This window comes from Natator depressus, chromosome 14 (genome assembly GCF_965152275.1).
Source record: "Natator depressus isolate rNatDep1 chromosome 14, rNatDep2.hap1, whole genome shotgun sequence".
Lineage (NCBI taxonomy): Eukaryota > Metazoa > Chordata > Testudines > Cheloniidae > Natator > Natator depressus.
The window spans coordinates 46,791,439-46,927,734 of NC_134247.1; the positions used below are offsets into that span (position 1 = coordinate 46,791,439).

Below are 136,296 nucleotides of genomic sequence, written 5' to 3' on the forward strand. Positions count from 1 at the left end.
GGGGAAACTGAGTGGGTGGGAAGGTGGGGGGAGAAGGGGTGGGACTGCGGGAGAGGCTGAGGGAACAGGATGGGGGGCTGAGGGAAGTGGGTCAGGGTGAAGGGTGCAGGGGGGATTGCAGGGGAGGTGAGGGAAGAGGGTCAGGGTGGGGGTCTGAGGGCAGTGGGTCGGGGTGGGGGGAGCAGGGTGAATTGCGGGAGAGGCGGAGGGACAAGGGCCCATACTTCTGTTCCGGTTCCCAGCACGGCCCCCCCTGTTTTACAGAGCACAGCAGACGCTGGGGCCCCGGCCTGGCCGTGGGCATCACCCTGGGGGTTGTGGCCGTAGCCGCCGTGGCCGTGGTGCTGTGGAGGAGCAGACGCAGGTGAGTCCTCTCCCTCTCTGGGGTGGGGGTGGGACCGTTACACCCCCTAACCCTCCCCCCCGCTCTCTCCTTCCAGGGGCTACTAGGGCATTAGACCAGGGGAGTCCAGGGCCTCAGGGGGCGGCACCAGCCCGGGCGTGGGGATCGGCCCCTCTCCTGGGGACATGGACCTCGGGGCTGGATCCGTGCCTGGCTCCAGAGCTGCGGGCCCCCCGAGGGCCGGTCTGGATCAACGCGCTGGGAGATCGGGGCCCTGGGTGGGGGGTGGGATTCTCCTCCCTCTGGGACGTTCAGGGGGCGTTGGACACTTGGGGGCGCCGTGGGATCGCTGGGATCCGGGTCTCTTGTAAGGTGTCATTACAAAGCTTATAACCGGCTGAGCGTGGGCCTCCCATTGGTATGACGCTGTCACCCTCGTATGGGAAACTAGGACTATGAAACATAACGCTGAGGCCTGTTGTCGCAATGCAAAGCGTGGGCCGTTACTGGGGGCTTGGAAGCTTGAGTCAGACGGGACCCTCAGCCAGCCGGGAAAACAGAAGGTTTATTAGACGACAGGGACATGGTCTAACACAGAGCTTGTAGGTGCAGAGAACAGGACCCCTCAGCCGGGTCCATTTTGGGGGGCCGTGAGCCAGACAACCCCGTCTGCCCTTCACTCCATGTCCCCAGCCAGCCCCAAACTGAAACTCTCTCCCGCCCCTCTTCCTCTGGGCTTTGTCCCTTTCCCGGGCCAGGAGGTCACCGGATCCCTTTGTTCTCCAACCCTTTAGCTCCCCCCTTGCAGGGGGGAAGGGCCCAGGCCATCAGTGGCCAGGAAACAGGGTGTCGGCCATTGTCTGTGTCCAGACCCCTGCACACACCTGCCCTCTAGGGATCTGCAACGACAATACACCCTTACCCCACACCCCCCCTAGATACTTAAGAACTGCCAAGGGGAAACTGAGGCACCCCCACACTATTCAGAGGAAACATTAAGAACAGTCCCACTTCTAGCCGAGCAATCAGCTGAGCCTTGGTGAGCTCTCCTCTCTCTGCATAGCTCTACAATGTCCTTCTTAAGGAGACGGTTACAGGCCATCTCTATGCTGTTCCCACGTGGTCACCGACTCACAGGCCGGTGCTCTCCCTGCTCCCCACGATCCCTGGGAGGAACCTCTTCAGTGCGACAGCCCTTCTCAGGGGTCCGCTCTCTCTCGGGGTTGAGCCATAGGCTCCTGCACCTCTGGGAGCCACCAGCCCGCCCGTCTCTCACTAATCCCCCTGCGTTTTCCTGCTCCCTGGTCACTTACTGCAGGATGCTCTGTCCATGGGGTGCAGTTTATCCCACCGCTAGCACCAGGTGTCACAGGGTCCCCGGCCGCTGCTCTGGGAACTGCTCCCTACGAAGCCAGGCAGGACTCTGGGGGAGTCTCCTCTCGGGGAGCAGCCTGTCACCAGGACACACAGCTCCCCCGGCTCCACCTTCCTGGGTCCGACCTCGGAGCATTCCGCATCCCCCGCCCCTCCGTGCGCTTTCCCCAGCGAGTCCGCCCACGTAGGGCTCCTGCCCCCCGACTCCGCAGTCAGACGTGACTCTCAGCCAGCCGGGAAAACAAGGTTTATTAGTCAACAGGAACACAGCGTAGGACAGAGCTTGTTAGCACAGAAATCAGCAACTTTCCAAGACACCCTGGACTCCCCCCTCTTCCAGTTCCCCCACATAGACTTCCAGCAACCTGACCTCCGACGCCCCCCTTTGCTCCTCCTTCTCTTTGTCTCCCTTCCCGGGCAAAAGGTGTCACCTGGTCGCACCCCCCTCCTGGGTCCCAGGTCACAAAGGTGCAGACAGCTGGGCAGCCTCTCCTGCCCCCAGGACCCAGCAACTCACACACCCAATTCCCACCTCCGAAGTATTGGTGCAGCACACAGGGAAACTGAGGCACACACAGTATTAGTCTAGGACAGTAAGACTCACACGCAGCATAACAAGATGAATAAAATCCCACTTCATCACAACTCTGTATAAAGCTTATACAGGGTAAACTCATGAATTGTCCACCCTCTATAACACTGATAGAGAGAGATGCCCAGCAGTTTGTTCCCCCAGGGATTAATACTTATTCTGGGTTAATTTATAAGCAAAAGTGATTTTATTCAGTGTAAAATGTAGGATTCAAGTGGTTCCGGGTAATAACAGACAGAACAAAGTCAGTCACTCAACAAAATAAAGCAAAAACACACCAGTCTAAGCCTAAAACATTAAGAAACTGAATGCAGGCTCGTTCACCTGCACATCCACCAACGTGATATACGCCGTCCTGTGCCAGCAAGGCCCCTCTGCCATGTACATTGGGCAAACCGGACAGTCTCTATGCAAAAGAATAAATGGCCACAAATCAGACATCAGGAATCATAAGATTCAAAAACCAGTCGGAGAACACTTCAACCTCTCTGGTCACTCGATTACAGACCTAAAAGTGGCAATTCTTCAACAAAAAAACTTCAGAAACAGACTCCAACGAGAGACTGCGGAATTGGAATTAATTTGCAAACTGGATACAATTAACTTAGGCTTGAATAGAGACTGGGAGTGGATGGGTCATTACACAAAGTAAAACTATTTCCCGTTGTTTATTCTCTCTCCCTCCCACCCCCCTCACCTCCCCACCCCCACCCCTTCCTCACAAGTTCTTGTCAAATGCTGGAAATGGCCCACCTTGGTTATCACGACAAAAGGTTTTTTTCTCTCCTGCTGGTAATAGCTCACCTTAAGTGATCACTCTGGTTACAATGTGTAAGATAACACCCATTGTTTCATGTTCTCTGTGTATATAAATCTCCCCACTGTATTTTCCACTGAAGGCATCCGATGAAGTGAGCTGTAGCTTACGAAAGCTTATGCTCAAATAAATTGGTTAGTCTCTAAGGTGCACAAGTCCTCCTTTTCTTTCCTCCATTATTGGGGACGCCCCCTCCTGCTCCCCCTTGCCCCACCCCCTCCAGTATAACTCAGTTGGCAGCCACCCCTTCCTGGGGTTCCCGCACAAGCTCCCCGGGATCCGCGCCCCCGTCCGGCTGGCCGGCCCCTTCCCCACACTCCTCCCCCAGCCCCTTCAGTTCGGCCACGGTGGCGTAGTCCGTCTGGTGGGAGCCGGGGGGCTCCAGCTGCTGCTCCCCGATCCGGGCTAAACCCAAATTCTGCAGGGAGGCGTAATGCACCTCGGGCTGCTCCAGCTCAGCGCTGCCCTGGAGGGGGGAACGGGCAACACAAGGGGTTAATAATGAGCAATGACCCTCACTCCCGACCCGCAGCCCCTGCTAGCCCAGCCCTAGGCTCCCCCCACCCCCAGCACAGGTCAGCCGGTGCCTCCCAGTCCTGTCTCTTACCTTCCAAGCCTCCAGCTTCTTTGCTGTAACAGAAAGAGAACAGTGTAAATCTCCACTCCGCTCCCAGAGCTAGGGAGAGAACCCAGGAGTCCTGGTTCACAGCCCCCCCTGCTCTAACCGCCAGACCCCACTCCTCTCCCAGAGCCGGGGAGAGAGCCCAGCCCCCCCGGCTCTAACCCACCAGCCCCCACTCCCCTCCCAGAGCCAGGGAGAGAAACCAAAAGTTCTGGCTTCCAGCGCCCACTGCTCTAACCCACCAGCCCCCACTCCCCTCCCAGAGCTGGGGAGAGAACCCAGGAGTCCTGGCTCCTAGCTCCCCCGCTCTAAGCACCAGACCCCACTCCCCTCCCAGAGCCGGGAGAGAACCCAGGAGTCCGGGCTCCCAGCCCGCCTGCTCTAACCCACCAGCCCCCACGTACCTCGTCTCCGGGCCCGGCAGAGGCAGACGGACAGCACCAGGATCACAACCAGCATGACAAACCCCCCGCCTGCCACGGCGGCGACTCCCCAGACTGGGATGCAGCAGTCTTTACCTACCAGACAGGTGGTCAGTGCTGGGCGCCCCCCAGGCTCCCGTCCCCCCAGCTGCCCACCGGACCTGCGCTGGGGGCCAGGGCCTGGCGAGGGCGCTGGTAAAATCTGCACTGCCGCCCCGCCGGGAGGGGCTGGCAGGATGAGCAGCCAAAGCCGCCGTGAGAAACTGAGACGAGCCGGGGGCCCACCAGGTCCGGGGGTTGTCCCGCGTGGGGAGCATGGCCCACGGATTGAGCGGGAGACAATAATGTGGCATGGAGCCCTGCTGTACGGCGGGGATCCCCCAGGTCCCATGAGCTTTGCTGCGGGCAGGAACAAGTGGGCAAAAAACCCAGCCCACAGGAATTTGTGGGGAAACCCAAAATCCCTAATCTGGTTACCAAGAGTAGCTAGCATGACGTTACAGCGAAGTCATAAAAATGGCCTAACATGAATATACCCCAGCAGCTGCCTGAATGAACGTAGACCCCAGCAGCTGCCTGAATGAACGTAGACCCCAGCAGCTGCCTGAATGAACGTAGATCCCAGCAGCTGCCTGAATGAACATAGACCCCAGCAGCTGCTGAATGAACGTAGATCCCAGCAGCTGCCTGAATGAACGTAGACCCCAGCAGCTGCTGAATGAACGTAGACCCCAGCAGCTGCTGAATGAACGTAGATCCCAGCAGTTGCTGAATGAACATAGACCCCAGCAGCTGCCTGAATGAACGTAGACCCCAGCAGCTGCTGAATGAACGTAGATCCCAGCAGCTGCCTGAATGAACATAGACCCCAGCAGCTGCTGAATGAACGTAGATCCCAGCAGTTGCTGAATGAACGTAGACCCCAGCAGCTGCCTGAATGAACGTAGACCCCAGCAGCTGCCTGAATGAACGTAGACCCCAGCAGCTGGCTGAATTCTGTTTATGTACATAATATATTCACTGACTTTTTCATTTCTCTTTCCGGAGCGCGGGCGACTCTGTCTCTCTTGCGGGGTGGAAGATTGTTTGCGGGTGGGAACGGGCTAAAAGGGCACGAGCCAGGCCAGGAGCGGGCGGGGGTGGGCTTTGCGGGGCGGGGGCGCAATTAGAAAACAAGCCCCGCGCCGGGCGCTGAGGAAGCGGGTGGGGAAGAGGCCCCCGTCCGTCCGGGGTGGATTGACGGGAGCATCGTACGGGGGAGGTCACTGACTCGCCCTGTTCGGGGGTCCCGGGTCCCGTTCTGGGGGGTCAGGCTCCGGGAAAGACAGGGACAAACTTCGAGGCCAGAGGAGAGCCACAAAATGGAGCACGGTTTAGAAAACCTGGAGAGGTTAAAAACCATGTGGGCCTGACGAGCAGGTTGCGGGGGCAGCTGGGAGGGTCTTCCCCGACATGTGAAGGGGTTTACCAAGGCCAGGGATCCATTCTGCATGTCCACAGAAAGCAGGAGGGGACGTGACAAGGGTCACCAAGGGCGACTGTGGCTGGATATTAGGACAAACTTTCCAGGTCTCGGGGACGTTCAGCTCGGGAATCGGCGTCCACGGGCGGGTCACGGGATCCCCGTCCCGGGAGGTTTAAAACCAGGCTGTCCAAACCCCTGTCAAGGAGGGTCTGGGTTGGCTGGGCCCTGTGAGGACCGCCCATGGTGCCTCCAGCCCTGGAGGACGTTTCGACCGGCCCCGGTCTGAGTATTCCTGAGCATCGGGGTCCCCCCCCCGAAATGAAGAATTTGGGCATCACTGACGCAGACTCAGTGATATTTAGCTGTGGCTGAATGGGCATTTTTCTCTCACACACGCAAATGTCCCCGTTTGGGTGAGAAATGAAGTGGCTCCTTCTCTCCCAGAGGCAAGGATGGAGCCCCATTTCCAAACCCAGGCCCCCCTTCCCACGGGCTATCCTGCCAGGGGGTCCCCGGGCTGGGCTCACACCGTAGCTGACCAGGTGGGTTACGCAGGGAGATACGTACCAGACAGGCATAAACAGCAACTTCCGTTTCCATCTCTTGAATGTGTGACTTTAAGGCCAGAGAAGGGACACAGGTCACAGACTGGAAGCACAGGGAGAGAACCCAGGAGTCCTGGCTCCCAGCCCCCCCTGCTCTAGATCACTCAGCTCCATGCACACCCCGCACCCCGTGGGAGGCTCTGCCCCTTGGGGCCACGTCCCGGGGGTCTCACACCATGGCACAGGGCATGGGCGAGGCACCCACAATTCAGCCATTTCAAACCAGTGGGGACCAGAGGATGTGGATGGGGGGTGGATGGATAGATGGGTGTGTAGGGGATGGATAACACGAGGGGCGTGGGGGTGGATGGAGGGACGGGTAGATGGAGGGAGGGGTGGATGGATGGGGGAGGGGGTGGATAGCTGGAGGGAGAAGGTGATGGATGGGGGAGGGAGGTGCAGGGAGATGGAGGTGGGTGGAGATGGAGGGAGGTGCGGATGCATGGATGGAGGAAGGGGTGGGTGGGTGGAGGGAGGGAGGGAGCAAGGGGTAGATGGAGGAAGGGAGGGGGAGGGATGGATGGAGGAAGGGGTGGGTAGATGAGGGAGGGGGGATGGATGGGGGAAGGGGTAGATGGATGGAGGGAGGGGTAGCTGGTTGGGGGAGGGAGGGGATGGGGATGGAGGGAGGAAGGGGCAGATAGATGGAGGGAGGGGTACATGGAGGAAGGGAGGGGATGGATGGAGGGAGGGGTAGCTGGAGGGAGGAAGGGGTAGATGGAGGAAGGGGTGGAGGGAGGGAGGGGTAGATGGATGGAGGGAGGGGTGGAGGGAGGGAGGGGTAGATGGATGGAGGGAGGGGTGGGGATGGAGGGAGGAAGGGGTACATGGAGGAAGGGAGGGTTGGGGAGGGAGGGAGGGAGGGAGGGAGGGGTAGATGGATGGGGGGTGGGGGTGGAGGGAGGGAGAGTGTGACGATGTGATGCAGCAGGGAGGGGGGAGTGTTGACCTGGGAATGTGCCCTGGGGAGGGGAGACCTGAGAGCCTGTCACCTGAGCCAGGAGGGGGAGGGGGAGGTGACACCTCTGCCCGGGAATGTGGACGGAGGCTGCAGGAGGGAGCCTGCTGGGGGGGGTTGGTTTCAGTTTCGGGCTGGGTGGAGGAACACAGGGAACCCCAGGGCTGGGGTCTAAGCTCCCTGCTCCCCCAGAAGGACTTGACTGAGGGGTCCTGGGTGTCCCCACAAGCTCTGTTTTGGACTGTGTTCCTGTTGTCCAATAAACCGTCTGTGTTACTGGCTGGCTGAGAGTCTCAGTGAATCCCAGGAAGAGGGGTGCAGGGCCTGGACTCCCCCACACTCCGTGACAGAGGGGTAGATGGATGGGGGAAGGGGTAGATGGATGGGGAGGGAGGAGGTGGGGATGGAGGGAGGAAGAGGCAGATAGATGGGGGGAGGGGTAGATGGGGGGGTGGAGGGAGGGAGGGGTAGATGGATGGAGGGGGAGGTGGATGGAGGGGGAGGGGATGGATGGAGGGAGGGTTGGGGAGGGAGGGAGGGAAGGAGGGAGGGGTGGATGCATGGGGGAAGGGGTAGATGGATGTGGGAAGGGGTAGCTGGTTGGGGAGGGAGGGGGTGGGGATGGAGGGAGGAAGGGGCAGATCGATGGAGGGAGGGGTAGCTGGAGGGGGTGGAGGGAGGGAGGGGTAGGTGGATGGAGGGGGCAGGGGATGGATGGGCGGGTGGATGGAGACGAAGGGAGGGACGGGAGTGGCTGAACAGAGTGGTGGGATAGATGGGGGAGGGGGATGGAGGTACCCTGGGTGGGCGGCAAGGCGGGATGGACAGTTGATTTGAATCTCTCTCCACCCTCCTCCCCCACCATCGATCTCTCCCTCCCCCCACCCCCACCCCTCGGCGGTCTCCAGCCCCACCATCCCCCTCTGCTGCCTTCCCACCCCAGCCAGGTCCCTCCCCCAGCCCCACGGCGCAGGGGGCACTGACCATTCTCTCCCATCCCCGCGGACAGCCCCAGGCCCGGCGAGCGGCTCCCCCAGCAGCGTCCGTCCGTCCCGCAAGGGCTGTGTGTCCTGTGGGTGGTGGGGGAACTTCTGCTTCCAGCTCCCCGGCCCCGGAAACCCCCAAGTGTTAAAACCAGAAGCTAAAGAGGCAGCTGTATCCACCCGCGAGGGCTGCAGGGGGGCTGGGAGCCTGGACATCTGGGTCCTCTCCCCAGCGCTGGGAGGGGAGTGGGGCTGGTGGGTTAGAGCAGGGGGGCTGGGAGCCAGGACACCTGGGTTCTCTGCCCAGGAGACCCCAAGTGGAGGGGAAGTGGGAGGGGCAGCTTTGGTGCCCCCAAGGGAGAGCCTGGCAGAGGCAAAATTTCCACTGCTGAGGTGTGAAATCTACCCACAGCCCCAGAGGCCTTGTTCCCTGCCCAGAGGCCTGGCCGGCCTTGGGGGCAGGGAATGGGGCTCGGGGTTCGTCCCCTCGAGGGGGAGCCGGGCTCCGGGGGATTGAGCAAGCTAGTGTAGTGGGGATGCAGAGTGCCAGGACTCCTGGGTTCTCTCCCAGCTCTGGGAGGGAAGCGGGGACTAGTGGTTAGAGTGGGGGGAGGGGAGTGCCAGGACTCCTGGGTTCCGTTCGCAGCAGAAGGTTGACCCAAAGTCCCCATCCGCCAGCCCCATGACTGGGATCCGTCCTTCCTTGAGAATCTGCTGGTTGTGAAATACACGCATCTCTTTCCTTCTGCAAAACAACCCCGCAACTTCCTGGCTACAGGCGCCTCCCTCAGCGGCCTCTCCACAAGCAAATGCGACAGAACCCAGGAGTCCTGGCTCCCAGGCCCCCCGATCTAACCACTAGGCATCACTTCCCTCCCAGAGCTGTGGAGAGAACCCAGGAGTCCTGGCTCCCAGCCCCCCCTGCTCTAACCCACTAGACCCCACTCCCCTCCCAGAGCTGGGGATAGAACCCAGGAGTCCTGGTTCCCAGCCCCCTTCCACTTCCTCTCACACCTGTGTGTGTTTGTGGGTCCCTTTCACCCGTTCCAGGGCCCCCATCTGAGTGAACCTTCTGCAGCTCTGCCAGGTATTATTGTAGGCCCTACAGGATGTCATTTAAGGGACCCAGGGGCCGTAGCGGCGCCGCGGGAAATGAAGTTTTCCATTTCCAGCACATTCGGCATTTATTCAGCTCCTCGCCGAGCAGCCGGGCGCAGAGAAACGCAGCGAGTCGAGATGGTGGAGCGAGGAGGTGGCCGGTGTCCAGCTCCGGGTGGCGTCAGGGCCCCAAAATACCATGAGACTGGCCTAAAAAACCAGGGCCTGGGGAAATCAGCAGCTTGGCTGGGAAAGTCGCGAATCCAGCGGATGGGCCGGGGGAAATCGCGACCCCGGACGGCCCGGTGACGTTGCGCTCCGTATGATGGTATGAAAATATGCTAATGAGCGTGACCAGGATGTAACTGGGAGATACTTCAGGCAAAAGGTCTCTTGTCAGGTGTCATTACGAAGCTTATAACCGGCTGAGCGTGGGCCTCCCGTTGGTATGACGCTGTCACCCTCGTATGGGAAACTAGGACTATGAAACATAACGCTGAGGCCTGTTGTCGCGATGCAAAGCGTGGGCCATTACTGGGGGCTTGGAAGCTTGATGGCTCCCACTGACGAGGACAATTGGTGGTAAATGGCTCTGTTTACTTCCAAGCCCTCCTGGGTCCCTGGCTGCCAGCCAGTGGGTCATGAAGTCTCCCAGGACACGGGACCATGTCACTGGAATCCATCTTGAACCTGGGGCTTTGCCATTTAGAAGCGGGGGTGGGGGCCCAGAGAGACAAAGGATTCCCACCTTGGGACAAAGCTATAAAAGGGGGTGGAACAGGACAAAGGGGGCTGCAATCTTGAGAACGCCCCTAGTTACCACCTGAGCTGGATCAAGGGCTGTACCGGGGAAAGGATGGGCCCAGGCTAGGGGGGAGTCTGGTCTGGGAAAGAAGCTCATTGGAACCCCTCCGAGGGTGAGATTCACCTGTAATCAGCTTCTTCACGTCTCAGGCTTAGACTGGTGCATTTTGTTTTATTTTGCTTGGTGACTTACTTTGTTCTGGCTGTTCTTACTTGCAACCACTTAAATCCGACTTTTTATACTTAATAAAATCACTTTTGTTCATTAATTAACCCAGAGTAAGTGATTAATCCCTGGGGGAGCAAACCGCGGGCATATCTCTCTATCAGTGTTATGGAGGGCGGACAATTTATGCATTTACCCTGTATAAGCTTAATACAGAGTAAAAGGGATTTATGTGGGGTTTGGACCCCATTGGGACCTGGGGGTCTGGGAGCTGGGGGCAGGAGCACTTCTCAAGCTGTTTTCAGTTAAGTTTGCAGCTTCCGGGGGACGTGGCCCAGACCCTGGGTCTGGGTTGCACCAGGCTGGCGCGTCTGGCTCAGCAAGGCAGGGGTCTGGAGTCCCAAGCTGGCAGGGAAAATGGGCTCAGAGGTCAATTCAGCACGTCAAGTAACGGTCCCAAGGGGGCCGAACCCATCACTGTGAGGCATGGGAACGAGGAGGGTCCTGTCAGGGTGTCCAGGCTGAGCTGGGGTGTCCGGGTAGCAAGCGGGTTGCCCATGGGACATAGGCCCAGCTACCCAGAGGGAGCCCTGACAACACTACGCCCGCGGGACGCCGGGGAGGCCGCTCCAAGTCGCTGGCTGGGCTGGGCTGAGAGCTCCTGGGGGCAGGGCCCCTCCAGAGCTGGGTGTGAGGGACCCTGGGCTCCGGGGGTAGGTTCTGTGTTTTTGTTCTACATCTGGGCAGCTCCGAGCACAAGTGGGTCCTGGGCACGACCATGCTCCTCAGCCCTGCGGTAATACAGTCATAGTAACAGTCCTGGCTGGAGAGGGGAAGTGGGTTCGAGTGGGTTCAACTCCTGGGTTCTATCCTTAGCTCTGGGAGTGGAGTGGGGTCTAGTGTGTGTGCCTCGGTTTCCCCTGTATGCTGCATTGTTCGCTAGGTGGGGAAATGGCTGTTTACTCTTTGCAGAGGCCCAGCAAGGCAGGTGTGGCTGGTGCCCCGCTGTCTCGGCTTTGGGGCCCAGGTCCATGTAGCAAAGCCAAACACGGCAACATTTGCCACCTAGCAGCCAACAAATGACCCTGATCGTGTCGACTTCCTGCCTCTCAGCAAGGGAGCTGCGCCCCATTCCCCGGCCAAGAGCACGGCCTGCGGAGGGGCCAGGTGGGGGGTGAGCTCAGCCGGGAGCTAGAGACAAAGAGGGGACAGGGGACAAAGAGGCCCAGAGCGGGAGCCAAGGGGTCCACACAGCTTGGCTGGGGCTGGGAGACCCCCCATAGGAACTCTGCTGTACCCCAGTTCTCTGTGCTGGCCTGAGGGCTGCCTATGCCGTGTGCTAGTCACCTAATAAACCCGCCTGGTCTGACAAGGCTGCCTGAGTCCCTGCCCATGCTGGGGGGGGCCATCGCCCCCTTTGGGGTACACGTCTCTCGGAGGTGCCCAGCCCAGGGGGACTCGCTGAAGGACGCTCACAGTGTGAGGCCGGGGTGCTCTCGGCTCCCAGGTCTCACCCCAGGGCAGGGAGGCCATGTGGCTCCCCCTGAAGGCAGAGTGGGACCCGGGGGGTGAGGGTGGAGGCCCTTTGCCCTGTGTCCTGCTTTGCTGGCATCTGGGCCGTGGGGTAGCGCGGCCCCCGGACGGCCATGGGGCCATTGCAGGCGCCGGGCGAGTCCTGCAGCCTGACCCCAGTCATTGCTCTGTCCCCTAGGAGGGAGACGTGCTCGGAGCTGGACAGCCCAAGCAGGGTGACAGTTGGCTCCTCCCCCAACTCTTCCCTCAGGTGACAGTTGGCTCCTCCCCCAACCCCTCCCTCAGGTGACGGTTGGCTCCTCCCCCAACCCCTCCCTCAGGTGACAGTTGGCCTCTACCCCAACCCCTCCCTCAGGTGACGGTTGGCTCCTCCCCCAACCCGGCCCTCAGGTGACGGTTGGCTCCTCCCCCAACCGCTCCCTCAGGTGACAGTTGGCTCCTCCCCCAACCCCTCCCTCAGGTGACGGTTGGCTCCTCCCCAACCCCTCCCTCAGGTGACGGTTGGCCCCTCCCGCAACCCCTCCCTCAGGTGACAGTTGGCTGCTCCCCCAACCCAACCCTCAGGTGACAGTGGCCCCTACCCCAAGCCCTCCCTCAGGTGATGGTTGGCTCCTCCCCCAACCCGGCCCTCAGGTAACGGTTGGCTCCTCCCCCAACCGCTCCCTCAGGTGACAGTTGGCTCCTCCCCCAACCCCTCCCTCAGGTGACAGTTGGCCCCTCCCGCAACCCCTCCCTCAGGTGACAGTTGGCTGCTCCCCCAACCCAACCCTCAGGTGACGGTTGGCTCCTCCCCCAACCCCTCCCTCAGGTGATAGTTGGCCCCTACCCCAACCCCTCCCTCAGGTGACGGTTGGCTCCTCCCCCAACCCGGCCCTCAGGTGACGGTTGGCTCCTCCCCCAACCGCTCCCTCAGGTGACGGTTGGCTCCTCCCCCAACCCCTCCCTCAGGTGATAGTTGGCCCCTACCCCAACCCCTCCCTCAGGTGACGGTTGGCTCCTCCCCAACCCGGCCCTCAGGTGACGGTTGGCTCCTCCCCAACCCCTCCCTCAGGTGATAGTTGGCCCCTACCCCAACCCCTCCCTCAGGTGACGGTTGGCTCCTCCCCAACCCGGCCCTCAGGTGACGGTTGGCTCCTCCCCCAACCCCTCCCTCAGGTGACGGTTGGCTCCTCCCCAACCCCTCCCTCAGGTGACGGTTGGCTCCTCCCCCAACCCCTCCCTCAGGTGACGGTTGGCTCCTCCCCAACCCCTCCCTCAGGTGACGGTTGGCTCCTCCCCCAACCCGGCCCTCAGGTGACGGTTGGCTCCTCCCCAACCCCTCCCTCAGGTGATAGTTGGCCCCTACCCCAACCCCTCCCTCAGGTGACGGTTGGCTCCTCCCCAACCCGGCCCTCAGGTGACGGTTGGCTCCTCCCCCAACCCCTCCCTCAGGTGACAGTTGGCCCCTACCCCAACGCCTCCCTCAGGTGACGGTTGGCTCCTCCCCCAACCCGGCCCTCAGGTGACAGTTGGCCCCTAACCCAACGCCTCCCTCAGGTGACGGTTGGCTCCTCCCCCAACCCCTCCCTCAGGTGACGGTTGGCTCCTCCCCCAACCCGGCCCTCAGGTGACGGTTGGCCCCTCCCCTGTCGCGCTCTCAGGGGCCGTTGACGCCTCGCGCCACCGCCCCGCCCGCTTCCCGCCTGTTTTCCTCGCTCCCTCGTGCAGCTCCGGCTGACTCTGCCCGGCAACTAGTGACGCGCCCCACACGGCGGCGCCTCCCATTGGCTGTCCTGCGGGAGGGGGCGTGGCCCCGGGAGCGGCGCCGGTGCGGGGAAGGAGGCGGCTGCCGCGGGCCCAGGTGTGGCCGAGGCGGGCGGGGAAGAAGAGGCGGAAATGACCCCCCCGAGCCAGCCCGCCCCGCCCTGGGGCCGGGGGGAGCCAGCGCCCCCCCGGGGGGAGCCAGGGCCCCCCCGTTCTGGGCTGGGGGGGTGGGGGGGGCCCAGGGGGTTCAGAGGCGATGGGGTGCGGGGGGGCCCAGGGAAGGGGGGGTCTGGGCCGGGCCCAGGGGGCTCAGAGGCGATGGGGTGCGGGGGGGCCCAGGGGAGCGGGGGGTCTGGGCCGGGCCCAGGGGGCTCAGAGGCGATGGGGTGCGGGGGGGCCCAGGGAAGGGGGGGTCTGGGCCGGGCCCAGGGGGCTCAGAGGCGATGGGGTGCGGGGGGGCCCAGGGGAGCGGGGGGTCTGGGCCGGGCCCAGGGGGCTCAGAGGCGATGGGGTGCGGGGGGGCCCAGGGAAGGGGGGGTCTGGGCCGGGCCCAGGGGGCTCAGAGGCGATGGGGTGCGGGGGGGCCCAGGGGAGCGGGGGGTCTGGGCCGGGCCCAGGGGGCTCAGAGGCGATGGGGTGCGGGGGGGGGGCCGAGCCTGTGACGTCCGGATGCCCCCGCCCAGGCCTCGGCACGTCCCCCGGGGGGCTGGGGAGCGAGGGAAGGGTCAGAGGGATGGAGGGAGGCAGAAAGGGGGGTGGGCAGCAGAAGCGGGAGCTGCCCTATGGGCTGGAGCTGCCCCGCACGGCCCCGCCTGCGGCTTGGTTCCCTCCAGAGCCCCGGACACCTGGGTTCATCCCCCCCCATCCCCCTGCTGGCAAAGGTTACCCTGCCCGCAGTGAAATGCGACCCCCTCTGGGGTGGGGCAGGGACTAGAGCCGGCGCCGCCAGCAGGACTCCCCCCTCCCTCCCCCCACGCAGACCTCCAGCCGCCCCACCTCCGACCCCCCTTTGCTCCTCCTTCTCTTTGTCTCCCTTCCCGGGCGAAAGCTGTCACCCGCTTGCACCCCCCTCCTGGGTCCCAGGTCACACAGGTTCAGACAGCTGGGCGGCCTCACCTGCCCCCGGGCACCTGCAAAACTCACCCCCCCAATTCCCACCCCCAAAGTATCGGTGCAGCACACAGGGAAACTGAGGCACACAGCGTCTTAGTCTAGGACAGTAAGACTCACACGCAGCATAATGCGATGAATAAAACCCCACTTTGTCACAACTCTCCCCCCTCCGAGACCAAACTCAGCCAGTGGCCTGGGGAAGTTCCCCGGCCCCCCTCTCCGGGACAGTGCATCGGCTTGAACGTTGGCACTCCCCTTAACGGGGGCCACCTCCAGGTTGTAACCCTGAAGCTGGGAGCCTTTTCCAGGAGGGTGGGCTGCTGTCTCCACCCGGTGGGCCGCCAGGTTAGTGAGCCCAGGCCGGTAGGAACCCAGCACCCCTCGGGTCTCCAGCTGCTGGGCCGGGGTTAGCTGGAGGAAGAGGGGGGTCGATCCCAGCGAAGGGCCAGCCCCCGTCCCAGGGAATAGATCCTCCAGCCCAGGGGGTCGTCTCCCCGCTGCTCCCACGGGCGTGGGGCACCCGGTGGCTGGGAGCCCAGTTAGACACCTCCCCCCCTCGTTCAGCTGCTTGATGACCTTCAAGGGCCCCGCCCTGGTACCCAGGGGGTTAACCCTGCCCTCCAGCAGAGGAGGCCCCACCCTGGGGGCTCTGCTGGGCATGCTCCACCGGGGAAGTCAGGTATAAAAGCCTGCGGAGCTGCTCAGTCAGGGTTGGAGGCTGAGGAGGAAGGATGCTCGGCGGAGGCTCCAGCCCAGGGGCCGTTACAGCCCTTGCCGGGGAGAGCCGAGGAGCCAGGACCAGAGGCCTGCCACTATCGGCCCCCCGGGAGTGCCTGGTGCTGGGGAACTGGGAGACCCCGATGCCACATGGACCATGGGAGCTGGTGGGCAGGGACCTCCCACCACTGGGAGCTCAGCGTGTTGTGGTAGGATTCCCCGTGTTGCCGGCACCCGGTGCCGAGAGGCTGAACAACAGCTGGGGTTGGTTCGCTACCCGGTGTGCTACACCCAATCATCACAGCGGGCTGGAGAAGCAGAAAAGTTTGTTTGCAGCTTCAAAAAGGTCCAGGGAGAATAGAATCTCCAATCCTGCACCCAGAGCAGGAAGTTACGCAGGCTTTTATACGTATCCAATAGCAAGCTGCCCCAAGTATCCATCTAGCCAGCCAATCCAGTTCCCAGCTAGTTCCCTGGTTCTCGCTATCACTTGCTAAACTATACGTAAAGCTGCTTTATTCAGCATTGTTCTTCCATATCTGCCCTGTGTGGCCTTGCTTAGTTTCAGGCAGTCGGACTCTGCAGCATATTGTTGCAGATCCTCAGCAGAACTGCTGCGAGTGCCTCCAGGCGGGGGGGGCCAAGGACACCTGGGCCTAGTGCGAGGGGGCTTCATCGACACTCGGGGTCTTCCATCCCCCCATGCCCCAGTGTCCCTAACACCCATGACGGATCACTCTGGCCACTAGGCCGCGCTATCCCGCTAGGGGAGGGGGAATTAGGGGGACTCTGGCCATTGGGTCGCGCTGCCCTAGGGGCACAGTGCATGAACTCCGGCCGCTAGGCTGCGCTACCCCGCTCCAGAAGAGGCAGTATACAGATCCTGGCCCTTGGGCCACCCTGTACTGACTAGTGGGGGGGGGGGGGGTAAAAACAGATGTAGGCATAGAGAGGCGGGGTTACCCCCCACCCCTGACTCAAGGGGTTGACGAGGTACAAAACCCGCCACAGGCCCGTCCCAGGCAGCCTGTAGTTGGTTCGTTCTCATGGGGATGAGAGCCATCCCCTGGTCGCTGGCGCCATGGGAGTGGGCACCTGCCCTGCGGTCACACCAGACCTGCTTCCCTTGGGCCCTGGCTACCTTCTCCCCGGCCAGGCCCATGAGCGCCGCAAGCTTTTCCCGGAAAGTCAGGACATGCTCCGCCAGCCTTTCTCCATCGGGGGCCTTCCCCTCCCACTCGTCCCGCATCCAGTCCAGGGGTCCCCTCACTCCCCTCCCATACAGCAACTCGAAAGGAGAGAACCCGGTGGATTCCCGGGGCACTTCCCGGCACGCGAACAGCAGGTGGGGTAAGTACTTGTCCCAGTCCTGTGGGTGCTGGTTCATAAAGGTTTTCGGCATCATCTTTAGGGTCCCATTGAGCCTCTCCACCAGCCCGTGGGACGGAGGGTGATCTGCAGAGGCCCAGGTGGGTCAGACCCCACATTTCTCCCACAAGCCCCGGAGCAGGGCTGACATGACATTGGACCCCTGGTCTGTAAGGACATTGCGGGGGACCCCCCCCTCTGCTGAAAATGGTCACCATCACGTCTGCCCTGGGGTCTGCCTCGGTGGAGGACAGAGCCACCACCTCGGGGTAGCATGTGGCAAAATCTATCCCCACCAGGACGTATTTCTTCCCCGACCGGCTCGCCTTGCTGAAGGGCCCCACTATGTCCATAGCCACCTTCCGGAAAGGCTCCTCTATGATGGGCAGGGGCCTCAAGGGGGCTTCACCTTATCCCGGCCTCACACCCACCCCCACACCCACCCCCCCCCGGCAGGGCTCACAGGACCTGCAGTGCTGCTGGATGGTGTCAAAGACCCCGGGCCAGTCAAGGTTACGTAAAAGTCTCTGCCCGGGTCGCTGGATCCCCTGGTGTCCCGAGAGAGGGACATCATGGGCCAGGTACGATAGCCTGCGGGGATACTTCTGGGGCACCCCCAGCTGTCTCCGGATCCCCCACGACTCCACTTCCCCTTGGGGAGCCCATTCCCGGCACAGGAATCCCTTCTCCCACGGGAATCTCTCCCGGCAGCCTTCCTGCAGGGGCTTCTCCGCGCCATGGCCAGCAAGTTCCCTCAGCTCCTCCACGGAGGGATCCTTCTGCGGCTCGGTCTGGAACCCAGCGGCTGGGGAAGGGGTGGGGACCTGCTCCCCCTCAGTGATGGGTCCGAGGCCGCAGCTCCGCCAAGTCCTGTGCCCGGTGGCTCTTTTTCCGCTGGGGTAGGGACCTGGCAGGCCACAGCCCGCGGTGTCGGGGCAGAGTGCCCTTCACTGGCCCTGGCTACGGGTGGTGACTAGGGTGCTCTGGGGGCCGCCCGGCCAATCTGCCAGGTCAGCCCCCATCAGCACCTCAGTCGGCAACTGATGGTGCACCCCCACATCTTGGGGCCCCTCCTTGGCCCACCCCATTTCAGATGCACCCTTGCCATGGGTACCTTAAGCGGGGGCCTGCACATGCCTGTCAAGTTCAGGTAGGTGTTGGGCACCACGTGGTCTGGGGCCACCGCCTCGGGCTGGGCCAGTGTCACCTCAGTGCCTGGGTCCCAGTGACCTGCTTCCCATCCACCTCCAGGGGAACAAGGCCTCAGTCCTCAGGGGCCGCCCCATGCCCACCCTGTAGACGGAGAGCTTTGGATCTGGAGCATCCGGCCTCCTCGAGGAGCTGGCCTGGGAGACTCCTCGCTCTTGGGCCATGGCTAAACTGCCAGCCCCTCCTCCGGCTGGGCTCCCACCCAGGTAACCCTGTGAGGGCTCTGTTTGCTCCTCCTGTCCCTGAGCTTATGGCCCCGGGCCCACGTGTGGCCCCTCTGCCCACAGTAATGACTCCTCAGGTCCCGTTGGTCGCCCGGGGCCAGCCGGTCAGCTTGGGTGCTGGCTTCGTCTCGGGAGAGGTTTATCTGAGACGCCCTTCAGGGAAGCTCCTGCATGACCACCCCCTTCTGCACTGATGTGGGCCTGTCCCCCTGGGACTCCATATCCCGACCTGCTGTCTCCAAACTCGTCAGCCAGCCGCCCCGTGAGGCCCAGACCCTTCGGCCTCTTGTCCACCAGCCACATCCTCGGGTCAGGGGGACAGAGTTCAGAGTCGCTCCAGCCCCACCCGTTCATCGGGTCCTCCTGGGTCTGGGCCCCAGCCCCATGCACCCCCTTGCGGGGGTATCCCCCATCCGCGTGGCCAGTTCCGGACAGGTCATCCCCTGGGTCCGCTCACACTCGCGCAGCAGGGCTTGTGTGAACAGCTCCTAGTCCCCTGCTTCCACCCCGTCCGTCTGGCTGAGCAGCCCCATGGCCTTGGGACCCAGGAAGGGGGTGCAAGGCCGAAGCCTGTCGGCAGGTCAGCCTGGTGCACGTTGCCGGCCTTCTCAACGCAGCGGGGAAGGCGTCTAGATCATCCCCTACCTTACACGGAGCCAGCACTTTGATATCCGAGTTCCCTGGGGGCTTAGCCCCCGGGGCCCATCCCCGCTCACCCCGGCAGGGGTCTCTGCTTCTCGGCTCCGCCATCACCAGTTCACGCTGCCGCTCCTTCTCGTGGTCTTCCAGCGCCTTCAGTTCCATGGCCAACGCCCACCAGCTCGCCCCACCAACGGGGAACTCGGCCGTGAAGACCCCCTGCTGGTCAGGTAGGTGGGTCCTGGGGCTGCCTGGCTGCTCCCAGCCTCTCTTGCGGCCCCAGCTGGGTCAGGAACCGGCTCCTTGGCGCGATCCTCCTGTCACGGAGTCCCTGGGCGATGCTCTGGACCTGCTCCCCATGAAGCCAGGCAGCACCCTGGGGAAGTCTCCTCTCGGGGAGCAGCCTGTCTGCAGGACACACAGCTCCCCCGGCTCCACCTTCCTGGGTCTGACCCCGGAGCATTCAGCATCCTCTGCCCCTCCATGCGCTTCTCACAGCGAGTCCGCCCGCGTGGGGCTTCTGCCCCCGGGCTCCGCAGTCAGACGTGACTCTCAGCCAGCCGGGAAAACTAGGTTTATTAGTCAACAGGAACACAGCGTAGGACAGAGCTTGTTAGCACAGAAATCAGCAACTTTCCAAGACACCCTGGACTCCCCCCTCTTCCAGTTCCCCCACATAGACTTCCAGCAACCTGACCTCCGACGCCCCCCTTTGCTCCTCCTTCTCTTTGTCTCCCTTCCTGGGCAAAAGGTGTCACCTGGTCGCACCCCCCTCCTGGGTCCCAGGTCACAAAGGTGCAGACAGCTGGGCAGCCTCTCCTGCCCCCAGGACCCAGCAACTCACACACCCAATTCCCACCTCCGAAGTATTGGTGCAGCACACAGGGAAACTGAGGCACACACAGTATTAGTCTAGGACAGTAAGACTCACACGCAGCATAACAAGATGAATAAAATCCCACTTCATCACAACTCTGTATAAAGCTTATACAGGGTAAACTCATGAATTGTCCACCCTCTATAACACTGATAGAGAGAGATGCCCAGCAGTTTGTTCCCCCAGGGATTAATACTTATTCTGGGTTAATTTATAAGCAAAAGTGATTTTATTCAGTGTAAAATGTAGGATTCAAGTGGTTCCGGGTAATAACAGACAGAACAAAGTCAGTCACTCAACAAAATAAAGCAAAAACACACCAGTCTAAGCCTAAAACATTAAGAAACTGAATGCAGGCTCGTTCACCTGCACATCCACCAACGTGATATACGCCGTCCTGTGCCAGCAAGGCCCCTCTGCCATGTACATTGGGCAAACCGGACAGTCTCTATGCAAAAGAATAAATGGCCACAAATCAGACATCAGGAATCATAAGATTCAAAAACCAGTCGGAGAACACTTCAACCTCTCTGGTCACTCGATTACAGACCTAAAAGTGGCAATTCTTCAACAAAAAAACTTCAAAACCAGACTCCAACGAGAGACTGCGGAGTTGGAATTAATTTGCAAACTGGATACAATTAACTTAGGCTTGAATAGAGACTGGGAGTGGATGGGTCATTACACAAAGTAAAACTATTTCCCGTTGTTTATTCTCCCACCCCCACCGCCCAATTCCTCACAAGTTCTTGTCAACTGCTGGAAATGGCCCACCTTGGTTATCATGACAAAAGATTTTTTTTCTCTCCTGCTGGTAATAGCTCACCTTAAGTGATCACTCTGGTTACGGTGTGTAAGATAACACCCATTGTTTCATGTTCTCTGTGTATATAAATCTCCCCACTGTAGTTTCCACTGAATGCAGCCGATGAAGTGAGCTGTAGCTCATGAAAGCTTCTGCTCAAATAAATTGGTTAGTCTCTAAGGTGCACAAGTCCTCCTTTTCTTTCCTCCATTATTGGGGACCCCCCCTCCTGCTCCCCCTTGCCCCACCCCCTCCAGTATAACTCAGTTGGCAGCCACCCCTTCCTGGGGTTCCCGCACAAGCTCCCCGGGATCTGCACCCCCGTCCGGTGGGCCAGCCCCTTCCCCACACTCCTCCCCCAGCCCCTTCAGTTCGGCCACGGTGGCGTAGTCCATCTGGTGGGAGCCGGGGGGCTCCGGCTGCTGCTCCCCGATCCGGGCTAAACCCAAATTCTGCAGGGAGGCGTAATGCACCTCGGGCTCCTCAAGCTCAGCACTGCCCTGGAGGGGGGAACGGGCAACACAAGGGGATAATAATGAGCAATGACCCTCACTCCCGAACCGCAGCCCCTGCTAGCCCAGTCGTAGGCTCCCCCCACCCCCAGCACAGGTCAGCCGGTGCCTCCCAGTCCTGTCTCTTACCTTCCAAGCCTCCAGCTTCTTTGCTGTAACAGAAGGAAAACAGTGTAAATCTCCACTCCGCTCCCAGAGCCAGGGAGAGAACCCAGGAGTCCTGGTTCACAGCCCCCCCTGCTCTAACCCACCAGCCCCCAAAATCCCTCATCTGGTTACCAAGAGTAGCTAGCATGATGTTACAGTGAAGTCATAAAAATCTCCTAACGTGAATATACCCCAGCAGCTGCCTGAATGAACGTAGACCCCAGCAGCTGCTGAATTCTGTTTATGTACATAATATATTCACTGACTTTTTCGTTTCTCTTTCCGGAGCGCGGGCGACTCTGTCTCTCTTGCGGGGTGGAAGATTGTTTGCGGGTGGGAACGGGCTAAAAGGGCACGAGCCAGGCCAGGAGCGGGCGGGGGTGGGCCTTGCGGGGCGGGGGCGCGATTAGAAAACAAGCCCCGCGCCGGGCGCTGAGGAAGCAGGTGGGGAAGAGGCCCCCGTCCGTCCGGGGTGGATTGACGGGAGCATCATACAGGGGAGGTCGCTGACCCGCCCTGCTCGGGGATCCCGGGTCCCATTCTGGGGGGGCTGGGCTCCGGGAAAGACGGGGACAAACTTCGAGGCCAGAGGAGAGCCACAAAATGGAGCACGGTTTAGAAAACCTGGAGAGGTTAAAAACCATGTGGGCCTGACGAGCAGGTTGCGGGGGCAGCTGGGAGGGTCTTCCCCGACATGTGAAGGGGTTTACCAAGGCCAGGGATCCATTCTGCGTGTCCACAGAAAGCAGGAGGGGACGTGACAAGGGTCACCAAGGGCGACTGTGGCTGGATATTAGGACAAACTTTCCAGGTCTCGGGGACGTTCAGCTCGGGAATCGGCGTCCACGGGCGGGTCACGGGATCCCCGTCCCGGGAGGTTTAAAACCAGGCTGTCCAAACCCCTGTCAAGGAGGGTCTGGGTTGTCTGGGCCCTGTGAGGACCGCCCATGATGCCTCCAGCCCTGGAGGACGTTTCAACCGGCCCCGGTCTGAGCATTCCTGAGCATCGGGGTCCCCCCCTGAAATGAAGAATTTGGGCATCACTGACGCAGACTCAGTGATATTTAGCTGTGGCTGAATGGGCATTTTTCTCTCACGCACGCAAATGTCCCCGTTTGGGTGAGAAATGAAGTGGCTCCTTCTCTCCCAGAGGCAAGGATGGAGCCCCATTTCCAAACCCAGGCCCCCCTTCCCCCCGACCCGTCCTGCCAGGGAGTCCCTGGGCTGGGCTCACACCGTAGCTGACCGGGTGGGTTACGCAGGGAGATACGTACCGGACTTCCTGGACGGGCATGAACAGCAACTTCCGTTTCCATCACTTGAACGTGTGACTTTAAGGCCAGAGAAGGGACACAGGTCACAGACTGGAAGCACAGGGAGAGAACCCAGGAGTCCTGGCTCCCAGCCCCCCCTGTCTAGATCACTCAGCTCCATGCACACCCCGCACCCCGTGGGAGGCTCTGCCCCTTGGGGCCACGTCCCGGGGGTCTCACACCATGGCACAGGGCATGGGCGAGGCACCCACAATTCAGCCATTTCAAACCAGTGGGGACCAGAGGATGTGGATGGGGGGTGGATGGATAGATGGGTGTGGTGGGGGTGGATGGAGGGCGGGGTGGATGGATGGGGGAGGGGGTGGATAGCTGGAGGGAGAAGGTGATGGATGGGGGAGGGAGGTGCAGGGGGATGGAGGTGGGTGGAGATGGAGGGAGGTGTGGATGCATGGATGGAGGAAGGGGTGGGTGGGTAGAGGGAGGGAGGGAGCAAGGGGTAGATGGAGGAAGAGAGGGGGAGGGATGGATGGAGGAAGGGGTGGGTAGATGCGGAGGGAGGGGTGGGGATGGAGGGAGGAAGGGGTATATGGAGGAAGGGAGGGGATGGATGGAGGGAGGGTTGGGGAGGGAGGGGTAGATGGATGGGGGAAGGGTAGCTGGTTGGGGAGGGAGGGAGGAAGGGGCAGATAGATGGAGGGAGGGGATAGATGGGTGGGTGAATGGAGACGAAGGGAGGGATGTGGGGGTGGCTGAACGGAGGGGGGGGATAGACAGGGGAGGGGGATGGAGGTACCCTGGGTGGGCGGCAGGGTGGGATGGACAGTTGGTTTGAATCTCTCCACACTCCTCTCCCCCCCTGTGACGAAGTGGGACTGCTCTTAATGTTTCCTCTGAATCGTGTGGGGGTGCCTCAGTTTCCCCTTGGCAGTTCTTAAGTCTCTAGGGGGTGGGGTAAGGGTGTATGATCATTGCAGAGCCCTAGAGGGCAGGTGTGTGCAGGGGTCTGGACACAGACGATGGCCGACACCCTGTTTCCTGGCCACTGATGGCCTAGCCCTTCCCCCCTGCAAGGGGGGAGCTAAAGGGTTGGAGAACAAAGGGATCCGGTGACCTCCTGGCCCGGGAAAGGGACAAAGCCCAGAGGAAGAGGGGAGGGAGAGAGTTTCAGTTTGGGGCTGGCTGGGACATGGAGTGAAGGGCAGACGGGGTTGTCTGGCTCACGGCCCCCAGAATGGACCCGGCTGAGGGGTCCCGTTCTCTGCACCTACAAGCTCTGTGTTAGACCATGTCCCTGTCGTCTAATGAACCTTCTGTTTTACTGGCTGGCTGAGAGTCCTGTCTGACTGCGGAGTCGGGGGGCAGGACCCTCTGGCCCCCCCAGGACCCCCTGGACGGACTCGCTGTGGGAAGCGCAGGGAGGGGCAGAGGAGGCTGGAGGCTCCGGGGTCAGACCCAGGAAGGTGGAGCCGGGGGAGCTGTGTGTCCTGCAGACAGGCTGCTCCCCGAGAGGAGACTCTCCCAGAGTCCTGACCGGCTTCGTAGGGAGCAGGTCCAGAGCATCGGCCGGGGACTCCGTGACACCCCCCCATCGATCTCTCCCTCCCCCCACCCCCACCCCTCGGCGGTCTCCAGCCCCACCGTCCCCCTCTGCTCCCTTCCCACCCCCAGCCAGGTCCCTCCCCCAGCCCCACGGCACAGGGGGCACTGACCTTTCCCTCCCATCCCCGCGGACAGCCCCAGGCCCGGCGAGCGGCTCCCCCAGCAGCGTCCGTCCGTCCCGCAAGGGCTGTGTGTCCTGTGGGTGGTGGGGGAACTTCTGCTTCCAGCTCCCCGGCCCCGGAAACCCCCAAGTGTTAAAACCAGAAGCTAAAGAGGCAGCTGTATCCACCCGCGAGGGCTGCAGGGGGGCTGGGAGCCTGGACATCTGGGTCCTCTCCCCAGCGCTGGGAGGGGAGTGGGGCTGGTGGGTTAGAGCAGGGGGGCTGGGAGCCAGGACGCCTGGGTTCTCTGCCCAGGAGACCCCAAGTGGAGGGGAAGTGGGAGGGGCAGCTTTGGTGCCCCCAAGGGAGAGCCTGGCAGAGGCAAAATTTCCACTGCTGAGGTGTGAAATCTACCCACAGCCCCAGAGGCCTTGTTCCCTGCCCAGAGGCCTGGCCGGCCTTGGGGGCAGGGAATGGGGCTCGGGGTTCGTCCCCTCGAGGGGGAGCCTGGCTCCGGGGGATTGAGCAAGCTAGTGTAGTGGGGATGCAGAATGCCAGGACTCCTGGGTTCTCTCCCAGCTCTGGGAGGGAAGCGGGGACTAGTGGTTAGAGTGGGGGGAGGGGGAGGGGAGTGCCAGGACTCCTGGGTTCCGTTCGCAGCAGAAGGTTGACCCAAAGTCCCCATCCGCCAGCCCCATGACTGGGATCCGTCCTTCCTTGAGAATCTGCTGGTTGTGAAATACACGCGTCTCTTTCCTTCTGCAAAACAACCCCGCAACTTCCTGGCTCCCAGCCCCCCCCGATCTAACCACTAGGCCTCACTTCCCTCCCAGAGCCGGGGAGAGAACCCAGGAGTCCTGGCTCCCAGCCCCCCCGCTCTAACCCACTAGACCCCACTCCCCTCCCAGAGCTGGGGATAGAACCCAGGAGTCCTGGTTCCCAGCCCCCTTCCACTTCCTCTCACACCTGTGTGTGTTTGTGGGTCCCTTTCACCCGTTCCAGGGCTCCCATCTGAGTAAACCTTCTGCAGCTCTGCCAGGTATTATTGTAGGCCCTACAGGATGTCATTTAAGGGACCCAGGGACCGTAGCGGCGCCGTGGGAAATGAAGATTTCCGTTTCCAGCACATTCGGCGTTTATTTGGCTCCTCGCCTAGCAGCCGGGTGCAGAGAAAAGCAGCAAGTCGAGATGGTGGAGCGAGGAGGTGGCCATGTGATGAAGTGGGACTGTTCTTAATGTTTCCTCTGAATAGTGTGGGGGGTGCCTCAGTTTCCCCTATGCAGTTCTTAAGTATCTAGGGGGTGGGGTGGGGTAAGGGTGTATGATCATTGCAGAGCCCTAGAGGGCAGGTGTGTGCAGGGGTCTGGACACAGAGAATGGCCGACACCCTGTTTCCTGGCCACTGATGGCCTGGGCCCTTCCCCCCTGCAAGGTGAGAGCTAAAGGGTTGGAGAACAAAGGGATCCGGTGACCTCCTGGCCCAGGAAAGGAACAAAGCCCAGGGGAGGAGGGGCTGGGGGGAGTTTCAGTTTGGGGCTGGCTAGGACATGGAGTGAAGGGCAGACGGGGTTGTCTGGCTCACTGCCCCCCAAAATGGACCCAGCCGAGGGGTCCCGTTCTCTGCACCTACAAGCTCTGTGTTAGACCATGTTCCTGTCGTCTAATAAACCTTCTGTTTTACTGGCTGGCTGAGAGTCCCGTCTGACTGCGGAGTCGGGGGGCAGGACCCTCTGGCTTCCCCAGGACCCCTTGGACGGACTCGCTGTGGGAAGCGCCCGGAGGGGCAGAGGAGGCTGAAGGCTCCGAGGTCAGACCCAGGAAGGTGGAGCCGGGTGAGCTGTGTGTCCTGCAGACAGGCTGCTCCCAGAGAGGAGACTTCCCCAGAGTCCTGCCTGGCTTCGTAGGGAGCAGGTCCAGAGCATCGGCCGGGGACCCCGTGACAGGCCGGCGTCCAGCTCCGGGTGGCGTCAGGGCCCCAAAATACCATGAGACTGGCCTAAAAAACCAGGGCCTGGGGAAATCACCAGCTTGGCTGGGAAATCGCGACCCCGGACGGCCCGGTGACGTTGCGCTCCGTATGATGGTATGAAAATATGCTAATGAGTGTGACCAGGATGTAACTGGGAGATACTTCAGGCAAAAGGTCTCTTGTCAGGTGTCATTACGAAGCTTATAACCGGCTGAGCGTGGGCCTCCCGTTGGTATGACACTGTCACCCTCGTATGGGAAACTAGGACTATGAAACATAACGCTGAGGCCTGTTGTCGCGATGCAAAGCGTGGGCCATTACTGGGGGCTTGGAAGCTTGATGGCTCCCACTGACGAGGACAATTGGTGGTAAATGGCTCTGTTTACTTCCAAGCCCTCCTGGGTCCCTGGCTGCCAGCCAGTGGGTCATGAAGTCTCCCAGGACACGGGACCATGTCACTGGAATCCATCTTGAACCTGGGGCTTTGCCATTTAGAAGCGGGGGTGGGGGCCCAGAGAGACAAAGGATTCCCACCTTGGGACAAAGCTATAAAAGGGGGTGGAACAGGACAAAGGGGGCTGCAATCTTGAGAACGCCCCTAGTTACCACCTGAGCTGGATCAAGGGCTGTACCGGGGAAAGGATGGGCCCAGGCTAGGGGGGAGTCTGGTCTGGGAAAGAAGCTCATTGGAACCCCTCCGAGGGTGAGATTCACCTGTAATCAGCTTCTTCACGTCTCAGGCTTAGACTGGCGCCTTTTGTTTTATTTTGCTTGGTGACTTACTTTGTTCTGGCTGTTCTTACTTGCAACCACTTAAATCCGACTTTTTATACTTAATAAAATCACTTCTGTTTATTAATTAACCCAGAGTAAGTGATTAATCCCTGGGGGAGCAAACCGCGGGCATATCTCTCTATCAGTGTTATGGAGGGCGGACAATTTATGCGTTTACCCTGTATAAGCTTAATACAGAGTAAAAGGGATTTATGTGGGGTTTGGACCCCATTGGGAGCTGGGGGTCTGGGAGCTGGGGGCAGGAGCACTTCTCAAGCTGTTTTCAGTTAAGTTTGCAGCTTCCGGGGGACGTGGCCCGGACCTACGTCTGGGTTGCACCAGGCTGGTGCGTCTGGCTCAACAAGGCAGGGGTCTGGAGTCCAAAGCTGGCAGGGAAAATGGGCTCAGAGGTAAATTCAGCACATCAGGTGACGGTCCCAAGGGGGCCTCTGTGACCCCACCCATCACAGGCCCCACGATTCTCTGGAAAAAGAACAAATCGGGGCTGGAGGCAGGACGAGACTGGCTGGAAATGAACGCGAGTGGGGCGGGCGGGGGACAGCAAGATGCCCACAACTCCAGATGTTTCATTTCAACCGGCCGTTGGGTTTCTCTCAGCATTTCGGGGTCGCAATTTCCAGCTGTTCTCCCCGGCCGGGACAGGGGTAAAAGAGACAAGCTTTTAACCCAGATCCCAGATCCCCGGGACTCCTGGAGCAGGGGCATGAAGAAAAGTTGTAATTGTTGGTTACGTGTACAGGGGAGTGCTGGGGAGGGGAGTGGGGGCTGGTGGTTAGAGTGGGGGAGGCTGGGAGCCAGGACTCCTGGGTTCTCTCCCTGGTTCTGCAAGGGCACTACGGGCTAGTGGTTAGAGCAGGAGACACGAACAGTCACATTCGCAGCTGGGCTTTGGCCTGAAGCTCCCTGACTCGTCTCTGTCTCCTCCGGGACACTAGGATGAGAAAAAGGAGAGAGAAAAGTGAAGGGCTCAAATAAATGGGGTGGAAAACGGCTTCTCCCCAACCTGGCAACCAGTAAAGTATCTGATACCATCAGCAGAGCTGGGGAGGGGGGGTGGGCAGGGCTGGGCTAGCAGGGGCTGTGGGTCGGCAGTGAGGGGCACCAGCAGAGCTGGGGGGAGCCCAGGGGGCTGCGGGTCGGGAGCGAGGGGCCCGGCAGAGTTGGGGGGAGCCCAGGGGGCTGCGGGTCGGGAGCGAGGGGCCTGGCAGAGTGGGGGGGAGCCCAGGGGGCTGCGGGTCAGGAGCGAGGGGCACCGGCAGAGCAGGGGGATCTGGTCGCTCACGTTTCGTCTGGTAGAGCAGGCTGGTGCCCATGGCGCCGGCGGCGAGGCCGAAGATGCAGATCAGCCCACGCAGGAAAAGCCACAAGAGGACAAATCGGTCGGGTTTCACGTCCGTGGGCCCTGAACGGGCTAGAAGGGAGGAGAAAAGGATTGTAGGAAATGAATACTATGTGGGTTGAGGAGAGAACCCAGGAGTCCTGGCTCCCAGCACCCGCTGCTCTAACCACCAGACCCCACTCCCCTCCCAGAGCTGGGGAGAGAACCCAGGAGTCCTGGCCTGCCCTGGACTCACCCGGTTTCAGCACCTGGAGCCACGTCCCGTTCCCCGCCCCCTCTCCCACGGTGGGGATCTTCACCAGGCAGCGGTAGGTCCCGGCGTCGTAGGGTCTCAGGTCCCGCAGCTCCACGTCGGCTCTCCTCTCCCGCAGGAAGCTCCGGTCCCGGGCCCGGCTCACCCGGCCCCTGAACTCCTGGGTCCCGTCGCTCAGCTCCAGCCGGGCGCCCGCCACCTCCTTCACCCAGGTGTAGCTGCCCAGCCTGGGCTCCCGGGTGCTGTTGTAGGCGCAGGGCAGGGTGACGGAGCCGCCCTCGGTGCCCTGCACGGAGCTGGGCTGGGAGACCCACAGGCCCTGCGCCCGGCAGCCTGGCAAAGAGACGGGGCCGAGGGACATCACCCCTGGAGTCGGGCACGGGGCCTGCCCCTCTGGGGGGGCGCCCGCTCCCCCCGGCCCCAGGACAGGGACTGGCTGGCTCAGGGGGCGGGGAAAGGGACCCAGGCCATATGTCGGCCAGACCGGGTCCGCCCGATGGCCCGTCCAGCCCAGCGGCCCGTCTGTGGCAGGCTCAGCAACCAACAGAAGAGGGTGATTATCGAGGGCCCCAGCCCCGGCTGGCCAGTCCCAGCCTCTGGCTCCAAACCGGCCTCAAACCTGAGTCAAAACCAGCCTGTGAAATTGTGATTCTCCTGCTAGAGAAACTGTCACGTAATTCGTACTGTGCGTCGGCTGGCTTCAGTAGCTGGGTCCACCCGAGCCCCCCGCCCACCATCTCTCTATCCCCATGCACGCCCTACCCGTCCTCCATCTATCTCTCCACCCATCCATCCACATACACCCCCACCATCCATCCATCCAGCCGTCTGTCTATCCCCACACACCCCTCTATCTATCTATCTATCCATCCATCCACATACACCCCCACCATCCATCCATCCAGCCGTCTGTCTATCCCCACACACCCCCTCTATCTATCTATCTATCCATCCATCCACATACACCCCCACCATCCATCCATCCAGCCGTCTGTCTATCCCCACACACCCCCTCTATCTATCTATCTATCCATCCATCCACATACACCCCCACCATCCATCCATCCAGCCGTCTGTCTATCCCCACACACCCCCTCTATCTATCTATCTATCTATCCATCCATCCACATACACCCCCACCATCCATCCATCCATCCATCCATCCGTCTGTCTATCCCCACACACCCCCTCTATCTATCTATCTCTCCACCCATCCATCCACATACACCCCCACCATCCATCCATCCAGCCGTCTGTCTATCCCCACACACCCCCTCTATCTATCTATCTATCCATCCATCCACATACACCCCCACCATCCATCCATCCAGCCGTCTGTCTATCCCCACACACCCCCTCTATCTATCTATCTATCCATCCATCCACATACACCCCCACCATCCATCCATCCATCCATCCGTCTGTCTATCCCCACACACCCCCTCTATCTATCTATCTCTCCACCCATCCATCCACATACACCCCCACCATCCATCCATCCAGCCGTCTGTCTATCCCCACACACCCCCTCTATCTATCTATCTATCCATCCATCCACATACACCCCCACCATCCATCCATCCAGCCGTCTGTCTATCCCCACACACCCCCTCTATCTATCTATCTATCCATCCATCCACATACACCCCCACCATCCATCCATCCAGCCGTCTGTCTATCCCCACACACCCCCTCTATCTATCTATCTATCTATCCATCCATCCACATACACCCCCACCATCCATCCATCCAGCCGTCTGTCTATCCCCACACACCCCCTCTATCTATCTATCTATCCATCCATCCACATACACCCCCACCATCCATCCATCCAGCCGTCTGTCTATCCCCACACACCCCCTCTATCTATCTATCTCTCCACCCATCCATCCACATACACCCCCACCATCCATCCATCCAGCCGTCTGTCTATCCCCACACACCCCCTCTATCTATCTATCTATCTATCCATCCATCCACATACACCCCCACCATCCATCCATCCATCCATCCGTCTGTCTATCCCCACACACCCCCTCTATCTATCTATCTCTCCACCCATCCATCCACATACACCCCCACCATCCATCCATCCAGCCGTCTGTCTATCCCCACACACCCCCTCTATCTATCTATCTATCCATCCATCCACATACACCCCCACCATCCATCCATCCAGCCGTCTGTCTATCCCCACACACCCCCTCTATCTATCTATCTATCCATCCATCCACATACACCCCCACCATCCATCCATCCAGCCGTCTGTCTATCCCCACACACCCCCTCTATCTATCTATCTCTCCACCCATCCATCCACATACACCCCCACCATCCATCCATCCAGCCGTCTGTCTATCCCCACACACCCCCTCTATCTATCTATCTATCTATCCATCCATCCACATACACCCCCACCATCCATCCATCCATCCATCCGTCTGTCTATCCCCACACACCCCCTCTATCTATCTATCTCTCCACCCATCCATCCACATACACCCCCACCATCCATCCATCCAGCCGTCTGTCTATCCCCACACACCCCCTCTATCTATCTATCTATCCATCCATCCACATACACCCCCACCATCCATCCATCCAGCCGTCTGTCTATCCCCACACACCCCCTCTATCTATCTATCTATCCATCCATCCACATACACCCCCACCATCCATCCATCCAGCCGTCTGTCTATCCCCACACACCCCCTCTATCTATCTATCTATCTATCCATCCTTCCACATACACCCCCACCATCCATCCATCCAGCCGTCTGTCTATCCCCACACACCCCCTCTATCTATCTATCTATCCATCCATCCACATACACCCCCACCATCCATCCATCCAGCCGTCTGTCTATCCCCACACACCCCCTCTATCTATCTATCTATCTATCCATCCATCCACATACACCCCCACCATCCATCCATCCAGCCGTCTGTCTATCCCCACACACCCCCTCTATCTATCTATCTATCCATCCATCCACATACACCCCCACCATCCATCCATCCAGCCGTCTGTCTATCCCCACACACCCCCTCTATCTATCTATCTATCTATCCATCCATCCACATACACCCCCACCATCCATCCATCCAGCCGTCTGTCTATCCCCACACACCCCCTCTATCTATCTATCTATCCATCCATCCACATACACCCCCACCATCCATCCATCCATCCATCCGTCTGTCTATCCCCACACACCCCCTCTATCTATCTATCCATCCATCCACATACACCCCCTCCATCCATCCATCCATCCATCCATCCATCCGTCTATCCCCATCCACCCCCTCTATCTATCTATCTATCCACATACACCCCCTCCAGCCAGCCAGCCATCTATGTATCCAGACACCCCCTCTATCTATCTATCTACCTATCCCCATCCACCCTACCCATCTATCTATCTATCTATCTATCCCCAGACACCCCCCATCTATCCCCAGATACCCCTTCTATCTATCTACCTATCCCCAGACACCCCCCCCCCATCACCCTTTCCAACACTCGACATACTTCTGGCTGACGCAGAGATCGGAAAACATGAGCTGTTTTCTCTCATCCCCTCACCGAACAATTCCCCATTCCCTTATTTAATATTTTCTTTGTTTTCTACGCTTCAATTCTCATTTCCTTTCCATTGTGTCCTTGGCCTTTGTACTTTTCCACACAAAGCAAATGTCCCCAAAGAGCGCCAGAGACCGTGAGACCCAGAACCCAGTTCGGTTTGGTGTCAGTGATCGGATTGTAACACGGTTACACTGGAAATAAATCCCAATCGTCGGCTGGCGCTAAGAGTTACATATGGGGTGATAATTTAGCGCCTCTGATTCTGAAATCGATTGGGATTAACAGCTGGGATGAAATCTTAAACCTCTTGCAAGAATGCATGGGGTTGTACTCTGAGATGCATTCATGCGATTAACTGGCATATGTTTTTAAAGAAAACAGTATTTTCCTAGGATTAAATATTAAAGGAATTTCAATAATCGAATGGGGTTATTGATCTAATTTGCATAATTTCCTTGGATTAAATGATAAACTTCTGCGGTTAATTTTGAAAGGACCCATGGATTATCTTTAAGAAAACTCTCTTTTCCTAGCGTTACCTTGTGGAAGAATTGCAGTAATCTGATGGGATTAACCGAGACATTCCCAGGAATTAATTTCTGGTCTTCTGGGCTTAATTTTGAAACACATCTGAACAATTTACTGCAGTTATTTTTAAGGACATTGAAAGAGTTGCCCTGGGATTATTCTTTAATTCAATTTCAATAGTTCGCAGGATTAACAATTACCTTGCAATCAGTTTGACGCTGAAATAAATTGGTATCCTTCACTTGAATTCGGTTTTAAATCCACTGCAGACATTTCCAGGGAGTAACAGATACGTTCTCGCAGTGTCCTCGGGTTAACGTATTGAATCACAATCGTTGGGCTGAGATTAATGTTCACGGATTTTGCAATTAAATCGCTGGGATTCTATTTTTTTAAGAAACTGCGATCATTTTTCTGTGATTTTTTTTAAACTGCGACAATTGTTTTGGGATTAGGGTTAAAGAAATCGCAATAATTCTGCAGAGAATCTCAATTCCATTGCAATACTTGGCCAGTAATTACAAAGAACTGCATTCATTTAACAGGAACCAGACTGTCATCATTTCGTTTAATTAACTATTAAATAATCATTTAATACCATTAACTCTGAAATAAATTGCAACACGCTGCTGACTTTACTCTTAAAGAGACTGAAACAATTCAGCGGGACAAACCCTTAAATAGCTTGCAATGTTTCACCAGGAGTATTACAGACTGGGATTATATTTTAAAGGAACCGCAAAAAGACAGTGGACTTGACTTTTAAATACACTGCAGTAATTTTTAAGGAATACCCAACACATTGTCTTTAGTAGCAGCGGTTAAACTGTAAAGAGTTTATTAGGGTTATTCGAATGTTGAATGAATTTGCTGGAATTATATTTTAAATTGCAAGAGTTGGCTGGGATTAATATTTAAATAGTGCAAGATAATTAATGGTTAAAGATGGAAGAATGAGCCGGGATTAGCTCCTCAACGTCCTCGATTAATTGGAATCAATTTCTATCATTTCCTCGGATTAATTCTTGGACGGCTGGGCAAGAATTTGCGAAGGGCAAACAAATGAAGTGCCTCAGTTCGCTCGGATCCGCTGGAAGAAATTGCAATTCTTTAGGGTTGATTTAAATACTTTGCCGGAGCGGCCTAGTAAGAAAGAAATCGCCACCGTTGGATGAGCCCTGTCGTAAGTAAAGCTCAGGAATTAAATGACATGAATTTTGAAATAATTTTCCCGGTTTCGTTCAGAACTTGCAACCGGTTCATGGGCCTAGCTGTTATCATTAACTGGGATCAATTGTTAATTGTATCATTATTTCCTGGTCTGAGCGGTGAAAATATGACGGATGCAGACGGCATTAGAGGAAAGTAGGTGTGAGATTGACGGAGCCGCTCGCCGAGGAATGGGGCACGTTCATTATTGAATCACTTGCACTTCGGAGGCGGAATTGTTCACCTCATGCCTGGATCGGTCAGGTTAGTTTAGAGCAGCCGTTCTCAACCAGGGGTCCGGGGCCCCCGGGGGGGCTGCGAGCGGGTTTCAGGGCGGCCGCCAAGCAAGGCCGGCCCAGGGCAGAGCACCTGAGCAAATGAAACCAAAGCCTGAGCCATGTGGGGCCCCGGGCAATTGCCCGGCTTGCTACCCCCTAAGGCCGGCCCGGGCCGCCCCCGCTCGGGTTCACGCTCAGCGGCGAGTGGTGCGTTCCTCCCGGCGCAGCGAGTTAACGGCCCCCGGGCAACGCTGGGTCCCTCCGGCCTGCCGGGTCGGCCCTGTCGCTTGGCACCATGTGGAGCGGGCGCTCACGAGCCGGATTTAGCTGGGGACGGGCGCGGGGGGTGGCACTGGCTGGGGATAGGCAGGGCGGGTGCAGGGCACTGGATAGGTGGGGATGGATGGGTCGATGCGGCATCTATCTATGTAGCCTTCTGTGCCCACTGAGACCCAGCTGGCTATGCCCAGATGTGCCCGGCTGGCCGGTACCTCCACGTGCCCCGTTCTATCTGTCTGGGCTGCGGGTTCAAATCCCCCCATCACGGCCTCCCCCTGCACCGGCCCGGATCCCGGCATCGCGCCCCCTCCCCGCTCACCTGCAATCAGGGCCAGAGTCCAGAGCAGGGGGCCCGGGGTCATGGCTGCCCGGGTGTGAGGGCAGAGGAACGCGGGTGCAGAGTTGGAGCGACTCGCACCAGGGCGGGGGGGTGGGTCAGGAAATGAGCTGGGGCGAGATTCACGCCTCCGAGCACCACCTGTGTAAATCGGCCGGTTCCTGCCATGCTTCGGGCTTCCGGCCCAAGGGCCAAGGGAGGGGGAGGAGCGGGGCCCGGACTCCTGGGTTCCATCCCTAGCTCTGGCAGGGGAGTGGGGGCTTGTGGTTAGAGCAGGGGGGGCTGGGAGCCAGGACTCCTGAGTTCTCTCCCCTGCTCTGGGAGGGGAGTGAGGCCTAGTGGTTACAACGGGGGGGCTGGGAGCCAGGACTCCTGGGTTCTCTCCTCAGCTCTGGGAGGGGAGTGAGGCCTAGTGGTTAGAACGGGGGGGGCTGGGAGCCAGGACTCCTGGGTTCTCTCCCCAGCTCTGGGAGGGGAGTGATGCCTAGTGGTTAGAGCAGGAGGGGCTGGGAGCCAGGACTCCTGAGTTCTCTCCCCTGCTCTGGGAGGGGAGTGAGGCCTAGTGGTTACAACGGGGGGGGCTGGGAGCCAGGACTCCTGGGTTCTCTCCCCAGCTCTGGGAGGGGAGTGGGGTCTAGTGGTTAGAGCAGGGGGGCGCCAGGAGCCAGGCGTACTGAACACCATTAATTTAGGTCAACAGCTTCTTACATCACCAGGACTTTATTCAGCGCCAGGGGCTCGCAGACCCACCAGCCCGCGCCGTGCGTTCTGCACCCGCCTCCATCGCTTCGTCAGACTCTCCCGTGGCTGCAAACGGCCCCGATCCCGGCCCCGGCCGAGCCCCCCGGGCCAGTGACCTCCTGTTCCACAAGGAACCCGCCCTTGATTTAAACCTCACCCCAGGCGGGAGCCTCCCCACGGCCCCGGGGCGACCGCCCCCCTGGGTCATTCCCCTCCGGCCACAAGCGGACGCCTTGTTCCCAGCTGCTCTGCCCAGCTCCAGCTCCCGGCCAGGCTGGGGTTCGACGTGAGTGGTTCAGCCCCACGCGGCCGCCCGAGCGCTCAGCCGACCACACACCCAGCCCGGGGCCTGTTTCCTGCCCCGCCGCTGGCTGAGAGGGGCTGGAGGCCGGGCTGCGCAAGCAGCTCTCGAGAGGCCGGGGGGTGGAAAAACTGGGTCACTGGCTCTCACGCCCCGCGGGAGGAAACAGACGCCGGCCGCGTCTTCGACTGCCTGAGAAACCACCGGGGCGGCTGTTAACCCGCATGCTCCAAGGCGGAGCGCGAGCGCCGGGAACTAGGGGTCAGGAAGGGACAGTGAGTCCAGCGCGGCCACTGGGTGGATGTCTTGGGTCCTCGTCAGAACCCGCGGGTCAGGAGTGAGGGGCACCGGCAGGGCTGGGGGGGCCCAGGGCTGGGCTAGCAGGGGGCTGCGGGTTGGGAGTGAGGGGCACCGGCAGGGCTGGGGGGGCAGGGCTGGGCTGGCAGGGGGCTGCGGGTCGGGAGTGAGGGGCACCGGCAGGGCTGGGGGGGCCCAGGGCTGGGCTAGCAGGGGGCTGCGGGTCGGGAGCAAGGGGCACCGGCAGGGCTGGGGGGGCCCGGGCTGGGCTGGGAGGGGGCTGCGGGTCAGGAGTGAGGGGCACCGGCAGGGCTGGGGGGGCCCAGGGCTGGGCTGGCAGGGGGCTGCGGGTCGGGAGTGAGGGGCACCGGCAGGGCTGGGGGGGCCCAGGGCTGGGCTGGCCGGGGGCTGCAGGTCGGGAGGAAGGGGCACCGGCAGAGCTGGGGGGGCCCAGGGCTGGGCTGGCAGGGGGCTGCGGGTCAGGAGTGAGGGGCACCAGCAGGGCTGGGGGGGCCCAGGGCTGGGCTGGCAGGGGGCTGCGGGTCAGGAGTGAGGGGCACCAGCTCCCTCCCAGCTCTGCCCCGGTTCCTGGAGCAGTTCAGTCCCAGCTCGGGGCGGCTCCACCCCAGACTCAGCAGCACAGGGCCAGAGTCGGTGGGGTGGGGGCGGCGGGGGCGGGACACATGGGGGGGCTCCGGCCAGGGGGGATGGAGGCTGCCTAGGGGGGAGCACAGACCCGGGAGCCCCAGAGTGCTGGGGAGGCGAGGGGGGGGTTGCGAGGGGGTGATACAGCAGGGCGAGGCCGCCCCCTGGTGGCGGACGGTGGAACTGCAGCCCCCTGGTGGGAGGATGGGGAAAGGCAGCGGGGCGGCTTTAGGGGGGTGTCCCTGCCGGGTGTGACTGTGTCCCGCTACTGGGGGGGTGTCCCTGCTGCCCCCTGCGGGCTGTGCTGTGTGGGGGGTACATGTGTGGGGGGTGGGGCTGGGGGCATGTGGAGGGGGGCAGGTATGGGGTGTGTGTGTGGGGCGGGGGGCGTGTGTGGGGCTGGGGGCATGTGTGGGGTGCACATGTGAGGTGGAGGACATGTAGGGGGTATGTGTGGGGCGGGGCGGGGGGGTATGTGTGGGGCAGGGGCGTTTGTGGGGTGGGTGTGTGTGGAGGGGGCAGGTATGGGGTGTCAGGGGGTACGTGTGTGGGGCGGGGGGTGTTGGGGGGTACGTGTGGGGGGGGCGTGTGGGGGAGTATGTGTGGGGCGGGGGGCGTGTGGGTCTCCGTCCCCCCCGGCTCAGCCCCCCTAGCCCCGGAGGCTGCCCCCGATGGCGGCGTACGTGACGATTTCGCCCGCGGGCGCCGGGCGCCGACCCAGCTTCACCCTCAGCTCGGCATAGTTCAGCTCCGGGGCCGGGGCCTAGGGCGAGACGGACCCGTCAGCCCCCCTCCAGACCCGTCAGACCCCCCCACAGACCCATCAGACCCCCCGGACCCGTCAGCTCCCCTCCAGACCCGTCAGACCCCCCCCACAGACCCCTCAACCCCCCCGGACCCGTCAGACCCCCCCAGACCCGTCAGACCCCCCCACAGACCCATCCGACCCCCCCGGACCCCTCAGCCCCCCCCGGACCCGTCCGACCCCCCCCACAGACCCCTCAACCCTCCCGGACCCGTCAGCCCCCCCCAGGCCCATCAGGCCCCCCACAGACCCATCCGACCCCCCACAGACCCCTCAACCCCCCCTCGACCCAAACCCCACATCCGTCAGACCCCCCCAGACCCGCCAGGCCCCCCACACAGCCCCGTCAGCCCCCCTCCAGACCCGTCAGACCCCCCCACAGACCCCTCAACGCCCCCGGACCCATCAGCCCCCCCCCAGACCCGTCAGACCCCCCCACAGACCCTTCCACCCCCCACAGACCCCTCAACCCCCCCGGACCCGTCAGCCCCCCCCAGACCCGTCAGCCCCCCCCCACAGACCTCTCCACCCCCCCCAGACCTGTCCGACCCCCCCACAGACCCCTCAACCCCCCTGGACCCGTCAGACCCCCCCAGACCCGTCAGACCCCCCAGACCCATCAGACCCCACCACAGACCTGTCAGACCCCCCATACAGACCCCTCAACCCCCCTCACAGACCCATCAGACCCCCCCAGACCTATCAGACCCCCCACAGACCCCTCAACCACCCCCAGACCCAGACCCCAGACCCGTCAGACCGCCCCAGATCCGTCAGCCCCCCACTCAGCGCCATCAGCCCCCCCCACAGCCCCATCAGCGCCCCCCAGACCTGTCAGACCCCCCCCATACAGACCTTTCAGCCCCCCCAGCCCCATCAGACCCCCCACACTCAAACCTGTCAGCCCCCCACTACAGACACCTCAACCCCCCCTCACAGACCCGTCAGCCCCCCCCCACAGAGACCTGTCAGCCCCCACACACAGACCCGTCAGCCCCCCACAGCCATCCCCAGCCAGGATTGTCGCCTCAGCTCTTCCCCCAGGTGATCCGCCCCCCACAGCCCTGCCACCCTCCACAGACAGCACCCCCAGCCGGGATCAGCCCCCACATCCCGAGCCACCCCCTAGCCCAGGCTTGTCGTCCCCCACCCCTGCACCTCCGGCAGGGGAGCCCCCGACTCACAGATCCACCCCCCCACCGGATACTGGGCTGCCTGTCCCTGCAGACACCCCTCCATCCATCCCTCCATCCCCCACACACATCCCTCCCTCCCTCCAGCCTCCCTCTATCCCCACCCCCCTTCCATCCATCCCTGGGTCTCACTCTGGTCCCTCCCCTGCACTCGGCCCTTGGGGTCCCCCTGCTGCTCACCCCCTTCGCTGCGTTCGCTAGGACCTTCGCCCCAAACCCCCCCATGGGGCAGGACCCTGCACAGGGCGTGGGGGAAGGGACCCCGTTCTGTGGAGCCCAGTGGGGTCTCACCTGCATTGGGACTTCTGTCTGGGGTCCTACTTCTCTCCGGTCTGGGGGGGACATCATTAATGTAATTAATTAACCAGCAGGAGCTAGGAATCGCTAGTCAGCAGCCCAGAATCACAGCTCAGCCAGTAGCCAATTAGAACAATCAGTAGCCAATTATAAAGTTCGTTGGCCTAATCAGCTCTCAGGAAGAGCCAATAATCAGTTCTTGGCATCAGCATAAATCAGCCGCCAACAACCAGTGACCAGCAGCTACCCAGCACAGCCAACACTAGCCAGTAGCCATTCAGCAAGAATCAGTAGCCAGCCAATAATCGATAATCACTAACGCAGCCAGCAGTCTGTGGTCATTAATAGGAGAGTGGTGATTGGCAGCCAACAGGGAGACAACAGGGATCAGTAGCCAGGAATTGATAATTAGTGGCCAATAGACAACTATGGGTAGAAGCCAATAAGCAGAAGCCATCAGCCAATGGGCAGTAGCCAGTCGTCAATAACCTTTAGACAATAATCAGTAGCCGTTAGTCAATTGCTGGTAGCCAGTAATCTAGTAAGAATCAAGAATCTTTAGCCAGGAACCAGGAGCCAAAACTTGATAATCGGTAGCCAGTGCTCAGCAGATAATAATAAATATTCAGTAGCCAGCAATCAATAATCAGTAGCCAATAATCGATAACCAGGAGCCAATTATCAATCAGTAGCTAGTAATCAATAGCCAATAATCAATATAATTAATCAATAGCCAATCAGTAGCTAATAATTAATAGTGAATAATCAATAACCAGGAGCCAATTGCCAATCAGAAGCCCATAATCAGTAACCAATAATCAATAATAAGTAGTCAATAGCCAATCAGTAACTAATAATAGCAAATAATCAATAACCAGGAGCCAATTATCCATCAGTAGCTCATAAGGTCCCCAGTCAGTGGTCAGGGTCAAAGTCAAGGTCCCTGGCTAGGGGTAGGGGTGGAGTTTGGGGTCAGAGTTGGGGTCTCTGGTTGGGGGTGGGGTCAGGATCAGGGTCTCTGGTTTGGGGAGGTTAGCAGTAGGGTCTGTGGTTGAGGCTTGGGGTTCAGGTCAGAGCTGGGGCTGAGGATCGGGGTCTCCGGTTGGGGGAAGCCCCCCCTCAATCTCCCTGTGACACCCTGGCACCTCACTATTCACCACTGTCGTGTAATTAGGATACGTGTTGTACAAAGCGCGCCGTGCGAGGTGTCCTTGTAATGGTCTCGATCTGCTGGACCGTCCGATCTCGTTGGATTGTGAGCGCGACCATCGGGTGTGACGTTAGGAAGTTTGCCGGTGTGTGTGTGTTACTGAAACGCGTCGCAAGCCTGAGAACACCCACAAGCAGCCTTTTGGGTGCGACTGTGAAAAGGCCAATCAAGGTTAACGGCTCATTGAGAAACCTCTGGGAAACGCTGGTGAAAGGGCAGCTGGGAGGCTTTGCAGCTTGTCACAGCAGCTCAGTGCGAGAGGGAGCCCAAGCCGGCAGGTCGGGGGCTCAGTGGTGCCCCAGTTCCAGGGGGTGCCCGGGGGGGGACTCGTCCCACTCACCTCGTCTCCTCTTGTGGCAGATCAAAATCAGGGCGACGACTCCGCCAGCAACCCCCACCGCCGCGCCCAAGCCCAAGCTGAGCATGCTCAGCGACAGGGGGGCCGGTGGGGGGGGGCCTGGCGGGCGGTTGGGGAGAGAAGAAAAGAGGGAATGAGACGAAGCGGCCGGAGAAGGCGGGGAAGCCAGCGCTGACTCCTTCCCTGCACCTCTCTGCACCCCTCCTTTCTTCTCTCCATTCGTTCCTTTCTCCCTCCCTTCATCCCCTCGCCCTTCCCTTGGTCTCACTTTTCATCCCCTCGTTCACTTTTTCACTCGTTCTTTCATTTGTTCGTTACTCAGCCCCTCCTTCCGGCCCGTCTTTCGCGCGCTCCCCAGCTGCGCTTCTGCCTTTGAATCTTTCCCCCTCCCTCCGTCCTTTGTGGTCCACGACGCGCCCCCATGGCCTGCGCTCTGCCCTGACTCTGCCATCAGCCTCGCACTCAAAACCAGCCGCTAAGAACGACCCACAAATAACACTAAAAGCCCCCTTTCCCCCTTTTCAATCCAGAACCGCCACCCCCCGATCTAACCACCAGACCCCACTCCCCACCCAGAGCCTGGAGAGAACCCAGGAGTCCTGGCTCCCAGCCCCCCCGCTCTAACCCACCAGCCCCCACTCCCTTCCCAGAGCTGGGGAGAGAACCCAGGAGTCCTGGCCTGCCCTGGACTCACCCGGTTTCAGCACCTGGAGCCACGTCCCATTCCCTGCCCCCTCTCCCACGGTGGGGATCTTCACCAGGCAGCAGTAGGTCCCGGTGTCGTAGGGTCTCAGGTCCCGCAGCTCCACGTCGGCTCTCCTCTCCCGCAGGAAGCTCCGGTCCCGGGCCCGGCTCACCCGGCCCCTGAACTCCTGGGTCTCGTTGCTCAGCTCCAGCCAGGTGCCCGCCACCTCCTTCACCCAGGTGTAGCTGCCCAGCCTGGGCTCCCGGGTGCTGTTGTAGGCGCAGGGCAGGGTGACGGAGCCGCCCTCGGTGCCCTGCACAGAGCTGGGCTGGGAGACCCACAGGCGCTGTGCCCAGGAACCTGAGGGATCAAAGGCCAAGGGTCAGCAGGACAGAAGACCCCATTCCTGTCCCAGAGATGGGGAGAGAACCCAGGAGTCCTGGCTCCCAGCCCCCCTGTTCTAACCCACTAGACCCCACTCCTCTCCCAGAGCCGGGGAGAGAACCCAGGAGTCCTGGCTCCCAACCCACCCCTGCTCTAACCACCAGACCCCACTCCCCTCCCAGAGCTGGGGAGAGAACGCCGAGGGTTTGGCCAGGCCTCCCTCGCCCACGGCCAGTGGACAACACTCAGCCATCGTGCCTGGTCTCCTCCCAGCACCCGACTGCACCCAACGACCGCCAGATTGTCTCTGGCCAACGCGTCTTCCAGGAAGGCCTCCAGGTTGGAGCTGGACAATCCACCACTTCCCTTGGTGGGTCTTTCCAATGGTCCATCCCCCTCACTCTTAAACATTGGAGCCTTATTTCTAATGGGACTGTGTCCGGCTTTCATTTCCACCTTTGGGCCTTGGGCTGCCCTTCTCCGGTAGGAGAAAGAGCCCTTCGGGGCCGCGTATCATCGCCCTGAGAAGGTCCCTTCTCCATCTTCTGCCGGGTGCGCTGGACGGATGGAGCTTCTTACGTCTCCCACTCTCAGGCGTGTTTCTCCCACCCTCCAACCACTTGTGTGGCTGCCCTCTCTAAGGTCTCCACATCCGAGTCTTGTAGGACAATCCCCAACCTTGAGCTGCAGGGTCCGAGAGCTGCCCAATCCACCACGGCCATAGGTAAGTTGCTCCGACGGTTAATTACCCCTCAACTGTTCAAAAGTTGAGCCGCGTTCCCTGTCTGAGTTTGTCTGGTGGAGCTCATTCAGCTGCAGTCTGCTGGACGGAGGAGCCCTCGAGTATCAGAAATCTTCCCCCTCCGTCGTCGCCTTCTCTTGGATAAATCCATGTTTAACTCCCGGCTTTGGCCCTTCAGTCATTTACACGTATTCTCCAGATGAAGCGCCCAAGACGCTCCAGTGATGTTGTTGCCAATTCTGGCGATTTTATCCCACTATCTGGTGTTTTTCTTCAACTCCTGGCTCTTGGTGTTGGGTGGATACGTAACATGTTTACCAAAAAAAACCCAAAACCGGTTTCTAGCCCTTTGGGTTGTGGAGAAAACCCAGCAAACGCAATTGCGAAAGGGAAAGGCCTGTTTTTTCCCCAACGGAAAATCTTCGACGCGAACAGAAAGGCTTTGGCGTGGGCCTCTTTCAGGTTTGCAGCATTCGCAACACGTGTTGGGTTCCTGGCTGAAACCCCTCAAATCTGGGATGAGGATTTAATGTAACGGAAAAGCCTTTTCCCACCGAAAAGCTTTTGGACGGAAGTTTTTTATCCACCCTCGCGGCTTGAAAATCAAGAGGCAAAGAAAGACAACTCCCAGCGGGATTACTTTTCACAACCGTGATTTTTTTCAAAGCCCGTCTCGTGACTCACGGCGGAGCCGGACGTGTGCTTGGACATTGGAATTGGCCACTTAAGAAAACAGGGTGATCAACCAGCTCCGTGGGAGATATATTCGCTTGCTCACGGCGCTTGCATCCTCTTCAATGTAAGAGCACAACTTGTCCCGCGGAATCCAGTGAGCAGCAGTGCCAACCCCAGCCAGGATTTAACCTCCCCCCAAAATCATGAGATTTGCTTAAAATTCCCAAGATTTAGAAAAAAAGACGAAATCTTTGGCTACCTTTTGCGGGCTCAGAATTCACGGTTTTGAATGTTTCTCCACAATGCAAAATGCTAGGAACTTACTGGGGGTTTTTTAAAAGAAAAACTAACCTTTCCCCGTAGAACTGCAGAAGCCGAAAACACCGAATATCCTCAAAAATAAAGCCATGTCCTGGCAATTTGAGACTAAAGATGGTGATTTCTCTGCAGCCGTGAAATTCTCTGCCGGGGAGAATTGTTTGTTTCTGGCAAGTTGTTTCCATTTCTCATTCAATGACTGTCCTCGTTCAAACGCCAAGAAAACGTGGATTAGATAAAGATTAAATAATCCAGATTAGATTAAGATTAAGTCAAATAATCCCCATTCAGACCATCACGCAGCCAGGATTCTGCAAACGCAGGCCCAAGGGGTTAACGTTGGACTTGGTACGTCTTTCTTGCACATTTTAGGGGAATCATTTGGGAGTTTTTGTCAACTTCTGTTGCTTTTTATCCGCCCCCCCAAAAAAATCTGGTGTCCAAAATGAAACATGTTGCTCAGAAAAAGGTATTCTCCATGGACATTTTTCAGCGGACACTGTTGGGAGTTTTCAAAACTGGGAGGGGGAATCTTGGGTTTTCATCAAACCCTGTTACAGATTATTTGGGGTTTTCTGGGCTTTGGAAAGGGCGAACGATTGGTTGGAAAGGAGACAATACGTAAGCGGCTTTCGGTGATTTTCACTGCTTGGTTGGGTGGGTTGGTTCATCTTTTCCCTGGATGTCTTGAGGAAACATTCTGGGGGTTTTCACCCAAATGTCAACGCCCGAATGCCCCGAGGAGCTCGGCAGCGTCTCGCGGTCACCAAGAGAAGTCGGTCCCGGAACAGCTCTTACCTCGCCCGGCTTGTCAGACTTTGAAAAAGCCAAATTTGATTTGGGGGGAGCAAAAAACCCCCCAAAATTGAGATGAAAACCAGAAAAATGGAAGGGCTTTTGTCTCTTTCCGCCTGGATCCACGTTTCAGTGCAGCCGTGGCTGGCGGCCGCCTCGGGACCTGCTCGGGGTGTCAAGGGGGGATAGAGCGCCTGGGGGTCGGGGGGATCACATCAGACCAGGGAGGGCAAATTCCCTCCGGACGGGGCTGTGGCGAGAACGTGGCCGGGATGATGCCGCCGGGCCTGGGGTCCAGGTTCAAACGGGCTGTGGGGGCGGTTGGCCGGGGCACGGCTGGACCCCCCTGGGTGGAGGGGGATCGGGGGAGGGATGGACAGAATGTGGAGGGGGGGATGAAGCGATAACCCAGGAGGGGATCAGGGGACTTCCCCGCACCCAGGGGGGCGCCGAGGTGGGACCCCATTCCGGGGGGGGGAGGCCGATCTGCGGGAAGGGACGATTGTGCCCCTGGGTCCATCCCTGGCTGCAGGACCCCTGGGGTGGGGGGCAGGAGGGGCAGGGTCCCCCTTACCGGAGCAGCTGAGCAGGCAAGCCAGGGCAGAGACATGGGTCCGGGTGGCTGCAGGGGTCACGGAGTGAGACCCCGACCCCGCGGGGCGGCAGGATCCAGGCAGCCCCCACCGGACGTGACTCACAGAAACCAGAGCGAGCGGGGCCAGACAGCGACGCCTACGCAGGGCCGGAAACCTCCCTCCCCGCCCCCCCGCCAGGCCCCTCTGCCCCCGGCCCTGCTGGTGCCCCTCACTCCCGACCCACAGCCCCCTGCCAGCCCAGCCTGCCCCCCCAGCCCTGCCGGTGCCCCTCACTCCCGACCCGCAGCCCCCTGCCGGCCCAGCCCTGCCCTCCCCAGCTCTGCTGGTGCCCCTCACTCCCGACCCGCAGCCCCTGCCAGCCCGTCCCTGCCCCCCATGCCCTGCCGGTGCCCCTCACTCCCGACCCGCAGCCCCTGCCAGCCCAGCCCTGCCCCCCATGCCCTGCCGGTGCCCCTCACTCCCGACCCGCAGCCCCTGCCAGCCCAGCCCTGCCCCCCACAGCCCTGCCGGTGCCCCTCACTCCCGACCCGCAGCCCTGCCAGCCCAGCCTGCCCCCCATGCCCTGCCGGTGCCCCTCACTCCCAACCCGCAGCCCCCCGGGCTCTGCACCTGAGCTGTCTCTGTGGTTCACACACTCGCCGAGGTATCGAGTGTCTGGCACCAGACGGGGCCCGGGGTCAGCAGCCCGGCGCAGAGATGCTGACCACGGGGCGGGGGGGCACGCGGGGCCTCTCGCTGTGTTGCAGGTCGGGGCCGGGGCCGACAGGGCCCCTGCGGGCTCCAGACTGACGCACAAACCCGCTGGGCTCAGCACGGGCGGCCACGAGGCGTTTCCTCTGCAACCCCAACCCCCGGCTCCCAGCTGCCCAGGTCTGCAGCCTCGACCAGCACCCAGGAGCTGCGGGTCGGGAGTGAGGGGCACCGGCAGGGCTGGGCTGGCAGGGGCTGCGGGTCGGGAGTGAGGGGCACCGGCAGGGCTGGGGGGAGGCAGGGCTGGGCTGGCAGGGGGCTGCGGGTCGGGAGTGAGGGGCACCGGCAGGGCTGGGCTAGCAGGGGCTGCGGGTCGGGAGTGAGGGGCACCGGCAGGGCTGGGCTGGCAGGGGGCTGCAGGTCGGGAGTGAGGGGCACCGGCAGGCCTGGGGGGGCAGGGCTGGGCTGGCAGGGGGCTGCAGGTCGGGAGTGAGGGGCACTGGCAGGGCTGGGGGGGGCAGGGCTGGGCTGGCAGGGGGCTGCGGGTTGGGAGTGAGGGGCACCGGCAGGCCTGGGGGGGCAGGGCTGGGCTGGCAGGGGGCTGCAGGTCGGGAGTGAGGGGCACCGGCAGGGCTGGGGGGGCCCAGGGCTCGGCTGGCAGGGGGCTGCAGGTCGGGAGTGAGGGGCACCGGCAGGGCTGGGCTAGCAGGGGCTGCGGGTCGGGAGTGAGGGGCACCAGGAGATGGGGGGGTCTCCCCGCATTAGACTCATTTCTCAGCCCTGGGACTTTGTTCCACGTGAACCGAGTTGCTCCAGGAAGCCTCAAAAATCAAAATATTTCAACAGGGCAAAAGTCAGAAATCACACGCTTGGGTCAGGGAGGGGCATCGGCCTCGAACCCCAGGCCCTGTGTCCCATCTCCCCCGACCCACCAGGACTCCTGGGTTCTTTCTCCTGCTCTGGGAGGGGAGTGGTGTCTAGTGGTTAGAGCTGGGTGTGGGGGGAGGCGAGTCAGGGCGCCTCGTGCCTCAGTTTACCCCTTTTGGCATGATTTCTGGGTGCCTGGCAGGAGGCAGGGGTCTTTGCCAGGAGGAAGTGGATAAAACCTCAGAGCAGGGTGGGGAAACCTTTGGCCCCATGCGCCCACCCGCGGGGATATGAGGCGAGAGACGTTGAGCCGCGGAAGCTCTCGCACCCAGGACCCCTCCCTCCCTTGGCCCAGCGACACCCTCCCCTGGCTGCCCTTCCTGGCACTGGCCGGCGCCTTCCACCCCAACCCCGAGTCGGGGGGCCTGGCCCCCCGTGACTTCACCGACGCCGACATCACCCAGCTGGGCGCCCTGCGGGCCGTGGCCTGGTTCCTGGAGAGGAACCCGCCCGCCGGGAGGCCCTCCATGGCCCCCGGGACGCTGGACGACAGGGAGCCGCTCACGGCCAGCAGGCTCTTCAAGGCCTATTTCCAAGGTGGGGAGAGAACCCAGGCGTCCTGGCTTCCAGCTCCCACTCCCCCCAGCACTGGGGACAGAACCCAGGAGTCCTGGCTCCGAGCACCCCCTCCCACACACACACACACACTCTACCCACTAGCCCCCATTCCCCCCCAGCACTGGGGACAGAACCCAGGAGTCCTGGCTCCCAGCCCGCCCTGCTCTGACCCACTCGACCCCACTCCCCTCCCAGAGCTGGGACAGAACCAGGAGTCCTGGCTCCCAGCCCACCCCCCTCCAGACTTTGTCTCTTGCAGCCGATGGGAGGCCATCCAGGGAATCGATGGTGGAGATTTTCCACCTGGACGACAGCAGCTCCCACTTCCACTGCGAGGAGATCGCCAAAGGTAGGGGGCGCCGGGGGTGGGGGGCTGGGGGGATCGGGGGGCACGGGGGCACAGGGCTGGAGGGTTTGGGGGGGCGCTGGGGGGGGTTCCGGGGGGGCTCTTCACTTCAGGGAGCTGGGCGGGGGCTGGGGGGGCCAGACGTAAAGGATGCAGGAACCGGGCAGGGGCCTCAGGAGGGGGTACAGGCCGCAGGGGGGGGCTCAGGGGGGCACCAGGCTGCAGGCGGGTGGATGGGGGGCACCAGGCTGCAGGCAGGTGGATGGGGGGGGCGCCAGGCTGCAGGCGGGTGGATGGGGGGCACCAGGCTGCAGGCAGGTGGATGGGGGGGTACAGGCTGCAGGCGGGTGGATGGGGGGGCGCCAGGCTGCAGGCGGGTGGATGGGGGGTGCCAGGCTGCAGGCGGGTGGATGGGGGGGTACAGGCTGCAGGCGGCTGGATGGGGGGCACCAGGCTGCAGGCAGGTGGATGGGGGGGCGCCAGGCCGCAGGTGGGGGCTCAGGGGGGCACCAGGCTGCAGGCGGGTGGATGGGGGGCACCAGGCTGCAGGCAGGTGGATGCGGGGGCGCCAGGCTGCAGGTGGGTGGATGGGGGGGGCACCAGGCTGCAGGCAGGTGGATGGGGGGGCGCCAGGCCGCAGGGGGGGGCTCAGGGGGGCACCAGGCTGCAGGCGGGTGGATGGGGGGCACCAGGCTGCAGGCAGGTGGATGCGGGGGCTCCAGGCTGCAGGTGGGTGGCTGGGGGGGCGCCAAGCTGCAGGTGGCTGGATGGGGGGCGCACCCCAGGCGGGTGGATGGGGGGGCGCCAGGCTGCAGGCGGGTGGATGGGGGGGGCACCCCAGGCGGGTGGATGGGGGGGCGCCAGGCTGCAGGCGGGTGGATGGGGGGGCACCCCAGGCGGGTGGATGGGGGGGGCAGCGATTCTACAGCAGCAGCCACTGGGCCGAGCCCGATGGGCACCGGGTACGAGATGCCGCGCCAGGGCCAGGCCGGCCACTCGCCCGCCCCCCAACTCTGCCAGGTCTGCCGGCGTCCGGAGAGCACAAGCCCCCAGCCGGACCCCCCCACATCCCAGGAATGGGCCCTGAAATCCCGAGATCGGCACCCAGAATCTCCCCATCTTTTGAAAAGCTCGTTTCGGGCCAGTCTCTTGGTGTTTGGGCCCCTCCCCAGGGGAGGGGGGCAGGAGCTCTCCCCCGACACCTGCCCAGCCCCTGCCCAGCTGTTAATCCTGCCCCCCAACGTCCCATCGGTTCAGCCCCCCCACCCCAGTGCCCCCACCTGTCACGGACTCACAGGTTGTGCCAACTCTTGGCCCCGTGTGGCAGGTTGGGGGTGCCCCTTTCAGTGCGACAGCCCTTCTCGGGGGGGCCACTCTCTCTCGGGGGGTCCAGCCCCTCCACCTCCTGAGCCTTAGCATGCCTGTCTCTGACGTGGGCCCCTTCGGGGAGTCCCCTCGCTCTGGACCCCTGGGGCCTCCACCCCCCCAAAGGGGATGATGCCCCCCTGTTCCCTAGCCGGAGCAGGCTAGGGTGAGCGGGGGCAGAGCCGGTACCCCTGGGGGGCGCCGGCTCCCATCCGGCCCCAGGGCGGAGACCAGCTGGCTCAGGGGGATGGGGAATGGGGCAGGGGCCTGTCCCCTCTAGGGGGCGCCAGCTCCCATCCCGCCCCACGGCACGTCGAAGAGCCAGCTCTCAGGGTGCTGGGGGTCATGGAGCTGGCCCTCAACGCAGCCCCCATCAGGGTGACCCGGGGCCGGCTGCTTGGCTCCCGCTTCCCCTTCCCCGTTGTCGACAGCCTGAGCGAGCTCTCCGTGCCCGAACGCAGCCTGGCCGGCAGCCCCTTCGCCGTCTCCCTCCTGCAGCCCTCAGGTAGGGGGCGCTCCCCCCGCCTCGCACGGGGCACTGGGCTGCCCTTCTTCGTGGTTGTTATAGGTGGCTGTTTCCCCAGCCCCCGCTCCCCACCCCAGAGGTGGCTGCGTTTCAGCACTGGGTGTTGGGTCCCTGTATAACCAGCCCCTGCGCCCCGCCCCAGAACCAGCCGCATCTCAGTCCCGGGTGAGGGGTCCGGCTAACCACTCCCCACCCCAGAGGGGGCTGGGTCTCAGCGCCCCCGGTGCCATGTCGCCCCCCGGCCGGCAGGGAGCCGGGGATCGCCACGGCCCTGCACACTGGACATCGGCGCCGGTGATTTCAGGGCTGGCTGCTCTGACTCCTGCATCGTATTTCGCCACTGGCTGATTATTGATTACGGAGCCCCAGTTTTTGGGGGCGTATTCGCAGTCCCCAGTCTTTGCCTGTTGATTATTGGTCCCCCGTTACGGACGGTCCCCGATGTCTCCGCAGTGGGGGCTGACCCCAGTTCTTGGGGGCTAGCTGGGTCCCTCCCTGGGTTTTGTCGTGATTATTGATCTCGCTTCCTGCTCCTCGGGTGCTGAGCGTGGACCTTTTGGCCCCCGCCCGACAGGTGATGGGTGAGAACCCGCCGGCCCACAGGCTGCTGGCTTCTCCAGGCCCTGCGAGGGGGGCGCCCGGCACCACCCCGGCTGCGCCCGGCACCGCGGGACCCTGAGATCTGACGCTGGAGATGCGGAGAGTCCGGTGACGCTGCGGGTCGGCGCCAACCCTCTGAGCTGCCGCCCGCGGGGACCCAGCGCGGGCAGGGCCTCGTGTGAGACTAGCAGTGGGTGGCGGGCCCGGTGCCTCTCACTCCCGACCCGCAGCCCCCGGCTCTGCCGGTGCCCCTCACTCCCGACCCGCAGCCCCCTGGGCTCCCCCATCCTGCCGGTGCCCCTCACTCCCGACCCGCAGCCCCCGGCTCTGCCGGTGCCCCTCACTCCCAACCCGCAGCCCCTGGGCTCCCCCCGCCACTCTGCCGGTGCCCCTCACTCCCGACCCGCAGCCCCCTGCCAGCCCAGCCCTGCCAGTGCCCCTCACTCCCGACCCGCAGCCCCCTGGGCTCCCCCCACCCGCCGGTGCCCCTCACTCCCAACCCGCAGCCCCCTGCCCCCCCAGCCCTGCCGGTGCCCCTCACTCCCGACCCGCAGCCCCCTGCCCCCCCCCAGCCCTGCCGGTGCCCCTCACTCCCGACCCGCAGTCCCCGGCCCTGCCGGTGCCCCTCACTCCTGACCCGCAGCCCCCTGCCACCCCCGCCCTGCCGGTGCCCCTCACTCCCGACCCGCAGCCCCCTGGGCTCCCCCCGCCACTCTGCCGGTGCCCCTCACTCCCGACCCGCAGCCCCTGCTTGTCCGTCCAGTCTCTGTTTCCCAGCGCAGCTGGTCGTGCTGGTCAGCGATGAGAACGGAAACACAGACGCCTTCACCGTGGCCTCTCGGACACCCAGCCCCACCGCCTCATGGTAACCCCCCAACCCCCACGGGCCTAGCCATGAGCGGGGTTGGGGCCCGGACGCCTGGGTTCTCTCCCCAGCTCTGGGAGGGGAGTGGGGTCTAGGGTGAGAGCCGGGGGTCTCGGAGCCCAGACTCCTGGGTTCTCATCCTTATTGCGACTCTCTTTCTCCCCACAGGTCGGGGGGGTCCTGTGCTCACCCCATGGCTCGGCAGGGGAAGGGAACGGCCAGTTCCCGCCGAGCGACCCAAATGGTCCCCTGTAAACAGCGCCGACGCAGCAAAGGGTCTCCGGGGGCTTTAAGCTTTCAATAAACGCAGACGCCCTGGAGGTAGAAACGTCTCGCTGAACATTTCATCGCCACGGAGCCGCAACGGGCTGGGTGAGGACCCCTCACCCGGCGCTGGGACGCAGCCCCTCTGCGGGGGGCGCCAGGGGGCAGGTTATGGGGGATCCCTTGCTAAGCACCGAGCCACAGCCCAGCTCTGGGGTGGAACAGAGGCTGGTTACCCGGGAACCCCTTGCCCGGCGCTCAGATGCAGCTGGCTCTGGGGTGGGGAGCTGGGGAACCACCAAACAGAACAAAATGTCTGGGACAAGACTGGGGTCTCTGGGCTGGCACCGACTGGCAGGGAAGAGCACCCCCTGCTGCCCCCATGCCGCCCTGGCCCCCCAACTCGGTGACACCCCCCGGAGTCAACGGTTCCTTGAGGCGGCAGAAGGGGAAGTGGCCAGTCTTTATAAAGGCCAGGCCCCAGCTGCGGAAGGGGGAAGTGGTCTCGAGGCGTCGGCCCGGACTCCGGGGTCCAGCGTGGGAGGCAGAGACCGGAGCAGCCATGAGCTCCCAGCAGAATCTACAAGGTACCATTGCAGTCTCCTGCTCCAAACTCCCCGGACGCCTGGGTCCCGTTCCCCATCCCACCCCGGTCACCCCCACATTCCACCCCGGACGCCTGGGTCCCATTTCCCATGCTGACCTCCCTCCCTTCACCTCCTCCTGGATCCCCTTCTCCTGCTCCAAACTCCCCGGATGCCTGGGTCCCATTTCCCTTCCTGACCTCCCTCCCCCCACCTCCTCGGACTCCTGGGTCCCCTTCTTCTGCTCCCTGCTCCCGGACGCCTGGGTCCCATTCACTATCCTCCCCACTCTCTACAGGATGGGAGCATCGCAGGGTCCCCTGGGAATGAGCACACTCCCGGGACGCTTGGGTCCCATTCCTTCTCTGCAAAGGGCTGGGAGCACTGCGGGGTCCCCCAGATCCGTGGGCAGGTGGGGGGAGGGGTGTTTCTCTCCCGCTCACATCCCCCGGGCTCAGGATCTTTCTGTCAGTTCCTCCGGCCGGGCGGGGAAAGGCAGCAAAGCAGAGTACCCAGAAAGGGGAAACAAGCCAGGCCTGAGAAAGAGGAAACCCAGAGCCTGAAAGGGGGGCTGCGGTCGGAGTGAGGGACACCGGCAGGGCGGGGGGATCCAGGGGGCTGCGGGTCGGGAGCGAGGGGCACCGGCAGGGCTGGGGGGGGCAGGGGGCTGCGGGTCGGGAGCGAGGGCACCGGCAGGCGGGGGGATCCAGGGGGCTGCGGGTCGGGGAGCGAGGGGGCACCGGCAGGGCGGGGGGATCCAGGGGGCTGCGGTCGGGAGAGAGGGGGCACCGGCAGGGCTGGGGGATCCAGGGGGCTGCGGGTCGGGAGCGAGGGGCACCGGCAGGGCGGGGGGATCCAGGGGCTGCGGGTCGGGAGCGAGGGGCACCGGCAGGGCTGGGGGATCCAGGGGGCTGCGGGTCGGGAGCGAGGGGCACCGGCAGGCGGGGGGATCCAGGGAGCTGCGGGTCGGGAGCGAGGGGCACCGGCAGGGCTGGGGGATCCAAGGGGGCTGCGGGTCGGGAGAAAGGGCGGGGGGATCCAGGGGCTGCGGGTCGGGAGTGAGGGGCACCGGCAGGGCGGGGGGATCCAGGGGGCTGCGGGTCGGGAGCGAGGGGCACCGGCAGGCTGGGGGATCCAGGGGGCTGCGGGTCGGAGCGAGGGGCACCGGCAGGGCTGGGGGATCCAGGGGGCTGCGGGTCGGGAGAAAGGGCGGGGGGATCCAGGGGGCTGCGGGTCGGGAGCGAGGGGCACCGGCAGGGCGGGGGGATCCAGGGGGCTGCGGGTCGGGAGCGAGGGGCACCGGCAGGGCTGGGGGGGGCAGGGGGCTGCGGGTCGGGAGTGAGGGGCACCGGCAGGGCTGGGGGATCCATGGGGCTGCGGGTCGGGAGTGAGGGGCACCATTAACCCTTTGTTCCCCCCACGCCAGGGGGCAAGGCCTTCGGGGAGCTGAAGGCCCAGCAGGAGAAGGTTCTGGACTCTCTCAATAAGGTAGACGCTCCCCCCCCGGGAGTCTGTGGGGGGGCCCCAGGGATGGGGGAGGGGAATGGGCCCCACAGCCCCCCCCCCCCGGCCCATGTGTGTCATACCCTGGATCACCCCCCATCTTGCCGGACCCAGGGGGTGGAGCTACGCCGTGGCAGCTCGTGATGTCATCATGGGGAGGGCAGTGATGTCGGGGGGGGCGGGGATGTTACGAGGCTCCGGGGTCACTCACTGTGGGCTGTGATGTCATTCCTATGTCCCTGGGGCATGTGATGTCATGTCCTGAGCCAGGCAGCGGCTGGGATGTTGCCCCCCCCCAAGTCATGATGTCGCCCCCAGTGAGCGATGATGTCACGCACCCTGTAATGTCCTACACGGAGGGCTGTGATGTCATCAGACAGTGAGGTCTTCTTGTGACATCACACGCCAGTCACTACGAGGTGCCAGGGTTGTGATGTCATAAGCCAGGGATGATGTCAGCGGGGTCTGATGTCACACACAGATTCCTGTTATGTCACACCCAGACTGCTATGATGTCAGAGGGGTGTGAGGTCACCCGCGGAGAGTGGTGATGTCATGGGCAGGGCACTGATACCACCCACTAAGGTCCTCTGACCCCCCCCAAGCCACTGCCCACCACCACGGGGCTGCCCTCCCAGCCCCGCCCCCAACCCAGCCCCTCTCTCAGCCCCCAGCCCTGCCCCCAACCCAGCCCCCCCCCATCCCCAACCCAGCCCCCTCTCTCTGCCCCCAGGAATTCCTGGACGACCCCAAATACAGCACAGACGAAGACCTGCCGGAGAAGCTGGAGGCCTTCAAGAGTGAGCGACACCCGAGGGACGGATGGGGGCTCATTTGGGGTGGGGCCCAACTCGCCTGAGGGCTGAGGGGGAGACCAGGGGTCCTAGGCCCCCTGGGGGTGGGGGGCAGCTGGTACCTGGGGCTGGTGCTGGGGGCCTCTGTCTAATCCTCTTGTCCGTCCGTCCGTCCTGCAGAGAAATACATGGAGTTCGACCTCAATGGGAACGGGGACATTGGTGAGTTCCCATGTGCGAGCGTGGGCGTGCGAGCGTGTGTGTGTGCGAGCATGTGTGTGTGAGCGTGGGCGTGCCCCCGCTGGCCCCCCTGACCTCTGCTCCCCCCAGACATCATGGCTCTGAAGCGGATGCTGGAGAAGCTGGGGGCGGCCAAGACCCACCTGGAGCTGAAGAAAATGATCACGGAGGTGACGGGCGGCCTGGGCGAGACCATCGGGTACCGGGACTTCGTCCACATGATGCTGGGCAAGCGCTCGGCCATCTTCAAACTGTGAGCGTCCCTCCCTCCCGACCCCCAGCCCCTCCGTCCCCCAGCCCGGCCGGCGCCCCTCCCTCCCGACCCCCAGCCCCTCCGCCCCCCAGCCCGGCCGGCGCCCCTCCCTCCCGACCCCCAGCCCCTCCGCCCCCCAGCCTGGCCGGCGCCCCTCCCTCCCAACCCCCAGCCCCTCCATCTCCCGCCCGGCCGGCGCCCCTCCCTCCCGACCCGCAGCCCCTCCGCCCTCTGCCCGGCCAGTGCCCCTCCCTCCTGACCCCCAGCCCCTCTGCCCCCCAGCCCGGATGGTGCCCCTCCCTCCCGACCCCCAGACCCTCCGCCCCCCGCCCAGACGGCGCCCCTCCCTCCCGACCCCCAGCCCCTCCGCCCCCCAGCCCGGCTGGTGCCCCTCACTCCTGACCCGCAGCACCTGGGTCGCCCCCCATCCCCCAAGCTCACCCCCCGCTGTCAATCACCCCGTCTCTGTCCCCCCTGCAGGATCCTGATGTACGAAGACAAAGCCAAGGAGAAAGAGGAGAAGCCGGCCGGCCCCCCCGCCAAGAGGGCCATCGCTGACCTCCCCTAGCTGCCCCCGGCGCCCCCCCTCCGGGGGCTGTCGGGGGGCCCCGGGCAGGGAGCGTCTCCGCCCCTGCTCTGGGGTTCCCGTGGTTCACGTCGCTGCTAGAAACCAAGCCACTAACAACGTCTGCAGGGGGGCCTGGGGGGCAGCACCCAGGCTGGGGGGGCAGGGTGGGGGGAGGCTGGTTTCACAGGGTGGTCCTGGGGGGCAGAGCTGAGCCACACTCACTTCACCTCAACATGACCCCTGGGCTGAGGGTCGTGACCTCTCCCCCCCCCCCCGCCCTCTTTGGCCCTAGCTCTCGGATCCTGCAAAGGATTCTGGGATTGTTAGACCATGTCACACACCCCCCACCCGCACGACATATGCTAAGCCTGCAAAGGATTCTGGGATTGCCCCTCCCCCTACGCCAGACTCACGCCAGCCCCACAAAGGATTCTGGGCCAGCCAAGGCGGGGGAGGTTAAAGGTCGAGAGCCCCTTGGCACTCATGGGGTCGGCGTGAGGGGTGAAAGGTCGGAGGTCACAGGGGGTGACCCATACGTGCGGCATTGTCAATAAAGGCCTCTTAATGACCCTGCTGTTGCCTGGTGGTTTCTATGGGGGGGGGGTCACTGATCATGGGAGGAGCATGTGATGTCAGCCCCAGCCAATCAGGAGCCTCCAGGCAAGCGCGATGGGGATAGAAGTTTCTGATTGGCCAGGAAGTGGGTGGGTTGGGCTTTTCTGCCCAGGTGGAATGATCCATTAGCAGCTCGGAGGTGGGAATGGCCCATTATAGAGGGGAAATGGGGGTGACTCCAGTGGAATGGCCCATCCTAGCTGGGGGGAGGTGGGATGGAATGTGCCATTGCAGAAGGGCGGGAGGTGTCTCCTGATGGAAAGGTCCATTATAGAATCATAGGATGAGAAGGGACCTCGCGAGGTCTCTAGTCCCGTCCCCTGCACTCGTGGCAGGACTCACTATTATCTAGACCAGGGGAGGGCAAACCGGCACCACGTCCCTGCGGCCCCGGATGCTGGAGAAACTGGGGGTGGCCAAGACCCCCGCAGCTACCATTGGCCGGGGACAGGGACCTGCAGCCAATGGGAGCTTCAGGGGTGGTACCCACAGGCAAGGGCAGCGCTGCCGGACATGCTGGCCACTTCCAGGAGCGGCACAGGGCCAGGGCAGGCAGGGAGCCTGCCTTAGCCCCATAGTGCGCCACTGCCACCCCGGAGCCGCTCGAGGTAAGCTGTGCTGGGCCGGAGCCTGCACCCCAAACCCCTCCTGCACCCCAACCCCCTGCCGCACACCCTCCTGCACCCCGCACCCGTGCCCTGAGTCCCCTCCCGCACCCTTCCTGCACCCCAACACCCTGCCCTGAGCCCCTTCCTGCACCCCACCCCGCACCCCAACCCACTGCCCCAGCCCTACATTCATGGCCCTGCATGCACTTTCCCTACCCAGATGTGGCCCTCGGCTCAAAAGTTTGCCCACCCCTGATCTAGACCACCTCTGACAGGGGTTTGTCCAACCTGCTCTTAAAAATCCCCAATGACGGAGATTCCACCACCCCCTGGGCAATTTATTCTAGGGCTTCACCACCCGGCAGTCAGGAAGTTTTTCCCAATGTCCAACCGAAACCGCCCTGGCTGCAGTTTAAGCCCAGTGCTTCTTGGCCTGTCCTCAGCAGGTAAGAACAACAATTTTTCTCCCTCCTCCTTCTAACAACCTTTTACGTACTTGAAAACGGTTCTCATGTCCCCTCCCAGTCGTCTCCTCTCCAGACTAAACAAACCCAGGTTCTCAATCTTCCCTCCTAACTCATGTTTTCTAGACCTTCCATCATTTTTGTTGCTCTTCTCTGGACTCTCTCCAATCTGTCCACATCCTTCCTGAAATGTGGTGCCCAGACCCCGACACAATACTCCAGCTGAGGCCTGATCAGCGCGGAGCAGAGCGGGAGAATTACTTCTCGTGTCTCGCTTACAACACTCCTGCTACTCCAGCCCAGAAGGATGTTCGCTCTTTTTGCGACAGCGTTACACTGTTGACCCATATTTAGCTCTTGCTCCACTCTGACCCCCAGGTCCCTTTCCGCAGGACTCCTTCCTAGGCCGTCATTTCGCATCGTGTGCGTGCAACTGATTGATCCTTCATAAGGGGAGGACTTTGCATTTGTCCTTATTGAATTTCCTCCTATTTACTTCAGACCGTTCCTCCAGTTTGTCCAGATCATTTTCAATTTTAATCCTACCCTCCAAAGCACTTGCAACCCCTCCCAGCTTGGTATCTTCCGCAAACTTTATCAGTGTCCTCTGTATGCTGTTATCTAAATCATCGATGAAGATACTGAACAGAACCGGGCCCAGAACTGATCCCTGCAGGACCCCACTCGTTCTGCCCTTCCAGCCTGACTGTGAACCACTGATAATGACTGTCTGGGGACGATTTTCCAGCCAGTTTTGCACCCACCTTATAGTAGCTCCATCTACGGTGTATTTCCCTAGTTTGTTTATGAGAAGGTCATGTAAGACAGGATCAAAAGCTTTATACTAAAGTCCAGTTATACCATATCTACCACTTCCCCCTGTCCGCAGGGCTTGTCACCCTGTCAAAGAAAGCTGTCCGGTTGGTTTGACAACCTTTGTTCTTGACAAACCCAGGCTGACTGTTACTTATCACCTCATTATCTTCTAGGTGTTTGCAAACTGATTGCTTAATGATTTGCTCCATTATCCTTCCGGGTACAGACATTAAACTGACTGGTCTGTAATCCCCCGGGTTGTCCTTATTTTCCTTTTTAGAGATGGGCACTAGATTTGCCCTTTCCCAGCCTTTTGGAATCTCTCCCGTCTTCCGGGACTTTTCAAAGGGAATCGCTAACGGCTCCAATATCTCCTCAATCAGCTCCTGGGGTATTCTGGGATGTATTTCATCGGGCCCTGGTGACTTGAAGACCTCTAACTTGTCCAAGTAATTTTTCACTTGTTCTTTCCCTATTTTAGACTCCGATCCTTCCTCCTTTTCACTGGCATTCACTACGTTAGACGTCCCATCGCCACCAACCTTCTTGGTGAAAACCGAAACAAAGAAGTCGTTAAGCACCTCTGTCACTTCCACATTTTCTGTTATTGTCTTTCCCCCCTCATTGAGTAACAGGCCTACCCTGTCCTTGGTCTTCCTCTTGCTTCTAATGTATTTGTAGAATGTTTTCTTGTCTCCTTTTATGTCCCTAATTAGTTTGATCTCGTTTTGTGCCTTGGCCTTTCTAATTTTGTCCCTACAGACTTGTGTTATTTGTTTATATTCCTCCTTTGTAATTTGACCTAATTTCACTTTTTGTAGGACCCTTTTTTGAGTTTTAGATCACTGAAGATCTGGTGAAGCCAGGGTGGTCTCTGGCCATCCTTCCTGTCTTTCCTACGCAGGGGGATAGTTTCCTCTTGTGCCCTTAATAATGTCTCTTTGAAAAACTGCCAACCGTCTTCAATTGTCTTCCCCTTTAGACTTGCTTCCTAGGGGATCTGACCTACCAACTCCCTGAGTCTGCTGAAGTCTGCCTTCTGGAAATCCATTGTCTGTATTGTGCTGTTCTCCCGCCTACCAGTCCCTAGAATCGTGAACTCGACCATTCGTGATCACTTTCACCCCAGCTGCCTGCCAGGTTCCAGGGGTATAGACCATCCCATTAGAGAAAGGATGGGGGTGGCGTGAATTATAGGGGGTATTGGAATGTTCCATTATAGCAGGGATGGGGGTGTTGGAATGGTCCATTATAGGTGGAACATTTCATTTTGGAGAGGATGGGGGTGTCTCCTGGTGGAAGGGTCTATGATAGCAGGGGGTTGGGGTAAAAAGGCTCTTTATCTCGTGGGGGGGGAGGGGGCTAGTTCCTGATGGGATAACCCATTCTAGCTGATGAGGGAGAGTTCACAGCCCATTTAATGGGGAGGTGGTGTCTCCTGGTGGAAGGGCCCATTAGAGCAACCCGGGGAGGGTGCCACAGCGAGGAACTGCCTATTATAGCAGGTGGAAGTGGAACATCCGATTATTATATGGAGCGGGGAGTCTCCCAGTGGAATGGTCCATTGTATTTGTAAGTAAATATGGTTGGAACTTCTCATTGTAATGGGGAGGTGCCTCCAGGTGGAATGGTCCATTATAGCCAGTCAGATTGGAACATCCCATTATAATAACAAGGGGGCGTGTCATGGTGGATCTACAATACATCCACCCCCCTCAGCCTTCCCCTCCCTGGATTCTCCACCCTGCACCCCGGTTCAATGGAATATGCCCTAATAAACCTACTCCTTTTCCAGAAGACCCTCCTTTTGGGAATAAATTATGCAAATGTTACCACCCCTCTCTGAAATGTACCTATTTGCATAAATTATGCAAACAAAGATTTACATAATTTGCCTTAGGAAGCCTCCCCCATAATTACATAAATTATGCAGATAGGAAAAACTGTTAATGGCCCCCTTTGATTTTTCAAAACCCATGCTAATTACAGGCCCTCCGCCACCGGCATTGCGTTCTAGTCAGTCCCCCTCCTCCTGCTGAAGAAATTGTTCAAATGAACTGATTTTATTATGCCAGAAGCCTCGCCCCTTATGCAGATGAGGACATTAAACTACCTCAGTGGCATTACATCACAAGCCAGGATTTATGCCTATTAGAAGGCTCTCCAGGTATTAGCCCAGAAGTCTCTTAACTTTTGCATACACTATGCTAATGGCCAAAGATCTCCCTATGCCACTAGTTCATTACATCTCTGTTTATGCAAAGGAACAGACCCCCCGAATAATCCAGTTTTAGCATATTTTGCACGTTATGTAAATGAAGATAACCTTTAAATAACCCTGGTTAATTACAATTACACTATTAGCCTAGGCTACCTTGTATAAAAAGTTATGCAAACGAACAGAAGCCCTTAAGCACATGTCATTTTATGTTATCAATAGCCACCCTCCTATTGCATAAATTATGCAAATATAAAAGACCTGAATTTGAAACCAGGAACCTCCTTTGCTTGGCAGATATTATGCAAATGAGAGACAAACCCACGAACAAACCTCTCCTCTTTTGCATAAATTGTGCAAAACACAAAGCCTCCGCCCCTCTCCAAAAGCTCCTTCTTTTTGCATAAATTATGCAAATCACAAAAATACCCCGCTAAAGGCCACTCACTATTCCAGCCTGCAAGATTTCCCACCTCTTCGCATAAATTATGCAAATTATCAGTCCTGCGCAAACGCACTGGCCCTGGGAAGCCCCGCCCCCTCTTGATTGACCTTTCTCCGCCCCCTCCCAGTCTCTAGCCCCGCCCTTACGCAACGTGGGGGCGTGGCCTCCCCTGCGCCGCCGGGGTCTGGGACCCGGATGGCCGTTTAGTCGGTGCCTAGACGCCGAGGCTCCCACATCGGGCCCTGGAAAAAAAATAATAAAACAAGGGGGGGGGACCCGCCGTAATCCGCATCCATCCTCCGCCTGGCGATCCCATCCGCTCTCGGGAAGCCCGTATCCGGATAGAGCGGACCGAGCCCGATCCGAAGAGGTGGGTATCGACCCGGTTCCGACCTGCTGGGCTCGGCGCTCAGCCCCTATAAAGGGGGCGGGGGGGGGGAGACGGATCGGCTTGAGCCGGTAGAACGTTCAGGCCTCCGCCATCTTGTTCCCAGCCCTCTCCTTCTCCCTAACCCCCCCATCTTCATCCACATCCATCCGTCCCTCGGGGGCCCCCATCTTCCCCCCTGGACGCCCTCATCCCCACCCAAATCGCTCCCCTTGCCACCTCCAGGGGGCATTTTCCCCTTGGGGGGGCGTCTGGGGTCACTAACCCCCCCAATTCAGAGCCTCAGAGCGGAGGGTTCAAGTGACTGTTGGGGGGGGAGTAGCCCCCCCATTCCCCAAAACTTGTCCCCCATGGGCTCAATGAGGGGTCACCATGAGGGGTACGCAGTGGTGGGGGGCCTGGATCCCTCTTGGACCCCCACTTGGCCCCAGAATTTCACAGCCACTGAAGCTACCCCACAATTTTAAAGGGGGCTGAGGGGTTAATGGGGTTTTTGGGGTGAGGGGTTTCTGGGGGGGGGGGCTGGGCAGGTGGGGAGAGATGGGGTGAAGGCTGCTGTCACCCTCTTCCCCCCCCCCCCCATCGCTGTCAGTTTTGCCCCCAAGATTCAACCCACTGGACAAATCCGGCCTGCTCTTTGTGGGGTCCTGGCACACTTTTAGGAGCGGTCTTGGGGTACCACAGAAATCTGGGGTCCATGTTGATGCGTGGGCAAGGGGTGAATCTCATTGTTCTTTCTTTACTTCCCGGGCACCCTAAAAAAAAATCAACCCCACCAAACACCTCAACCCTCATTTTGGGTGGGCTTTTAATGCTACTGTTGGGGTGAGTGTGAAATTTGGGGTGCACATCGATGCCAGAGCAGGGCTGCATCTGACTGAACCCGCTGCTTTGTTTTTTTTCCAGTGGTACCCTAAAAAAAAAAAATCGAAACCACTGTAAAACCCTCATCTGTATTTCTGGGGTGGAATATGTTCATGTATTGGGGTGTTGAAATTTGGGGGGAGTAAATCAGAGCTAATTAAATCCCTTTTCATTCTTTCTGTAGCACCCTAAAATATTTGTTACTGACAAAACCGAGGCCACTTTTGTGGGGGGTACTAAGAAACAATGATGGAAATAATGGGCGGTCATTGAAATGTGGGATGTATGCTGTGGTAGAACAGGGGTGCCATTTAATGTCTCTCTTTCCCTCCTATATAAAGCGGCACCCTGAATTCATCTGAAAAACCCCATCCGTGCTACTGAGATGGTACTGTAATTTGGGGTGCATGCCTGCTGGTCTCGTGTAAACCTCCTTTTCAACCACACCTGAGAAAAATCTTAAACCGCTGTAAAAAACACCCCCCCCCCAATTTTGGGGGTAATAGACAACTTTCCTCATTGTGGGGTGCTGGTTTAGGACGCAGCCGGGGGGGTGGATCGAAATGACCCCCAATCCTTTCTCGGCCGCACCCTCATATTTTTAAATCGGTGGGGGGGAAAGCCAGTCCCCCATTTTCAGGCTGCTGGAAATCGGGGTGTTGCTGAAATCTGGGGTAGAGGAAGGTGATTGTGAAACAGGAGGTAGCTTTCCCTAATATTCCCCACCCTAAAAATAGTCCATTGTAATGGAAGGGATAAATATGGGGTGCTTGTAGTAGAATAGGGGGTGAATTAGCCCGTACGTTGATACCACCCTAAAAAAAGACCATTGGCAATTTAAATGATTTCATGGTGGTGTAGAGATTTGGGAGTGTATTTTGATGGTGTTGTGTAGCATTACCCCTCTTTCCTCTGTCCTGACACACCTGTTAGTCCCTCCTTTAAAATGATATTGGGGTGATTCACATTTGGGGTGTGTGATGGGATGAAGGAAGGTCTGTGTATCCCCCCCCCCGAAATAAGCCCCAATAACAAAAAAAAAAAAAAATCCACATGGGTGTTTGTTTGGGGTGGGGGGGTGCTGCCATTTTGGGGTGGTCCATTTGAACTCTACCCTATATTTCAGCACTGCCCTACACCTGCCAGCTGAAGGCATCAATCACAGATTCATAATCGGTCTGTGATTAGGGTGGGAATCAGTGGGTCTCTGTTGGTTTGGGGGGCTGAATTCTTCTTTTCTTTCTCTTTCTTACCCTGTAATTATCCTTGTCTCATAAAGACTGTTTAGGGCTATTATAATTGAATTTGAGGAGGTATGTACGCAGTGGAATGGAAATTTTACCCCACCCTTTCTTAATGCCAACTCAGGCTTCAGCAGCTAAATTATTTATATTCAGTCATTATCTGATGGTTGATTTATTATTATTTTTTAAATTAGGTTGAAAGTGAATTTTGGGGTGTGGAGCGGATGCGGTCTTGTTTTTTTTTAATCTAGGAAAGAAGTAAAATAAGAGATCTGTGTGAATTACTAATAAATATCCATTTAGATGTACAAACCCATTACATTTTGGGGTTGTGGAGATGGTAATTGGTCCCATATTTAAATAAAAATGAGAGACTAGAATAAAGAATGCATGCCGTGCTGTGTATACTGTAGGACTAATAACATAGATTGAATTGAAATTACTGACCGTTATGTGGGCATTTAAAAGATGGGGGAGCGAAGGGGGAAGAGTGGGGTTGGTATCCCTCGTTATTTTAATTTTGTTAATGTGGGTGTGCATAGTTGGTGCAAATTATTACCGTATTGTGTGTCATCTGTCTCCTGAAGATCTGGGGGGCTGGGACAGAACCAAAGAATAAAGGTTAATTTAGCAGCAGGCTTAGTTAGGGTTACAAGAAAATGAGGAATGGGGTGGAAAGGAATCAGCTAAAGTAATGGGTGGGGTCTTCTAATTTGCATGGTCAGGGCAATGTCGACATTGGTGGGGTGTCTTTGACATCTAATGATGAATTTAATAGTCAATCCGTATCTGTGTATCATGGCGACTCTCAGCTTAAGGCTGGGGGTCTCTTACCTGGAATTTATGGTACAAAAACATTCATTAATTCAGTAACCGTAAAGATTTTAAGACACCTCCCCAGGGGTATGCCAGTGGCACCCTACTAAAGACAATGCTAAATTAATAAACCATTCTAAATGAACAGACATTTTAATGAATTAACGTCCAGCTAGAGCCGTATTTGGGTATTGAAATCAGGGACCACCCTGATTATGCTGATGAATGCCAAATCCGAATGGTTTATTAATTCCATCTGCAGCGATATTCAGGATAACCTGCTCTCTGTACACTTATTGTTACCCAATGACACCAGCTGTGTTGTGAATGGATCCCCTTTTTGTGGGGGTGATGCTAAAATTATACCTAGGGGAATCTTTATTTTCGTCTCCCTTCAGTGCTCATGATGGAGCGTCCGTAATGTAGCCAAATTTCTACGTTTCATGGTGGGGAACTAAATGTATACCATCGCTACAAAGAGACTGGAGGAAGAATTCAGGTCTATGTGTAATGTCTTTTTATCAGGGTGGCACTAAAAGGAGGGCCAGGAGAGATTGTTAAACCTTCCCTTTAATTACTAGGTAAATAATCCACAAATATTAGCACGCATCATATCTCTTAGAGAGGCCCCAAAATTACACTTACTCTAAAGCTTCGTACACTGTTTGAGGGGCAGCCGATGTTACATGTGACTGTAATGGGCCTTTTAAAAAGAAAAGCCGTAATTTGAATGATCAAAATTTGTGCAAAGAACTGGACACCTGAATAGCGAGGGTTTGCCTGATCCCAAATCAAGATTAAAATACAATATCAATTGTCACTTTCCCAGTGAGTTCGAGTGGATGCTGCCCTGTTCCTGGATACTTCAGATGTAGAGGAATTGGTGCTTAAAGAAACCCCAACCTCTCTGCTTCCTTCTCCGACAGCTTCCTTCTGTCTGCCAATCAAATATCTGTAAAATAAAGATTCTTCCCTCCCACCCCCTAAAAAAGTGTTTTGCCCCTTGGTCTCTAAGTAACTTGCAGTCATTTTTGGGAGATAATTGTCATGGTGTTACAATCTTAACACAGGATTTCAAAGATGGGCACTTATGCGATATGTGTTTATCCAGTGCTGTATCATTCACCCTTTGATTAAATATAAATCATGTTAGTGTGTTGTATTTTTCTGCATCTAGTGGATACAGCTGTGAATTGGACCAGTTATTAATATTGTCTTGTTTACTCCTCACTTTGTGATGTGATTATCCTGTTTATTTAACAGTATTTGTATTTCATAGTGGTGTTACGTACCAGGTACACTTAATCCTGCCTGTATGGGCTAGATTATCTCTTCCAGGCCTACATTTCTGTCATTCTGTGGTGGTTGTATCCCCTGTTCATTTGTTAACAATATATATTGTGCGTGTATATTGTTAATTTTCTGTTTAACAATATAGTTTTGTATTTAACAGTATATTTATTCTGGGTGCATTTTAATCTTTGTTCCTAAAAATATCCTGTATTCTCTTCCTTTCTTAGTAATATTTCTTAACAGTATCTTGTATTTCTTAGCCATATTGGTGTGACATTGTTAACACAAGGTACTGCCACCCAATAAGAGGCATGCATGGTATCGTTAACAGTGTTTTCATTAAGTGTTTACGCCATGACTGGATTGTTTCCCCTTTAAATCTTAATAATCTTCGTGGCTCTGGATGTCTTGCTAACAAGTAGAGAGATGTGAACAATCTACATCCACAATAAGAAATCCTCACAATAAGAAATCATTTTGAATTAAAATGTCTGCAAATACAGAGTACTGCTCTTGAGACAAAAAAGCTGTTTATAAGGTTTGGGCCCCATCCCGCAATAATGACCCTTAGCTTTTACCTAGCACTTTCCATGTAGAGCTTTCAGTCTTTTACTAAGAAGGGTCAATATCCTTCTCCCGAGTTTACAGATGTGGAAACTGAGTCACGGGGGAAGTGACTTGCCCAAGGTCACCCAAGAGGCCGGGACGGAGCTAGTTCAAGGCAGGTGTCCTGAGTCCCTGTCCAGTGCATTATCTGCTAGGCCACAGGCTGCCTCTCTAAAGAAAATGCAGGATGGTATTTACGACTACAGAGCACTGTACGTAACCCACTGGAGAAATTAATTAATATCGGTGGCCATTGGAAACACAGAGGCTCGTACCAGTGTCTTTGCGCTGTGTGGGTTATTTACACTTGGCTGTGTTGGTTAACAATCTTTGTATTTATTAAGATTCTGGATTTTTTTCCTCTCCTGTTCTTGACCAGTTGTTTTTTGTTGATTCCTTCCATTCCTCCTCATTTAACAGCGTTTGATTATTCTGGGTAGATTGTAAGAGGACTGTGTAGTTTTCATGTGGATTTGTGTGTGCCCTTCCTTTGTTAATAGTAATTTTGTTAGCGATAATTGTGGACGGCTTGTAAACTGAATGCTTTGGATACACCTCTCCATTAGCAGGATTTTTTTTGCTAGCCATATTTGTTACTCTCTGCAGATTGGACAGTTCTTGTATGGATTTATTTACACTCCTCTTTATTCTTAGGCTATTTTATGAGTTGTTCTTGGAGTGGATTGTGTTTACACTTTTATTTTCTCTGTCACGCATTCCTGTCCTCCTGCTTGCTTCCCCGCCTTCTCAAAATCCAGCCAGAAATTAATTCAGGGTAGAGCAGTGGCCTGTTGGACAGGGGGTCAAACTAGAGGATGACAGTTATCCCTTCTGGCCTTAATCTGTGAAAATAAACCCAGCCATCAGTATCAAGACCTCCGTGAGGTGTGGCTGTAAAATTACCACCTGTCAATCTGGGGCAGTGAAGCCATGGGTTTTAAGGGACCATTAGATCATCTGGTCTGAGTTTTCTTGTGTCAGCCTGGCAGGTTGGAAATCCCAAACGACAATAGCCGCCCCATGGCCTGTGATTGCCGAATCTGATCTCTCTGCGCCATGGATTGATCTTTAATTCTGTCCTCACCAAACCTCCCCCTAAATCGGTCTGCGCTTGGGGAGGAAGGGAGAGACATCTCTGGTTCTTTCCCCACCGCCCCTCTCTTTCCCCCTCATGGCTGCTAAAAAGCAGCTAATCTCATTTTCCCCTTTCCCAGGCCCTGCCAAGGGAGCGCTTGCAGCCTCGCTGGGCTCTGGAGAATTCCTCCCACCTGCAGTCTTTCCGCCCAGCTGTGTCTTCCAGCTCTGGGCTGGGGGGTATTGGCTCAGCCAGGAAGTATGGGGAAATCGGGCACAGTGATTTCAGAGAGCAAGCGCACAGATTTAGCTTTCGATTGGAAACTGCTGCAGATACCTTGGCGAGACACCTGCTTTACAGGGATGTGTTTTACAGCCAGGTGTCACGGAGTGTGGGGGAGTCCAGGCCCTGCACCCCTCTTCCTGGGATTCACTGAGACTCTCAGCCAGCCAGTGAAACAGAAGGTTTATTGGACAACAGGAACACAGTCCAAAACAGAGCTTGTGGGTACACCCAGGACCCCTCAGTGAAGTCCTTCTGGGGGAGCAGGGAGCTTAGACCCCAGCCCTGGGGTTCCCTGTGTTCCTCCACCCAGCCCCCACCTGAAACTAAACCCACCGAGCAGGTTCCCTGCTGCAGCCTCCGTCCACATTCCTGGGCAGAGGTGTTACCTCCCCCTCCCCCTCCTGGCTCAGGTGACAGGCTCTCAGGTCTCCCGTCCCCAGGGCACATTCCCAGGTCAACACTCCCCCCTCCCTGCTGCGTCACATCGTCACATCTCTCCCCCCTTCGAGACTGAACTGAGCGGGGTCACTGTGACCAGTGACCTGGGGAAGTTCGGGGCCCCCTCTCCGGGACAGAGCATCCGCTATCAGGTTGGCACTTCCCTTCACGTGGACCACGTCCATGTCGTAATCCTGCAGGAGCAGGCTCCACCTCAGGAGCTTGGCGTTGGCTCCTTTCATCTGGTGCAGCCAGGTCAGGGGAGAGTGGTCGGTGTAGACGGTGAAGTGTCGCCCGAAGAGATAGGGCTCTAGTTTCTTGAGGGCCCACACCATGGCCAGGCACTCCTTCTCGATGGCCGCATAGTGTTGCTCCCGGGGTAGCAACTTCTTGCTCAGGTACACGATGGGGTGTCTCTCCCCCTTTTCATCCTCCTGCATTAACACCGCCCCCAGTCCCGTGTCGGAGGCGTCGGTGAACACCACAAAGGGCTTGTCAAAGTCTGGGTTTGCTAGAACTGGGCCACTGACCAGAGCCTCCTTCAGCGCCCGGAAAGCCTCCTGGCACTGCTCGGTCCAGACCACCTTGTCTGGCTTCCCCTTCTTGCATAGCTCAGTGATGGGGGTGGCTATGGCGCTAAAGTGGGGCACAAATCTTCGGTAGTATCCTGCCATCCCAATAAAGGCTTGGACCTGCTTTTTGGTGTGGGGAGCGGGCCAGTCTCTGATCACCTCCACCTTGGCCGGTTCCGGCTTTAGGCGGCCGCGCCCCACCCGATGGCCCAGGTAAGATACTTCAGCCATCCCCACCTTGCACTTCTCCGCTTTGACAGTCAGCCCAGCCCCCTGGAGTCGGTCCAGCACTTGTCTAACCTGGGACACGTGGTCCTCCCAGGTCTGGCTAAAGACACAGATGTCGTCAATATACGCCACGGCAAAACTCTCCATCCCCCTCAGGAGCTGGTCCACCAGGCGCTGGAAGGTGGCCGGCGCTCCCTTGAGGCCGAAAGGCAGGGTCAGAAACTCATAGAGCCCCAGAGGGGTGATAAAGGCCGATTTCAGCCGGGCATCTGCATCCAGCGGCACTTGCCAGTAGCCCTTTGTAAGGTCCATGGTGGTAAGGTACCGAGCTCCTCCCAGCTTGTCTAGGAGCTCGTCCGGCCTGGGCATGGGGTAGGCATCCGATACAGTGATGGCATTGAGCTTCCGATAGTCCACACAGAACCGGACTGACCCATCCTTTTTGGGGACCAGCACCACCGGCGAGGCCCAAGGGCTGGCCGATGGCTGGATCACCCCCAAAGCCAGCATGTCCCGGACCTCTCTTTCCAGGTCCTGAGCAGTTTTCCCTGTGACTCGGAAGGGGGAGCATCTTATCGGCGGGTGCGACCCTGTCTGCACCCGGTGGACAGTCAGATTAGTGCGTCCAGGCTGGTTGGAAAACAGCTGTCGGTACGGATGCAGCACCCCCCTGACCTCAGCTTGCTGGGCAGGGGTGAGCTGATCCGAGAGGGGGATTGTTTCCAGGGGGGAACCAGCTCTGGTCCCAGGGAATAGATCTACTAAAGGGTCATCTCCCTGCTCCTCCCACTGACCACACACAGCTAACACCACATTCCCCCTGGCATAATATGGCTTCATCATATTCACATGGTACACCCGGCGGTGGTGGGCCCGGTTCGACAGCTCCACCACATAGTTTACCTCATTGAGCTGCTTGACGACCTTGAACGGGCCCTCCCAGGCGGCCTGTAGTTTGTTCTTTCTCACGGGGATGAGAACCATCACCTGATCCCCGGTGGCGTAGGCACGGGCCCGCGCCGTGCGGTCATACCAGACCTTCTGCTTCCTCTGGGCTCTGGCCAGATTCTCCCTGGCCAGGCCCATGAGTTCAGCCAGTCTCTCTCGGAAGGTCAGGACATACTCCACCACTGACTCTCCATCGGGAGTGGCCTTCCCCTCCCACTCGTCTCTCATCAGGTCCAGGGGGCCCCTCACCCTCCTTCCATATAACAGTTCGAAAGGCGAAAATCCGGTAGACTCCTGGGGCACCTCCCTGTACGCGAACAGCAGGTGAGGTAAGTACTTGTCCCAATCCTGCGGGTGCTGGTTCATAAAGGTTTTCAGCATCATCTTTAGCGTCCCGTTAAACCTCTCCACCAGCCCATTGGACTGGGGGTGATACGCTGAGGCCCAGTCATGCCGGACCCCACATTTCTCCCACAAGCACCGGAGCAGGGCCGACATGAAGTTGGAGCCTTGGTCTGTCAAGACTTCCCTGGGGAACCCCACTCGGCTGAAAATGGTCAGGAGCGCATCTGCCACGGTGTCTGCTTCAATGGAAGCTAAGGGCACTGCCTCGGGGTAGCGGGTGGCGAAATCTACCACCACCAGAATGTATTTCTTCCCCGACCGGGTCGTCTTGCTGAGAGGCCCCACGATGTCCATGGCCACCTTCTGGAAAGGCTCCTCTATGATGGGCAAAGGTCTCAACGCCGCTTTCCCCTTGTCCCGGGCCTTCCCCACCCTCTGACAGGGGTCACAGGATCGGCAATACTGCCGGACGGTGGTAAAGACCCCGGGCCAGTAAAAGTTCTGTAGCAACCTCTGCCGGGTGCGCCGGATTCCCTGGTGCCCTGCGAGGGGGATGTCATGGGCCAGGGACAGGAGCTTGCGGCGGTACTTCTGGGGGACCACCAGCTGCCTCCTGATCCCACAGGACTCCCCTTCCCCTGGGGGAGCCCATTCTCGGTACAGGAACCCCTTCTCCCACAGGAACCTCTCCTGGCAGCCTCTCCTCATGGTCCGTCCCTCACTGAGGTCGGCCAGGTCCCTGAGCTTCTGCAAGGAGGGATCTTTCCTCAACTCGGCCTGGAACTCAGCGGCTGGGGAAGGGATGGGGCCCGGTTCCCCCTCCGTGGCCAGGTCTGAGGCCGCAGCCTCTCTGAGCCGTGCCCCTCGGCGCTCCCTCCCCACCCGAGTAGGGTCTCGCGCCTCCAGTGTGGTACCCTCCCCAGGGTCAGGTCGCAGTGCCCCTCGCCGGCTCTGGCTACGGGTCACAACCAGGGCGGTCTGGGGGTCGCTTGGCCAGTCCTCTAGGTCTCCCCCCATCAAAACTTCAGTGGGCAAATGGTGGTGTACCCCCACATCCTTGGGGCCCTCCTTGGTCCCCCATTTCAGGTGTACCCTGGCCACGGGCACCTTAAATGGGGTCCCGCCCACCCCCGTCAGGGTCAGGTAGGTGTTGGGCACCACCCGATCTGGGGCCACCACCTCGGGCCGGGCCAGAGTCACCTCCGCGCCCGTATCCCAGTATCCATTGACCTTCCTCCCATCCACCTCCAGGGGAACAAGGCACTCTCTCCGGAGGGACAGCCCCGCACCCACCCTGTAAACCGAGCACCCTGAGTCCAGAGCCTCCAGCCCTCTGGCGGGGCTGGCTGGGGGTACTCTTCCCTCCTGAGCAGGTGGCAAACTGGTAGCCCCCCTTTCCTGGGTCGCCTGCCCCTCGTCCAGCTGAGTCCCTACCCAGTTAACCCTGGGTAGGTTGGGTCTGCTCAGTTTGTCCCTGAGCCCGGGGCACTGGGCCCGTACGTGGCCTCTCTGGCCACAGTGATAGCAGCTCAGGTCACGTTGGTCCCCTCGAACGGGTCGGAGGGGCCCGACACCAGGCGTTCCCCTTTGGAGGGGGTTCTCCCTATTTCCCCGCTGGGAGGCCCCATGGTGACTCTCTCTCTGCATCGGGGGGGGCCTGTTCTTTTGGGACTCCTCCCGGCTACCCCCTGACCGACTGTTCACAAACTCGTCGGCCAGCTGCCCTGCATGCTGGGGGTTCGCGAGCTTTTTGTCCACCAGCCACAGCCTCAGGTCGGAAGGGCACTGTTCATACAGGTGCTCCAGTACGAACAGGTCAAGCAGGTCCTCTTTAGTTTGGGCCCCCGCTGTCCACTTGCGGGCATATCCCTGCATCCTGTTGACCAGTTGTAGGTAGGTGACCTCAGGCGTTTTACGCTGACCCCGGAACCTTCTCCGGTACATCTCGGGGGTCAGCCCAAACTCACGGAGCAGGGCCTGTTTGAACAGTTCATAGTCCCCTGCCTCTGCCCCTGTCATCCGGCTGTAGACCTCCACGGCTTTGGGGTCCAGTAAGGGGGTGAGGAACTGGAGCCTGTCTGCAGGGTCAACCCTGTGCAGCTCGCAGGCATTCTCAAAGGCCGTCAGGAAGCTATCTATGTCCTCCCCCTCCTTCCGCTGGGCCAGGAAGCACTTATCAAAGCTCCTTGCAGTCTTGGGTCCCCCCTCACTCACCGCAGCCGGGGCCCCTCTGCTCCTCAGCCTGGCCAGCTCCAGTTCATGCTGTCTTTGTTTCTCCTTCTCCTGCTGCTCATGTTGACGTTCCCTCTCCTTCTCCTGACGTTCCCTCTCCTTCTCCTGACGTTCCCTCTCCTTCTCCTGACGTTCCCTCTCCTTCTCCTGACGCTCATGTTGACGTTGTTTTTCATGATCCTCCAGCTCCCTCATTTTCCTCTCCCTCTCCCATTCCAGCCGCATCCGCTCCAGGGATGGGGAGCTCCGCTGGGAGGATCCCCTGCTGGCTGCTGGGGTCAGGGGGCCCTCGGTATTCGCTGGGCTTCCCACAACCCCTCCCCCAGGCATAGGTAGGAAGGGTCTCGGGGTGTCCTGGGCAGCAGCCTGACCCCTCCCAGCCTGGTCAGGCCCCAGGGCCCACGCTGCGTCCGCCGGGCGGCTTCCCTCAGGGACAGGGATCGGGTCATCCAAGCGATCCCTCTCCTCCAGCTGGGCAATCAGCTGTTCCTTGGTGGACCTCCCGATGCGCAGCCCCCTCTGCCTGCACAGCTCCACCAGGTCGCTCTTAAGGCGTTTAGCGTACATCTCCCGGCTGGCCACTCGCAGGCCGGGCAGCTTTCCACGGTTTCCAGGAAAAGCCCCTAGTGTGCCAGTCCTTCTTGAGGTCACCACCTCTTTGCCAGGGTCGAGCTGCAGACTCCTCCGCCCCTGGGACCGCTCGCTGCAATCCCCCGGGGGACCCTGTTACTGCAAAAGTCCTTCTCTCTGGTCACACACTCCCAGGGGTTAACCGCCCCCTGAAACCGTCTCTCTCTGAATCTTCAGCACACCTGGTCCCCGTCAATCCCCCTTCGTTTTACTGTTCCCCAGTCACTTACTGCAGGAAGCGCCGTTCACGGGGTGCAGTAGATCCCACCGCTGCCACCAGTTGTCACGGAGTGTGGGGGAGTCCAGGCCCTGCACCCCTCTTCCTGGGATTCACTGAGACTCTCAGCCAGCCAGTAAAACAGAAGGTTTATTGGACAACAGGAACACAGTCCAAAACAGAGCTTGTGGGTACACCCAGGACCCCTCAGTGAAGTCCTTCTGGGGGAGCAGGGAGCTTAGACCCCAGCCCTGGGGTTCCCTGTGTTCCTCCACCCAGCCCCCACCTGAAACTAAACCCACCGAGCAGGTTCCCTGCTGCAGCCTCCGTCCACATTCCTGGGCAGAGGTGTTACCTCCCCCTCCCCCTCCTGGCTCAGGTGACAGGCTCTCAGGTCTCCCGTCCCCAGGGCACATTCCCAGGTCAACACTCCCCCCTCCCTGCTGCGTCACATCGTCACACCAGGACTCTGGGTTCTGTCCCCAGCTCTGGGAGAGGAGTGGGGTCCGGTGGGTTAGAGCTGGGGGGCTGAGATTTCATATGGCTGACTCCAGGTAGCTTTATGCTGGATTTCCCCATCGCCAGACACTTGGGGTGAGTTGCACCTTCCAAAATCCCAGATAGCCCCATCCCGTGTCCTCACCCGACCCCAGTACTGAGCTATACCACAGCTGTCAGGGAGACCCTGGGATCCCAGCGTCTCAGCTGAGGTGAGCTCAGGCTCAGAGGGTGAGTCAAGGACGTGTCCTTAAAGGGGCAGGCGTAGGCATGGAGGATGGAGTGAAACTAACCCCAGGGGTTAGAAACGCTTCCCTTCCCTGCCCCGGGTCTGACCAGGAAGGAAAACACCAATTGCCTCAGGGCCATGTAACTTGTTTGTTTGGGATTACACAAATGGCCTGATCAGTTTCATCTTCCCTTGTTTGTTTGGGACTACAGAAATAGCTCCCTCATTCCTGGTTCCCTGTTATGTGGTTTTGAGGAAGTACCTGCGTTACTTTCACAGTCTCTTGTTGTTTGGGACTATGTTCAGAGCCAGATCTATTTCACCCCCATTGTCGTTTATGTTGCAAGGGGAAAGTTTGAAATCCAAAGCAAACCAGCCCCTGTCACTGGTGAAATTCCAGCAAAACCTTTCCCAGGGATGCTGAGTTGGCTGACTTATTCTTATAACAACCCTCACGTTCTTGGACTTCAAATAAAAACCATACAGGACTCAACCATTCTCATAAAAAAACCAGGGCTCACTTTGTCTGATACTGTCTCCGTCATTTTCTTTTTTAAAAATGTTATCTCCTAGGAAGTGGGTGAGGTGGTTTGTGTGGGACCTAACATAAGCACAGAGCTTCAAACCAATTCCTCTTGAAACACCAGCTTTCAGCGAAAAGGCAAATACGGCCTTTGGATTTGTAAAAGTGACAAGGAAACTAGGAAGGGCAGCAAAATGGCAGGATTCCCGGATCCTGTCCCAGGCTCTAGCTGGGGTGTGGGGTTAGAGGGGATGGGGCTGGGAGCCAGGACTCCTGGGTTCTCACCTCTGTCCTTCCTGCAGCCAGAGGCACGTTTCGCAAGGAGCCAGGAGGAACCAACGTACTCAATGACCTTCCAGCGCGATGTCAGATCGTTTGGGGCAAACAGCAAAGGGGAAGGATGGAAAAAAGTATTCGTCGCTCAACCTGTTTGATACGTACAAGGGGAAGTCCTTAGAGATTCAGAAACCCACAGGTACTGGCACGAGGGGGGGCTATGCTGCAGGGAGGCAGGTGGAGGGGTCAGAACAGGCCCTAACTTCTCTCTCCCTACAGTAGCCCCTCGCCATGGCTTGCAGAGTCTCGGGAAAGTTGCCATTGCCCGGCGTATGCCACCCCCTGCGAACCTGCCAAGCTTAAAAGCGGAGAACAAAGGCAATGACCCCAACGTCTCACTAGTACCAAAAGACGGGACAGGATGGGCAAGCAAGCAGGAACAGTCAGACCCAAAGAGGTGAGGAGCCTTCCGCTCTGTGTGAGGGTGGGCCTGGCTCAGAGGGGCAGGGAAATGGGACACGGGGCCTTTCCCCTCTAGGGGGCACCGGCTCCCATCTGGTCCCAGGTCTGAAGTCTCTTTCTCTCTCGCTCGCTCTCCATCGTCTGGCCTCTTTCATTCCCTCCATCCCAGTACCGATGCCTCGACAGCTCAGCCGCCGGAATCGCCGTCACCGCCGGCTTCACAGACGTCTGCCTCAAACCCACCGAAACGACCCCCAACAGCACCCGAGGTGAAGATGGGGGGGGGGGGGGCGGGTCCTCCCTTGACAGGGATCAAGATCCTGGGGGTGCCTTTAGGGGAACTCCCCAAATAGTGTCCATGGTGGAGAACAAGGAGAGTCCTGACTCCCAGCCCACCGTTCTAACCACCACTCCCATTCCAGAGTGGTAGAGAGAACCCAGGAGTCCTGGCTCCCAGTGCCCCTGTTCTAACCCACCAGACCCCACTCCCCTCCCAAAGCCAGGGGGAGAACCCAGGAGTCCTGGCTCCCAGCTCACCTGTTCTAACCCACCAGACCCCACTCCCCTCCCAAAGCCAGGGAGAGAACTCAGGATTTCTCTCTTGCAACCAGCCTGCGTCCATGTCACTGACACCTAGACCCTGCTGGCATTTCCTAGGGCCACGGGGGGCGCTAGTGCTGGAGGTTGGTGCTGCGGCCTGTAGCCTCTCTGCCGAAGGAGCATCCCAGCCTTGGCCCAGAACCTGAGAGTGAATCAGCCAGTGGGAGCTGTTCAATGGGCAGCTGGGAACATGTTGCTGGTGGGTGGATCTTGGGAGACTAGTGAGGGGCCTGCAGTCCCCAGAATCAACCTAACCCCACCCCCTCCTTTGTTCTGTCAGAATCCCCCTACAGTAGCAAGCGGGGTAAAGTCTTGGGCACAGGCCAGCGTTACCCATGGAGCGCAAGGAGATGGTGAGTTTGTTTACCGATCCCCCGGAGTGGAGCTCGGGGGCACTGTGCGGCAAGGAGCTGGGGCTTCTTAGGGGGATGCTCTAATGTCAAACACACCATTAGCCTGTGGAACTCTCTGCCACTTGATGTCATGGAGTCAAAGAGCCTAGCAGGCTCAGACACTTCAGTGGCTGATGGGAGCTCTCAGGCTCAGTTAGAGGGGATGAGACATGAGGGCTCCAACCCCAACCCCAACTGTCCAGGGCCTGAGCCCACTGCTGAGCCAGTGATCAGGAAGGACATGCCCACCCCCATTGGGCACCACCCACAGGCTGGTTTCTGGCATGGACTTCCGAAGCAGCTGGCCATGACCACTCAGAGACAGGCTAGGTGGGTCCCAGTCTCATTCAGCCTGGCAGTTCCCTGGCTTGGTCCTCCAGGATCAGAGAGGTGGTAATTCCTCTGGTCCTTGGTCCTCCAGGGTCATGGAGGTGGTAATTCCTTTGGTCCTTGGTCCTCCAGGGTCATAGAGATGAAACACATTGGCCCTCAAGGGTTGGAGAGTTGGCACGTCACAGCCTCTTGCTTCTAGCTTCATAGAGGTGGAGGATAATAGGTTCACCAGGGTCATAGAGGTAGCAATTCTCACCCCTTTGGTCCTGAAGGGTCATAGAGCTGGAAGATAATTGGCCCTCCAGGGTCATAGAGGGGACAATTCTTTCTGTTCCATGGTCCTCCAGGGTCATAGAGGTGGGCTAGACAGTCAGCCTCCCTCTCTCTGCAGGTGGAAAGGGATCAAGCCTACTGTCGCGATTCTCTCGCGAGGAATTTCCGACCCTGCAGGCGGCTGGAGACCAGGACAAAGCTGGCAAAGAAAAGGACACTACCGATGCGTCGTATGGGCCCGGACCAAACCTCCGCCCCCAGAGTGAGCCCCGCCCCTACAGGGGGTGCACCCCCACCCAGGAAGGGGTGCCCCAATGCGGCGCTGGGGGCCTCTGCTGCAGGGCGAGGGAGGGGGACACAAGGAGAGGCCTGTGACATTCTGTGTCATCAAACACCCCAATGTCCTGGGCCCCCTAACTGAACCGTGAACCCGGCTGTGTCAGCCAAACCTTGGCCAGCCCATTCCCCTGCCTACCACAGGGTCCCCCTCCACCCTACCCCCCGCGCGGGTCCCCTTCTCTGCGGGTCACAGCCTTGTTCTGTTCAGCTGGTCCCCTGTTTCTGCACCCCACCCCAGAGGGGCCGCATCTCTGTGCTGGGACAGGTCCGCGGACAACCAGCCCCTGTGGCTGCACGTTGCCTTACCCCTTCCCCCTTTCCTTTGCAGATGCGACGAGCTGGCGGGATGGAGGCGGGCGGGGCACTGACGGGGAGGTGCCCGAGCAGCACCCTGGAGCCCCCGACGGGCGGGCTGGGGTGGGCGTGCAGCCCTCCGCCCCGCCCCACTTCCCTCCCTACCGGGGCATGATGCCACCATTCGTGAGTGTCCCGGGGACGGGGGGGGTTTGCTCCGTGGGGAGGGGGAGCGAAAAGGTGGCGGGGGAGGTTTGGCTGGGGGGGTGGATACCCACACGGGGAAGTGATCCATCTCTGTGACTGAGGGTGGGTCAGCAGATCAAGGGTTATGGGGAGGGGCTGAAATCTCCCACCCCCCAAGCATTGGGGGGGGCACCCTAACTTCCTGTCTCCCCTCAGATGTACCCCCCGTATCTCCCGTTCCCGCCTCCGTATGGGCCGCAGGGACCTTACCGCTACCCTACCCCGGACGCACAGAGGTGAGTGGAGGGGTTGGGGGGGGGGGGGCATCAGGATGCCTGGGTTCTCTCCCCAGCTCTGGGGGCGAGTGGGGTCTAGTGGTTGCATCCAGGAGCCAGGACTCCTGGGTTCTCTCCTTGGCTTGGGGGAGGGGAGTGGGGTCTAGTGGGTTAGAGCAGGGGGGTGGGGCTGGGAGCCCGGACTCCTGGGTTCTGTCCCTAGCCCCTCTGTGCTTCTCCCTCCCCCCCAGGTTCCCGCGGCTGGCTGGACCCCGCCCCTCACAGCCCCCCCAGCGCGTGTCAGAGCCGGTGAGCCGCCCGCCCGTGCTCAGGCAGGACGACCTGAAGGAGTTTGACGAGCTGGACCAGGAGAATGACGAAGGCTGGGCAGGTAGCGCCCCTCACTGGGGATCCAGAGCGGGGGGGTCCTCGAAATCCCTGGGGGTGGGGGTGGTTGGGGGGGCGCTCCCTTCCACCCCGGCACCCTGGGGTCCGGCTGCGGGGCTCTGACGCCGTCTGTCTGTCTGGCCAGGCGCGCACGAGGAGGTGGATTACACCGAGAAGCTGAAATTCAGCGACGAAGAGGACGGCAAAGAGTCTGACGAGGAAGGGGCCGAGAAACAGTAAGAGAGACCCTGGGACGCCAGCCCCCTATCTGCCCTTCCCCTGCCCCCCATTGGGCCCCGCCAGCCCGTCCTGCCCCCTGCTCGGCCCATCCTACCCCCCGCTTGGACCCCCTGGCCCATCCTTCGCCCCATCCCGCCCCCTCCAAGCTCAGACTTGCTGGCCCGGAGCCGGCGCGTCCTGCCCCACATCCCTGCCCATCCCTTCACACCCAGCTCCAAAAAGGACCCACCAGCTCATCCAGCCCCCTGGATCAGACCCGCCAGCCTGTCCTGCCCCACAACTCTGGATCAGTCTACTGGCCCATCCAGTCCGTCAGCACAGACCCGCCGGCCTGCCCCCTTCCACCCTCTGGCTCGGTCCCGCTAGCCCATTCTGCCCTGCATCCATGCCCCCCAACCCCGGATCAGACCCACAGGCTTGCCCCTGCCCCACCCACCCCCGATCAGAGCCGTGGTCCATCTCGCTGTGTTTATTGCTGATCTCTGACCTCTGCCCCCCAGCCAGGACAGCGAGGGGCTGGGCCTCGAGGGCAAGAAGGCCAGCAGCCCCAAGGAGGAGCTGCCCCCTGTCAAGGCGGCCTGGGCCGAGGGGGCCAAGGAACCGCCCGCTGCCCCCACACCTCGCCCCCCGCCGCCGCCACCCCCACCCCCCAACCGGGGCAACTGGGGGCAGCCCAACGACTTCCCAGTGAGTGTTTGGGGGGGGCCGGAGGGTTCGCTGTGGGGGTTCCAGGGGGGATCTAAGGGCAGTGGGGCGGAGTCGGGGGGGCCGGACTAGGATTTCGGGGGGGTATGGGGGAAGGTTGGGGCGGGCGAGGGGCAGGGTCCGGCTCTCCCTGACCCGCCCCGCCCCCCAGGCGCGCCCGCCGGAGGACGAGGACGAGGCGTGGCGCCAGCGACGGAAGCAGTCCTCCTCGGAGATCTCGGCGGCGGTGGAGCGGGCACGGCGGCGCCGGGAGGAGGAGGAGCGCCGCATGCAGGAGGAGCGCCGGGCCGCCTGCGCCGAGAAGCTCAAGCGCCTGGACGAGAAGTTTGGGGCCCCCGACAAGCGCCTCAAAGCCGAGCCCCCCAAGGAAGCGCCGGCCCCCCCGCCACCGCCCCCGGCCCCAGCCGTCTCCGGCCCCCCGGCCGCCACAGCCCCCCCGGCCCCGGCTCCCCCAGAGGAGAACAGAGACCAGGAGGAGCCGACCCCGGCCAGCAAACCCCGGAGCAGCTTCGACGCCGGGCCAGGTAGGAGGCATCTTGGGGGTCCCGGGTAACCCGCCCCCCCGGGGGCCACATCTCAGCAGGGGCCGCCGGGCAGGCGCAGCCAGGTGAGGCCTCTCTGCTCCCATGTCATGCCCAGCGACTGACACCCCCCCCCCCCCCGTTCTTCCCCAGCCGAGCCCCCTGCAGCGCCTGCCCCCAAAGAGGCGCCCGAGGTCCCGGAGGAGCCAGTGGTGGTGCCGGCCCCCCCGGCGGCCCCTGCCGCACCCAAGACGGAGCCCAAGGGCGAGACCGTGGCGCCCCCACGCCAGCCGCCCCCGGCCCAGGCCCTGGGCTACTCCAAGTACCAGAAGTCTCTGCCGCCCCGGTTCCAGCGGCAGCAGCAGGTAACAGCTGGGGGGCTCCCTAGGGGGCGCTGTGCTGGAGGAGGGGGACTGTGGGGGCCCTTGCTGGGGGGGGTGCAGCCCTGCATGGGGGGAGCCATTGGGGGGGGGGCTGCAGCCCTGCTTGGGGGCAGCCGCTGGGGGGGCCCTCGCCGGGGGGGGGTGCCGTCGCTGGAGGGGGAGCTGCAGCCTGGCATGGGGGGTCCCTCGCAGAGCGGCGCGGGGGGGCCGTGGGGGGGCTGCAGCCTGGTGCGGGGGGGCTGCAGCCCGGCACGGGGGGGGCCGTGGGGGGGCGCTAACCCCGCTGTGCCCCACAGGAGCAGTTGCTGAAGCAGCAGCAGCAGTGGCAGCAGCAGCATGGGCTGCCTCCGGCGCCCCCCTCCCCCCAGCAGCAGGCGGCGGCCTCCCTGGCGGGCCTGGGCCCCTCGCCCGGTATCCACCCTCCGCAGGGGGCGGGGCAGCAGCAGGCCCCTCCCCCCCCGCAGCAGGCCCCGCCGAAGGCCATGTACCCAGGCTCCATGGGGCGCCCTCCGCCCATGCCCCAGATGAACTTCGATCCCCGCTGGATGGTGATCCCGCCCTACATGGACCCACGCATGATGCAGGGGCGGCCGCCCATGGACTTCTACCCGCCGGGGGTGCACCCCTCTGGTAAGCCCCGCCCATGCCTGGCTCAGGGGACTCCCTGGGCTAGACCCGGGTCCCATGATCTCCCATTGGCAACCCCCTCCTGGGGCCTGGGTCACGTCTAAAACAAGCTAAAAACCCCTTGGACAAGTTGGAGGTCTTCGGGTCACCAGGGCCCGATGAAATACGTCCCAGAATACTCCAGGAGCTGACTGGGGAGAAATCGGAGCCGTTAGCGATTCCCTTTGAAAAGCCCCGGAAGACGGGGGCGATTCCAGAGGACTGGAAAAGGGCAAATCTAGTGCCCATGTATGAAAAGGGAATAAGGACCACCCGGGGAGGAGACCAGTCAGCTTCACTTCTGTACCCGGAAAGATAATGGAGCAAATCATTAAGCAATCAAATTGCAAACACCTAGAAGATAATGAGGTGATAAGTGACAGTCAGCCTGGGTTTGTCAAGAACACAGCGCCTCAAACCAGCTTGAGAGCTTTCTTTGACAGGGTGACAAGCCTGGTGGATGGGCGGGAGACGAGGTATATCTTGATAGTGTCTTGCATGAGCATCTCATAAACAAACTAGGGAAATACAACCTGGATGGAGCTACTATAAGGTGGATGTGGAACTGGTTGGAAAATTGTCCCCAGAGAGTTGTTATCAGGGGTTCACAGTCAAGCTGGAAGGGCAGAACGAGTGGGGTCCCGCAGGGATCGGTTCTGGGCCCGGTTCTGTTCAATATCTTCAGTATCAATGATTTCGATAACGGCATACAGAGGACACTGATAAAGTTTGCGGCCGATACCAAGCTGGGAGGGGTTGCGAGTGCTTTGGAGGGTAGGATTAAAATTCAAAATGATCTGGACAAACTGGAGGAACGGTCTGAAGTAAATAGGATGAGATTCGATGAGGACAAGTGCAAAGTCCTCCCCTTAGGAAGGATCAATCAGTTGCACGCACACAATGGGAAATGACGGCCTAGGAAGGAGTCCTGCGGAAAGGGACCTGGGGGTCAGAGTGGAGCAAGAGCTAAATATGGGTCAACAGTGTAACGCTGTCGCAAAAAGAGCGAACATCCTTCTGGGCTGGAGTAGCAGGAGTGTTGTAAGCGAGACACGAGAAGTAATTCTCCCGCTCTGCTCTGCGCTGATCAGGCCTCAGCTGGAGTTTTGTGTCGGGTTCTGGGCACCACATTTCAGGAAGGATGTGGACAGATTGGAGAGAGTCCAGAGAAGAGCGACAAAATGATGGAAGGTCTAGAAAACATGAGTTAGGAGGGAAGATTGAGAACCTGGGTTTGTTTAGTCTGGAGAGACGACTGGGAGGGGACATGAGAACCGTTTTCAAGTAGGTAAAGGCTGTTACGAGGAGGAGGGAGGTAAATTGTTCTCGTTAACCTCTGAGGACAGGCCAAGAAGCACTGGGCTTAAACTGCAGCCAGGGCGGTTTCGGTTGGAGGTTGGGAAACGCTCCCTGGCTGTCCGGGTGGTGAAGCCCTGGAATAAATTGCCCGGGGCCGGGGGGATTTGTGAGAGCAGGTTGGACAAACCCCGGCCGGGGGTGGTCTCGATATCCTGAGTCCTGCCACCCGTGCAGGGGCCGGGACTAGGGACCTCGCGAGGTGCCTTCCAGGCCTACACTCACGCCTGGTCACATGATCACCCCCATGCTTCCCCCTTAGCTTCCTGGTCTGGGTCATGTGACCCAGCCGGCTGCAGTGGTTTGGGTCCCAGCTCCCCTCTGCTGTGGCCGGTCATGAGATCCATTGGTCCCACCTGCTCCCGGGTCATGTGACTGCTGCCATGCCCTGATGCTGCCCCGTTGGTCCCCAAGTGCATTGTGGGGGGAGGAGCGTGGCTTCCTCCATCATGGGTAGAGCTAGTCTAACCCAGGGGGGCTGTGGGTCTGTTCCAGGGGTGCTGGCCCTCTGACGTGTGCTCTCTGCCCCCCCTCCAGGCCTGTTGCCCCGCGAGCGCTCGGACAGCGGGGGATCCAGCTCGGAGCAGTTTGAGCGCCACCCCCAGATCCTGCGGGAGCGGGGCACCCCGCCCATGGACCCCAAGCTGGCCTGGGGGGGAGACGTCTTCGCTGCCTCTGACCCCCGGCCCCTGGCTTCGCCCCTCCGGCAGCCAGACGAGGAGGAGAAGGGCCTGCGGTGAGTGGGGGGAAAGGAGCTGGCAGTCAGGGGCGTGGATGGCATGGGAGGTCAGTGGGTGTTTGGGGAGGTCTGTGGGGCAGAGCAGAGGACATTGACGGGGTAGGGCATGGGGCAGAGGAGGTAGGGGACCAGGCTTGGGGCAGGTAGTGGAGGGCCCGGCTGCTGGCCTGACGCCCCTTTTTCTCCCACCAGAAGTGAGACACCCCCTGTCCGCCTGCGGGAGACCGCCACCCCGCAGCCCTACGTGGGCAGCTACCCAGCCTTTGCTGAGAATGGCGCCCCGGCCCCCCTGCACCGCTTCCCAGGGGACGAGTCCCGCCCAGGGGGGCCCTGGCCAGCCGGCCTCGCCCTGCCCCCCAACACTCCAGGGGAGCTGGTCAGGAACGGGCGCCCCGAGGCCCTGGCCCAGCCCCCCCAGCGCCAGCCAGACGAGAAGCCCCCAAACGCCGAGGAGCCCAAGGAGCCAGGGAGGGGCCCCGGGTTCAAGGAGCCCCTGGCAGCACCCAAGAAACCCCCCAAGGAGGAGCCGGCCCTGCCCCCCAAGGAGGAGCCGGCCCTGCCCCCCAAGGAGGAGGCGCCACGCCGGGCCGAGCGCCCCTCACGCCAGCCGCACGATTTCCACCGTCCGCCGCGGCGCGAGGCCAAGACGGAGACACGCTGGGGCCCCCGGCCGGGCAGCAGCCGGCGGGCGGAGGAGCCGCCGGGCGGCGAGAAGCCCCCGCGCAGAGCCGGGCCCATCAAGAAACCCGCGCCCCCCAAGGAGGAGGCTGAGGAGCCGCGCCCTAAAGCCAAAGAGGGCACTGAGCCAGCGGGCGCCAAGCCAGACCCACAGCCCGGCCCCAAGGAGCCTCCCAAGCCAGGCAAGGAGGCCAAAGCCAAGGCTCTGGTGAACGGCACCGTGGCGGGGCCGCCCAAGGAGCAGCAGGGGGCGCTGTCGCCCACCCGCCGGCGCCGGGAGTGCCCCTACGACCGTGGGGGCGGCGGCTACATGGGACGGGGGCGCGCCCGGGGCCGGGGGGAGTACTTCGCCCGTGGGCGCGGCTTCCGGGGTGCTTACAGTGGGCGCGGCCGGGGTGGCGGGGGCCGAGGCCGCAGCAGGGAGTTCCGCAGCTACCGGGAGCCTTTCTACCGCCTGGAGGAGGGGCCCGCGGGCGGCGGGGGAGGCCCCCGGCCCCGCAACGCCAGCGAGACACGCAGCGAGGGCTCCGAGTACGAGGAGGTCCCCAAGCGCCGGCGCCAGCGCGGCTCAGAGACGGGCAGCGAGACCCACGAGAGCGCCAGCGACGTGGCTCACTCGGACAAGGAGGCGGCGCCGCCCCCGCGGGCCCCCCAGCCTGCCAAGGGGGAGCGGCACCGGGGCCCAGCCGCCCTGCCCCGCTTCGCTGACAAGATCCCGCCCCGCCTCGCGGAGCCGGGTGCCCGCGGCGGCCGCATCTTCACCCCCCGCGGCGTGCCCTCGCGGCGTGGCCGCGGCGGGGGGCGCCCCCCAGCCAGCACCTGGAGCCCCCCGGCCAAGCCCCCGCCCGGGAAGAAGCCGGAGCAGGAGGCGGTGCCGGATTCGCCTGGCAAGGAGAAGGCGGCGCCGGGGCCCGCTCTCCCGGCGCCGGAGGATCTGGCCGGGTTCCAGGCCCCCCCCAAGCAGCAGGGGCCGCCCCCCAACGGCGCGGTGGATCGCGGCTTCGAGCGGCCCCCCCGCCGGCGGCGCCACGGCCGCTCGCAGCAGCAGGACAAGCCGCCCCGCTTCCGGCGGCTGAAGCAGGAGCGGGACAACGCGGCCCGGCTCAACGGGGAGCAGCGGGCTGGGCCGGGGGCCCCGGCGTACCCGCCGCCCCCCACCCCGGCCGAGGAAACGACCTCCCGGCGCGTGGCCGGCACCAAGTCCCCTGACCTGTCCAACCAGAACTCGGACCAGGCCAACGAGGAGTGGGAGACGGCCTCGGAGAGCAGCGACTTCACCGAGCGCCGGGGCGGCGGGCCGGGCGAGAAGGAGCCGGGGGGCCCCCCATCCCAAGCCTTCCTGAAGGGGGGTGGCGCCCCCTCCCTGGGGGGCCGAGGGGCCGGTGCCGACCTGACCCTCGCCCAGCGCAAGGAGATGTCCAAGCGTAGCTTCTCCAGCCAGCGGCCCGGCATGGACCGGCAGAACCGGCGCACCAACCCTGGGCCCGGCAGCGGGGGCAAGGCCGGGGGCCGCGGGGGGCCCAGCAGCGGGCGCGGGGACAAGAGGGCCTGGCCCTCGCCCAGGAACCGCAGGTGTGGGGGCAGACACGGACAGCGGGGGGCACATGTTGGGGGTGGTCGGGGGGAGGGAATTGGGGGGCAGCGGCCTGCAGGCCCTGGGGAGTGGGAGCCAGATGGGGGAGGCACTAATGGGGGCTTATAACGAGGGTGCGGGGCGTTAATGACAATGGACCGTCACTGGGGGGGAATTGGGTGAGGTGGGCAGGGCCCAGGGGCACAGACACATTGCTGGGGGGGGGGGCAGATGCAGGTTTGGGGGGGCTACAGGTGGGCAGGACTGGGGGGCGCCCAGCCGCCACCCCTAACTTGCTCTCCCCCCAGCCGCCCAGCGGAGGAGCGTCCCCCCGGGCTGAGCCTGCCGCCCGGGCCCACCACCAGCGCCGTCTACCGGCTGGACCACGTGGTGCCCAGCGACCCGGCCGGCATCCAGCAGGCCCTGGCCGAGCTGAGCAGCCGCCACGGTGCCCGCGCCAAGCAGCCGCCCCCTGGCACCGCACCCGCCTCGGGCCCCACACCGCCGGCTCCCTTCCCCGCCCACCCGGGCGGCTACAGCCGAGGTAACAGCCCCGTCGGCCCCACCCACCAGCCCGCGGGCTGCCGAGTGCCCCAGGGAACTGCCCCGAGACTCAGCAAACTCGCTGCACACGCAGGCCCCAGCCCAGCCAGGATGGGAGCCAGCGCCCCCTAGGGCTGGGGTCAAGCTCCTGAGTGCAGCCAGCATGGCCCCACGGCGCTGGGGGGTCGTCTCCTGCTGCTCCTGCCTGCAAGCGCCGCCCCTGCAGCTCCCATTGGCCAGGAACAGGGAACTGTGGCCAATGGGAGCTTTTGGGGGCGGTGCCTGCAGAGAGGGGAGTGCATGGGGGTGGGTTGGCCCCTTCTGGGAGCAGCATGAGGCCGGGGCAGGCAGGGGGGAGCTGCCTCCCGTAAGTGCCGCGGCGCCCCGTGCCCCGAGCCCCTGCCCGGAGCTGGCACCCTGTGCCCCTTCCTGCACCCTTACCCCCGTGCCCCGAGCCCCCGCCCGGAGCCGGCACCCCGAGCCCCCGCCCGGAGCCGGCACCCTGAGCCCCACCTGGAGCTGGCACCCCGTGCCCCTTCCTGCACCCCTACCCCTGTGCCCTGAGCCCCCGCCCGGAGCCGGCACCCCGTGCCCTGAGCCCCCGCCTAGAGCTGGCACCCCGTGCCCCTTCCTGCACCCCTATCCTCGTGCCCTGAGCCCCTCATGCCCCTTCCTGCACCCCTACCCCCGTGCCCCCACCTGGAGCTGGCACCCCGTGTCCTGAGTCTGCACCATATGCCCCAAACCTGCACCCTTACCCCCATGTCCTGAGCCCCCGCCCGGAGCCGGCACCCCATGCCCCCTTCTGTACCCCAACCCCGAGCCCCAGCCCGGAGCCAGCACCCCAACCCCCTACCCCAGCCCTGAGCCCCCTCCCAGAGCCAGCACCTCATGCCCCTTCCTATTCCTCTATCCCAGCCCTGAGCCCCCTTGCCCCTTCCTGCACCCCAGCCTGGTGTGAGTGAGGGTGGGGGAGAGTGAGCAAAGGTGAGGGGGGAGATGGAGTGCGCAGGGCGGGGCCTCGGGGAAGGGGCGGGGGAGATCCTGGGTTGCCCTTACACCCAAGATCACTTGTTGAGTTTAAGAAGGTTGGAGCCCACTGCCCTAGAGAGCATAGACCCTGGGCCCCGTTCCCTGCCCCCCTGAGCCAGCCAGTCCCTGCCCCGGGGCCGGATGGGAGCCAGCGCCCCCCAGAGGGCAGGGACACACTGACCCCCCCCCCCCCCCCCCTCTGTTTCAGAGCCTCCGTTCCTGGCCAAGTCCCAGCTGCTGCAGTCGGGCGCCAGGGCCCTGGGGGACGTCCCCGGGGTTAACGGTTTCCTCCCCAGGCGCCGGGACCGGCCCCACAAGCAGGAGGTGAGAGGGGACGGCGGGAACCGGGGGGCCCTCCCCCAAGCGCTTGCCCCCCCCGCGGCATTAACACTCCTCTTCATCCCCTGCAGGACCCCCTGGGCTATTCCCACAGCCCCGGCTTCCCCGGCCCCAAGCAGGACCCCCCCAGCGCCCACCTAGGCCAGCGCGGCAGGAGCAGCTCCTCCGAGGGGCTGGCGCCCCACATCTGGAGCCGGCTGCAATCCAGTAAGGAGCTGGGGGGCAGGACCCAGTCGCGCTGTGGCCGCTGGATCCTTCTCAGGGGGCAGTTTGGGTGGCTGCTGATAGATCCCCTCACCCGCGCTCTGCCCCCTCCCCCCAGGTGCCCCCAGGAAAACCTACCGGCCCAGATCCGTGGAGCCCTGGATGGACCCACTGAATGCCTTTGAAGACGTTGTCAGCACAGAGGTGAGCGTGCGGGGCAGTGGGGGGCTCTCCCCGGGCAGTCGGGGCTGCCCCAGGGGCTGTACTGCAGGGAGTGGGGCAGGGGCAGCGGGGGGCTCTCCCCGGGCAGTCGGGCTTCCCCCTAACCCATTTCTCCCCTCCCCTCTGCCCCCAGATGAGCCAATCGGACAGCGGGGTGGATCTCAGCAGTGACTCCCAGGTCTCGTCGGCCAGCTGCAGCCAGCGCAGCTCCCCCGACGGCGGCCTGAAGGCGACCCCCGAGCCTGGTGTGGGGGGCACGCAGGGCGCCCCTGGGGCCGAGGGGGCAGCGCCCAAGGAGCAGGGCAGGAGGCCAGCGCCCAAAGACACCAGCCCTCACAAGGACAAGAAGGTAGGAGGGGGGCTGGGGCCTTACGGGGGGCTGATCTGCTGGTGGCGAGAGGGGGGGCTGGGCTGGGGCCTGGGGGGGGCAGGAATGGCTGGGGGCCATGACTTACCTCTCCCCTCCCCAGCAGGCTGGCAGCCCCCCGGCGGTCCCCCGGGCCCTTCCTGGGCCAGGCCCCATCGGGACGGAGCGTTCCCAGCGAGCCGAGATGGCCAGGGAGAGCGGGGGGGCCCCGAGCCCAGCCCCGAGCCAGCGACCCCCAGCCCTGGCCCCCCCATCCAGTTCGGGGCCAGCGACAAGGTGAGCAGCACCCCGGACACCTGGGTCCTAACTCGGGGCTGGGGGTTAGAGCGGGCAGGGGATGGGGGGAGCCTAGATGCCTGGGTTCTCCCCTGGCTCTGGGCAGGGAGGGGGATCTAGTGGTTAGAGCCAAGGGGGCTTGAGATCCAGGACACCTGGGTTCTCTCTTGGTTCTGGGTGGGGGCTGGGGGCCAGGACACCTGGGTTCTATTCACCTGGCTCCCGTCCCTGCAGGACACTGACCTGGGGCTGCTTGTGAGCGAGGGCAGCAAACCTGGCAAGGAGCCCCCGGCCCCGGGCCTCACGGAGGGGGTGAGTGAGGGGCGCCCGGATGCCTGGGTCCTGTCCCAGCTCTGGGAGGGGGTTGGGGGAAGGTGAGTCCCAGGACTCCTGGGTCCTGTCCTGGCTCTGGGAGGAGGATGGGGATCAGTGGTTTGGGGGAGCTGGGAGCCAGGACTCCTGGGTCCTGTTCTAGCTCCGGGAGAGGGCTGGGATTGGGGGAGGGGCAGTCCCAGGACTCCTGGGTCCTGTTCTAGCTCTGGGAGAGGGCTGGGATTGGGGGAGGGGCAGTCCCAGGACTCCTGGGTCCTGTCCGGGCTGGCGAGGGCGCGCGTTTCACCTGCTGCTGTTCTCTCCCCAGCTGGCGGCCGTGTCCCGGGAGTGGGACCTGCTCCCGCCCCCCAGACCCAGCACGGCCCCCCAGCCCGTGCCCGGGCGGCCCTGCGAGCCCAGATCCCTGGCCCTGGGGCCGGCGGCCTGCGCCCCCGGCCTCCCCGCGGAGCCCTCGGCGTTCTCAGGTAGGGGCGGGCGGCATGGGGCACTGGGGGGCCGTGGGGCCAGCCTGGGTCTCACTGCTCACTGCTTCCCCCTGCAGGTGAGAGGGGGCAGAGCCAACGGCCCTACCCCGAGCTCTTCTACGGCAGCCAGCCCGGCATGGCCCAGGTACCCTCCGTCTGGCTGGGGCGGGGCAGGGGGGCTGGCCGGGGGGCTGGGCGGGTGGGGCTGGCTGTCTGTCTGACCCACGCCCTCTGCCCCCCCAGCAGGTGCCCAGCCCCCCCGTGGAGTCCCAGCTCAACAGCACCGGCAGCTTCCGCCCGGGGACCCCTTCTCTGCATCCATACAGGTAAGGGGGAGCGGGGGTCCCTCGTATTCCCGGCCCCGCCCCACAGCCAGCCGCCTGTCGGCGCTGGGCGAGGGGTCCCCGTATTCCCAGCCCCACCCCAGAGGGGCCGCGTCTCCCGTCCGTGTCTCCGCTGATCCCCGTCTGTCTCCGCAGATCCCAGCACTTGTACCTGCAGCCTGGCCCGGCCCCCGGCTCCCCGGCGGCCCCCGTCCTGCCCGGCTCGGCCCTGCTCTCGGGGGTGGCCCTCAAGGGCCAGTACGTGGAGTTCTCAGCCCTGCAGGCGGCCGAGGCTGGCCAAGCTGCCGGCCACGGGGCTGCTCTACCAGGCGGCCCCCCCCTTCCTCTACAGCCCCCCCTTCTGCGGCAGCCAGCTGGGCCCCGAGCAGCCCCTGCTCCAGGTAGGGGGGTCTCTGGGGGCAGGGGAGATGGAGGGTGGGTGGGAGAGGGGGCGGGGCTCCCTATGCCTGGCTCCGCCCCCATCCCTGGCTCCTTCTCCTCCCCCCCCAGGTGCGGCAGGAGCTGAACCCCCCCTCGGATTTCTACCCGGGCTCCCTGCCGCAGGCCAACCAGAGCAACTTCCTTCAGGGCCCGGGCCCCGCCCAGCAGGTGAGCCCCGCCCCCTACGTGCTGGCTCCGCCCCCCGGCTCGCTGGCTCCGTCCCTGTGCGCTGACCCCTCTCCCCCTGCAGATGCTGCTGCCCATGGTGGAGTCGCAGCTGCCCCCCGTGTGAACTTCGGCTCCCTGCAGCAGGGGGCGCCAGCAGCCCCCCCACCACTGCCCCTGGTGCCCGTCACCCCGGCCCTGCGGCCCCCGGGGCAGCTGGCTGGGCGCCTGGTCCCCTCGGCCGTCCGCGCCTTCCCCCATGGCATGGGGCGCACGGAGGTAAGGGGGGAGGGAGGGGTCCCCGTCTTGGGGAGGTGGGGGGCTGGGGCCACTGGAGGGGCCCCAGCTGAGCCCTGCTCCCCTCTCCCCACAGCTGCACCCCATGGAGATGAAGCCCTTCCCCGAGTACCGGAAGCTGAGCAATCCTGGGGGGCGAGCCCCAGCGGTGGGCAGGTGAGTAGGAGCAGGGGGTGCTGAGCCCCAGGGGGCCCCCTCCCACTGGGACCCCCTCACCTACTCTCCTCTCCCCCACAGAGCCTGTGTGGGCCCCTTCGGCTCCCGCCTCCGGGCCCCAGGATCCAGCTACGCCGGGGTCAGCCGCAGCCAGCGCCCGGATGGTGGCCCACCGGTGAGCCAGGGCCCGGCCCCTGGGCGAGGAATGGGGCATGGGGGGCTGACTTGAGGCCTGGGGCCTCTTTCCTCTGGGGGATGCTGCCCCGATCCGGTCCCTGGGCGAGGAATGGGGCATGGGGGGCTGGCTTAGGGCCTCTCCTCTCTGGAGGGTGCTGCCCCGATCCAGCCCCTGGGCGAGGAATGGGGCATGGGGGGCTGGCTTAGGGCCTGGGGCCTCTCCTGTCTGGAGGGTGCTGCCCCGATCCGGCCCCTGGGCGAGGAATGGGGCATGGGGCCTCTCCTGATCTGCATGTGGGGGGGTAAGCTGCACCCCATGTGTGTCTGACTGACTCTCTCTCCCCCAGGTCTCTCAGTCGGATGTTCTCTGCTGGACCCCCCGGCCCTGGGAGCGACACCCCCCAGCACACGAGGGGCCCCCTACCCGCCGGCCCCCCAACCAGAGTGACATGCAGGATCCTGGCCTCGCCCACCAGCGCTAGCCAAGCCCCTGCTTGGGTTGGGGTCATGACCTGACCTGGGCCCTGCTGCCCCCTCCCCCTCAGTGAGTGGGGAGGGGGGGACCACTTCTCCCTGTTAATTTCTGAGCTGGAGGATCCCAAGGGGGCAGGGAACAAGATGGGGGGCTGCCCCCACTGAATGTAACTGGAGTTGGTTTTGATTCACCTGAATTAATTTTGGGGGCAGGAGTTGGGGTCCCCTGCCTGGCTGTGTGTAAATATATGTGTAGAGCAGGGGGCTGTCTCTCCCCTCCCCCCACTTGGGGGGAGGGGAAAGGGCACCCCAAGGCTGGGGGGGGGGGGCAGGGGATGCCCACAGGTTTGTTACAAAATAAACTGAAAAACTGTTTAAAAAAAATAAATAAAAGGTTGAAAAACAAAAGTGGGGGGGCTGTGGTGTGGGGAGGGCAGGGAGGTTCACGTCCTGTGCTTGGGGGTGGGCAAGGAGCCTAGAACCCAGCAGTCCAGGGGTAGCCAGCCTTGTGTCCTGTCTGGGGTGGGCACAAAAGGGGCCAGGGCTACTGGCCCAGCCTGGCTACTAGCCATTGATGGACCTACTCTCTAGTACTGTTCTGACCCCTGTTCAAGCCTTGGCCTTCACAACATCCTGTGGCAGGGAGTTCCCCAGGCTGACTGCATTGGGCTGGTGTTAAACCTGCCCCCACTTCCTTCCAGGGGCAGCCCCTCAATCATGCCTGAGGAGGAGGGGGAAATAACCCATCCTGAGTCCCACTCCAGTGGGTCCCCCCTTAGTCAGGTCTTTCCCAGTTCCCCTTGTGCTTTGGTGACCCCAGCTGCACCCCATGTCCCCCCCAGGGATTTACACAGAGGTGACAGGAGACTTCCCAGTGTCCTGGTCACTTTTCTGACCCCCTGCAGGGCCCCACAATTTATCCCTCTGTTCCCTGGGGCAGTGCAGCCCAGGGGAAACTGAGGTACAGGCAAGGCTCCCCCTTGGCAACACCAACCCATAGAACCCAGGAGTCCTGGCACAGACAAGACCCACAGCCCGACACCAAGCAGCTTTATTCGCTCTGAGGGCAGGAGGAAGGGGGATAAATAGGGGGCAGGGGGAAGGTGCTGGCGCCCCCTAGGCCTCATCCCCAAAGGCACGGTCAGCATTGGGGAACCGCTGGGGGCTGAAGCTGGGATCCTCCCGCAGCCGCTTCTGGAGGTCGGCACGGAGCTGGAAGAGAGGGGGGGAGGAATGAGTAGGGGGCCCACCTGCTTGCAGCCCAAACTTGTGGTGTCTCAGGGGTTGCCAGATGGGGCAGACCTGGGGGGAGGGGGGGTGTCTATGGGTTGTTGGATGAAGCAGACCCATGGGGGCAGGGCTGGAGGAGTCCCAGATGGGGTGGGGAGGTCTCAGGGGTTTCCGGATGAAGCAGACCCATGGGGGCAGGGCTGCAGGGGTCCCAGATGGGGCAGAGGCCTGGGGGGCTGGGGGCCTCACCTGCTGCCGGTAGCCCTCCTGCAGCCCCGGCTCGGCCAGCTCCCGGCTCAGGCTCTCGCTGCTGCTCAGGGGCTTGACACCGGCGGCCTTGGCGGCTCGGCTCACGGCCTCGCAGAGGAGCAGCTGGGGGCCGTCGCCCCGCATGGTCTGGGGCAGAGCGGAAAAGAGCGCGGTTGGGGGGCTGACCTAGCGGCCTTTGGCCGGCCGGCACATCAGGCAGGCGGGGGGATCACCTTGCGGTGTTTGGTCGGCCTGCCCATCAGGTAGGCGTCGCTCAGCAGCAGTTGGGGGGGGGGGGGAACGTTAGGGGGCCTGGGGGGTGCGGTTGGGGAGCAGGCGGGGGGGCTCACCTTGCGGCGTTTGGTCGGCATGCCCGGCAGGTAGGCATCGCTCAGGGGCGGGGGGGTGGCAGGCGGGGGGCTCACCTTGCGGCGTTGGTCAGCATGCCCGTCAGGTAGGCATCGCTCAGGGGCGGGGGGGGGGTGGCTGGGGGGCAGGCGGGGGGCTCACCTTGCGGCGTTTGGTCAGCATGCCCGTCAGGTAGGCGTCGCTCAGGGGCGGTTGGGGGGAAGTTCGGAGGGCAGGCGGGGTGCGGTTGGGGGGCAGGCAGGGGGCTCACCTTGCAGCATTTGGCCGGCATGCCCGTCAGGTAGGCGTCGCTCAGGGGCGGTTGGGGGGGAAGTTCGGAGGGCAGGCAGGGGGGGCTGGGGGGTGCGGTTGGGGGGCAGGCGGGGGGCTCACCTTGCGGCGTTTGGCCGGCATGCCCGTCAGGTAGGCGTCGCTCAGGGGCGGTTGGGGGGGGAAGTTCGGAGGGCGGGCAGGCAGGGGGGGCTGGGGGGTGCGGTTGGGGGGCAGGCGGGGGGCTCACCTTGCGGCGTTTGGCCGGCATGCCCGTCAGGTAGGCGTCGCTCAGTGGCGGCTGCTGCTTCCCGCGACGCTGGGTCTGGATGTCCTCGCGGATGATGGGCACCCACTCCTGGGGGACAGACCGGGACAGGGGGGTCAGACATGGGGGGGCCCCAGCACCCCCCCCCCCCAGCCAGCCCCGGCACTCACCGGGGGCACAGCCGCTGCCCAGGGCTCGGCGTCGGGCGTGGGCTCCCCCAGCTGCTCCCCCCGGCTCCGGCTCCGGGCACCGCGCCAGGGCCTCCTCCGCCGTGGTGGCCGGGGCCGGCGAGGCCGTGCTGTCCCGCTGCAACCGGGGGGGGGGGGGGGGGGGGGGTGTGAGAGACGGGGGGGTGAGAGACAGCGGGGACCCCCCCGATGGCCCCCCACCCCACACGGCAGGGACCCCCCCCACGCAGCCCCTGCAGCTCACGGCAGGGACCCCCCCACGCAGCTCCCGCAGCTCACAGCAGGGACCCCCCCCAATGGCCCCCCACCCCACACGGCAGGGACCCCCCACGCAGCCCCCGCAGCTCACGGCAGGGACCCCCCCAGACAAGGCCCCAGTGCGCCCCCCCCCCAGTACCTGCACGGCTTCGGGGGGCTGCTCGGCCGCCTGCACCTCCATGGGCTCGTCCGGCGCCACCTGCACAGAGGGGGGAGGGTCAGAGGGGACGCGGGGGAGGGTCCTGCCCCCCGCCCCCCAGCCGGGCCATACCTGGGGGGCCTCGCCCAGGCGGCGGACGTAGGGCAACACCTGCTCCTCGGTGACGGGCATGTGCTCCAGGACCACCTGCAGCCGCAGCCCCATCATGGCCGTCAGCCAGCTCACCAGCGAGGGTTCACGTCCGCCGAGAGCCGCCGCTGCAGGACAGGGGGGTCAGTGACACCCCCCAGGGCCCTGCCTCCCCCCGCCTCCCCCCGGCAGCCGGCACCGCGCCCCCCGCCTCCCCCCGCCGGCCAGCTCACCAGCGAGGGGGTTCACGTCTGCCGAGAGCCGCCGCTGCGGGACAGGGGGGTCAGTGACACCCCCCAGGGCCCTGCCTCCCCCCGGCAGCCGGCACCGCGCCCCCCGCCTCCCCCCGCCGGCCATCTCACCAGCGAGGGGTTCACGTCCGCCGAGAGCCGCTGCTGCGGGACAGGGGGGTCAGTGACATTCCCCCGACCCGCCCTGCCAGCCAGCACTGCCCCCCCCCAAGCCAGACGGCACTGCCTCCCCAGATGTCCCTCACTGGCCACCACTCACCCGCCCACCCAGCACCCCCAACACCTTCCTCTGCCAGCCCGCACCGCCCCACCTGGACCCCCGCAGCCAGCAGGGGGAGATGCCCCTCCCCCCGCCAACACAATCCTGACCAGGCCCCTCTGGGCTATGGGGACAGGGAGGATCCCTGGTGGGGCTGTCCTGCGTGTGGGGGATGCCCCTGGGCGGGGGCCCCAGGGGGGTGGGGGTCCCGGGGGGGGGGGCACTCACGATGCGGTCGTTGATGACGGCGGTCAGGGCGGCCCGCTCCCCCCCCAGGCAGTACAGGTTCAGCGCCAGGCACTCGAACAGCCCCTGGTTACACAGCTCCAGCAGCCGGCACCCGAAGGTGGGGTCTGGGGGGGCGGAGGAGGGGGCTGAGAGCCAGGCCTGGGGACCCCCCCAGAACCCCCACCCTCAGCGACCTCCCCCCACCCTGCAGGGACCCCCCACAGCCCCCACCCAGAACCCCCACCCTCAGCGACCTCCCCCCACAGCCCCCCACACTCTGCAGGGACCCCCTACAGCTCCCACCCAGAACCCGCAACCTCCCCCCACAGCCCCCCCACACTCTGCAGGGACCCCCTACAGCTCCCACCCAGAACCCGCGACCTCCCCCCACACTCTGCAGGGACCCCCTACAGCCCCCACCCAGAACCCCCACCACCCCACATCCCACAGGGACCCCCCCTCACCGGCACAACGCAGGATGTGGGTGGCGATGCGGCTGAAATGCTCCTGCAGGAACTCCAGGTTGGTCCGGGTGATGTCGACCCCGTCCTGCACCTGTACCGAGGCCTGGAGGGGTGGGGGGAAAGGGCGCCAATGAGACAGTGGGGACCTTTCACCCCAACCCAGACCCACACGCTGCCCCCAACACGCACAGCCGGTACCCCGTCACAAGGGGGGCTGTTCCCACCTGCCCCCATTGTCCCCAGGCCACCTCTGAACAGAATGGGGGGAGAGCAGGGCCCCCACAGCCAGGGGGGTGTAAGGGGAGGTGGTACCCCTCACTCTGCCGGTGCCCCTCACTTCCAACCCACAGCCCCCCCATCCTGGGGGGCGACACTTACGAAGCTCTCGCGGATGTATTCCTGCAGGCCAGTGATCAGGCTGTGGGTGGCCACCTGGGGGAGGAACCACAAGTTAGTGGGGAGGGGGGGCAGGAGTGAGGGGCACCGACAGAAGAGCCGGGGGCCACAAGGAGCAGGGGTGGGGGGATTCGGGGATGATGGGGCTGGGGGATTCAGAGGGTCTGGGGACCCTCACCTGCACGTTGTGGTCCGAGGGCTCCCGCCCCCCCAGGGACTCCTGGTGGAAGAAGCGGACGGGGGATTCAGGGACGATGGGGGCGGGAGATTCGGGGGGCCCTCACCCGCACGTTGTGGTCCGAGGGCTCCCGCCCCCCCAGGGACTCCTGGTGGAAGAAGCGGACGGGGGATTCAGGGGGCCCTCACCCGCACACTGTGGTCGGAGGCTCCCGCCCCCCAGGGACTCCTGGTGGAAGAAGCGGGCGGGGGATTCAGGGACGATGGGGGCGGGGGATTCGGGGGGCCCTCACCCGCACGTTGTGGTCCGAGGGCTCCCGCCCCCCCAGGGACTCCTGGTGGAAGAAGCGGACGGGGGATTCAGGGACGATGGGGGCGGGGGATTCGGGGGGCTCAGGGGGATTCGGGGGGCCCTCACCCGCACACTGTGGTCGGAGGGCTCCCGCCCCCCAGGGACTCCTGGTGGAAGAAGCGGGCGGGGGATTCAGGGACGATGGGGGGGGGATTCGGGGGCCCTCACCCGCACGTTGTGGTCCGAGGGCTCCCGCCCCCCCAGGTACTCCTGGTGGAAGAAGCGGCGCAGCTGGGGCTGGACGCGCTGCAGCGGCTGGAACTGCCCGTGGAGCAGCATCACCACGTCCACCATGGAGAAGTTCTGGCAGATGAGCGAGAGCAGGTCCCCGAAGAAGCCTGGGAACAGACGGGGGGAGTGGGGCAGCGGGACACCCCCGTGGGGCGCTGGGGGGAGAATCCCGGCCGTGGGGGGTCCGGGGGACAAGGCCTGGCGGGGGGGGACCCAGCCAGGAGCGGGCGAGGGAAGCCAAGAGTAATGTGGCCCGGCAAGCGGTGGGGGATGGCCCAGAAGGGGCAGGGCCCGGCCACCCAGAAGAGGCAGAGGCCAGCGGCCCTGAGGGGGCGGGGCCGCTAGGAAGGGGCGGGGCCCGGCAGCCCAGCCGGGGGGGGGGGGGAGGGAGGGGCAGGGCCCAGAAGAGGAGGCGGGACCACCCGGAAGGGGAACAGCCCAGCAGCCAGGGGGTGGGGGGGACACGGCTCCCAGGAAGGGGTGGGGCCCAGCAGCCCTGAGGGGGCGGGGCCCGGCAGCCCAGAGGGGGCAGGGAGGGGCGGGGCCCAGAAGAGGAGGCGGGACCGCCCGGAAGGGGCACAGCCCAGCAGCCGGGGGGTGGGGGGGGACACGGCTCCCAGGAAGGGGCAGAGCCCAGCAGCCCTGAGGGGGCGGGGCCACCAGGAAGGGGCGGGGCCCGGCAGGGGAGGCGGGGCTCACCAATGGCCCCCTCGGTGCCCGGCTCGAAGAGGTTGGTGGTGCCGCTGAGGCGCTGGATGAAGCTGGCGATGCTCTCGGTGCTGCCCTGCTGGGCGTTCAGCGAGCCCATCATGGACGACAGCACCCCCTGCACCACACTGATGAAGAACTCGGGGGTCAGGGCCTCAGGGCCCCCAGGGGGGTGGCCCCGCCCCCGCTCCCCGCCCGACACCCGCTCTGACAGCAGGGGTGGGGCAGGGGCTGGAGGGGCCTCTGGCTGTGGAGGAGGAGGAGGAGGAGGGGCAGGGGGTGGAGCCTGTTCCGGCACATGCGTGGGGGCAGCCCCCATCTGCGTGGCCTGGAGAACAGAAAGAGACAGTAGTCAAGGACGGCTCTGGCAGGCTGCCCAGTCAAGCATGTGGGGGGGAAAAGTGGCCTTACCCAGAATGCCACAGGATGGGCAGTGCTCACCTGCAGGAAATCTGTCATGCCTTGCAGGAAGGCGGGCATGCCGGGCATGGCCACAGTGATGGTGGGGGAGCCCACGCCGGCCACGCCCGGGCCCGCTGCCCCCAGCAGGTTGCCCAGAAGCTGGGAAAAGTGGAGGTCGTCGGCAGGTGGGGGCGGCTGGGCCGAGGAAGAGGCGGAGGGCACGGGGCCCCCCGGCGCACCGGCAGAGCTGCCCCCCGCTGCTGTGGTGGCCGTGTTGGTGGTGGCGGCACTGGCCGAGGCCGTGGGCGGGGAGGCCGGGGCCGGGAAGGAGGCCGACGAGGTGGTGGTGGTGGAAGACGTCGCCGAAGAGGAGCCGCTGCCCTGAGCTGGGAGGGGCAGAATTAACACTCAGGGCCCTTGCCCCTCCCTTTCCCATGATGCCTCCTGCCCCCCAACCCTGCCCAGTCATCCCAATTTACCCCTGCCTCACCCCCCCAATCTCTCCCTGGACTCCACCGCCCCCCTTCCATAATCGTCTGTCTGCAACCCCCCCACACACACTTCCTACAGCCTGCCCCACACGTGACCCCAGCACCTCTCACCACCACCGCCCCTCCCAACCCCTATGGTGCAAGACAAGGGGTGAGAACAGCCCCGCTACCCAGCCCCAAATTCCTGCCCCCCACCCCACCCCAAAGGAGACGCATGGGGCAGAGACTTACCCACGAGAACCGGCTGCATCAGCAGCTGCCCGACGAGCCCGCTAATCATCTGTGCCAGGGAGGCATTGCCCCCTACGCCGGGGGTCTGGGGGGAGACAGACGTTACCTTGGAGCCAGCGCCCCCTAGTGGGAACAGGCCCCATGTCCTGCCCCCGAGCCAGCACCATGTCCCATTCCCCGCCCCCAAGCCAGCCAGTCTCTGCCCTGGGGCCGGATGCATGCCGCCACCCCCTACAGGCAAAAGGCAACATGTCCTGTTCCTGCCCCCCTGAGCCAGCCAGGCCCCCTAGCGGCGACAGGCCCCAAACCCCGTTCCCCGCCCCCTCCAGCCGGGCTCTCACCCCGGGTCCTGGCGCCTGGGGGGCCCCCGGGTGGGTGGGCCGAGCGGACGCGGACGGGGCCGAGGGCCGGGCGATCACCACGCGGGTCGGGGCCGACTGGAAGCCAGGGACCTGCTGGCCTGTGGCAGAGGAAGGAACCGGGTTACACTGAGCGGCCGGGGCGGGAACGCAGCCACCTCTGGGGCGGAGCGGCCCCCCCGCGGCCCCCCGCTGGCCGCACCCACCTGTGGCAGCGGAAGCGGCGGCTGCCATGGCTTGCTGGGTGATCTGGTGGGCCACGGCCTGCATGAACTCCGGGGGCAGGCTGGGCAGGGGCACGTGCGCGGCCCCACCTGCAGGGGAGAGGGGAACAGCCGGGCTCAGGGGCGGCGTCACTGCCCAGCGCCTCCTGCTGGTGAGCCACTGCAACCGCTCCCGGCCTGCCCCCCACTCCCGACCCGCAGCCCCCTGCTCCCCCTGCCAGCCAAGCCCTGCCCCACCCAGCGCCCCTCACTCCTGACCCGCAGCCCCCTGCCCCCCCAGCGCCCCTCACTCTCGACCCGCAGCCCCCTGCCAGCCCAGCCCTGCCCCACCCAGCGCCCCTCACTCCCGACCCGCAGCCCCCTGCCCCCCCAGCTCTGCCCCCCCAGCCCCCCTCACTCCCAACCCGCAGCCCGCTGCCCCAGCTCTGCCGGTGCCCCTCACTCCCGACCTGCAGCCCCTGCCAGCCCATGGCCCCTGCCATCTTACCCATGCCCGGGCCATGCCCGGCTGGTCCAGCAGCGCTCGTGGGAACGGTGCCCCCGGAGCCGCCTCCTGGTGCCTGGGAGCCAGAGTCTGAGGGTAAGAAACAAGCGATTAGCCCAGGACTGTATCCGTCACCCAGCCTGAGCCAGGATCGAACCCAGAAGTTCTGGAGCGGAAAGGCCCCGTGTCCCATTCCGGGGCCCCCCTAAGGCTGGATTGGGGCTGGCATCCCCTGCCCCGACCCCCAAGGCAGCACCCCCCCAGAGGGTCTCACACTCACCCTGTATGTTCATGTGCATCATGACGACGGGCTCGACAGTCTGGTGGGAGATGCGGATGACCCGGGGGTGGCTGGTCTGGGAGCCCTGGGTCTGAGTTGGGGCCACCCCAGGGGACGGCTGGCTCTCCGGGCCCCGGCCTGCCTCCCCGGGGCTGGGGGCTCCGGCCGGGGCCGGGGGGGAGGGTTGGGTGGGGGCAGGTCCCTCGGAGCCAGGCTGGGAGGGCGGGCACCGTTCCCCGTCATGGTCACTGTGGTACCAACGTTGATCTGTGAACAGATAAGTAATTAGGGGGCCCATCCCGGACTCCTGGGTCCATCCCTCCCTTCCTGGGGCTGTGACCCCCCTGGAGGAGCCATCCCGGTCTCCTGGGTCCATCCCCCCTCCCCAGGGGCTGAGAGCCCCTCAAGGGGGTATCATCTCAGGCGGTGTCAGCTCGGACACCTGGGTCCATCCCTCTCCCCAAGAGCTGTGAGGCCCCCTAGGGGCGGGTGCTGCCCGGGATGCCTGGGTCCCGTGCCCCAGCTCACCTGTATGGGAATGGCAGCCTGCTGCAGCACCATGGGGGCGGCATAGTGGGACATGGGCCGGACCACGTGGAGGTGGCGGGGGGCGCTGCAGGACAGGTTGCAGCGCAGGTCGGACAGGGCCACGAAGGTGTTCCCCAGCAGGCGCATGGACTCCCCCACCAGGTTGATGATGCGCTGGTCCTCCTCGCGCCCCTCCGTCTGCCAATGAAGGGGGCACGGTCAGCTCCCGCAGTGCCCCCCCGCCAGCCGTGGTATCGCCCACCTCCCCCCCGCTCCACCATCCCATCCATGGTACAACCCAGCTCCGGGTCCACATCGCCCTGTTCATGGTATCAGCCCCCTCAGAGTCCAAATAATCCCCGCCCCCTTGCATGGGATGACCCATAATGCTCTCACAGCCCTACTCCCAAAAATAAACTGCTCGGGTTCTAGCCAATCGAACGCCTGGCAGCAGGGGGCGGGAACCTGGAGCATCCCCAAGGGTTAGAGCGAACTTGTGGGGAGAGGGGATTTGGATCCTGCCATCCGTTCATGGACTGGGGAGAGCATAATTTGGACCATCCCATTCTCACCAGGAAAGGGGGAGGGGGAGTTCAGAAGGTCCCATGGGGGGGGGGGATTTGGACCATCCCACTCTCACCGGGGGGGGGGATGATGTTCAGAACATCCCATTCTCCCAGGGGCGGGGGCGGGGGCGGGCCCAGCCCTTACGTTGTTGTTGTAATCAGTGGTGCTGGCCGTGGCCAGGATCTCCTGGTAGCGCTGCAGGAAGGGCTGCAGCTGCTCCTCCACCCTGCGCAGCTCCAGCAGCACCTCCACGTACTCGGCCGGCGCTGGGTGGCTGCAGGGAGACGGGAGAGGGGGCTCAGTGGGCGCCTGGCCCCGATCCCCACCCCACCCACTCCGGCCTCTCCTTACTTGGGGGCCCCTTCGGCAGCCGGGGTTGGCTCCGGCCCAGGCTGGGGGTTCTCCTCGCCGGGCGCGGCTGGGGCGTCCGAATCAGCTGCCTCCATGGGCTCCCGCTGGGCAGGGCTGGTGGAGGGCGGCGGCTCGTCGGGGACCGGGGGGGCGTTCTCCGGCGTTGGCTGGGGCTGCCCGTTGGTGCGACCCTAGAGAGAGAGGCACCGAGCTCAGAGCCGGGGACTCTTTCCCTCCCCCTGCAGTCGGGGCTCAGAGCCGGGGACTCACCTCCAGCCGGCCCAGGATGCCCTGCACGTCTCGGAGCATGTGCTGCGCCATCACCAGCCGGACGCGGGGCTCGCTCTGGAACGACAGGGCAGGGGCCGGGTCAGGACTGGGCCTGGGAGTGCAGCTCACCAGGACACAGCCTGGTACTGACCCAGACCAGACCCCCGGGCCCAGCCAGCCAGCGACACACACACACCCCCCTGGGCCAGTGCAGCACAGGGCCCCCAGACCACGACCCAGATCCCCCCAGTCCAGACTCCCTGGGCCCAGCTAGCCCGGGACTCCCAGACCAGACCCCTGGGCCCAGCTAGCCCGGGACCAGCCAGAACAGGACCCAAAGCTCCCAAATCCAAACCCCCAGTCCAGACCCCACCCAGAACCAGCCCAGCCTGGGACCCGACCCCCCCGCCGGCTCATCCAGCCTGGGACCCCTGCCTCCTGGATGAGATCCATGGGCCCCGCCTGCCCGGTATCCCCCACCCCCCGATGAGACCCCTGAACTATCCAGCCAAGTAACCCCAGGATCAGCCCCATGGACCCCCTGAGCTCTTTCCTGTCCTCTTTAGCCCCGCCCCCAAAGGAAATAAAATTTCCAGGAGAGAATTTCACTGGTTCCAACCCAGAACCCCCCCTGTGCTCTGTCAATTCTCTAACCCTTCCCAGAATCCCCCAGTGGCCTTGGAACAGCCCCCCTGCCCCCCAACCCCCCTGCTGACCTTTCACCTCTGCCCTCCACCCCCAGCGCCCACCCTCCTCCAGTACCTGTATGGGTGCCTGTTCCATATTAATATGAACATCCACGGAGGATCCGTCGATCTTAGGGGGAGGAGGAAGGAGACGGGAGCGAAGGAGGAAGAGATGGAGAAAACCAAAGAAAACAAAAAAAGAGGAAGGGAATAAAAACAGGAAAAGAAAGAGAAAAATAAATAAAAACAGAGAAAGGGGAGAGGGGCCACAGACACTGAGCACAAGGGAGAGGTGGATAGAGACTCCCACCTGCATCACCACTCCACAGACCCCTCCTGCCCTCCCCCAGCCGGGTCGGAACCCAGGAGTCCTGGCTCCCAGCTCCCCCTGCTCTAACCCACTAGCCCCCACTCCCCTCCCAGAGCCAGGGACAGAACCCAGGAGTCCTGAGTTCCCACCCGTCCATCACACTTCTTGACACACACCGGCTAGAAGATCTCACACCTGTTACAGAACCACAGAAAATAAACCAAAGCAAACTGCCAGAGAAGAGAGAGAACCTGCCTCTTTCAGGAACCCACCCCCGGCGGCGCACTGGGGCTAGCGCTGACAGCCAGGGGAGAGGCCCCGCCAGCCCCATGCACCACAGCGCCCCCTGGCAGGAACTCACCTGTGAGGGCGGCTGGGGGTCCATAATACTGACTGGTAAATTGAAGGTCCCGACCATGACGTAGCTGTTGGCATTACGGTCGTGGACGGTGGCACCGGCTCCCCGGCCGCCAATGCCATTGTGGGGGGCTGAGGCCGAGCTGGCTCCAGAGGGACCCCCGGAGGAGGGCGACTGAGTCTGGGGAGGGGCACGTTCCACCAAGTGGATCACTTTGCCCCCAACATCTTGGAAAGAAGAGACAAAGGGGGGTGAAACCAGAATCTCAAACCTCTGGGCTCCATCCCCCCCAGCTCTGCCAGTGCCCCTCACTCCTGACCCGCAGCCCCCTGCTAGCCCAGGCCTGGGCTCCCCCCACCCCAGCTCTGCCAGTGCCCCTCACTCCCAACCTGCAGCCCCCTGCTAGCCCAGCCCCACCCCTACATGCCCGCCAGTGCCCCTCACTCCTGACCCGCAGTCCCCATACTCACTATATTCTTTAAGCTTCTTGTCATCCTGCAGGACTCGTCCCTGGTAGATCAGACGCTGTTTCTCCGCAGGGATATTTACTGAGCCCGCAATGTGCTCTTTGAACTCCTTCACAGTCACCTACAGGGGAAAGGGGCAAGAACCAGTGGGGTCAAACCCACCCCCAGCACCTCCTCTCTTCTCAGCTCACACTCTGGCGTCGCTATCCATTGAATGCAGCTCCTCTGGGGTGGGGGAGCTGGTTATACAAGGACCCCTTGCCCAAGGCTGAGATGCGGCTGGCTCTGGGGTAGGGGGCTGGTTATACAAGGACCCCTTGCCCGGGGCTGAGATGCGGCTGGCTCTGGGGTGGGACACAGGAGCTGCCAAATAACCGAATGGGCCGACGCAGAGCATCCCTTAGTGCCGGACTGGGGCCAGCACAGACCCCCAGGGGAGATGGCCCCGGACTGAGCCACACCCAGCAGCCTCCCAACCTCTCACCTCCGCCTCTACGGTGAAGGTCCTGGTCTGCGAGTCGAGCGTTTTCACCATCACCTCGAGGTTCTCCGGCTCCGCCATGGTGCCGGGTCCTGTCACGGGACAGCAGGTTACGCGTTCGGGTCCCAGATCAGCCGCCCCCGGGGGCGCTGAACGTGCCCCCCACCCCCACACACCGCTTAAACCCACGGGCCTCCCTGCCACCCACCTTACACCCCTCGCTTCCCCCTGCCCCTCCCCCCCAGTTACTGCCCCGCCCCTTCCCCATAACACCTTAAACCCCACCCCTCCCTTCCCCCACATTACACCCCGCCCATCCCCCATAATACCCTAAACCCCACCCCCCCTTCCCCCACATTACACACCACCCCTTACCCCCCCGCCCCTCCCTTCCCCCACCTTACCCCCGCCCATCCCCCATAATACCTTAAACCCCACCCCCCCTTCCCCCACATTACACACCATCCCTTACCCCACCTTACCCCCGCCCCTCCCCCAGTAACCCCCCGCCCATCCCCCATAATACCTTAAACCCCACCCCGCCCTTCCCCCACCTTACCCCCGCCCCTCCCCCAGTAACCCCCCGCCCATCCCCCATAATACCTTAAACCCCACCCCCCCTTCCCCCACATTACACACCACCCCTCCCCCCCATACAGCCCCGCCCCTCCCCCATACACCTTACACCCCCCGCCCCCCCATGGCCGCGCCGAGGCTCACCCCGCTCCAAGGGCCCCTCTCGGCACGGGGAGGGGGAGGGGCTCCAAGTCCAACTGGCCCCGCCCCCCGGCCTCGCTGGCGAGTACTTCCGGTCAAGCGGGAGTCACTTCCGGTGGAGCCCAAGCCCCAGGGGCCCACTTCCGGTTCCCCGCAGGGGTCCGGCGGCCGCGGGGGGCGGGTGGGGGGAGACGCTTCCGGGCGCCCCGGCCGGGGAGACGCTGCGGGCTCGGAACGGGGCGAAGCGGCCGCGGGACCCGGCGCCTCCTTGGAGCGACTCCCTCCAGCCGCCTCTCGCCGCTGCTGCGCCCGACTGCGCATGCGCAAGAGCTATGCGCTCGCGCGCTCCCCCCGCCTTCCCTACTATGGGTCCTTCGCCTCGGGGCTGTCCGGACAGGCGCCTGATTAAATACACCGTGAAACTGAGCTACTCGCCCACAGTCCCTCCCGCCGCTCGTTCCTTGATCGCTCCTCGGTTCCGAGCCGATGGGTCTGTTTGTCCTGCGGCGGGGACGCCGCTTGTTCGCCTCCGATCGCGAAGTTTTTGTCCAGGCAGTTTTCTCGCTACTATGCCCGGCTCGAGGGCGCTCGCTCGCCCGCACCTGCGTACTAAGGCCTTTGTCCACCATCTTTCTTCTGGGCGGGCCCATGCTGCTGCGTATGCGGTGAAGGCAGCGCGGCGGCCATCTTGGAGGTTGGCGTGGAAATGGTGACGCGGAGTCCCCGGCCCGACACATCTTTGGAACGGAAAGCCTTGGCGCTCCAGGGAGCCGAAGCCAAAGCGGCGGCCATCTTGGTTATGGGCACATACTTATGACACCTGACTTGCCACCATATTTGTTGAGGGCACATTTTCCCAGTCCTGATTGGCGGACATGTCGTACTTTATCCCCAATGGGGGGGGAATACCCCCCCTCATCCGCCATCTTAGTTATGGGCAATGAGTTTGGCGAGGCAGAGAATGCCAGTTTGTTATTGTAGGGTCTCCCAAAAGCATTGGGGACGTCCACTCCTCTGAGTTACTGTAGGGTCTCCCCACAACACGAGCGGCCCTGGGCATGGTTATGTTATTGTAGGGTCTCCCAAAAATGGTGAGCGTGCCTCCCCCCGTTTGTGTTATTGTAGGGTCTCCCCAAACCCGTCGAGGCCCCAGGCTCGTTTATGTGATTGCAGCGTTTCCCCCAAGACACTAAGGACGCCGGGCGGGGAGGGCCCCCGAGACGTCGCCAAGTCCAGCCCCCCTGCGCTGAGGCAGGACCAGGCCGGGCCGGGCCCGAGGGGGTTTGTCCAAACTGCTCTTACACCCTCCCGCGACGGGGATCCCACGACACCCGCCCCCGGAGGCCGATTCTTGCCCCTGAGAGCAAGAAAGTTTCTCCTCATCGCTGACCGAAATGGCCCCGGCCACCCTTCGCTCCTGTGTGTGACTCCCAAGCCCCAGTGACCCGCCCGGCCTGCTGCCGGGCTGCCCAGAAACCCCGCAGGGGCCGGCCTTTGAGTGTGTTATTGTAGGGCCCGCCACGCTGGAGATGCCAGCCACAGGGCTCCCCCAAAACCCTGCGGGCAGCGCCAGCCCTGTTCTTGGAGGGGCTTCTGGAAACACAGCTATCCACACCGGTTTGTTATTGTAGGGTCCCTCACAAGCATCAGCCGCCCGCCCTCTTCTTGTTATTATAGGGTCTCCTGAGGCTCAGTGTGATTGCGGGGAGGGGGTCCCTTGCAAACACCCAGCTACCCACACTGGTTTATTATTGTAGGATCTCATGTGAGCTGCAGGCCCTGTTCTTGCAAGGTCTCCTGCAAGCTCCATCCCCGCCTCCCGCCCGTTATTGTTGGATCTCCTGGAGGCCCCCAGAGCCCCTCCCTCACTGCACTGTTTGCCGTAGGGCCCCCCCTGTCCCAGTGGGCGTGGGGTCGCTCCCATCCATGGGACTCTGGACTCCCTCGAGTTACTGATTAACGTGGGCGGGGGGAGGGCAAAGGTGAGCTGGCCAGAGGGACAAGGGCCGGCAGACAGCCCCGAACCCGGCCCCCACCGGCCATGCTCCAGTGCACCTGGTCTTACCTGCTGTACCTGTACGGGGCCCTGATCAGCGCCCTGAGCCCATGCACCCCCCCAGCCCCACTGCCAGCCAGCAGGCTGGACAGGGACCAGGTAGCTAGCACTGGGGCATGGGCCGGGGGAAAACCCCTTCCCAGGATCAGGGTGTCTGGGGATCCCCAGGGGTGGGGGCAGTGAAGGTTGGGGGGGACTCAGGGGAAGGCGGGGTTCATGTGGGGATCGGGCTTGGGGACCCCTGGGAGGCAGAGAAGGGTGTGGGGTTCCTTAGCCGGTACTTGGGTCTCTGTGGGGGAGGGTGCAGGGGGGGGGCTGTGGAGGGTCTGGGGGGGGGGGAGTGGTCTCTGCAAGATCCTGACGCCCCGCAGTTCCCCTGGCAGTACCTGGGCACCTGGCACTTCATTGCTGGAGCAGCAGCCACCCCTGCGGCCCTGGAGACCTTCGCGGGCACCGACAGCTCCGTCTTCCACATGGGGCAGAGCCCCCAGCCCCAGCGTCTGCAGCTCCGCGCCACCCTCCGCCTGTGAGTGGGGCCCGGCCCCCCAACCCCCTCCAGCCCCCCCATTCCAGGGCGCGCCCCAATGGCCGTGCCCAACGCTCAGGCTTCAGGGTCCCACTGGTGGGGTCAGGAAGGGATCCCCCACCCAGCTCCAGGGATTTTGCTTCTCTCCCTCTGAAGGCCCCCGGGGGGTGGCCGTGGGGTATCTCTGCGCATCGTCCCGGCCAGCTGTTCCCCACTCCCCCCCAGGCTGTGGGGACGCCAGACACGGGGTGGGGAAGGCCTCGGCCCCGAGCTCCAAGGGGCCATGACCCCGATTGGGTGGTTTGCAGCGGGATGAGCCTGGCAGCTCGCCCCAAATCGGTTTACGGCCATTGGTGGGGGGGGGGCTCGGGCCCCTCTGTGGGGCTCTGGTCATGGCTGAGGGCATGGGGCTGGCAGCTTGTCAGATGGGATACTCAGTGGCCCCTCCCCCCATGACCCCCCATTCCCCAGTGTCCAGCCACCCCCCTCCACCTGGCTCCCCAAAGTCCCCTCCAGCTGACCCCCCCCTTCTCCCGCCCAGGAAATCAGGGGGCTGCGTGCCCAGATCATGGATTTATCTGCTTAAGGAAGGGAGCACGGACCTGGCCACAGAAGGTGAGTGGTGCCCCTCACTCCCGACCCGCAGCCCCCTGCCAGCCCAGCCCTGGGCTCCCCCCAGCTCTGCCGGTGCCCCTCGCTCCCGACCCGCAGCCCCCTGCTAGCCCAGCCCTGGGCTCCCCCCAGCTCTGCCGGTGTCCCTCGCTCCCGACCCGCAGCCCCCTGCTAGCCCAGCCCTGGGCTCCCCCCAGCTCTGCCGGTGCCCCTCGCTCCCGACCCACAGCCCCTGCCAGCCCTGCCCCGCTCAGCTCTGCTGGTGCCCCTCGCTCCCGACCCGCAGCCCCCTGCAAGCCCAGCCCTGGGCCCCCCCAGCCCTGCCGGTGCCCCTCGCTCCCGACCCGCAGCCCCCTGCTAGCCCAGCCCTGGGCTCCCCCCAGCTCTGCCGGTGCCCCTCGCTCCCGACCCGCAGCCCCCTGCTAGCCCAGCCCTGGGCTCCCCCCAGCTCTGCCGGTGCCCCTCGCTCCCGACCCGCAGCCCCCTGCTAGCCCAGCCCTGGGCTCCCCCCAGCTCTGCCGGTGCCCCTCGCTCCCGACCCGCAGCCCCCTGCTAGCCCAGCCCTGGGCCCCCCGCAAGCCCTGCCGGAGCCCCTCACTCCTGACCTGCAGCCCCCAGCTCCTGGCTCTGTCTCCCGCCTCACAGGCCGGCCCGGGATGAGAACCGAGCTGTTCTCCAGCAAGTGTCCAGACACCATCATTGTCCAGGAAAGCGACCGAGACTATCAAAGGATCCTGCTGTACTGTAAGTGGGGACCCGGACTCCTGGGTTCTCTCCCTGACTCCGGGAGGGGCATGGGGGCTGCTGGTGAGAGCCGGGGGGCTGGGAGCCAGGACTCCTGGGTTCTCCCCCAGTTCTGAGGTGTCTCTCCCTGTCCCCCAGCCCGCACCCCGCACCTGGCCGATGAGTGCATTGAGGATTTCCGGAACCAAGCCTACTGCCTGGACATGGAAGAATTCCTGCTTATCCCCCGCAGCCAAGGTAACACCCGGATGAGTGGGGCCTTTGGGGGGTCCCTCCCCACCCCATCGGCCACTGGGATTAGCTTGGGGGGAAGGGGGTGGGTTGGGAGAGGGAAGAGGTTTGGGGGGGTAGATTTGAGGGAAGGGGTTTGGGAGGCGCTGGGAAGAAGGGAAGTTGTGGGGGAGGTTTGGGGGGTCAGGAGGGGGTTGGGCAGGTGTTGGGGGGAGGGGTAGGTTTGGGGGGCATGGAAGAGAATTGGGGGTAGGTTATTGGGTCACCAAAATGCTCACTGACACATAACCCCACCCAGAAATCTCTCTCCCCTCCCCACGGGGTGATTCCCCCCCCACACACCCCCCTCTAACTCTCTCCCTCTTCTCCGCCCCCCTAGACAACTGCCAGCTTCAGGATTCCTGATTGACCCACTGCCAGGTGAGCTGAGCCCCAGGGCCCACCCCCATTCCCTGCCCTTCCCAGGGGCCCCACACCCCCTGACCTGGCTGGAGTGCGCCAGGTCTCAGCCAGATTTCCCCGCCCCCTCCCCCAGCCAGGCCTCCAGTGACCGACTCCCCATATCTGGTGGGGGTGGTAGTGGCTGGGATTGAGGTTTGTGGGGGCAGATCTCCTGGGTCTCCCCCACCCCACCAACTCGGGGGGGCTCTGCGGGGCCCGTGTTTCCCATCGGACGCTGAAATTGACGTTGTTTGAAGGCTCAGACGGTTTTCCATCTCAGGCCTTTCCCGCTCCTCTGCCAGCCCCCCAAGCTTCTGCGACTGGCCCCCCTGAGGAAACGGCCCCCCCGAAGACTGACCCCCTCATTCACCTGGAGGAAGAAACCCCATTTCCGCAGAGCCTGTCAAATAAATCCTGATCCTGCCGCATCTGTGACAACGTGTCCCTAAGCGCTGGTTTGGACCCACAGACACATGGGGCGTGGCCAGTGATGGGGGGAGCCCAGGGCTGGGCTGGCAGGGGCCTGCGGGTCGGGAGTGAGGGGGCCCGGCAGAGCTGTGGGGGGCAGGGCCAGACTGGTATATTCTACTGCACTCCCTGGGGTTATTTGATCCTTACTTAAAGGAAACGTCTTTCCCATGTAACGTTGGGAAATTCTCATCTGCCGTTGGGCCTCAGTTTCCCCATTTGTTAAATGGGACGAATGATCCGGACTTCGTGGACCCTCCGAATGCCCCAGGGCAGGGACGGTCTCTCACGATCTGTCTGTGCAGTGCCTGGTGCGACGGGGCCCTCAGCTCTGTCTGGGGCTCTGTGCAAAGTGGGGTCCCCCATCTAGGTCAGAGGGTCCATGTGATGGAATGGGGGGGGGCAGTCTTGGTCGGGCCACATAAGAAAACCATTCCAGGCCGGCCACTCGTTGACTGTCAAATTTTCCATTTTATTTAAATAAAACACAGGTTTAAAACCCAGCGTGGAAGCCGGGCTCTGGAATCGGCTCTCGAGCGCTGGTCTGGATTGATCCACAGATAAAGGTCACAGATTTCCATCCGTCCCCCCCTGCTCCCGTGCTGCTCCAGAGCAGAGCAAGTTCAGGTCCGATCCTCCTGCCCAGGAGATGGTGCAGCAAATCCCGCAGGGGGACCCCACCTCCAATGCCCCTGCCCCACACCATAGATGCTGATCTAGACCCCACAGACTGGATTTGGGGCAGAGCTGGGGGGTTGCAGGCCTGGACTGAGGGGCCTGGAGGAGGAGGTCAGGCAGGTGAACAGGGCAGGATCACGTACAAAGTCTTTTCTCAACTCAAATCTCCTTTCAACTGTGTTCTGGATCAGAGATGTTCTAGATCAGGGTGATCTGGAGAGGGCAAGGAATTATTGTCTAGCACCACGCTGCAGAGAAAAGACAGCAGGAAACCGGTCTGGGGTTGGGTGCAGGGTGGGTCATGCTAGATTGTCCCTATGCTGGGTGGGTTTGGGGGGGTGGGTTTCTTCCAGAATCTGGTGGAAGAGCAGGGATGGTGGGAAAGTTGTTCTAGATCATGCATGGGAGACAGGAGCTTCCTGTAGACTCCAGACCCTAAGGCTCATTCTAGAACATTTCTGGGCAGGGCCGAGGGTGCTCCAGATTTTAGCACAAAGAGGGGTGGGGTTCTGGACTGTGTCCCAGAGCATGTTCTAGATCACACCGGGTCTCTGGAGCAGTGTAGATCACAGAGGGAGGTACTGGGGGGCTGCAATAGATGATACCTCAGCAGCGAGCGCATGGGCTAGAACACAAGGCAAGGGGAGTGGACCTTCTAGATCACATCCAGGAGCCGGAGGGTTCGTTCTAGATTGCAGAGCGACGGGGCTGCTGGTGAGAATCGTCACAAGGAGACAGAGTGTCCCCCAGAGATAGGGGACTCACTCTGGATTGTGTGGCAAAGCGGGCACTTGGGGTCGCTCTAGATTGTGTCGAAGAGGGGCTTAGTTCTAGAGCTTGTGTGATGGCTGATGGCAAAGAGGCGGAGACCAGAGGTCTTTTCTAGGTCAGATGCCAGAGGCTTCCCACAGGGACTGGCTCTAGCCTCCAGACCAGCAGGCCTCCCTCAGGAGTGATCCTCAGGAGAAGTTCTAGATTATAACAGCAGGGTCTAGATCGTGTACTGGCCTGTCCCAGTAGCACATAGTGCCGGTAGGGTTGGTGACACGTTCTAGACTATCACCGGCACCTCTTGTTTCTAGATTGGTCACCAAAGTTTTGAATCATGCCTTGTATTTCCCATCTGGGTTGTTCTAGATCACTTTGGCGTAGGGATGGGATGTAGTGTTCCTTAAAGACCACAACACATGCCCTGAAGGCTGGCTGTGGCGGTCAGTTCTAGATAACGTCACCACGGTGATGGTGTTCGCTCTAGATCAGCAGCAAGATTAGAAGCGATGGGGTGGGGGGCTGGTCTACAAGAGGGTTATGGTGTCTATCCCCACCACACCTGAGCTGGGAGACCCAAGTCATGTCCTAGATCATTCTAGAGCGGGAACATGGGATCACCCCAGCTGGGAGCCCAGGAAGTCTAGACCTCCCCACTCCCTCTGTCATGTTCTCTCCCTCTCACCCCCCACATCTCCATTGTCAGACCCCTCCCCGGGGGTCCCCTCCCCTGGCATCCGCCACCAAGGGAAGGGGTTATTGCTAAGAAGAGACCCCCACCCCACCCCCCCAACACAGAATCCCTCCTCCCACAGCTCAGCTAGCTCCACTCCCTTGGTTCTGAGCCCCCAGATACCGCCCCCGCCCCATTTCTCCCTTCCCTGTGGTCCCAAATCCCTTCGCCCTCCCTGACCCGGAGCGGTTCCGATCCGCTTCCCCCTCCCCTGCAGATCCACCTGCAGCTTGGCTGGATCCCAGCAGTTCTGATTGGTTCCTTCCCTGCGGTGGTTCTGACACCCCCAAACTCCTGAGCCAGCCACTCCCCCGCCCCCTCTCACAAGTCCCAGGGGGTGGAGGCTCGTGTCTCTGTACCCAAGGCGGGCAGGGCTAGGTCCCGGTGCCCTCACCCCCCACAGTGCAGGGGGGCGTAGTCTCGTGTCTCCACGTGGAAAGTGGGTGGAGCTTGGTCCTCGCACACACCCCCAGACGCTGGTGACCTTGTGGTTTATTGCAGAGGTGCGAGGTGGATGGGCGGGACTGTCACTCCGTCCTCTCTGCCTCTGCCCCGCCGCCGGGGTCCACTCCCCCCGGGACGCCCCCGCTCTCCTCCTCCTCAGCGGCCCGGATACTCACACACAGCACCAGGGTCTGCAGGAAGCCGTAGAGGCAAGCGAACTGCAGCAGGTATTTCTGGACCAGCCACAGGGCCAGGTACATCCCGTAGGTGGTGACAAGGAAGGTGGCCAGACCGTGGAGCCAGACTTTCAGGGGCCCCCTGAACCCCAAAATATCCAGGAGCAGCCGGAAAGCCGGGGAGCAGGCACAGAGCAGAGTCACCACGCAGAGGTCAAACAGGTGCCGGGCGAAGTTGAAACAGATCTGGAAATGCTCCGGGATGTCAGGCGATGGCTGGTTGGGGGACAGATACTGGGGGACCTGTGAGATTCTAGAGAAGAGGCCCTCTCCCGGGGAGGGGCCCGGATCCCCGGCGCGTCCCCATCCAATCAGAGCCAGGAGGTGCCGGGCGCCCCACCACTGGGATTTCTGGGGGGCCTCCGTCGGCCCACTCTCTTTTCCTGCCGCACGCCCCCACCAGGGGAGTTTTGTCAGCCAGGCCTTGGCTCTGTTTAGGGACATGGGAGGAAACCGGCGAGAATCCAGCGCCCCGAATAAAATCAGCACTGGGGTGTGAGGGGACGGAGGGAGCAGTGAAAGGGGTCCAGACCTTGGGGGACTAGCCAGCTCCCCTCTCCAACGCACCGGCCTCCCCTAAACTCTCTCTGGGGCGTTTTCCCCTCTAAAGCCGGCTTCCACAAAAACCTGGTTAGGTCAGGGTCCCGTGCTGCTCCCCAGAACCAGATGCCAGCTCCTTGATTTTGCGGTATCGGAAACCCTTCACCCCACAATAGCCACGAATTTCCTCCGTGTCTGGGTTAATTTCAGTCCTGCTGGCAGCTGCTGTCACCCAAAGATCTGAATCTTCGTAAGTTTCACTCCCTCAGTCGTCTCTGCTGGGCCTGGGGTCCTTCACCCCAAAATACTGGTCCCTTAGCCAATCTGGATGTGTGTTGTCAAGGTCCAATTCTATCCGCCGGCGCCAGGGCTAACAGAACCCCAAAATATCCCTTCAACCAACAGAGACAAATCCTTGTTGATTTCACCCCCTGAATTCTCTGGGCTGGGGGCAGAGCTGGGACACCTCCAAAAATATGGCTCCTTGTTAATTTCACCCCCTGAGTTGTATCCACTGGAAATGGTGCTAATTCACCCCAAAGTGCTGGGGCCCCCCAAAACACACACCGGGCAGTTCAATCTCCCCCAGCATGTCTCTTCTGCCGGCAAGAACTGTCCACCCCTGGCAAAATACTGACCCTTGGAAAAATACTGATCTTCATCAGTTTCACTCCCCTGACTCTCTGGGGCAGGAAACCCCCGAAATTCTCGGTCCCCTGAAAGATACAGCAGCTGGTTTGTTTCAGGCTCACATCCTCAGTGCTGGGTCACCCCAGTATCACTGGTCCCCCTGAAACAGACAAATCCTCGTTAGGATCCAATCGCGGCAGGACTGATACACCCCAAAATACTTCTCCTTTGTCCTGCACCAATTCTGCTCACAGCAGAAATAAGACATCCCCAAATGCTGCACCCCTGAAACAGGCTCATCCTCATTAAGAGCAGATCACAGCACGGTTCCTGCACCCTGACATTTTTACCCCGTCTCTGAACAGTAAAAATCCTTGGAAAAATCTCAGCCCCTTACTGCGCACCCCAGCTGATTAATTTCACCCCTACCTTGTCAGTGCGGGTGAGGTCACCCTCCCAAACACCGTACCCCAAACTCTAGCAATCCGCGCTGGTCAGGCACTGACTGGTTGCCACGTGTAATGGCGCTTCGCACCCCGAAATATTGATCCTCTGACAAACAAATCCCATGAAGTTCAGTCTCTATTTCTCTGTGCTGGTGGCAGAAGGCACCCCAACAGTGCTGCTCCCCCCGCAAATACCAGCAGGCTGATTTCACCCCATATGGCCAATGATTGGGGGGGGGAAACAGCCCCGAAATATCGAGCTCACCCTGAAATGCCAGCTCCTTTACCCCACAGTATCACCCCGGTTCTGGCAGGGAAAGCACCCCCAAAACACCAGCGGGTCAATTTCATCCCCACATTGTCAGGGAGGGCAGCAGAGGTTCGCACCCCCCAAAATATCCAGCCCACCCTGAAACGCCGGCTGATTCCTTTCAAAGCCCCATCCTCCCTGCTTGCTCCGGCAGAGGGGGGGTACACCCCGAAAGAGGGATCCCCGAAACACACACCCACACGATCGCTGGTTCGGGTACCCCCCAAACTCCCTGCCCCCACAAAACAACAAAGCGGGTGGATTTCACCCCCAAACTCCCCACGGTGGGGGAAGTGGCACCCCCAAAATCCTGCCCCGCTCCCCCCAGTGTAATCCCCCCACCCCGGTTTTCAGCTCTCTCTGACCTGCGGGGGCGGGGGGGGTCCCCGGGAAATCTCGCTCCATGGCTGCTCCCGGCCGGCCTCGCAGGCGGGGGCCCCGCTGCTGGGTCCTGGGGCACCGAGCACCCCCTAAGTGTGGGGGGGACCCCGCCGGGGGGGGGGGCTGCGGGCCCGGGAGCGTGGCAGGGAGGGGAAAAGGCTCCGAGCCCAGCCCGAGATGGGGGGAAAATCCAGCAGCTGGTCGGGTTTCAGGAAGGACCGGATTGGGCAGGGACTCCCCGGGCAAGGGGTGGGGCCTCTGGGGAGCCCGGACGCCTGGGTTCTCTCCCGGCTCAGGGAGGCGGGGCTGGTGGTTAGAGCAGGGCGGGGCTGGGAGCCAGGACTCCTGGGTTCTCTCCTGGCTGCGGGAAGGGCAGTGGAGTCTGGGGGACGGAAGCCCGGACGCCTGGGTTCTCCCCAAAGCTAAGGGGGGGCTCGTGGTTAGAGGCTGGGAGCCAGGACTCCTGGGTTCTCTCCCCGGCTCTGGGAGGGGAGTGGGGCCTGGTGGGTCAGAGCAGGGTGGGAGTTTGGGAGCCAGGACTCCTGGGTTCTCTCCCTGGCTCTGGGAGGGGAGCGGGGCCTGGTGGGTCAGAGCAGGGTGGGGGGCTGGGAGCCAGGACTCCTGGGTTCTCTCCCTGGCTCTGGGAGGGGAGCGGGGCCTGGTGGGTCAGAGCAGGGTGGGGGGGCTGGGAGCCAGGACTCCTGGGTTCTCTCCCCAGCTCATGGAGGGGAATGGGGCCTGGTGGGTCAGAGCAGGGTGGGGGGCTGGGAGCCAGGACTCCTGGGTTCTCTCCCCACCTCCGGGACAGGTCAGACCCTACAATAACTAAAGAACTGGGGCCAGCCCTGGGCCCTGAAGAGACCCTCTCGCCATAACAGGCTGCCAGTCTCTTTACCCACAACAAAGATGGCGGAGGGGGGCGGCTGCGCCATTAGGTACAAGGGAGAAAAGCGCCCCATCGACCACATCCAAAATGGCCACCGACCTAGATTCACCCCATCGGAGCCGCCAGATTTTGCCCTAAACAAAGATGGCGGTCAGGGGCTGCCCTGGTAAACCAATGGGAACAAGTCTATCCGCAGCCCACCTCCAAGATGGCTGCGCACCCCGGCTTCGCTCCTCCATTATTTGAGAGGGCTGCCCTTAGCAAACATGGCGCCTACTGCCTTCAATACGCATGTGCGACCGCGGGAAGCCCCCATAGGGGTCCGTCGTGTCCATGTAGCTGACCTTCTAAGTGCCTGCTCGGATTATGACCCAGAGGGACCCAGTCACTCCGTCGCCGGCCGGATCAGAAGAACCAGACACGCCGATCCACGCGGGATGATCCAGGGAACTCTGCGGGAGCGGGGAACCCGGACAGCAGCGCAAGCCCCGCACGGCGGGAGCGGCTCAGGCGTTCGCCACGGGCAGCCCCACTCCCCCACGAGAGGGGGAGAGCAGGGACGGGGCCCTCCCGTGGGGGCGCATGCTCAGTCGGAGAGCAGAGGTTAGCGTTGCCAGGGTGATGAGAGCCCCGCCCCTCCCACGCACTCAGCCCCAAGCCAGGGCGTATCACGACCGCGCCGGAAGTAGGGCGCGGAGCCCGCACAAGGCGGAGACTGACGTCAACACGCTGCACCGGAAGTCAGCGTGCATTTTGCCCGCGTACCGGAAACGACCTGATGAGACCGGAAACGGACCCCCGGGGACAGGAAGTGGGAGTGCCCCGAGGTAATCCCAGGGCCCCTCCCTGAGCAGCTGAAGGGTCAGAGGTCAACAAGTCACAAGGGGTTAAAGGGCAGGGGTCATAGGCTGCCCCACCTGGGTCCCCCCCCTCCAGCCCCAACGCAGGGGCCACAGAACTTAACCCCCCCAGAGCCAGCCACAGGCAGCCAGGGGCAGGTGACCCCTGTAAAACCAGCCCCTGCCCCCCCCCCAGAGCCAGCCGCCTCCCCGGGCCGGGTGAGGAACCAGGCCCCTGCCCCCCCCCAGAGCCAGCCGCCTCCCCGGGCCAGGTGAGGAGCCAGCCGCCTGCCCCTCCCCCCCCCCCCCCCCCCGAGCCAGCCGCCTCCCCGGGCCGGGTGAGGAACCAGCCCCGCAGAACCAGCCCCCTGCCACCCCCCCAAGCCAGCCGCCTCCCCAGGCCAGGTGAGGAACCAGCCCCCGAGATCCAGCCCCCTCCCCCCCCCCCAGAGCCAGCCACCTCCCCAAGCTGGGTGAGGAACGGACCCCACGGAACCAGCCCCCACTAGGGAAAGGAAAAGACTCCATTTGTTCCAGGATTGTTTATTGAGGCAACATCCCTCTTCTTTACGTGACTCCAGGCTCAAGTCCTTCCCCTGCGAGATGCTTGGGGTGCCCCTCACTCCCGACCCGCAGCCCCTGACTCCTGTCCACACTGAACAGTGAGGCAGGCCTGGGCTGTGCAGTCCCCCCACTTCTCCTTTCACTTCCCCGTCCATTGTTCAGTCCAGCAGCCTGTCCCATCACCCACCGAGCAGGGCCCTGGATTCCAGTCTCCGTCGCAGCCAGAGGGGGTGCTGGTGAGTAACCAAAGCCGAAATCCACCAAGCACTTTTCCTTGGAAAACTAAGGAAGTACAAATGTAAAAAAGTTGATTAAAATCAATGTTTTATACCGAGGCTTTTCAGTCCCCCCAGGAGACCAGGCAGGACCCCCTGAGCCACGATTCAGGCCTCATGAACCTGAGCGAAGTCAGGCCAAACTCCAGGCTTTGGGACATGAGAGGGAGACACTGGGACATGCCAAGGATTCTGGAATTGGGGCTGCAGGTCAGGAGTGAGGGGCACAAGCAGTCCTGGCGAGGGGCCCAGGGATGGGCTGGCAGTGGGCCCCAGAAGGCCTGGTGGGGGCCCGTTGCTCAGGGCCCTGCAAGGGTCGTCACTGGGATCAGAGATTCTAGCGGATTCATCACCACAATGGCCACCCAGGGAATGAGACTGGGGGGGCCTGACCCAGCTAGGAGCAGCAGCCCAGGGGAAGGACTTACCCAGACACCCCAGGAGCCTCCTTGCTGAGTCCAAGTGTCACAGTGCCTGCAAATCACCAAACAGGTGAGTTATGTCCCACTGCAGGAGAAAAAAAACCCAGAAGTCCTGGCTCCTAGCCGCCCTTTCCCTGCTGTAACCACTAGACCCCACTCCTCTCCCAGAGCCAGGGTGAGAACCCAGGCGTCCTGGCTCCCAGACACACCCAACCCACTACAACCCCACAGGTCTCTGGAGCAGGCTGGGTTGTCATTAAAGACTCCGATCCAATCTGGAGACCTCAGGGTCAGATCCAGCCAGCCAGGCCCTGGGGTGGGGGGACCCCCCATTAGCTCAGGACAGATTGGTAACATGGGGTGGCCAGAATCTCTCTCCCCACCCCACCCCTCCGATCCCCAAGGGAGCAGGGTCAGTCTAAGTTGTGTTATTTCATGTGAATCCCAACCTTGAGCTGGGAGCTCCTGTCGAGGAACAAATCGTCACCCCCTGCTCCCCAGATCAGGGCCACCCAGCCCAACCCCTCTACTCCCTGCAGCACAGGACCCTAGCATTGCCCCCCACCCCACCCCCAATCTCTGGTTTCCCACTCCTTACCCTGCCACTGCACTGTTCTGGTCCTGGTCCCTCCATCCAGAGACCCCAGGGGTCTCACCCTGCTGGGCTCATGTCGGAGATAGACATGGGGCGAGAATCCAGCTGGGGGAGAATAGAGGAGAGAGGGTTAATGTCCTAGCAGGGGGCTGCGGGTCAGGACTGAGGGGGAGCCCAGGGCTGGGCTGGCAGGGGGCTGCGGGTCAGGACTGAGGGGCACCATTGCTCAGGGCGCTGCGAATATCGTCACTGGGGTCAGAGACTCTAGTCTAGCGGAATCATCATTGCAAGGGCCCCACAGGGACAAGCCAGGGGATGCGGGGGGAGTGAGGGGCCAGAGCAGGGACTTACCCAGATGCCCCAGGGGCCTTAGCACCAGCTCCACACATCACCACCACCTGCAAATCACCAACAGATCATTTCCCCCTGCCAGGCAGAGAACCCAGGAGTCCTGCTCCCAGCCCCCACTCCCCTCCCAGAGCCAGGGAGAGAACCCAGGAGTTCTGCCCCCCCCAACCACGAGACCCCACTCCCCTCCCACAAGTCTGGAGCAGGTCAGACCCACCTGATTTCCCATCATTAGTGACTCCAGTCTGGTCTGATCTCATCCATCCCTCCCCAGACCCACCCCCCACCCTCCCGGGACCACCCCACCAGCTGTATCTCCCTGTTGACTCATCCCCTATTTGTGACCCGTTCTAACCCCAGACCGTTTCCGGCAGGACGGCCCCCTAGCCCGGCTCGGGGTTCTGGGTTTCCGCCTTTCCCCTTCCCAAGGGACGTACTTCGCACTTGTCTTCATTGAATTTCATCTGACTGAATTCAGACCCATTCTCCAGTGGGTCAAAATCATAGTGACTCCCAAGGGCTGGCAACCCCCCCAGCTCGGTTCATCACCCTCCCGGTCCGTTAGCCAAGTCGTTAATGAAAATATTGACGAGTACAGCCCAGGGCTGGGGGTCGGCAGTGAGGGGCATCAGCGGGGCGGGGGGGGGGGCAGGGGGCTGCGGGTCGGGAGTGAGGGGCACCGTTGCTCAGGACGCTGCGTATCGTCACTGGGGGTCGGAGACTCTAGTCTAGCGGATTCATCATTGCAACGGCCCCCCCCCCGGGAAGGAGCTGGAGGAAGGGGGGGGGCCCAACCCAGCTGGAAGCGAGGGGCCAGGGCAGGAACTTACCTAAATGCCCCCAGGGGGCCTCAGCGCCAGCTCCACCACCGCCTGCAAATTGTCAACAGAGCATTTACCCCCTGCCAGGCAGAGAACCCAGGAGTCCGGGTTCCCAGCCCCCCTGCTCCAACCACCGGCCCCCACTCCCCTCCCAGAGCCGGGAGAGAACCCAGGAGTCCTGCTCCCAGCCCCCCCGCTCTAACCACCGGCCCCCACTCCCCTCCCAGAGCCGGGAGAGAACCCAGGAGTCCTGCTCCCAGCCCCCCCGCTCTAACCACCGGCCCCCACTCCCTTCCCCGAGCCGGGAGAGAACCCAGGAGTCCGAGCCCCCCCGCTCTAACCCCCCGCTCTCTGGAGCGGGCTGGAGGCAAACCCCTTGTTCTCACTGGAGTCTCTGATCGGATCTCGGGGGCCCCCGGGAGACCCTCATCTGAGCCCCCCCGGCCACGAACCTGCCCCTGATCCGGGGGAGGGGACAGACAGACGGGTCCTGCCCCCCACGAGCAGGGGCTGCGGGTCGGGAGTGAGGGGCACCGGCAGGGACTCACCCAGGCCGGCCAGTGGCGGCAGGGAACCCAGGCGTCCGGCCCCCCCATGGATCCGGCCGGGGCCCGCGCAGAGAGAGACACGTGCGCTCCCTGCGGGGCTATTTATGGCGGGTCCTTCCCGGGCCCGGGCTGCCCCCGGCGCTGCCTGATCGCGGCCGCCCCCCCCCCATGCCCACATCCAACATGGCGGATGCGGTGCCCTTAACAAAGATGGCGGAACCCCGGGGGGCGGGGCTGTTTCTAAGTGGGGGTGGGAATGAGGAGCAGGGGGCTTCCTGGCCTCCCCCCCTCATGCCCCATTGGCCCCCCTGAGCCAGCCAGTCCCCCCCATGGGAAAGGGGGCACACCCAAAATCGCGACTCAGGGGGGCCCGGCTGCCAGGCCTCACCCACTGCCCCCATCGCCCTCGGCCCTCGCCCCACAGATCCTGGGAGAACAGGCTGAGGGCAGCCCCCCGGGCCCCCTGGCGGGAAGTGGGGGATTTTCTCAGTGTTTTGCAGCAACACGGTGCGCACCTCAGTTTCCCCTGTGCTGCGTGTGTAACAACGTGGCCGGGGGAGGGGGGTTCATAGAATCATAGAATCATAGAATATCAGGGTTGGAAGGGACCCCAGAAGGTCATCTAGTCCAACCCCCTGCTCGAAGCAGGACCAATTCCCAGTTAAATCATCCCAGCCAGGGCTTTGTCAAGCCTGACCTTAAAAACCTCTAAGGAAGGAGATTCTACCACCTCCCTAGGTAACGCATTCCAGTGTTTCACCACCCTCTTAGTGAAAAAGTTTTTCCTAATATCCAATCTAAACCTCCCCCATTGCAACTTGAGACCATTACTCCTCGTTCTGTCATCTGCTACCATTGAGAACAGTCTAGAGCCATCCTCTTTGGAACCCCCTTTCAGGTAGTTGAAAGCAGCTATCAAATCCCCCCTCATTCTTCTCTTCTGCAGACTAAACAATCCCAGCTCCCTCAGCCTCTCTTCATAAGTCATGTGCTCTAGACCCCTAATCATTTTTGTTGCCCTTCGCTGGACTCTCTCCAATTTATCCACATCCTTCTTGTAGTGTGGGGCCCAAAACTGGACACAGTACTCCAGATGAGGCCTCACCAGTGTCGAATAGAGGGGAACGATCACATCCCTCGATCTGCTGGCTATGCCCCTACTTATACATCCCAAAATGCCATTGGCCTTCTTGGCAACAAGGGCACACTGTTGACTCATATCCAGCTTCTCGTCCACTGTCACCCCTAGGTCCTTTTCCGCAGAACTGCTGCCTAGCCATTCGGTCCCTAGTCTGTAGCGGTGCATTGGATTCTTCCATCCTAAGTGCAGGACCCTGCACTTATCCTTATTGAACCTCATCAGATTTCTTTTGGCCCAATCCTCCAATTTGTCTAGGTCCTTCTGTATCCTATCCCTCCCCTCCAGCTATCTACCACTCCTCCCAGTTTAGTATCATCTGCAAATTTGCTGAGAGTGCAATCCACACCATCCTCCAGATCATTTATGAAGATATTGAACAAAACCGGCCCCAGGACCGACCCCTGGGGCACTCCACTTGACACCGGCTGCCAACTAGACATGGAGCCATTTATCACTACCCGTTGAGCCCGACAATCTAGCCAGCTTTCTACCCACCTTATAGTGCATTCATCTAGCCCATACTTCCTTAACTTGCTGACAAGAATACTGTGGGAGACCGTGTCAAAAGCTTTGCTAAAGTCAAGAAACAATACATCCACTGCTTTCCCTTCATCCACAGAACCAGTAATCTCATCATAAAAGGCGATTAGATTAGTCAGGCATGACCTTCCCTTGGTGAATCCATGCTGACTGTTCCTGATCACTTTCCTCTCATGTAAGTGCTTCAGGATTGATTCTTTGAGGACCTGCTCCATGATTTTTCCAGGGACTGAGGTGAGGCTGACCGGCCTGTAGTTCCCAGGATCCTCCTTCTTCCCTTTTTTAAAGATTGGCACTACATTAGCCTTTTTCCAGTCATCCGGGACTTCCCCCGTTCGCCACGAGTTTTCAAAGATAATGGCCAAGGGCTCTGCAATCACAGCCGCCAATTCCTTCAGCACTCTCGGATGTAACTCGTCCGGCCCCATGGACTTGTGCACGTCCAGCTTTTCTAAATAGTCCGTAACCACCTCTATCTCCACAGAGGGCTGGCCATCTCTTCCCCATTCTGTGATGCCCAGCGCAGCAGTCTGGGAGCTGACCTTGTTAGTGAAAACAGAGGCAAAAAAAGCATTGAGTACATTAGCTTTTTCCACATCCTCTGTCACTAGGTTGCCTCCCTCATTCAGTAAGGGGCCCACACTTTCCTTGGCTTTCTTCTTGTTGCCAACATACCTGAAGAAACCCTTCTTGTTACTCTTGACATCTCTTGCTAGCTGCAGCTCCAGGTGTGATTTGGCCCTCCTGATTTCATTCCTACATGCCCGAGCAATATTTTTATACTCTTCCCTGGTCATATGTCCAACCTTCCACTTCTTGTAAGCTTCTTTTTTATGTTTAAGATCCGCTAGGATTTCACCATTAAGCCAAGCTGGTCGCTTGCCATGTTTACTATTCTTTCGACTCATCGGGGTTGTTGGTGCCGGGGACCAGGGGTGACGGCACCAACAACGGCAGCCGGGACCCCAGACAGCGACCTGGAGATGGGGGACCCAGAGACGGGTGACCGGGGGCCCCACCCCCAGGAGCAGGGTCCAGCCGGGGGGAACAAAGGAGAGAAGAGGGGGGGCCCCAGCAGCCTGGGACGGAAGACAAAGAGCGGAGGAGGGTCTGTCAGGGGAGAGGACATGGGGGCTCGGCTGGAAGGGGGACAAGGAGCAGCCGGAGCCCCAGGGGACGGAGCCAGACCCAGCTGGCCGGGGCTGAGACTGGCCAGGCCTGAGCCCCTGGGACCTGCCAGGGCTGGGTCCAGACGCTCACTAACCCCCCTGGGTGACGCTGGCGGAGAGGCCCTGCAGGCTGGCGATCGGGGGGCGACGCTCCCTCTGGGGCGACCCGGGGGGCCGGAGCGAGGGCACTCCCTGAGGGGTCCCCGGCACAGCAGCTGGCTGGAGGCTCAGAGGGACCGAGCGGACCCCCAGGAAGGGCCGTCACTGGCGGGGGCGACTCCCGGGGGCCGTACGGAGCCGCGAGAGCCCGGGGGGAGGGGGCTGCAGTCCGGGACACTCCCCACCACAAAGCCCAGAATGTGGGCGTCCCTGTCGGAGATGCTGGGTTGTGGGGTAATGACCAGGCAGGGGGGTAACAGTGTTGGGATTTCCTCTGCCCAGGAACAGGGGGGCACCCCATATTAGAGAGTGGAGCCCAGCCCTGGGCTGCCCCCCACCTCGGCCCTGCTGGGGCCCCTCACTCCCGACCCGCAGCCCCCCTTCCCCCCCTGTCCCTGCCTTGGCCCCCAAACTCTCCCGCAGCCCTGGCAGTGACCCTCCATCCACAGACAGTTCTTTGTTCCAGAGAAACCTGACATTCGAAAATCCCCCGACGGGCCCATCTCACCCACGCCCTGTGCGATCCCAAGGCCGGATCCTTCCCTCCAGCCCTGGCCCCAGGGCCCCATCCGACGTGTTCCCAGCCGCGGGGCTCCCAGCCCTACCTCCTTGGGAGACGCTTTCACAGCCCGACAAACCCATCGCAGCCGGGGCGTCTTTCCCCCAAGCCCCCCGGCGCTCCACGTCCATGCCGGTGTTTTCCATACAGGCGGCTGGCTGGGAAATCGAAGGCGGGCCCCGCGGTGAAGGCTCTCAGCTGGGCCTCCGGAGATCAGGGCTCAATTCCCAGCTCCCTGGAGCAGGGACCCCAACCCATTTACCACGGTGGGCCACGCGTCCTGCCCTTAGGACGGAAGAATCCCCGGCCCCGCTCCAGGCGGGGGACCGAGCGGCCCGGTGGCCGTGCTGCCGAACCGGCCCTGGCGGTGCCAGTGGGCGAAGCTGGGTCCGCGTCAGCAGCGGGCCCTCGTGCCAGGAAGGCCAACGGCAAAGCGGGCGGGATTAGGGGGAGCGTTGCCCGCAGATCGAGGGACGTGATCGTTCCCCTCCGTTCCGCCCTGGGGAGGCCACACCTGGGGTGTTGCGTCCAGTTTTGCGGGCCCCACTACGGAGGGGATGTGGACAAATTGGAGAGGGTCCAGCGGAGGGCAAGGAAACTGATCGGGGGGCTGGGGCCCGTGACGAACGAGGAGCGGCTGTGGGGACTGGGGCTGTTTCGTCTGCAGCAGAGAGGAGCGAGGGGGGATTTGAGAGCAGCCTTCCCCTACCTGAAGGGGGTTCCAGAGAGGACAGAGCTAGAGGGCTCAGACCCTGCAGAGGGGCCAGGTCACCCCAGATCCTGGCTCCCATGGTGCGGAGAGCGTGTGGGGCTCACAGGGGCCCCACCCCTATTCTCCCCCAGCCCCCCTGCCACTCACCCACGTCTCCCCTCCCCACAGCCCCTCTCGATTCCCTTCTCTCGGCCCAAACTCCTTGCCCCCTCCCCCAGCAGGCGTGTGCCCCTGGATTTTCTTTTCTTTCCCAGGCTGGTGGGAGCCTCTCCGGGGGGTGAGCCGCCCGCCGGGTACGTTTCCCAAAAGAACAAAAGCCCCTTGGACAGGGGCACATTTTAGCGACCCGGCTACAGCCCCTTTTCAGCGTCCGGCCCTGGCTCGAATTCAGCCTGACCCCGGCCGGCTGTGGCCAGCAGCGCCCCTGAAACCACTCAGCTGCAGCCAGAGCGAGAACCCCGGGCCCCGTGTCTGCTCCGGGCAGGGGCAGGAGCCACATGGCTCACTCGAGAGGGAGTCTTGGCCGCTGCCCCAGAGAGGCCGTGGGTGCCCCGCGCTAGCTGGGAATTCATTCTCTGGCCAGACACCATCACACCTGCCCTCTAGGGCTCTGCCACAAGCCCACCCCCGATCCCCCCACCGAGAGACGTAGGAAATGGCATGGGGAAACTGAGGCACCCACAGAGCATTCGGAGGAAACATTAAGAACAGTCCCGCTTCGTCACCAGGTGTCGGACCGAGGAGAAGCGGCTACAAAGCTTGCTCGAAAGCCGACGGGCGGGTTCCCTTTCTTGTTCCCCAGGTCGAGGGTTGTGGCTCCGGCGGCCGGGAACAGCCGTGGGGCGAGAGAGGCCGCGGAGATCCGTGGGCGTCTCCAAGGTGCCACCCGCACTCCTTTCCCGATCCCCAACCGGCCGCGCTAGACAGGGAGACCCAGGAGCGGCCGAGCCATCGGCCCGTCTCAGGCCCACGCAGGATGAACGTTGTCAGGGAGCGGCCAAGGGAGGCGTCGGGCTCGTCTCCCCTCCTCCTCCTCCTCCGCGCTTCTCCCCCGGGGGAGAAAAATGGCGCCAAAGCCCTTTCTTGCTTCTGAAATTCAGGCCCTGGCTGGGCTGGGAGATTCACTGAATAGTTTCAGCCAAATAAAAGATTTAAAAAACCACCTTTGCCACCCATCCCCTGCCCCCAATATCTCCCTGCCCCTGGGTGCCTCTGGGGCAGAGCCTCTACTCCCCTCGTTCCCTCGCCCGGGGTATCTATGGGGCTGGAGCTGGTCTATTTCTCCCCACAAACACCCCCCCCCCACTGCTCCTGGGGAGATTGCCCAGGTGGCAACCAAACCTCCTTACGGCCGCTGGTAGCGGCTGACAGAACTCGGCCAAAGTTCCTGTAGGTCCGTGGGGGTCCTCGGGGGGCCGCAGGGGTCTCCAGCAACTCAGCTAGAGGTTGGCCTGCTTTTACTGCCCTAGAGCCGGGGGGGCGATTTATTGGAGAATTGGACGGGAACGGGCGAAGGAAGATTTCAGTGCGAGCAGCTGGGACGCTTCCCTGGTTTGATGTCTGATTTCGGAAGCACGTGGTTTTCAACTCGGGGGGACGCCAGCCAAAGCCGGCTCCTGAACGGGGTGCAGTCACCCGGGAAGGTTGAGAGCCCTGGGCTAGTTCGCTCCCATGGTGCACCTGGGGTTCGGGGCAGGAGGCTGCTCCATCGTGGGGGGGACCTGGGCAAGGGGGAGGCTCTGCTCCTCGGGATAGAGGGAGATCTGGGCAGGTGGGGGCAAGGTGTGGGGTGGGGGAGTTACAGCCCTGGCTCTGGGGTCGAGGGAAAACTCCAGCTGATCGGAGTGGGAGCAGCCCAGCCCCACAAGCAATCCAGGGAAAGGGAGCTCCCCCCACCGACTCCTCCTGGAACCCCAAATCCACTGAGCCCAGAACACTGGCAGGACGGGAACCTCTATAACCTCCTTTCGCATGCCTGTGGTCTCCCCTGGCTCGTGGAAGGGAGTAGGGTGGTCCAATGATTGAAGCGGGGGGGTGGGGGGCACAGGTTGGGAGCCAGGACGCCTGGGTTCTCCTCAGGCTCTGGGTGGGGGGGTCCAGTGGTTAGAACAGGGGGAGCTGGGAGCCAGGTGTGACAAAGCAGGGGATTTTCCTGTGTTTGCGTGTGTACTGTGTGCCTCAGTTTCCCTGTGTAACAGCATAGGGGGGTTGTTGCTGCTGGGGACCAGGTGTGATCCCACCTGTCAGCTGGGACCCAGACTGCGGCCTGGAGATTGGGGACCCAGCGACTGGGGGCCCCCCCAGCTCAGGAGCAGCCGGTTCTGGCCAGTGGCAGGACAATGGGCTGAGGGGCCCGGCCCAACGTGGCCTGTGCTGAGGGGCACTAGGCTTGAGACCCCCGAGACCTGCCTGGGGTGGGTCTGGACCCCCAGTAACCCTCCTGTGACACTGGCAGAGAGTCCCTGCAGGCCGGAGCTGTGGGAGGGACCGGGGGGCCAGGGTGAGGGGACTCCCTGAGGGGGTCTCGGGGGGCAGCGGAGCCTGGCCCTGGAGAGCGCAGACCCCCCGCCAAAGGCCATCGCACTGAGGGGGGTCCCTCCCGGGGGCCAGGTGTCCGGGACGACACCCCCACCCCCCACCCCCAAAAAGCAGCAGCAGGCTCTGGCTTCTGACAAGTCTTTTAATCCATCATCAGGGCGACGTTACCAAACCTGCCCGCACAGGGTGCCCCCAGCGCCCGCTGGCCCGGCAGGGCACCGCACGGCTCCATGCAGACAACGAAAAACGAGGAAACGCACAAAAACCGCAAGACGCTGGTAAAACCGGCTCCAACCTTGGTATAAAAGACAGGACACGGGGGTGGGGGCTTTTTTTTCAGGATTTTCTCTCTTTTTTTTTTCCTATAAAAACAAAAAATGGCCTCGAGTCGCAGGGAACCGGGGGAGGGGGCCCTGCGTCAGCCCGGCCGGGAGCGAAGGGCGCGCGAGGCTGAAATTCTTACAGGACGGGGAGAGAAAGGGACGGGGTCGGAGCTGGCGACAGGCGTGGGAGCCGTCTTCCGGGGGTGCCAGCAAGCCAGACCGGGGATCGCTGGTGGCAGCGCTGGGATCCTCCTTGGGTTAGTGCCCATGTGGGATCAGGGCTCGGTGGTGGTGGATCCCGCACCTGGCGAAGTGGGTTCAGGGACCGTTGGTGGGAGAAGTGGGATCCTTCTATCGGTGCCAACAAAGGTCAGGGATCATTGGTGGGAGGCGGGATCCTCCCACCACAGCAGGGCAGGACGGGGTGAACCCTGCTGTCCTGATGCCCCCCGTCCTCTCTTCCAATGGTTCTCCTGCCCCCGTCCCGCCCCCCACAAGTCTGGCAGGGCTGCGGTCCTCAGGGTGGGGCCATCCTCCTCATCAGCTCTCGGGGTCGCGTGGAAATGAAACAGGGGTGGGGTGGGGGAGGCGTTAAAACCACCAAAAGAAGGACGATGACGCGGGACGAGGAGTGTCGAGGACGCCCCTTATCGAGTCTGTTCGACTGCAGGAGGGAGAGGAAAGGGAGGTTAATGGCTGCACCCCCGAGGAGCCCCCCACACCCCATCCTGCTCCCCCCTCGGCACAGCCAGGGGGCTGGGCCCCACGGGGAATCCCAGGAAGAGCCCGCGTGAATGGCAGGGGAAGACACACTACAGGCACCGCGGGCCTCCAAGGAGGTGGGGAGCAGAGATCAGCTGACAGGGCCACCCCCCCTCAGTCCCTGCACCCCTCCCTGGGCTCCCCACCGGGGATCCGTGTGCCCGCAGCAATCCCCGGCCCATCAGGGGCTGCCCCCCCCCGGCCCCCCGGGAACTCACTGTAGGAGGAGATGTCGATCTCGTCGGGCAGCTCGCTGATGTTCACCTCGAAGCGATCCTGCACGTCGTTGAGGATCTTGGCGTCGTTCTCGTCCGACACGAAGGTGATGGCCAGGCCCTTGGTGCCGAACCGCCCAGCCCGCGCCACCTACAGGGATGGGGGGGGTCAGAGCCTCGCGCCGCCCAGCCCCCACGCCCCTCCCAGAGCCGGGGACGGAACCCCGGCATCCCGGCTCCCAACACCCCCGCAGGACGGGACCCAGGTGTCCGGCTCACCCGGTGCAGGTAGGTGTCCGAGTCCTCGGGCATGTCGTAGTTGAAGGCGATGTTGACCCGCTCGATGTCCATCCCCCGCCCGAAGAGATTGGTGGCCACCAGGATCCGGCGCTGGAAATCCTTGAACTGCTGGTAGCGGGACAGCCTGGGAGGGGGCAGGGGAAGGTATTTGGGGTCACTGCCTGGCCTGACCCCCCGGCAGCCCCCCCCCCATGGACAAAGCACCCCCACGTGACACTGACTCAGGGGAGCGTCCTGTAACCCCCATATTCCTCATTTGCACAGACTTGCCAGCGTGCCAGCGAAGCAGGCCACGGGCGGTATGGGGGCGAGGCGACGCCCCGGGAACGTGTTGGGCGCTGCCCTCGGGCCGGCGGTGGGGCACAATGCCAGGGAGGAGGTACCCAGCACCCGGCTGGGGGTTCGGCCATCACCAGCCCCCGTCCAGCAGGCGAGTCCCAATCCACAACCCGCTTCGTCTCGGTGCTGCCCGGTCTAACCGGGCTGCGGGCTCCTGGCGGCGACGAGCTCCGACTTCGTGCCCACCCCAGACATCTCGTTTGCAGGCAAGGAACGTATTCCCCGCGGACCTGCCCCGGGGAGCTGGGAGGAAGCCTGCGGTAAACCTGCCCAGGGTTGCACAGGCCGGCGCACGTCCGCGTTCCATCGACGACGGTGTATTCCCGGGGGACAGAGCTGGGGGGTTCGGCTGGCGCGCGGCTCGGGGCTGCGCTCGCCATGGGGGGGTCTGCGGCTGGTCACGAGCCAGGCTGGAGAGTTCGGGGGGATCCCGTCCCACCCACCCCTCCCGGAGCCCCAGCCCCCCTCACCTCTCCTCCTGGGGCATGCCCCGGTGGATGGCGATGGCCGGGAAGTTCTGCTCCACCAGCAGCTGGGCCAGCGCGATGCAGCGCTGCACCGACTTGACGAAGATCACCACCTGGGGGGGCGGAGGGAGGGGGTGAGAGCGCGCACGGCCCAGAGGCCGGGGGCCCCGGCCCGGACGCCCGGGTCCGCGGGGCGCTACCTGGTTGAACTCCAGCACGTCGAGCAGGTCGAAGAGCTTGCGGTTCTTCTCGTTGTCCTTCAGCTTGACATAGTACTGCTGCAGGCCGTGCAGCGTCAGCTTGGTCTCGTCATCCACGAAGATCTCCATGGGCTGGGGGGGCAGAGCAGGGTGAACCCCGCCGCCCGCCCTGGGGGAGAGACCCCGCCCCACCGCGCCCCAGATACCCCAACATCCCTCCCAGGGCCCCCTGGATAACCTCCAGCCGCCCGCTCTGCTCCCACGGCCGAAGCTGACAGCCCGGACGCCGGGCCCCAGCCGAGCCCCCAAGGCCGCAAGCTGTGGGGCCCTTTGGGTCCTGCCCCTGACGCCCCAGGGCTGAGCGCTCTAGGAAGCATACTGCCCCATTCCCCCTGGACCGCTCCGCCCCCGCAGGCTGGGGGGAGGGGGGGGTCCTGTGGGGAAAGCACCCCACTACTCTCCACGACCCTACCAGCCAGTGCCACAGGCTTGATCACCCCACGCTGGGGAACGGAGGGGGGGAGCAGCCCCCCAAGACATAATGCCCCCATTCACAGCCAGCCAACAGGGAGGGCATGGCCAGAGGGCACAGACGCCCACCTGCCAGCGCCCAGTGCCTGCTGGGAAATGGCAGGCAAGGAAGGGGCTGGACCCAGCTAGGTTGCCTGCCTTCTCTGGTGCCAGGTGAGATTTCCCAGCATGCACTGGGCTTCCAGCTAGGAGGCAAAAATTCTAGGCTCCTCCCCTTGACACAGCCCCCAGCATGCACCGGGAAATTTCCCAGCATGCAAACCCTGAGCCCGGGAAAGCGCCCTCCCCTTGGCGTAGCCCCCAGCAAGCCCCAGGTGAAACCCCCCTCGGCCGTCTCGGGGAAGAGGGGTTCCGATTAACCCCTTGCCTCCCGCACCCCACTGCCCCCCCGTCTCGCTCTTGGTGGGGGGAGGGGGAAGATTTGCCGTGAGCCCCAACCCCGCCCCCCGAGGCCGGTTCCGAAAAAGGATAAGCCGGATCCTGGCGCTGCCGAGTCTCTGCGAGCCGCCGCCGGGCCGTCTCCGCTCTCGCTGCTGCTCTTCGCCACGGGGGGCGCCGCCAGTCTCCAGAGCGCCGGGGGGGCTGGGAGGGGGGGTGGGGGGTCTCTGGCTTTGTGCGTGGTAGACGGAGCACTCACTTGCCTGGGTGTATGGGGCCAGCTGATCCGGAGGCTGCGGTGCCGGGTGGATGCCGCGCTGGGAAGGAAGGGGGGGCGGGGGGGAGGGCGGGAAGAGGGGGCGCCCTGTTTTCCGCGCCGGGGGGGTGCCGAGGCTAGCGTAACCCGAGTGATCTTCCGGAAGCTCTGGGGGCCTGTGCTAGGGGCCGGTCCTGGCGCTGCGGCCCGTGCGCCGCCCCGGGGACGGGGGCGCCGGGGGGGCAAAGAAGGTAGAAGGGGGTAATTACGTCTTGCATGAATTTGCGGCAGACGGGGCGGATTTCCTTGCTCAGGGTGGCGCTAAACATCATGACCTGCTTTTCGTGCGGGGTCATGCGGAAGATCTCCTGGACGTCCCGGCGCATATCTGGGGGGAGAAGGGGGCGGGGTCAGCAACGGGGTGAGCCCAGGGTGGCCGGGACCCCCCACAGGAAACCTGCCCCTCGTCCCCCAGCTGTGCAGGGCGGGGTCAGGAATGGGATGCGCCCAGTTGCCCCCAGGGATAACCAGCCCCTCCTACTCGATAGGGTGCCCCCATGTCCCTGTCCTGCCCCTCCCGCTGCTCTATGGGGCCCCAGGGGGTCCCCCCTGCTCACCGAGCTGCTCCAGCATCTTGTCGCACTCGTCCAGGATGAAATGCTTGATGTGTTTGAGGTTGAGGCTCTTGTTGCGCGCCAGGGCCAGGATGCGGCCTGGCGTCCCCACCACGATGTGGGGGCAGTTCTTCTTCAGCACCTCCTCGTCCTTCTTGATGGACAGGCCCCCGAAAAACACCGCCACCTGGGGGGGGGGGCAGGGTGAGACCCTCCGCTGGCTGCCCTCCTGCGCCCCAGTCCGGCTCCCTGCCCCAACCCCTCAAGCTGGCGCCTCACGCCCCCAAAACCAGCTCCTCGCCTCCCCCTGCGCCTGGCTGCCCCCCCGCCCAGCTCCCTGCCCCTCACCTTGACACTGGGCATGTACTTGGAGAAGCGCTCGTACTCCTTGCTGATCTGGAACGCCAGCTCCCGCGTGTGGCACATCACCAGCACAGACACCTGGGGGACGGGGGCGTTAGTGCGGGGACCGCGCCCCCCCATCCCCACGCAGCCCCAGCCCCCCTCCTCACAGCCCCCCGGCCACTTCCAACCAGCCCTTCCACCCCCCACTTCAATGGTCTCTCCCCCCTCCCCTATCAGTCACCAATTGGTCTCTCCTCCTTCTCCCCCATTCTCAATTGGTCTCTCCCCCCTTCCCTCCCCCCGTCAGTCACCAATTGGTCTCTCCCCGCCCCCCAACACCCAAAATGGGCTCTCCCCCCCCCAGGCAGTTCCCAGTGGATCCCGCCCCCCACGTTCCCAGCCCCCTCACCTGCCCCGTGACGGGCTCCAGCTGCTGCAGCGTGGCCAGCACGAAGACGGCCGTCTTGCCCATGCCCGACTTGGCCTGGCACAGCACGTCCATGCCCAGGATGGCCTGCGGGATGCACTCGTGCTGCACTGCAGGGCAGCGGGGCTGGGGTGAGCCGGGGCTCACCCAGCCCCCCACGCACGCCAGCCACAGGCCCCACTCCCCTCCCCGAGCGAGAACCCAAGAGTCCTGGCTCCCAACCCCCCCCCCCCCCGGCTCTAACCACCAGGCCCCACTCCCCTTCCCGAACCGGGAGAGAACCCAGGAGTCCTGGCTCCCAGCGCCCCCTGCTCTAACCACCAGGCCCCATTCCCGTCCCCGAGTCGGGAGAGAACCCAGGAGTCCTGGCTCCCAACGCCCCCCCCCCCCCCCAACCACCAGGCCCCACTCCCCTTCCCGAGCCGGGAGAGAACCCAGGAGTCCTGGCTCCCAACCCCCCCCCCCCCCCCCAACCACCAGGCCCCACTCCCCTCCCCGAGCCGGGAGAGAACCCAGGAGTCCTGGCTCCCAGCCCCCGTGCTCTGACCCCCGCGGCCCCCCTCCCCCCAGTGCCGTGGGTGGGACCCAGGCGTCCGGCTGACCTTCCGAGGGGTGCTCGAAGCCGCAGTCGACGATGGCGCGAAGGAGCTCGGGTTTCAGCAGAAAGTCCCGGAAGCCGGAGCTGTGGATGGAGACGTAGGAGCCCTTGACGTCCTTCTTGGGGGGCACGTCCACCCCGTCGCCCCCCGCCTGGTTCTCCACCTCGTCATCCTCGTAATCCAGCAGCTCGTTATCCACGTCGTTCTCCGCCATGGCGGCGCCGGGAGGGGGCCTGCTGAGACTGGGGGGGCAGTGGGGTCAGCCGGGGGCCTGGGACCGGCCGCCCCGTACCCCATTCCCCACCCCCAGAGCCAGCCAGCCCTCGCCCCGGCGCCCCCCGCCCCCCATTCCCCGCCCCCAGAGCCAGCCAGTCCCTGCCCTGGGGCTGGACCAGAATCCAATTAGGAAAATTCTTTATCCAGCTAACGTCTCCATGTCCCCCTCAATAGCCCCCCCCCAAATATGGGGTTCAAATTGGGTCACCCCCAAATCCCCCACTGGCGCTGAGACCCCAAATGCCCCCCCTTCATCCAGCACCCCCTGGCCCTGCGGACGTGGGACACCCCCCAACTCCTAACCCCAGGGGAGCCATGCAATCGGGGGGTGCCGCTCAACTCCCAGCCACCCCGGGACTAACTCCGGGGATGGTGCTGCACCCCCACATCCACTCGAGCCCACTGTGCCCTGGGGAGCCGCATGTGTACCCCACACATGCACCCTGCCCCAGTGCGAGCCGGCTACAGAGGAGCGTTTTGGGGGGTCTTCCTCCCGCCCCCCCTCCCAGTACCTGGGGGGGTGTTTTCACACCCCATATTTCCCCCCATGTACTGCTATATAGAATCCAGCCCCCCACTATAATGAGGTGCAGCCGCCCCCCTAGATCCCACCCACACGTGAGCTCCAGGGGCACTAGGGTTCACCTCCAATGCAAACCGTGGGTACGGGGGAGGCTGGATCCGAACCCCGCAGCAGATAATGGGGTGCAGCCATGCCCCAGAAGCCCCGCGTTCACAACCAGCAATCCCTGGAGTGCAGCCGTAGCCCCCAAACCCCACCAGTGTCCTTTGCAAACTGGACCCCGATCGCCCCCTAGCTACAGCCTGCAATACTGGGGGGGCCCCGGGCTCCCTAGTGTCTCCAGGCACACAGGGAAAGCCAGGACTCCTGGGTTCTCTCTCCAGCTCTGGGAGGGCAGCAGGGAAGGAGATTACAATTTGGGGGCACGCGCCTACCCCCCCCCCCAACACACAGCAGGTGCGTCAGACATTGGGATGCTCCCGTCTACTGCTCCCCAAAATACAGAGGTGCCCCCATCCTCCCTTGCCAACCAGGAGGAAACAGTGGCTGCCCGCACCCCACAGCGACCTGCTTCCCAGGCTGCCAGGGGGCAGCCCCCAAGTCTCCACATGCAGCTTGCAATAGATGGGGGGGAATCTGCTTCCACGCCCCCCCCCCCATGGCCCCTACACACTTTATGGTCCCCGCCCCCCCATGCACCTACCCAGCCTTTGGACACTACCCCCAATTAACTGCACCCCCCACCCTTGTTCCCCCTCCCCCCCCAGCACTGGGGAGATCCCACCCCCATATTACACCCCCCTCCCTCTGCACTGCCGCCCCCACCCTGCACCCCTCCCCCTGCATTGCAACTCCCACGCCCCCTCCCTTCTATACCCCATATTGCAGCCCGCACCCATGCACTGGGGCTGCACCCCCCCACCCCCGCTTGCAAGGAGCCCTGCGGCTGGCCATAGGCTCCCCCTGTAGCCGGGGGGGGGGGCGTCTTAAGCGCCATATTTTTTTATTTGTTTATTTCACGGCCCCCCAATATCCCGCTGGGGGGCGGCGGGGGCGTCCCCCCTCCCCACCCGGCCGAGCCCCCGGGGGCAGGGGAGCAGGACGGGGCCGATGTTCGCGGATGGCAGAGCGGGCCGGGAGGCGGAGACGGGAGCAGGGCCGGCGCCATCTTGGATTCCCGGCCATATAGACGCACAATGGGGAATCCGTCCATCCCGCCCCCCGGGGCCCCTTCCAGGCCCATGATCGGGGGTCGGGAGCGGGAAATGGCCCCCGAGACCGGGCCCATCGGAGAGAGAATCGCTCGGAGAAGGGGTATCGGCCCCCCCAGGCGGCGGATGGCCCAAGATGGCGGCGATGCGCGACCGATTCTCGCCGAGGCCTCTTACCTCCTGCGGGGGGAGGGGCGCCCAAGTCTCCTCCGCGCAGCGGCCGCGGCCACAAGTGAGCAGCGCCTCCGCTTCCGGCATGCGGGGAGGGGGGAGGAGCGGAGCGCGCGGCGGCGAGGACCCAGCGCCGGATGGGGCTGTCTAACCCAGCGCCTGATTGATTGAAAAACACACACACACACACAACAGTGGGGCACTGTGTAGCATTTCTGTCTCCCGACGGGGACGGACCCGAGCGCTCCGGATTCGCGGCTGCTTCGCGGGTGCATGTGTTTGATCAGGCGACTGAGGAGGGCACCTCTTCCCGCAGCCGGACGGGGCGGGGGGATTGTTTTTCCCACGGGTCCTTCTGGCAGTGCTGGCCATGGGGGGAGGGGCTGGGCGTAGTTTGGTTCAGGCTTCACTTTGCCTCTGAGGCCTTGTCCTCGGCTGACGTCACTGGGGGCCATGGCGCCGGGGGGGCAGCCCTCCATGTTGCCATGTCCCCTCTGGCCATGCTCACAATGATGACATGTCTCCCTCTGACCACAGCCCCTTGGGGCCATGCTCCCCCCGGCTACGTCCTTGTGATGTCATGCTTCCCTCTGACCACGCCCCCTTGGGGCCACGCTCCCCCCGGCCACGTCCTTGTGGTGTCATGCTCCCCTCTGGCCACGCCCGCTTGAGGGCACGCTCCCCTCTGGCCACGCCCCCGTGATGCCACGCTCCCCCAGCCACGCCCCTGTGATGCCACGCTCCCCTCTGGCCTGCTCACCATAATGACATGTCCCCCTCTGAGCACAGCCCCTTGAGGCCACACTCCCCTCTGGCCACACCCCCATGATGCCACGCTTCTCCCTGGCCACACCCCCATGATGCCACATCCCCTCTGGCCATGCCCTGTTATGCCACGCACCCTTCTGGCCACACCCCATGTGATGCCGCACCCCCTTCTGGCCACGCCCACATAATGCCATGTTCCCTGTAGTGAGGGGGAGCACAGTCCCCTTCTCCAGCTCTGACCCGGCCGTCCTGACTCTTTGGCCCAAACTGGGCACAGGTCCCTGACTTGCGCCGGCAGCGCTGGCTGGCCCCCCGGTCCGGCCACACGGCAGAGCGGAGACATCAGCCTGGCCTGGTATTACCACCCCGGCGTCTGAGCCCTCCTTACCGCCAGGCTCAACGCAGACAGCTGTGAGCAACCTGAGCGGGAGGCTGGGTCGCCGCGCGGGTTCATTTCCCTGTCCGCTCGGCACACGGCCAGCGCGGAGAAGGTGGGAACCCGCGTCAGCGACGGGCACCTGGCTAAATGGCTTGTCAGCGTCCGCCCGATCTGACGGGCGAACGCTGATGGTTGCTGGCTCGCCGAGCTGCAGGCTGAAAGCAGCGGGGTGGTCTCGTCCCAGCTCCAGGGTTTGCCTAGCCTGGGAGGGGGCGTTAATTGCACATTTTGTGGTAGCCGAAAGTCGCCCTCAGCCCGCTGCGTTCAGATGCTGGGCTGAGCCAGTGGTCACCGCGCTGCCCTGACTTCTGCGCTGCGGCGGGCGCGGGCGCTGTCTTCGGAGCTAGGCGCCGCCAGCAAGCGGCTGCCGCTCCGTCGCCCAGCTGGGCAGCTCCCTTCCATCATCAGCTGGGGTTGCTGCCCGGTGTTGCTTTGGTTCTTTTGTGTCCCTAGAAGAAGCAGTAGTTTGCCTGTGGTCATTTCTGGCTAGAAAAATGTCTCCGGAACGTCTGTGTCATTTTAACGAAGCCCTCCAAAAGCAGTTCAGGTTTTCTAACGAGAGGCCCTGCGGCACCGGCCGACAGCCCAGGGGCACGTGAGACGCGTGTGGAACACGTGGCTCCATTGCTCACGGCGGCCGAAATGCACCTCCAGAGCAAGAAACACAGAGACGCCGAGAAACTTGTTTATCTCCCACCGTTTCCGGGTTTCTTCTGAGGCAAGACACAGAAGCGGAAAAAGGTGTTGGCAGCGAGGGGGTGTTTGCTGCCCACTCAGTCCGGCACGGACACGGTTTCCAGTCCGCTGACCGTACCTCACAAATAATTACGATGTTGCCAGCCTAAGTTTTCATCTGCTGGCGCAAAATCTGAGGCAATTGTTTGCGACGTCCTAGCTCCTTTACCCAGTGAAGAAGTGCGGCGTGAGTCGGACAAGCGTTCCTCTGTTACACTTAGTGGGGATGCGTCGAACAAACAGGACCAAAACCTGCTCCCTGGTACGGTGTTTTCTCCCACTGAGAATCTGTGCAGGCAACACCAGGGCTAACTTTCGGGGTGCCAGGCACTGTGGGGAAAGCAATATGTGGCGAAAGCTGCAGGCCAATTTAGAAAGAGATCTTCAGTATTGTGCATAACTGCCTCCAAACGGCAGCTGACGGCCTTCCTTCAGACCAGGGATCGGCAGCCCTTGGCATGCGGCCCATCAGGGAAATCCGCTGGCAGGCCGGGCCGGTTTGTTTACCTGCCGCGTCCGCAGGTTCGGCCAATCACAGCTCCCACTGGCCGCGGGTTCGCCGTTCCGGGCCAATGGGGACCGTGGAAAGTGGCAGCCAGCATGTCCCTGGCCCGCGCCGCTTCCCCCAGCCTGGCCCTGCGGCCGCCACGCTCTGCTCGAGGGAGACGTTGACACGGAGCCAGATTGACACGCAGATTGTTGGCTCCGGCCCAGCTCCCCTGCGACCCACCGGACCGCTCGGGATCCGGGCCCTGTCTCTTCGCCGGTTCCCGCTCTCCCGGGGTTTGG

The 136,296-nt window shown here is 62.4% G+C and overlaps 5 protein-coding genes, 2 long non-coding RNA genes and 1 pseudogene across 8 annotated transcripts; 4 read left to right on the top strand and 4 right to left on the bottom strand.

Moving 5' to 3' along the window:
* The window catches only part of LOC141998100 (antigen-presenting glycoprotein CD1d-like), a 5,951-nt pseudogene extending 2,416 nt beyond the window's left edge, over positions 1 to 3,535 (top strand).
* A 617-nt stretch (positions 3,536 to 4,152) lies between these two features.
* LOC141998433 (uncharacterized) lies at positions 4,153 to 8,243 on the bottom strand. Its single transcript, XR_012641841.1, has 3 exons — positions 8,183 to 8,243; positions 6,203 to 6,250; positions 4,153 to 4,266 (listed from the first exon to the last, which is right to left on the bottom strand). It is a non-coding gene; the product is annotated as an uncharacterized LOC141998433 (long non-coding RNA).
* A 43,122-nt stretch (positions 8,244 to 51,365) lies between these two features.
* On the top strand, positions 51,366 to 54,900 carry AIF1 (allograft inflammatory factor 1). Its single transcript, XM_074970917.1, has 6 exons — positions 51,366 to 51,453; positions 52,877 to 52,938; positions 53,687 to 53,753; positions 53,928 to 53,969; positions 54,078 to 54,240; positions 54,721 to 54,900. The coding sequence occupies exons 1-6, from the start codon at positions 51,429 to 51,431 to the stop codon at positions 54,806 to 54,808; spliced, it is 447 nt and encodes a 148-aa protein (XP_074827018.1). The 5' UTR covers positions 51,366 to 51,428; the 3' UTR covers positions 54,809 to 54,900.
* A 5,207-nt stretch (positions 54,901 to 60,107) lies between these two features.
* Positions 60,108 to 90,215, top strand: PRRC2A (proline rich coiled-coil 2A). Its single transcript, XM_074970732.1, is given in 35 exon segments — positions 60,108 to 60,344; positions 73,708 to 73,880; positions 73,961 to 74,138; positions 74,313 to 74,412; positions 75,024 to 75,096; positions 75,860 to 76,003; positions 76,409 to 76,560; positions 76,777 to 76,856; positions 77,087 to 77,226; positions 77,368 to 77,458; positions 77,963 to 78,149; positions 78,319 to 78,691; positions 78,842 to 79,053; positions 79,368 to 79,701; positions 81,631 to 81,829; positions 82,025 to 84,082; positions 84,392 to 84,627; positions 85,867 to 85,982; positions 86,069 to 86,204; positions 86,320 to 86,405; positions 86,557 to 86,772; positions 86,897 to 87,034; positions 87,037 to 87,066; positions 87,301 to 87,378; positions 87,707 to 87,863; positions 87,941 to 88,008; positions 88,107 to 88,189; positions 88,343 to 88,484; positions 88,486 to 88,587; positions 88,697 to 88,795; positions 88,878 to 88,913; positions 88,916 to 89,071; positions 89,166 to 89,245; positions 89,327 to 89,420; positions 89,770 to 90,215. Coding segments are annotated over 34 exon segments (6,621 nt in total). The 5' UTR covers positions 60,108 to 60,344; positions 73,708 to 73,768; the 3' UTR covers positions 89,905 to 90,215.
* Positions 90,216 to 90,935: 720 nt separating this feature from the next.
* On the bottom strand, positions 90,936 to 103,432 carry BAG6 (BAG cochaperone 6). Its single transcript, XM_074970850.1, is given in 29 exon segments — positions 90,936 to 91,108; positions 91,376 to 91,522; positions 92,244 to 92,351; positions 92,432 to 92,498; positions 92,500 to 92,567; positions 92,847 to 92,906; positions 92,979 to 93,097; positions 93,100 to 93,124; positions 93,735 to 93,859; positions 94,199 to 94,301; positions 94,577 to 94,630; positions 95,292 to 95,461; positions 96,054 to 96,390; positions 96,504 to 96,850; positions 97,187 to 97,271; positions 97,528 to 97,646; positions 97,752 to 97,859; positions 98,257 to 98,343; positions 98,534 to 98,749; positions 98,752 to 98,800; positions 99,062 to 99,259; positions 99,773 to 99,902; positions 99,980 to 100,170; positions 100,250 to 100,324; positions 101,012 to 101,065; positions 101,607 to 101,830; positions 102,074 to 102,191; positions 102,555 to 102,643; positions 103,272 to 103,432. Coding segments are annotated over 28 exon segments (3,558 nt in total). The 5' UTR covers positions 102,633 to 102,643; positions 103,272 to 103,432; the 3' UTR covers positions 90,936 to 91,012.
* Positions 103,433 to 105,265: 1,833 nt separating this feature from the next.
* On the top strand, positions 105,266 to 108,300 carry APOM (apolipoprotein M). 2 transcript variants are annotated; one of them, XM_074970875.1, is made up of 7 exons: positions 105,266 to 105,423; positions 105,696 to 105,850; positions 106,392 to 106,465; positions 107,108 to 107,206; positions 107,345 to 107,443; positions 107,817 to 107,857; positions 108,159 to 108,300. In XM_074970875.1, exons 1-6 carry the CDS (start codon positions 105,310 to 105,312, stop codon positions 107,840 to 107,842), a joined length of 567 nt encoding a protein of 188 aa, XP_074826976.1. In that variant the 5' UTR covers positions 105,266 to 105,309; the 3' UTR covers positions 107,843 to 107,857; positions 108,159 to 108,300. The 2 variants fall into 2 exon arrangements, with proteins under 2 accessions (XP_074826976.1, XP_074826977.1); XM_074970876.1 differs by having other exon boundaries at positions 105,272 to 105,423; positions 105,708 to 105,850.
* Positions 108,301 to 115,778: 7,478 nt separating this feature from the next.
* Positions 115,779 to 118,899, bottom strand: LOC141998204 (uncharacterized). The gene is made up of 6 exons (XR_012641805.1): positions 118,811 to 118,899; positions 118,272 to 118,313; positions 117,445 to 117,491; positions 117,097 to 117,198; positions 116,505 to 116,550; positions 115,779 to 116,083 (listed from the first exon to the last, which is right to left on the bottom strand). It is a non-coding gene; the product is annotated as an uncharacterized LOC141998204 (long non-coding RNA).
* Positions 118,900 to 126,518: 7,619 nt separating this feature from the next.
* On the bottom strand, positions 126,519 to 131,614 carry DDX39B (DExD-box helicase 39B). The gene is made up of 10 exons (XM_074970855.1): positions 131,388 to 131,614; positions 130,768 to 130,895; positions 130,362 to 130,454; positions 130,017 to 130,200; positions 129,669 to 129,787; positions 128,235 to 128,366; positions 128,038 to 128,147; positions 127,208 to 127,352; positions 126,932 to 127,079; positions 126,519 to 126,615 (listed from the first exon to the last, which is right to left on the bottom strand). The coding sequence occupies exons 1-10, from the start codon at positions 131,596 to 131,598 to the stop codon at positions 126,599 to 126,601; spliced, it is 1,287 nt and encodes a 428-aa protein (XP_074826956.1). The 5' UTR covers positions 131,599 to 131,614; the 3' UTR covers positions 126,519 to 126,598.
* Between the last annotated feature and the right edge of the window lie 4,682 nt (positions 131,615 to 136,296).

Bases quoted from the DNA above. Each gene is read 5' to 3' on its own strand.
- DDX39B (XM_074970855.1), bottom strand. From the start codon at position 131,598: ATGGCGGAGAACGACGTGGATAACGAGCTGCTGGATTACGAGGATGAC. The intron at 130,455-130,767 runs GTGAGGGGGCTG...CCCGTCCCCCAG, and splicing joins TGGAGCCCGTCACGGGGCAG to GTGTCTGTGCTGGTGATGTG. The intron at 127,353-128,037 runs GTGAGGGGGGCT...GCCCCCTCCCAG, and splicing joins GGCATGCCCCAGGAGGAGAG to GCTGTCCCGCTACCAGCAGT.
- AIF1 (XM_074970917.1), top strand. From the start codon at position 51,429: ATGAGCTCCCAGCAGAATCTACAAG. The intron at 53,754-53,927 runs GTGAGCGACACC...TCCGTCCTGCAG, and splicing joins GAAGCTGGAGGCCTTCAAGA to AGAAATACATGGAGTTCGAC. The intron at 53,970-54,077 runs GTGAGTTCCCAT...TGCTCCCCCCAG, and splicing joins CAATGGGAACGGGGACATTG to ACATCATGGCTCTGAAGCGG.
- APOM (XM_074970875.1), top strand. From the start codon at position 105,310: ATGCTCCAGTGCACCTGGTCTTACCTGCTGTACCTGTACGGGGCCCTG. The intron at 105,424-105,695 runs GTAGCTAGCACT...GACGCCCCGCAG, and splicing joins GCAGGCTGGACAGGGACCAG to TTCCCCTGGCAGTACCTGGG. The intron at 107,444-107,816 runs GTAACACCCGGA...CCGCCCCCCTAG, and splicing joins GCTTATCCCCCGCAGCCAAG to ACAACTGCCAGCTTCAGGAT.